The following is a 144,179-nucleotide window of genomic DNA, read 5'->3' on the forward strand; positions in this document are numbered from 1 at the left end:
TAAAATTTTTTAGTCAACCTAGCTAACTGAATCTGGATAATTTTCACTGTACATTTATCGAAACAAATTCCAAAGTTATGGTATGGGCTGCCTGCTTTAGAATGTTTTAAGTGGTCTGGTCTAGTCCATAAGACGCGTGCACTCAAATGGAATTTTTATTGCATCAGTAAATGTGTGTTGGACTACTGGGAGAGAGCAAGAGTTTCAGGACGAATTAGTTTCCAGTTTCATGGTGTGGGGTTTGGCATGCATATCAAGTAACATTTCTCTGCGCTGACTTTATGATGTTAATCAGACTTTTGCATTTTTTCCTGAAGAATCGTGAACTCAAATCAAAATTCGGACATAAACGACACGTAACTTGCAAAAAAAAAATGTTTCTGAGACCAAGCTGGTTTCCATCACCGCTCACAAGAAGAACGAACCAAAAGTGAACATTCATTTAAATTGAACACCGACTGTCAGAGATCAATGATATTAATAGATCAGCATTTTAGGAAATGCACTACCTGTTATTTATTTTGTTTATTATCGGCTAAAAAGAGGCTCGACTTTATCGATTTGACATTATTTTGAATTTTCACAGTCAGTTTCATTTCATTTCAGCAACCACTTTCTTCTGTTTGTCGTTGCGCCATCCTGAGACCTCGTTCTAAAGTCTTAGTGCTTTCTGTTGATTTTATTTTGTGTAGGTTCCGCTGTGGTTTCAATTTTACTGAGTGGGGCGTCTACTTTAACGGATATGATCGTCTCCAGGCCCTCCAATCAATTGCCTGATTCTCTCCAAGATTTTCCCGGCCTAGCTTTCTCTGAACTTCGTACTATAAACAAGCTTCAAAACAGGCGCAGGATATTTGACGAAATGTACGGCGCCAGTGCAAATACATGTCATGAATCTCTTTCCCCTTTACATAACATGATATATTAACAGTTGGAACCATGTAACCGCCAATTCCTTTGTCCATTCTGCCGCTGTCCTGTTCCATCTACTACGTGTATTAGTGGCTCTGTTCTGTTGTAATGTGTCTTTGGAAAGATGCATTTGCCTCAGTATCACCTCTGTACTTTTTTCAGTGAACTTTTATTGATATCTATTTGTCATGGAGTAACACGTAAGAACTTTTCTTTCAAATTCATTTCACTTAACAAATGCATTATTTAAAACATTCCTATTCAGTCACTTCATAGTTCTTTTTTTTTGCAGAGAAGCTGATCCAACCTCTTCAATCTCCTATTCAGTCCCTTTTTTTCTGAGGCAGAATACGTGCTGGTCGTTAATGCATAAACATAAAAATTAGAAACACAGAAGGACATTCCAATCTCGAGCCTGCTGTGCCATTTCGTGTGATGGTGGATGAGCTCATCAAGATTAGAGAAACTTGACGTCATGCAGTAAAAAGCAGCCACCTTGATGAGCACTTGCTCCACAAAAGTTCACTCGTTGCAGAACAGGCATTCAGGAACAGCAGTGTGTACCATCTACACAACGCACTGCAAAAACATAGAACGTTGGAACATGAGTGAGCATCTTACACACTGCGAACACATTTTTATTACTATAGGAACAAATGCAAAGTATTTTTATTATAAATATGAGTCCGCCTTAGTTCGTGAATTACCAGTCCTCATTATTATTTTACTAATGCCTGTCGACTTAATATATTGTTACGTCTATGGCTGCATTCGCATTTTTGCTGATACTAAATATTACTTTACTAGATCTATCTCTTTCATCATTATATTTTCTTATTGGAGCTGTTTATGTCACTGTTAGAACGACAAAGGATCCACGCTGTTATCGTACATTATCCAACGTATTATGCATATAAATACACACTGGTCCTCTCACAGTTTCACCAGGTTTTGATTGTAATTTGTCAAGCCCGTGCCTCCATGATGAACAGGCTGAGGGAACAATTGTTAAATGCACAAGATCCTACAGATACTTCAGCAATTGCATGATTACCGAATCAACTCCTGTTTCTCTTTATATCCTACTTTCTGCCTTTCCACAGCAATTGTTAGAAGTGTGCATCTATTTATTTCCATGAAACTGGACGCTGTGTCAGCTAGAATTATGATAGCTATGTTATTGTTTAAGCTTAGCTTCACTTCATAACTTGTGTCTCTTTTTTTGCTGATATTACATTGCACATGATCTCTGTTTAATATAAGCAACAATATGCCTCTGCTTCTATTATACTTAGCCGTATCTTATTGGCCATTTCTCCAGATTGTGTCAATGGCACTATAGATTCACATGCTATTTACTGGTTTCGAACGTATATTGGATCATTTGGAATCTTGAGTTATTTTGATTGTTGCTGAAATAGTATATGCTTCAATTACTACATGTGGCCCTGTGAGCACTGCAAACAGTTTTATTTCATTTGCTACTGCGAGACAATATGAAGATTTCTGCAATAAAGTACTCAACCTTTGTTGCTAATCAATGTGGCACTCTATTTTTAATCAGTTTTCCCATCACCCATTGAACTGATGTTTCTGTTGTTATATAAAATAATGACATCAGTCATCTGTTCCTGTACCAGAAGCTCTCTACACAATCTTCAGCATGTGTACCCCCTTCTTTCACGTTTGATTTATCTGATCAAATCAATATTCTTTTCAGTTCAACGTTGCCAAAATTTCCATTTGATGCTTCCATCTTAATCTATTATGTGTGTTAGCAATTTATTCCAAAATTTCAACTGTACGTTTATGGAAATGTTTGAGCATTATTAAAGTATTAGGCACTAGAACACGTATAAAAGAACACAACATATTAAGTAAGTTGATGCTTAAATTAAAGAGTAAATTGGGAAATAGCAGAAACGAGAAACCAAAAGGAAGTATTGTTACATTGACTTAACTCAGTGTCTATTAGCTGCGTGGATTCGCTTGGGGAAAAACTCATCGCCAAGTTTGTGACGTTTGACTAAGCAAAGAAATTACAGCGATCCTGCCCACAAAAGTAAATGCATTCATTCACCTTGTTGGAGGGCATGAAGCGGTGAGGTAATCTCTTCATTAAACGAAATTTAAGTAATTTGCATGCTGTAACTTAGTTGTCTAAGACTACTACTCCAAATAAATGAGGGAAAATTTGAATGTGGAGCAGAGAAAACTTGCACAAGGACAACAACTCCTGCAGTTTCTAAACAACGATGCAGGAGCCAGTCATTTCTCCCTTCTTTATCATTTGGTATTCAATTCTCGTTGCTATGGATACCCCTGTTAAGGATGTTCGAGAAAATTGTGCAGCTTATCATAGTTTTTCCAGACGTTTATACATTTTCCTTCCCAGACTTGGCAGAATTATACCAACATGCAAGGCTTTGATATTAAGGGTCTTCAGCAGGTCTTCAGTGTTTGTAATACATTATGAAATAATACCTGCACTATGGAAGATCATCGTGCATTACTTACTTTTTCTTTACAATGAAGGGCACTTTTGCATGCTGTGTAATTATAGGCAAATGGTCTATGAGACACTGACTTGTGGTGAATGACAATGCACGCGCATTAAACGAGAATATTGTCACAGATTAGGATCCATTGCAATTCAATAAAATGCAATCTAGCGTTTTAGGCATTGTAGGATTGATTGTTTATGATGGTGTCATAAAATGTCATTCTGCACGGGTCTCAGAGCAGTCTCTGCATATGAACTATTTTGTCATAATACATTCGGCAATTTTTTTTCATGCAAACCTACATTCAGTGATTAAACGAATTTACAGTGTGCATCGTAGAACGATGTAATGAGGTGTCGAGTTCCCAGTGGATGGCACCATTGTTATTCAGGTTTTGGAATTAATTAAGGTTTAGGCGAAAAGACGTCAGTAGTGATGCAAGACTTTGAAGCTGTTGTTAGTTTGATTCTCTGCCGCGAATTCTCGCAGATTTTGGATGATTGTATTTCATATTAATTTGCCAGAAAATCTTTTTTTCACAATTTTCAAAACACGCAGTTGCACGTTGTCTAGGACCACCTCACTGCATAAAGGAAACACCGGCACAATTTAGCAATCAAATTTAGTTTCGAGGAATATGAGATGGTATCAAATTATTTGATCAAACGAACGTCTGACTGAATGGAGCAGAAGCAGAGCTGTTCAGGTGATAATTCCAGTGATTTCGGTTTTAATCATTAAATCAATAACTGACACTGTTAGATGCATTAATTTGACGAATACAGAGGAGATAGAATCAAAGTTGACAATTGTGTTATGTCATAGGAACGAATGTGGCGAGATGCTGGAGTTTCCAAAAATGTGAAGGATGAGATTGTAAAGTGTTGGGTATTGTCAAGGAGCTAACGTTGGTTAACGGTTATGGGTGCAAGGATGTCTGCTGTTTCGTACGAGTACATTCAGGCAGGATCTTAATCCAGTTATCCTGCATTGGACAAGTAGCCATTGACTTTAACTCAGTGATCAGAGAGTGACGCCTTTTTTTTTTTTTACCGAGATTGATTGCATTGTCAGATGAAGTGGATGTGTGGTTTTAGGCTTCGCTGTAGAAAGTCAGAAGTGAGAGACGTCAAAAGGTTATACTTGAAAAGACAAAATTTCAGAGTGCTGGTTCTTCATCATTTGAATTGACAGATGTTTGATGCTGTATGGTTGCCAAACATTTGTCAATGATTTTGGAATAGGAAAAGTTTGGAAGAGGCAAGGTGATAGTTAAAGATTGTTTTGTAAAAGATTGTACAAGTCAGAAGACAGTGTTTGTATTGTGCTCAGCAATGTCTATCTCTTGATCTCTCACAGCGAACTTGCTGGCAATCATAATCGTATTGTGAGGACACTGTGGTGTCTCACGGAGCATCACGTATTACCTGGTGATGCTTGCAGTGTCCGATTTTCTTGTCATTGCAACCGCGGTCATCCTCAACTAAATCAGCCACATCTACATTTGGCAAAGTGTTATGTCCAACACTCGTGTGTGCACTCTCAGCATCTTCCTGGCCTATGGCACCTGCGATTGCTCAGTCCGGCTGACAGTCGCCTTTACCATCAACTGTTTTGCAGCCATTTGTTGCCAGAATCTGAAGACCAGATACTGCACTGACAAAACTGCATCACTGATCTTTGGAATGATCTGTGCCCTGAGTTGAATCAAAAACGTCCCTTTTGGATTTGCATTACATGCTTTGTTCATTTTGGACGGTGTGCCCTAGGTTTGCAACTTCTATACCTGGCCAGATGCCAACTTCTATAACTATCCAGATTGGCAAGTCTATGATTGGCTCTTTCATATATTTACGCCCTTTCTCCAGTTCTTGCTCATTCTGTTGCTCAATGTCCTGATCATAAGACACACCCTAGCATCAAGAGAGCTCGCAGAAGGCTCTGGGGCGCTGAGAAGCGACAAGACCTAGAGATGGTCAACCGCAAAGAACCACAGCACGAATGTTTGCCATCGCTCTAAGCTTTCTCCTCCCATGGTCCCCTCTTGTCAGACATTTTATCTACGTCTGACGCAAAGCTGTGGGTTACTTCGATGGACTGGGTTTCACTGACCCACGGTGCATCTTTGAGGAGACAACCAACACACTCGAGTTAATTAGTTCTGGCAACAACAAGAATTTATTTCGGAAGCAGATGAAAGAGTACTGGTATACACATTCGTCACCCTTGCCAATCCTTCTGAATAATGAGGGGTTAGGAAATCCTGTCATGTTTTTCCTTTACTGTCAGAGGGGTCCATTGTTTTCTGCTCCCATAAACGCTTGATGCAGAAATCTGATGAAAAGAAGCACTAGTTGAAAGCGATTTTAAAAATTCTCCTGCTTTAAATATACATAAAATAGAGCTTGAGAGATATCAGATTATTGGAAATTATTTGCCCCAGTTTAACTGTCTCACTCTGCACATTCTTTTCAGCACCTTGAAATTCATTAGAAGGCGATGAAAATTGAGGTTAAAGGCGTCTGTAGATGAGTTTTGTTAAATTATGATATCTCAAATCAAAGTGAGGCAGATTCCACCAATACAGAGAGAACACGACAGAAGGAGGAAATGAAAGAGTAACATGCACGTAGAGATGTTGGGGTAAGAACAGATAGCATAGGGTTGTTTAGGGTAACATCTGACTGATGATCTTGTTTGAAGTTTTCGAATATGTGACGAGGAATGCAGATGAGGACAATACGTTTGACACAGAATAATTGCACATCAGAAGGGTATTTGATAAGTTCCCTCATGAGACATGGATGACAAGAATAGGAGTACATAGGTCGCCAGGATACCCATTCATGGAATTTAACAATTCGTATGTTTGAATCCCGAAAACGGTGAAAAGCCGACAGAAGACGGTAAGGTTTCGTTTTTTTTCCTGGAAACCTGTTTTCAGTGGAGTTCTGCAAGGATCGTATTTAATGTTAGGAGCGTTGGCCAGTAGGTTTGTGGATAATATGAAGGTTTATGAACTGATAAATAGTGAGGAAGTTCATTTCAAGTTAGAGGAGGTGGTCGAATGATACGTCAGTTCGACTGGACCGGTACAAATTCAAATCGATCTGCTGAAGTGTGAGGTAATCCACGTAGCAGGAAAAACAGGGCAAAGGACAAAATGCTGAAATAGAGGATATTGCAAAGCTCTGAGGACGAGTGGAACCTTTGAGTGCATGTCCACTAGTCCCGTAAAGTAGTAGAGTAGGATGCAGAAACACCTAGGATGCTTCTCTTTATAAGCTGAATCGCAAAGTCTATTGCAGGGAAGTCATGGTGGAACTGTACAAAATAGATTGCAACTTGGGTATTTTGTCCAGGACTGTTATCTACATTATAAGAGAGATTTTAGCGCACTAAATGATGCCGAGGAGATGTTCAGTTTGTTAATTGAGCTGGAGTGATGAAGTTAAGAAGACAGGATGGAAAGACTGATGTTCATTTCCTTGGAGCAAAGCAGACTGAAGGCGAGGAATAATTGAGATGTATAACAATTGATGGGCATAGATAGAACGGACAGAATGTAATATTTTCAATTGTCACAGAGCTCAGGGATTGCTGCAAAGATGAGGGGGACAAGTTTGAGAAGAGATTTGACGAGTACTTAATCAGTCAAAGGGTTGTGGGAAACTGGAATTCATTTTCTTGAAGGGTAGTAGAGGGATAAAAAGTATCCTGACAAAATGTCAGGCTGTTTTGATGTAAAATTATTTCACTGTACTACATGATGGTTCAATATCCATGCGTCTGTGTCTGAATATCTGTTGTGCATGTGTTTATGTTTGCCTGTTTGCATTTTAAGGTATGCATGTTTCTGTGTGTGTGTGTGTTTGGGATCTGGTGATGTGGTGTATTCTCCTTTCATACCAGTCATGATTTGGTGTCCTTTCGAGTATCTGTCCATGTGTGTATTTCGTTTGCATTATTGTTCTGTCTGCCTCTGTGTCCAGATACATACAAGTATAAACCACTGCAAATGTTCGTCTGGAGCATCTTTGGATATGTCTAAAACCGTTTGAGAAAGTTTTGGCAACAAAAACAGTGGAGTCAAATTGTGCGGAGTGATGACAATGAATTAACAAGGTCAACATTTCTTTCCTGGATGATTCATCTTATTTGATTGTGGCATAATGTCACCCTCAGCTAGCATATATTCGCTTCTAAGTCCAAAACATTCAAACTTTCCAGAAGGCAGCTGCACGGTAGCAGCTGCAGGGTCATATTGCAGGAGGTGGCACTGATGTAGCTCCTACTTTATCACTCACAAATAGCTACAGTGGGTACAGATGAGCGGAGTAAGTAACATGAACGTTAAGTAGAATGTTGGCTGACATTTCAAAGGGAACAGGGGCTAGAGCTAATTTTCTGAGTTGCCCCAGAAGCATTTCGCTGTTTGAACCGAGATTAATTTAATTTCCTCACGGTCTGTGTTTGAGTGCATGGTAGCACACTGTTTGTGGTTCTGGAAATACCACATCATACAGCATCTCCAATCTATTGTACTTGCACGATGCTGGCAGTAAATTCGCTTGCCTTGATTCCAAAAGCTCACTAACGCAATGCTACACCGTTCAATGCAGCCCAGAGACAGTTAAATGGGTTAATTTATTCTGCTTCTGAAACTCCGTAGAGAAATGAATTTCATTTGAACCAACACAAGAAACTGATGCTTTTAAATATCTCTGTGTTCAGTGTCTCTGACTCTGTCGAATTACTGTGCGCTTGGCATACAGGCACAGTCAGAGTGTACAGCAGGAATCCTCAGTTTTTTTTCATTGCATCACATCTAAGATCCGAATTGCTAACTGTGAACACAAACAAAGCGGCATGTTAAATACCATCTTGTCTAATTGATCACTTGCGCTGGGACTTTATGTGTGTCATTCTGCAACAAGTCACTCCTGAAACAAATATTCTTCATGGTCATTGAGCAGCATTTGTAAGTGGTAATCTTTGGCATCATCAGCAGGGCAAATTTAAATATTCGTAATCACTGACCTATCACAAACATTGACGGTTAAAAGATGAGAAACCGGTTTCATTCATGTCTTAGTGATGTTGTCTACCTCAGACAGTCGTCGTTCCTCGGCGCTTGATTTTATGCAAAGCCACTTGTGACGTACGATTGGATAATAAGATAAATTGGGACAGTTCTGAGAAACCTTATTCTGCGCAGTTCACTGGAAAGAGAACAAATACATGTCGTTTCCCGCTCCTTGCTCAGACAGTTTGGATTGTTGGATTGAGCCAAACGTGGATTGGATGACATCTGGTGATTCTGCCAGCCGTGAGCCAGAAGCAGATGTAACTCCTCATCTCAAATCTCAGATGAAACATTTGACATTCAACTCCCTATATTCAAACGCACCATCAGTTCTGCACTCAAATAATTTAGCTTCAGTTCTCTCTGTTCAAACCCACCATGGGCCCTGAAAACATGTCATGTATTATCACTTAGTCATTCCTCACTGCTTCAGCTCTCTTAACAGTTAAGTTCTCCACTCTAACAATTCTCACTTGTCGATGACACGGACAACTTGCTCTTTAATTGTACTGTCCCTCCATTTGCAATAAGTTCCTTTGCATTGATTGCAGAATGTAACGCTAAAAACATTTTCTTTTTCAAATCTAAATTTCTGCAGCTGTTCGTCATGCGTGTTGGGTCTCACAGGAACCAATTACAGTAACTGAGATTGAAGGAGACGCAGTAATAGTTTACTTCAGTTATTTGATTTCGGCTGCCTTCTATTTCTCATAACTGTACCGTCTGTACCATCAGGACGGTGGAGAATCCCTTACATCATTGAGCTGCAAGTCACCACATGACAACAGTTTCAAAGTACAGAGTGTTGGCGATCGATTTTCTGCATTTCTGGATATTTCGAAACACGAGGGGAATTTCACTATCAGCGGACTGCAGCTGTCTGACAGTGCAGTGTATTACTGCGGGCTGAGAGACGCAGTGACAGGAAACAGGTGGAATTTCGTGCAAAAACTCTGTTGTCGTGGGGAACTGTGAATGGGTTGGGGACACTTTGAAAAGAAGCCTGCACTTACTAAACTTAATAGCGCTGCTTTAAAATAGACATGATTTGGAAACGCCAGTGTTATACTGGGGTGCACAAAGTTGAAACATCACCCAACACCCGGTTGTAATTAGACAGGTTGATTTGGAAGCACTAGTTTTCGGAGTCCTGCTCCTTCATTAGGTGATTGTGGAGAATAAGTTTGTAAGGCACATAATTTATTGCAAAACTTTATAGTGCGATGGACCTGAGATTATATTTTGAAAATGACCTGGATTATTTGTTAAATCTCTCATTTTTTTTGAATTACCATCTTAGTTTCAGTTTTTTCCTATGTAAATCGTAAAACCATTTTCTAAAAGTTACATTTTCAAGTGCACTTGAACAATTGGTGTCATGTCGGCCTAGATAGGGTATTGAAGGTGTTATCTCCCTGTGAGGCTGTCTGTAACACAATGGTCAGAGTGATCCTAATCTAAACTAAGTATTTACAGAATCTTACATGGATTTGTGCAGTTTTTGAGCAAAGTAAAATGCAATTCTGCAAGTAAGAATTCACCCCACAAACTTATACGTGCATTTGCGCATGTTGGGGCGTGTGTGTTTCGGGGTGTGGGGGGTTATGTGTGTCTGTGAGAGGGGGTGTGCATGTGTGTGAGGGTGAGTATAAAAGGAGTTTATTCTGTGAGATGGTGTGTATGGGAGTGTATGTGTAAGTGTATCACAGAGAGTCTGAGTATGTGTGTGTGTGCACGCGTGTGTGCATGTGTGTCCGTCTATCTGTGGCTGTGTATAGTACAATCGGGTCACCTGTTGTGTAACATAAACCCAAGGACCAGTTGAGGCTATCTTTATGGGTACCGGGGCCCTGGGTGTATATCACACTCCAAGTGATCCCACTGCACTGTGCACACACACAGACAGATGGACACACAGACAGACAGACAACACATACACAAGCACACATACATATATACGTTTATGGAGTTTATTTGTACTTGCAGAATTACAATTTACTTTGCTCAAAAACTGCATGAATCCACGTAAGATTCTGTAAATCCGTTTTTTAGATTAACATCAGTCTGACCATTGTGGCACAGACAGTCTCACAGGGAGTTAAAAGCTTTAATACCTTATCTGGGCCGACATGACACCACTTGTTAAAGTGCACTTGAGAACGTAACTTGTAAAAAAAAAGGTTTTGCGATTTACATATGCAAGAACGTAAAGTCATTCTAAAAGATGAGAGACTTAACAGACACTCCAGGTCTTTTTCAATATATAATTTCAGTTACATCACATTGTAAGTTTTTGCTATAAATTGTGTGCCTTGCAATCTTATTCTCCACAACTACCTATAAAGGAGCAGCACACCGAAAGCTAATGCTTCCAAATAAACCTGTTGGGCTATAACCTGGCGTTGTGTGATTTTTAACTTTAAAATGCAAACATAGAAATTAAGTGTAGGAGTTAGGCAATTTGGCCCTTCAGATCAAAAGCCCCATTCAATATGTTCATGGCTGATCATGCAATTTTAATATCCCACTTTCGCTGTCTCTCTATGCCTCTTGATCACTGTAATAACAAGGGCCATGTCCAGCTATTCCATGAATATAGCTAATTAACAGACTCCAACAGCTGTCCGTGGCACAGAATTCCAAAGGTTCATATCTCTCTCAGGTAAGAAATGATTCCTCTTCTCAGTCACGAATGGATTACCTTTTATTCTGAGACTGTGACCCTAATTCTGGACTTCCCCAATATCGGAAGAATTCTCTCGCCGTCTAAGCTGTCAAATCCCTTCATTATTTTATATGTTTCTCTGAGATCCTGCCGCACCCGTTCGTCTAAATTCAGGCGAATACAAGCCAGGTGAAACGATTTAAAATATAAGTGTGAAGAATTGAAAGGTTTATCTGCACCTTTTGCATCGAATTCTTTCTGAACGTAATGCAGCAGTATGTTCACTAAAGCTGATCATAGCTGATCTTGTTCCAGAGAAGTAAAAAAAAAGGACTGAATATTAAAAACAAAAGAACTACTCCGAAAATGCCAAACAGTTAACAACAAGCAGAAGCAACACTTTGAATTAGATTAAAAATTATGCAAGTGCAGAGTCGACATTAATTTTCACTTGGTGCCAGGCATATTTATGAATCTGATGCTGCGTGACGGTACATGCATTCATCTCTGCATCTGAATTTACAGGGTTTGCCTACAGCCCGCAACTTATTGTATTTCGCAGCCACTGAATCATAGAATCGTTACAGTATGGAAGCAGGCCATTCAGCCAATGAATCCACACCGTCCTGCCAAACAGCATCACACCTGGAACGACCTAAACTATCCACGTAACTCTGGATTTCCTCATGACTAAGCCACTTAGTTTGCACACCTTTGAATTGTAGGAGAAAACCAGGGAACCTGAGGAAATTCATGCAGACACGGATGCGGGGTGAGGGGGGACGTTGGAATTATGGAAACTTCACACAGTCACCCGGGGGTGGAAGCAAACATTATTCCCTGGTGGTGTGAGGCAGCAGCGTTAACCACTGAGCCCCTTGCAGATTTTTTCCACCATTCTGATCTGCCCAATAAAAAGCAAACCACAAAAGTTGTTCACAGCCATTCATTTTAATTTCATTTCAGTTTAACTGACGCCAGTGATCGATTTACAGTCACCCCACCCTGTCTGTGTGCTTCCCTCCCACGTTTTCTTACAAATATAGAAGTTTGCCCTTCATTTGTTCTTTGTTCACGGTGATGAATCTACCTGCATATGTTGCTAACGGAAAAAGTAGAAATGCAAAATTGCATCTGAATTCACTTCTACTCAATGCAATTATTAGAAAACTGAATGCATGAGAACATCACGAATGATGGGTTAATCGTGACTTGCCACTGATGAACCATCTGTCAATACCTCATTCGCTGGCAAGTTGCTCGGCAGTCTAACAGTTCTTGTAAGGTTCACTCAAATTCAATGTCTCTGTTGGTCTCAGTGTGCAATAATACACAGTGGAGTCCGTCAGATGTGCTTTCACAGGTTTTAGCAGCACAGTTTGATTCGATTCAGTGAGTTTCACTGAGAAACGATCTGTGGAGATTCTTCTGCATTGCCTCTAATCCTATTCTTATGTACCAAAAACTCAACGGATCCACTTCAATATTGAAGGTAACAGAACAGGTAAGGCAAGCTGCTGCTTGTAATTGTGTAATTACAGAATAGTTGAACGTCATGGCCTACATTTACTGTTTTAGTTCGTGTCTGTGGAAACCAGTCTCTTCGTACATTGCCCTGTTAAAGCACATAGACATATTAAGTTAAATGATGATATATCACGGTGACCTTCTCCCCTGAAACATTCAAATAAATGACTCTTTGTTGAGCACTAATTTACAAACATATATCGAAGTGTATGAAGGACGACATGTTCTGCAACGAGCAATTGCGTGTGTTTTGATGCAATTTTAGTGTCTTCTTTGATGTCCATTTCTCCACTGTGTTTTCAAGCAATGTTAATATGCATCTGGCGTTTATCATGCCAAACATTAAATTCCGTTGATGGGCTCGGTTCATGAGCCATTCAGCAAAAACGTTCAGCTGATGTATACCATTTACTTTAGGGACGGGTTCAGGAAGGTCCCAACTCTTTCCTTTCCAGATCAAAATATGGGCATTTCTGTGCTCGGATTAAATGTAATAAACGCGATATTTGTGAACTGAAGTGATAAATAAATTCTCAACTTGCAAACTAAGAGAGCTGCAGCAGCATCAATAAAGTAAAAATAAACTCCCAACATGTTTCGAGAGATATGATGATAGATTTTCACAGAAATTTGTTGTGGCTGAAATGATTATTCGTTAAGAAATGGGATGGCATATTGATACTGGTCGCTGTACTGATTGGCTTCTTCTGGCCAAAGACAGAAGGTAACACCTAATCCAATTGGAAATCCATTGTTTTACACAAAACCCAATGAGCTCAATACTGTTCTGTTCTGCAATTCATCACGTCAGGAAAACGGGTTTTGAAAAGGAGTGATATGAAAACAGCATTCTCCTATGGCATACGTTAATCCTTTCTTTTCATTTTTGCATCCGTCCTGAAATGCATAAGACATAAAGCTCTTCCAGCATAGTTTTTTTTTCAACAATGATTCTGAAATTATTCGCTCAAAGCAGAGGAGATGTGGAGTCATCCAAAATTTCGTCCTTGAAACAGATTCAATCTGCGTCTGACTTTAACTACGTCTTCTATTTGATTAACTAGATTTTTCTCCATTTATTCGCTTTTCATTCCCTGTCGTCATTTTATTGCAAAAACTCTCAATTTGCTGATTGTTCCATTTCATTTACATGCTTCCGATTCATACTTGTTTGATTTCTGCATTCATTTTGTTTTTGCCTCTTTTTCCCAAAATGCTCTTCACCTTTACTTCATCTTCGTCGTCGTTTTTTGGCTTCCCTCTCTCTTGCTCACTACTGGCGCATTAGTTCCACATGTGCATTGACCATCTCTTTTGCCTCAATGTTGAGACATTGGGCTGTTGTGCTATCTCCTTTATTGTGATTTAAAACTGCTCTCACTTTGATGTTTTCTTCTGTCTTTCTCACTGAAACTTTTTCTTCCTTTACACATTTCTCTTCCTCTACCTATTTCTCTCTGCTTCTGCTTCTCTCAATGGCTTTCTGTCAGTCAGTCTCAGTCTCTATGTTTCTCGATTTCTCTACCCTTGAATGCTACATTTTTACTCAAATTCACAGGTGTCTATCTGTTTCTCCATGAGCCTCCTCTTTTATTTTTCTTCCCACATTTTGTCGTCATTCTCTCCGTGTTTCCTTCCCTTTCTCCCTTAAAATGAATACATTTATGTCTCGCTCTCTCTCTCTCCATCACAACGTTCTACGCCCTCATAATTCTGCTTCTGCTCTCTCTGTCGCTCTCTCTGTCTCTCTCTCTGTCTCTCTCCGTTGTTTCTCTCTGTCTGTCTCTCTCTCTCTCTCTACTATCTCTCTCCCGATTGCTCTATCTCGGTTTTCTTTATCTCGGTATTTCTGTTTCAGATTGCGTTCCACTCCTTTTTTACGTCTTTCTTTGTGTCTCGGTTCCATATCTGTATGTCTGATTATTCTCACACCCCCTTACCCTCTCGCTCGCTCCACTTCCCTTTGTGTTTGGTTCCCCTTTTATATTTCCCACTGTTTCCCACTACAAATTTGTAGTGGAAGATGTGTCCTTCTATTTATCGTTTTTGCTTTTTCTTTCTATAGTTATTTGAGCCTTCATTTCTCTTCCACATCAAATCGTGATGTTTCTGTGGCTGGTTGTTCTCTTTCTCTCCACATTTGGCTCTGTGAAGATGTGCAGAGTCTGTACAGTTCTTCTGTTTTATTGTTCCTTTTCCTTTGTGTGCAACATTGTGTCACGTGGTGCGACAGCAGAACATTGCCTCGTATACACCGAAAACATGACAGATGCATCTTCTGTCAACTGCAAAATCTTTTATTTTCAATCCGAGTTGTATTTTAAGACATTAATTAATGCAAGTTGGAGGGTCTAAGTAAACACTCTTATTATACAAAGGGTTAATTGGAATTATCTAGCGAAAAGTGGTTTTCTTTGGAAATTTCAAACAGAATTGCTCAGCCGTGTTCTGTTTCCATTACAGATCTCCGTCGCTGTATAAATAAAATGGCAAATGTAGGAGGAAAGTGAAAGTTATGCGTGTACCTAAGACGTTGAGGTCCAAAGTGAATTCCAGAGAACAACAGATTTCTTTTCCGGCACAACATTCTGAATCAAGTGGAATTTATCCCGATCTAGTACTCCATTCAAAATACTAGCAGTAATTTCAGAAGTTTATTCGACTAGCTAAATTCAGAATAATACATGGCCAAGCAAAATTCAGATCACGGAACCAAATTGTTAATCCAGAACGATTGGATTTGTGACCTCGGACACAGCATTGATGTTAACGAAGCGGGACCTGCTACAAAATCGACTTTGGAGCTTCGGTTTCTCATAATATGAGTGAAATAGTCTTGCCTGCAAAATCTCTACATTGAAGTTTTACGCAATTGTTTTCTTAAATAATTAGGCCTCATTATTATGCTTTATTCCTGTATTTATAATATTCACTCCAGGTAGGCAGAAACGCGGAAATAATATCGACTTCAAAATGAAACCTTATTTTCCTCCTTTGAACTTAAACCTTCGTCCATGTCTGTCATTTCATGTTGTTTTAAGAAAGTGAAATCAGGAAAACCGAGATGATATTCTGGTCTTAATTGACTGAAAAAAGGAAAAAAATATATATGACTCTATGACTCTATGATACAGATAAGAACCTGACTCACACTCTTTCTGGATACTAAGAATTTCGGTGCAGAAGCTTCCATTTTCGTTTTAAATCAGAGATGGAATGAATTTTTCCATTCAAGAAGCAATTACTAGTGTTTGGAAAGGGAGAGTTGGATGAATTTGAATTTCTACACATTCTATTTAGAGCGAAATGATAATATGAGATTTGTGTTCAGACACAGTACATAATTGTGATGTAGAGAGCTTATGCGATTGAGAGAGGAAGGAGAGTACTGAAGAGACCGCAAATCCTTAGATACAGAGAAAGACAGAATATGGAGATACGGAAACAACCAGAAAACGTCATTTGTCTGCGATCAATAGTGATTGGTGTTCAAACTTCGTCAGCACTGAGCGTTCAACCAATCCTGTGTCGTAGGAAACACCTTTTTTTTCCCCTCTCTGGAGTGAAGTGTGCGCCTGATCTGAGTTTACTATTTCACATCGGATTGGAGTTCTCAACATATTTTATAGATTCTGTTACTGTTGTGCAAATGTGGAAGAAGTAAAATGTGCCTCCCATTTTCTTTCTTAACGATATTGGTCGTACTGTGTGGTGAGTCTATGTTGCAATGTTCAGCAGTTCTTCCTAGAGTTATAATTCCTGCCAGACATTTGATAGATTGTTCCTTTTTGCAGCGACCAATGGGGAAGATGCTGTATTCCAAGATCCACATGAATTAATTGTCCTGGAACGACAGAACGTAGCATTAAATTGCAGTTACTCGACGTCTTCTTTTCGAACTGTGTTCTGGTACGTTCAGTATCCTGGGGACGTTCTGAGATATGTCGTGAAAGTGTATTCCACGGGGAACGCAGAAATATCTGAAGATTTGCAAGACAGATTTTCTGCTGTTCTGTACAAACAAAGAGAAACGATTACTCTAAACATCTCTCCAGTTCTCCCCTCCGACAGCGCCGTGTATTTCTGTGCCATGGAGCCCACACTGCTGCAGACATCGCTGCCCCCGCACAAAAACCCACCCTGAGAGTTCCAATTTATGTCCACGTGAGGGAGCTCTCACAAAATAAACTGAAACAATAATCCATCCTCCAACAGGAGAGACACAGAATCACTCATGAAATATGAAAACACAGTAAAACATTCAATAATAACATGTAAGGAGAAAAAGAGCAATGATGTTTCTTTGTAATTTAACTTGCAAGTGTCAAAAAATGAAGTTTATGAATTGATATGTGGTGCACTCTGAAGATGGTGCAACCTTGAAAAGGTAATGTTGTCCTTGTATTTTTTTTGTCCAAGGGGTCGTAAAGGCAGAGGTTCTGAAAAGTTGGGAGGCATCTACCAGCAACAGGCTTTAAGCTTTGTTTTTAATATCTTTAAAAATTGTACATTGAAAGGGAGCAGACCAGTTCTTGTAGTTTAGTATTTGATTTGGTTTGGTTTTAGCAAGCAGTCAGTTTGAGGCTGCCTGTCAAGGAAACAGTCCCATGCTGATCCTCTCTCTCTGACATCTCTCCTGTGAGAATCTGATCCTTTTTACGTTTTTTATTTGCAAGTGGGTCTTTATGCGGATGTTGCAAGCATTTGAAATAGCATCAATAAGTTGCAAGAGTGACTGTTGGGGTTTCCAATAATTACAGTTAGTCTAAATTCTGTTCTTTCTCTTCGTGTTTCATTCATTAGAATGCAAATAAATCCTGCTTTGTTTAAAAATGCTTGGTTGGGCAAACTGCATCACTCGTGGAACATCCACTTACACTTGCTTCCAACAACTAGAAAGTTTAGGGTCTGGGCTGCCTTTTTGAAAAGTTTTGCCGGTGTTTAGCATGGTCCATAAAAAACATTAAACTATATTCAGCCATTTTATCAACTTTATATACTGCAAAATTTACTATGTGCCTCTTTCTCCTTGGCTGCTGTCTGAAATAGATACCGTTGAATGCAGAGAGATTATTTGATCAGAACGACTCTGCTTCAGGAACGTGTACCCAAAAGGAACGCATTCAATAAGGTAGATATTTCAAATTTTCAGTGTCGATGGCAAAATCGCCACGATTCTGTTTGCTTTTCCGAGGTCTGTTCAGTGTTATCTAATGACAATCATGAACCAATGTGAGTTTCAAAAATGACTGCTCAATTGCTGCAAGCCCATTGCGACAATTTACGCATTTCTATTCTCCAGGCATTCACGGCGATTGGTCTTAGTCTTGTTCATTGGGAGATATGTTTCAAAACGTTATTTTGGACGCAATAACGTTTGCCAAGAGCATCCAGTATTATGATAGACGACATTTCAGGGTGCATTTAAATGAGATTTTTTTTCAAGCTCATATCTCACGCTGAACAATACTGTCACTGCGGTCCTCGATTATTTCCAGTATACAGCGAGAGGGGAATGTTAGGAGGCGGAGGATGGCGTGTGCAATGCAATGTCTTAGAGCTGATTCGAAAAAAAAATCTCGTTTCGAAATGATGATCTCAGTCTGAATTGCAAATACGGATCTTATTTTATTTCTGTTTTTGATCTGAATGAAAGCCGTTTTCAGACTCAACTAAAGATGTATTCAAATGCTAACACGGGAGGAGGAATTATTGTTTTAGCTTCGCTGATGACATTACTTGGATTTCCAATATGCCTTCTGCTAAGGAATGATTTCAGTCGAGCTGTGCTCACAAAACTGATATTCCTTGGCTGTGCAGCTGATTGTATGGGTGATAGACAAAGACAGCAGCGTTAAGGTAGTCATGCCATCTTTCTTGGAGTAGAAAAAGTGAACATTGAAGAGTTGTTCACTAGCATATTTCACAGTAAGCATTTAAGATGGATATCAGTCTCATGCATAATTCATCTCTTTGGTTGAGTGTGCTGAACTGAAGAATTCTATTCAATCTGATTCAGATGGACCCATTAATTGGAGTTGGGATTCAATCATTTACAAATGAAAACAAGAATAGTAAATAATCCAGATCCCCCAAAATCTTGATTGTAACTTTTCAGATTCAAAATTATTTTGATGACGTCACTCCCAAATAATTGTAAACCTCAATGCATCACTTTTCAAAACTCAGGGAACTGCTATTTAGAATGAATAACAAATCATTGGAGATCGTAAAATGGATCAATACCATGCTGTTGGCTTTTAATATGAACTGAACAGAGAGGCTAAGTTTATTTTTAAGAGAACAAAGAAGCTGCCAAAACCGGAATTGAGTTGCTTCAGATGAAAAGTATATTATGGAACAGAAGTTGCATAATTACTTCCAGGAGAAGAACATTCCATAATTATAACGATGAAGGAAAATTGTGTTAATTAAAAAAAACTGATGAATATTAAAATCTGGAATATGTATATTTGTTTGAAAGTGAACTTTCCAACAGAAGCGTTTCAAAAAACTGTACAGAGCTTGCAGCTCAGTTTTTGTGCAATTGTGTGTCTCTGCATGTCTTCATAAACGTTTGCAAATCTGTACGTGCACTGATATGTATGACTGTGTGTTATGTCAATATATTTATTTGTGCGGATATCTCTACATGTGTATTATGTTTGTGAATCTATGGCACTCTTCTGCATATTTGTTTGTGCTTCACTGTGTGCCTATCTTTGTGGGTGCTTATAACTACTTACTGCCGATAAAAATCCTTTTTTGTGTATCTCTGTGTGTATTTCTGTCTGCGATGGTTGGCGAACTATATCTAAGATGTTGGATGAATGAATAAGGAACAACGCCACTCCCTCTAGTGATTGAATTGAGACAATGCTGCTCTCTGCTGCCAACCTGATGATGTTGCACAGTGGACTTTGAATCAACACATTCTCAAGAAGAGCCATTGGACTCAAAATGTTAAATATATTTCTCTCTCCACATAACCTAAAGAATATCCAGAGCATCTTTTTGTTCTTGTTTCTGATTTCCAGCATTTGCAATAATTTCTTTTCATTCCAGTTCCTCCAGCACTCAGAGAAAGAACGGTAATTTGCAAAATGCCTAAGTTAATTTAAAAGATGGGAGAAAATCTCACACTCCGTTGGAATTGGAATAATTCACCTTGTCTATAGTTCAGTGGACTAAATCGATCTGATAACTATTGTCATTCTAGATACGATAAATGTCTCGAGAACTGAGACCATCAAACTCTGATGTGGATGAGCTGAGCAATCTGTTAGCATTGTCCTGAAGATGCCTTGCCTCTGAAAGTTTTATGCAAAGAGTATTAATGTGTCAGTTTCATACGTAGATGAAATTACCGCACCTTTTGATACTTCTCAAATTATCGAAAACATATTGGACTACTGAACTAAAGAGGATTAGGATCTGACACGGAAGATATTCATCAAATAAGTCGTCCACTTGTGTTTGCATTCTCTAATAGACAAACTCCCACCTATTGCTCTTGCAGAAGAACAAGAAACATACACAAAACATGCATCCAAATAAATAAAAGCAGATAATTCATTGCGAAGTTTCAAAGGGATGTCTTTTTGTAACACCCTTTTCATTTACACAGCAGGCAATGACACCTTGGTTACACATCAACTGTTTTGAGCATGATTAATTCCTGATAGAGAACAGTTAACAAAACATTGATTTCCAAATCGTGAAAATCTTAAATTTGAACACTCATCACTCTCGTAATTTTTAATCAAACCTACCTTTTTCTTAATATCTGACATGGCGATTCTGTCACTCAGCTGTTCTCCTCAAATGTTGATGCAGAAGGACGAACTGTATCTCTGAACTGCAAACATAATGATTGGCTATATTGTGTGCCGGTGTTGGCAACAGCCAGTCAGTATACGTGAACACCACAGTGGTGAAAGCAAAACAGATCAAGTTCCAAACCTCGACTGGACTCCAGTCTTTCTCTATCTCTCAGCTGCAGCTGTTGTCTGAATGAAAGCCGTTTTCAGACTCAACGAAAGATGTATTCAAATGCTAACACGGGAGGAGGAATTATAAGTTTCTGAACCATGGAAAACAGCCCCAACTGTCGGTAAATTGGGGTGGCCCATGTGAGGAGAGATCCTACCTTCAGGTCTGTGTTGTAGAATCATGCAGAGATGTCACTACAATATGCTATTGTTGGATTTGTCCTGCTACTGTGGTGGAACAGGTCAATTATGCAGTGTCTCTCTCAACAACAATTACTGATTCCAAAAATTTCGTGCCTCTCTCACTGTCAGTTGCAGTTTGAAAGTGTGTAGATATGCTGTTAGATGTAGACGTACAATAACGTTCCACGTTAAATGTGATTTAAGGTATTACATAAAACATAACATTTTATATATAATATGCAATGTATTATAATATATAATAATATATGTATGCATATTTCAATTTCTAATACAGGTAGTGACCACACTGACATGGAGGAAAGAGTACGAAAATCAGCAGACAATTGTGGACCTGATTTCAGATTTTTGTCAGATATGGTCATTTACCCTGAAGTAACTGATAGAAAATTTATCCCAGTGAAACACGAGAGAAGGCTTCGCTGTTGTATATTAACAGAGCCGTGCAGCAATTAGACTGATGTTGCCAGACCAATGACTGAGAGTTTATGTTCCTCTAAGATGAAGGAAGAGATCCCAAATAATTTACATGACAGTGGAAAGATCAGTAAAGGACATACTGATCCCAAATTATTTAGGAGAAAAAAACTTTATTGTAATTTAAAGTTAGGGGAAAAGATCAGCTATTCTTGTTGAATATTGCGCTTTGTTTTGAGATTTTACTGACAACAATGTGTTCCTCAGTTTGAAGTCTGAATTTCTGTTTCCCTTTGTCTATGTGATTCTGCCTTCTTGTGGACACTATCTGGAATATTTAGGGTGGGTTTTGTACTGGGTACACTGTTTGTCTGTCCACTGTTTGCTCCTTACCACAGAAGTACACGGCACTGAAAACAACAGAGAATCTATTTCGGACTTTTTCTGCACCGAGCCGGGATCACAACAACCCTGCTCGCTAAAACGTGAATGTAGATAGACGCAACTACTCGTGGAGGTTTTTTTTTATGGGGATTTGAGCTCGACCTGATGATGGGCCCCACTGCACAATAATAGAGTGCACTGTCTTCCACACTCAGGTAGTTTACATTGCGATAAATAATCCCCAGTGATATACCTTTATCGGGTATCTCAAAGATTTCATGGGAAACTGAATGTACCAATGTGGAATTCGAGAATTAACTGCTGAGTTACTGCAGTCTTGCATTGTGATCTGTTCTTATCGAACTATTAATTCTAAGTCATCCGGGGACAACTCATCTTCGCTATTACTCCATACGACAAAATATAAAATTTAGCACATAACTTACACGAATATGATTTAAGACAATGAAACAGATAATGTCAGATTAGAGTTGCTAGGCAGCATGATTGACACAATCGGGAAAGAAAGTTTGAAAATTTACCTGGTTTAGACCTTTACAGAAGTAACAGAATGGTTTCAAATTGTGGACACTTTCAGACCATTGTCAAAGAGCAAACTCAGATCAGCAACTGGCTTCAATTACGTGGAATATGGCATTCTGTACGGATCAAGATTGATTGTTCTCTCAGATCTGCAAAAGGTAGGCATAGATCAACATTAGCTGCCAAGTAATCTGACGGTTTTTACATTATTTACCTGTTTCCGTGTTACCAGAGTGTTTATTTGTCTCTTCCTTGTGTCTCCCCTCCTCTCTTTGCCTCCATCTTTATCTGATTCTTGGTTCTTTGGATTGTCTGAATCGCAATCCTTTCTCCTCTATCTTGGATGTCTCCCTTCATTCTACAATGTGCCAGAAAAGTACGGTGTATATATGCTTTAATTTTCTAGTCTGGAATTTTAGATAGTTCCCTAAAATTTAGTCATTTCTGAATCAGAATAGTTATAACAGTGTAAGTAGAATTTCAGTTAACAAACAAGAAGATGTGTTTCTTAAAATAAAAAGCAATGGCAGTGTTAATTGTTGACAACAATAAGCTTCCAAAAGAACTGTCCCACTAAGCAAGGTGAGCTGATTAACACGAACCTGTGTTGGGAATGAAGTGCATTTGACGATAAAGAAGTAAATGTGGAAGAAGACCCTGAATCCATAGATTCTGTTCCAACATTCGTTGGGATCATAGTTGATCTGAAAGTCTGTAACTCCCCTTTCCTCCCTGTTCCCCATAGCCCTGGATTCTTATACTACTTGAAATTCTGTCTACTTTTAATTTCTCCACTGAAGCGCAGAATGCCAATTGAATATTTAGTGTAGCAGTTGGCCAGTCACTTTTACTCATTATCTATGTTAACAATTTGGATGAAGGAATGTCCGATGATGATTCCAAGTCTGCCTCACTGCAACACAGATGAGTAAAGTAACAAGCAATTCAAAGCAATTTTCCAGGGCATTGATGAGAGCACAATTATCTTTTTTTTACCGAAAAAAACGTGTACTTTCCGGAGAGGGAATTCAGTCAAAATTCAACAGACTGATTCCTGGAATCATAGGTTACTGAAGAAGGAGATGATGACACAGGAGGTTTCCACTGGCCAGCTCATATAGATTGAGGGGTCGTGGTCTCAGTCTAAACAGTAGGCCATCTCAGACTGAGATGAGGACAATACTGTTCTCTCGCAGAGTGGTGAACCTGTGATGTTCTCTGCCAAACAAGACGAGGGTTGTGAAGGTACTGAATACATTCAAAAAGAAGTATAACGCTATTATTGGTTCTTAAAGAGTTCCTATGCCTATGCTGTTTGCAATGTAATAAATTCGCCTTCGTGTTCAGAGTTTGTACATGAGCAGTAATAACTTAGTCACTGACCAGGAATCGAACAATGTACATTGCAGTCAAAGCAATTAATCTGAAGCAGTGGACCTGGAGCGAAACCCTAGTGGATCTGTATTTCTTTTCTTAATTATATTGGTTTTATTAAATTCACGCTCACCAGAGACAAGGTTCTCCGATAAAATGATCAAATTTTCGAGTTTTAATGCATGGGAAGAGGCCATTCAACTCATCGTGTCAGTGCTGGTCATCAAATATTCACACATTATAGTCCCAGCTTCCCACATTTGACCATCCACCTTGTCAGCTCAGACGTTTCAAGTAAATATCTGAATATTTCTTCAGTGTACTGAAGGTTTCAATGGAACAAAAGCAGCTCCTTCAGCCAATAACAGGAGCCGTCGTTGTTCACTGAAACATGAAATCCACACTTGCCCCCTTGAGAGATTTCTGAAAGCCTAAACCCTTTCTCTGCACATTTTCTCACTTTCCTGAGTGTGTGCCTCAGTTTAAAACTTGGTCCATGATGTGTCTTGGGCCGTCTCATTTGTGACGATGTTTTACCTTTAACAATGTTATGTTCTTGTTTTCTCTCTCTCTCTCTTCTCTCTCTCTCTCTCTCTCTCTCTCTCTCTCTCTCTCTCTCTCTCTCTCTCTCTCTCTCTCTCTCTCTCTCACTCTCTTTCTCTCCAGAAGACTGTGAAAACACAAGTTCCAAAATGTCTGGTTTGAATGTGCTTTAGGGCCAATTTCATTATAATTAGCAGATACTACCTCAGACAAAAGGCTTTTAAGTTTAAATTAAAAACACATTTGTGCAATGAAAGGGGTGTGGCCTGTTCTCCCATCTCAGCATTTCTATCACTTTATTTTATTTTCTGGCAGTCTGGTTACTCAAAGAAAGCAGACAGCAGTTGTGAAGCTGCTGGATGCAATGAAGAATTTCCATGCAGAACTTCACTCTCTGACGTCTTTCATGTCAGATGCTTGGTTTTACTTTACCTTTTCTGTAAAGAGACGTTTGTGTGGATTGTTGCAAGTATTGGGAAGAGCATCACGAACTTACCATAATCTATTGCATTTTCGGATAGTTTATGTTATTCTGAATTCTGTTCTTTTTTGTTTGTGTTTCATTGCGTAATCTTGGAAATACATTCTGTTACATTGGACACTCTGGAGGCAGGAAACATGTTTCCGCTGATGGGTGAGTGCCGAACCAGAGGACACAGCTTAAAAATACGGGGTAGACCATTTAGGACAGAGATGAGGAGAAACATCTTCACCCAGAGAGTGGTGGCTGTGTGGAATGTTCTGCCCCAGAGGGCAGTGGAGGCCCAGTCTCTGGATTAATTTAAGAAAGAGTTGGATAGAGCTGTCAAGTATAGTGGAATCAAGGGTTAAGGAGATAAGGCAGAAACAGGATACTGATTAAGGATGATCAGCCATGATCATATTGAATGGTGGTGCAGGCTCGAAGGGCAGAATGCCCTACTCCTGCACCTGTTGTCTATTGTTTTCTTTGGAAGTAAGGGGTCCGACCAGCCACATCACTCTTGTAAAATCCATATGACACCTGCTTCAGAAAAGTAACAAAGTAAAGTTCTGGGCTGGTTGCTTGAAATGTTCCGAAGGATCTGGTCTTTTACATAACACTGCGAGCTTTGATACATTCTTTCACCTTTGGGATAACTCCAGGATATCTTTGTGACGTACGGGAATGTCAATCATCCAGCTCCATTCTAATCATTTCAACTTCGACTGTTATAGGAGATCTCGCGGCAATTCTGTATTGTATCTTTATCTCTGATACTGAAATTGGATTCCCGATTTCCTATATAAAACCAATTGCACTTCAGAAACACTCCATTACGTGGAACATAATTCGAGATACCGTCAGCCACAAAATGTCTTTTATCCATGACCATCTGAGGACATTCTGAATCAACAAATATTTTCTATGAAATACCACACCCCGAAAATTACAAAGAATCTCATAAAAGTATTCGCAAGACGAACCTTCGAAAGAATGAGACGCCTTCCAAAATATCTGCATATTTTGCCGTAGCTTCAATTTACCAGCAGATGGTGACTATGTATCATTTTACTTAGAAGGCAAGAGGAAGGTGCGATGCTTTGACATTGTAATTTCTTCTACCTCAAGCCAAATGTATCTTCCATTACGTGCAGAGATGAAAGCGAACATATTCAAAGACATGCACACACGAACACAGACACAAACACACACACACATACACACACGCAGGGACACACAGATATGCATATGCACACACAGAAGGAAAAACATTAGTATTCGAAGAACATGCACAGGTACATTGTCATTGACCAGAGCAAAACCCATCAAAATATATTCAAAAGATGACACCTGGCCTAAACGTTCCTTTTTTTAGGGTTAATGGAAGGCATTGCATTCCAGATGCAATTCGATTTTTCAACACGTTTGATTTTAGGCAATGCACACTTTATTATTACACTGCAGTGAAAATACAGACAAAATAAGAGAAAAAAGAAATGGTTTGACTGTTTCTCTATCGAAATGATTAATTAACTTTTCTAATATCTAACATCCCTGAACACATCCTTGTCAAAAGCAAATTCATTAATATGGACTGTATCGTATGCAATTCTTGCAGTAGGAAAAGAACACTGATTTCAGGTGTAACAGAGCGCTGCTACTACTACCAGCTTCAAGTCGCAGTAACTACAGAAAGCTAATACTACCAATCCTGGTTATTTGAGACCTTGACACCAACCATTCAATCTGCTTCTATTCTTCTGACTTACAAAAAAACCCTCAAGATCGCATAAGCTGTTTACATTGCTGGGTTTGTCCAGGCCACTCATCATCTGTGTCTCAATATTTTTTTCATAATACAAAAAAAAATCTTCTTAAAGCCATGCTATCGTCACAGTAGACAGAAACAAACAAGTAGGCGCCCAGCCAAAACATAAAATACAAGGAACACACAGACACGAATGCACACACAGAAACACGCAAGCACAGTTGTAAAGTTCAGCAAGGATCATCCTTTTGGTTTGCAGGCTAAATATCACCTCCAATTGTTTTCCAAATAATTTCGATTCTGCTTCCTGACCAGAACAAGTAGATTCAATATGCTATATTTTCTTGCACAGAGAGCTATATGAAAACCTTTTCTTATGATTTAGGGCAGACCACATTTGCAACAGAGACATCTGAAAGTCTGTGCGTACTTGCATTGTGCGTGTGTGTGTACGTTCTGCGTGTGTGTGTATGTATACACGCATTCGCACATGGGCATGTGCGCAATCTCAATCAGAAATCGAGATTTTCGAACTCATGTTCAAACAGTTCGCTTGGCGCACCGGAGGTCTCTATAGTGTTGAATAAAGTTCAGCTACAACGTGGGGAGAAACAAAAATTTGAAATCTTTTATTGGTGCAATTGTAGGTCAATTCAGATTATCCCTGATAACTGTCATACTGTGAAGGTGGATAATAGAGTGATCTGAGTCTGTGGTGAGAAAGTTAAAAATCACAAAATACCAGATTATAGTCCAACAGGTTTATTTGAACGTAAAATCTTCTGGAACGCCGCTCCTTCGTCAGGTAACTACTGGGTAGGATCAAAAGACACAGAATTTAAGGAAAAATATCAAAGCGTCATACATTTGTTGCCACTAGACACCTGATGAAGAAGCAACGCTCTGAAAGGTTATACTTTTCAATAAACCTGTTGGGCTAAAACCTTGTATATTGTTAGTTTAATTTTGCCCACTCCAGTACAACACTGGCACCTTGACATCGTGGTGAGAGAGAAAAAACTTTTCAACTTGCAGGAATTCCACTAGAGAGCAATGCGTGTCTGTGGTAATTATTGAACTTGCAGGCTGGAGCCAGAGTGAACTTGCAGACAGAAAGCACATATTCGAGTGAAACATTTGGCATTGAATGGGAAACGGAAAGTAATGGGTGCTTCCTTACTTCCGAGAAGAAGTTGGCTCGAAGTGAGACTTGAAGAAGATATTTTTTGTTAACATTAAATATTTATCTTCTGGACCGAAAAGGACCTCTCTGGACAAGTGCTTAACTCCACGTTTCATGTAATTTGGCAATGTTTCAAATTTACACAGTCCTTTTGTTGCTTCCCACACTGAATTGCACGGAAGTGATTGTGGAATTTCGAGTGCTGCCACCTCCTCGGAGGCAATTGTTAATGAAGCCAGAACCACATTCTCAAACTCCTCCAAGACGACGGCATTTATTACGGTGCGTTCGTACAACTGGCTCCCCAATGAGTGACCCCAGTATCTTGTGACGGCCACAAGGGAAGTTAATTAACACAAAGGATCACCTCCTCAACCAGTGAAGACTGCAAAGTATACTGAATGTGAGAGACGCAAATCCTAGTGACACCAGCACATACCTCTGTGCTACTACTGCACAGTGTTGCAAACAGATAGATCATCTCAGCATAAACGTACACCAAGGGGGAGGACCGCAATGCTGAGTTTGAAGTATCAATGTTGCGAATTCACATCTCCACATTACAAAGATTAGGCGGAATGAGAACGAAAATATTAAATATGCAGGCGCAAATGTAAAGAAGTCAGAAGTGAAGAGAATTGGAAATGTGCACGTAGATGATGCTCGACAATAAATGAAAAACAACAGTAGTGCTGGACAGAAAGATAACTGGCAAAAATACAGCAAAATATTCTGCAAAGACTAGATTGATGAGAAAAAATTTAAAGAGAAATGGATGAATGCGAAACATCGCGAGTGTGATGCACAGATATGATCAGAATAAATCATAAATTAATAAAATGTGAACGAAGTGGCCTTCCCTTTGACATGACTCACATTTTACTAATAAGTGCAGTCCAATTGTTTCTAAAAAGATGCACAAAAACCTCTCGATAACACCTACTGTTATTTTTTTCATTTTCTGATTGACAGCATTTGTGAGATCGCAGAGGCCATGGATCAGTTCAAGGATTTCTCACTGTCCTAAAATCAATATATCGTTCTCTTCTTGCAGAATCGTTGTGCCATTCTCCCCACATGCCTTCACACTGGCGTTATGTCACCTGTAACTTTGGCAGGAGTACATTCACTTCCATCAGGTTTTGAATGCTGTCTTAATGTGTATCTCTGCTATCTTTCTAAATTCCCTTCATGTCTGGAGAGATACTCTACTATATGTATATTTAATGTTCGTTTATGGCATTTTGGCGCCGCTAGAGAAGAGGGCATTCAGCTGTAAAACTCCTTGAAAATGTGAGCCGTCTTCTTCGGGTACAACAGAAAAACTGTTATCAGTACAGTAGTTAGATTTTTTTTAGATTAGATTACTTGCAGTGTGGAAACAGGCCCTTCGGCCCAACAAATCCACACCGCCCCGCCGAAGCGCAACCCACCATACCCCTACATATACCCCTTACCTAACACTACGGGAAATTTAGCATGGCCAATTCACCTGATCTGCACATCTTTGGACTGTGGGAGGAAACGGGAGCACCCGGAGGAAACCCACGCAGACACGGGGAGAACGTGCAAACTCCACATAGTCAGTCGCCTGAGGCGGGAATTGAACCCGGGTCTTTGGCGCTGTGAGGCAGCAGTGCTAACCACTGTGCCACCGTGCCGCCCACTTTGTGCAATGGCACAAAGTAAATGTATAGCAAATTCATTTCCAATGAATCTTACTAGTAGATGTTGGAAAAATAAAACCCTCCACCGTTAAGCCATTAGGAAAGTAATTGTTTATCCATCTCATCACTGAGCCCAAATCCCTCAGATCCAGTGACCCTCTGCAGGGTCTGGAGGGAACTGTCATATTCAGAAATCAACTTTGTAAACTGGGGACTCCAGGTCTAATATTCGAGCAACATTAACTGTGTTCCTTCTCTGACTGTAAAAAACACAATTAAATGCGAACATTGCTTTAATCTCCCTATAAAACCCTGTTGTCCGCTCATTTAAAAAATGAACACGTTGTCCCTTTCTCCTGGTTCATATGAATTGATCATTTTATACTCAAAGGATTGACTCCAATCTTGAAAACAAGCCACCGACCATCAATTTGACTTCATGATGTTCCTTTATTCTGGCATATGTTCTATTCGCAGGAGCAATCCTGGACAAGTATTTACAGCTCCCATGAAAAATATTCCATGACATTTCGATTTGCCAAATTCACTGGCTGTTTCCGCCTCATGATGTTGTCTCATTTTTGAGCTTCAGGTCCCTCAATGCTATTAATTCCACATCTATGAATCACTTACAGAAAGTGACAAGGACATACCTTGTCCGTCACTGGTGCATAATTAATCAAAGCCAAACACAACGACAAATTCAGTCTGATTAATCACTGTGGATAAAATAAACAAAACATCTCATATACATTGTAGTTCGACTTCTTGAGTTAAAAATAAAATCAAATGAAAGAGAAGACTTTCAGATTTATTAAAGCCCAGGCTGTCTATATTCACCCATTATCGTTTTTTTTTTAGTCTAATCAGCAGAATGTGAGTTTGTTCTAAGAAAGACCGACTTTGCGGGCGAAAATGACACATGACCAACCAGATTTAGTGATCGCAGCTCCTAGCTCCGAAACAAGTGACATCAAACTAATCTAAGCCAATACTCTGGGTTTAGTTTCTGTCTTACTCGATATTCTGTAAATTTCAGAATCACAAACAAGTGCCCAGGAACCAGAGCATCATCGATGCAGTTCTCAATTTATGCAATGATCTCAACGACATTCATTCTTGGTAATTAATTTTTCACTTAAGAAAAGGGTTCAATCTCTCTATTTCTAAGTGTGATCCAAATCAGAACTATTTTCAGTAAGTATTGGACAATTGTTCCTTTGCACATGAGGAATTGGAAACCAATTTTCTCTAAGTCTTGCAGCAAGACCAAAGGGAAACGAAGCATAAAAATGTGTGATTAGGGATGATAGCTTTGGAACTGTAAAATCCAATTGTATGAAACTTAGTTTCTCTCATAAGGATAAGAATGTTGAAAGTTTTTGGCGAGTTCAACATAGAGGCAATGTTTCAGCTGAGTGAAGACTTTTAAACGACGAGTCATAGTTTAAGGTGTTAAAATATGATCGAATAGAAATGTTCAGGAAATTCTGCTTTGGCTTTAGCACATAGAACTCGCTGGATTCAGGTTTAGTTGAGTCAGGCCATAAAGTCATCAAGGGGGACTCATGTAAACAGATTATGAATGATGGACATGCAAATAAAATTAGACCAAGGGGGAAGCTGGATGCTCTTGTGGATAGCGAACATTGGCATTTGCCAATTATTCTGAAGTAGATTTTATGTTAAAAGAAAATAGGATGCGCTGAGAAAACTCCACATGTTTGATATCATCTTGAAGGTAAAGCAGAATTTTCGCAGTTTCGGATCTAGTAACCCTTCTTCACATCTGAGGTTTCCAGCATCCAGATTTTTTTTTTGCTTTACGTTAGAATTCCTGTTTAATTTTGCATCAAATGGAATGCGACATTTTTTGCCGTCAGTTCGCATTTCTAACTGCACTTTAAATCAAATATTTCCACTTTCTTTAACCTTGTGTTCCTGATCTGAGCGATGGAGATTCTGTTCCTCGTTGGGAGCACACACTCACACAGAGAGAGGGAGAAAATTCCTCTTTAAACTGCACGTACACCAGTAATGCTCATTCCCTGTTCTGGTACCATCAGTAACCGAGCAGGCAGCCCGAATTTGCAGTCTGGAGACTCGAAAGCTACAGTGCTGAACTTAAGACGAATTTATCCAGAAATCTGACAAGTTGTTTCGATTGACCGTCTCGGAGCTGATGCTGTCTGACACCGCGGTCCATCACTGTGCAAGGAACCTAACAGTGAGGGGAACAAGCGAAAGCTTTGTGCAATAACAGCAGCAAGATTCTGGGTCACAGCTGTTGCCTGGCGAAGGCCGTATGCAACAGGGTGTTGCACATTGTTGCTTCAGTAGATGCTTGAACCGGAAAACATTCAGTATAGTTCACATAAACATAATTTTGATATTTTCAAATCGATTACTGATGCTATCACTGACTGTATAGTGGAGCACATGTATGCTGTTTTATTGGCAATCTCTGTGAAGTCGCAACTGGAATGAAGCAAGAAAATGTTTCTGGTAGACTATAACGAGATATGCCCTCGCTTGGCAGTTTCAGAAAGATCTTACTGCAAATGAACCGGTTGTTTTCATTTGAAATATCATTTTGTAGCGGAAACTGAAGCCTGCCCAGTGAAACACATAGAAATTGGAATATCCTGTTTGCAGGTCTCATCATATTGAACATACTTACTCAAATTAATTCCAAGTCTCCACAACCTTAGCAGGCGCAATGAGATGGTTATTGATACGGAGTTCGAAGCAAAGGAACAATGATAACTACAGAAATAATCTTTCACACACAAATATTGAACATTAGGTTCCCGGAATGGCTGCAGGAAGATTGGAAACTAGCCTGATGAGAAAGGCTGACTTGCAAATATGTTTTAAATATTGATGAAATTGCTTTTGTAATTCTATGCATACTAGATAAGGTTGTTTCACCTCCAAGTTCCGCAGTATTGAGTAATTGTTGCCTTATGTTCTGTTGCGTGCACCTTCTTTACTGATCAGACTATTTTTGACAGTCATTCTATTTACAATGACTTTAATTGTCAGAAGAGTTTACATTCATTATTGACGTATTTGCATTTTATTCAAATTGTGTTCAACATCAAATGAAGACAGCATGCCTTCCCTTGTGCTGTCGCCTTGTAGATTGCTTTGGCACATTTGAATACAGTGAAATCCAGTATAAATTTAGAAGTAAATATTACTCCCAAATGTACGAACCATAATTGGCACGTCATTCCATTGCAGCGGTGTTTATGTACGAGGCTCCCTCTACTTCCAGTCACTGTGTCTTTCAGCGCACAGTAATACACCGCGCTTTCAGACAGTTGGAGACGACTGATGGTGAAATTTCCCTCCTTGTTTGAAGTGTCCAGAAATGCAGAGAATCGATCACCAATATCTTTCGCTCTCATGACCTCTCCATATGTAGGGATGTAGATCAAGAATATCGGAGGTGTACCAGGATCTTGGCGGTACAACTGTAGGGAATATTGAGCACCTGTGGCTGAATAGCTGAAATGAATAGTCACCGAATCTGCTTCAAGCTGTGCAACTGTAACCGGCTTCTGTGAGACATGGTCTGCACAATTAACATCTACAGAAATTTAGAAAAAAACAATTCAAATGACGATTATGATAACTATTTCCAAATTAAGAATATACATTTTAACACTGTGAAACACAAATAAAGAGAATATTGCTGATGACATGTTGCATCCGTTTTACAACTCAAAAACTTACCACTTAAGAGAACTGCTACAGTTAGGAATGAGTAAGTAATATGAAGTGACATGGTTGTGAGCGAATAGTGGATTTAAACAGAGAGAGCTAGAGTTGAATTGTATCAGCTCATAGATAATTGAGTGTTTGAACAGAAGAAACAGAAGCTGAACAGTTTCAAATCGAAATAGGGAAGATGTAATATCCGGACAGGGTGAGGATTGGTTCATAACTGACACAGACACCATGTGACGTATAATCAGATGAGAAGCCCTTTGTTCTGCAGATAATACTGACAGAAAGTTAGTCGCCTGACGCAGCATGCCGATGTGTAGTATGTCATTTGGCTCTTTAAACTTGCTGTGCCATTCATTATTACAACGTTTGGTCGACAGTTCATCCACAATTCTGCATCAGTTCCAAGTCCATTTAGCAGTGAGATCACAACTCCTCCGACATCATTCGGAAAGAAACCGAGAAATGAAGACTCTCTGGCATACAACAAATAATGAGGCATTCATCAACTCTAACCCTGGCCCTTTGAATTGTCAAGCTTTGAGTTGGGCTAGTGATGTGTAATACTGCATGTTTTTGCTGTTTCATATGGAGTCTGTCCTGCAAAGAGTTTTGCCATGAATAATACACACAACAGCTGTAAAGAAATGTTTTAATTGAGCACACGCAGAAAGAGACCTCGGAAAAAACTGGCCTTTCTAATTTTTGAATATATTGGCAATTCACAATGGAGATAAGGAATCCGAATCTATGAAGGGGTGGAGGTGGGAATCTCTTGTTGTTTCACTGAACGTCGATAACACTGTGGGGAGCAGTTTGTAATATTGCGTGGCAGATTCAAAGACAATTACCCCAGAGATATTTAATGCAGCTGTTTTCTTGTCCTCGTTCAAATTGGAGAAAGCTTCTCTGGAGACTTACCTCCTATTTCCCAATCAAATCTCCTCAGAAACGGTGAGGGAGAGCAGCACAAGTCATGGCACACATCCGTACCAATGACACAGCTTACAAAAGGGTGGAGGACATGAAAAGTGAATACAGGGAGCTAGGTTGGAAGCTAGATAGCAGGAAGAACAGAGTAGTAATCGAAGGTTTGCTACCACTCCACGGTCTGGAGAGGCGAGGAAGAGAGAGTGAATGCTGATGAACACTTGGTTGCAGTGCTAGTGTAGAAGGTAGGGACTTAGATACGTGGATTATTGGGATACTATCTGGTGAAGGTAGGGTATGTCCAAGAAGGATAGTTGCACCCAGACTGGAGGGGCACCAATATCCTGCGCAGGTGGTTTGCAAGAGCTCTTCGGGAGGTTTTAATCCAGATTGGCAGATGGTGACAACTGCAGCTGCGAATCAGACGATGGAGGAGGAAGTGAACAGCACGTTACAGCGTGCAGAGAATCTGCGATGAGGGATGCACACTTGATAAGGCAAAGTTGCATCAGTGTCATGGGTTAAAATGTGTCCAGTTTAACGCAAAAAGTATCAGAAATAAGGGTGATGAACTTAAAGCATGGGTCAGTACCTGAAAGAGTGATCTTGTGTCCATTACGGAGGCTGGGACATCACAGGGGCAGGAATGGATGTTGAGTGTTCCCGGGTTTAAATGTTTTAAAATGAATAGGGCATAAGTAAAAGGTGGAGGAGTGTATTGCTAATCAGGGATTGTATCACAGTTACAAAAATGGAGGGCGTCGAGGAGGGTTTGTCAACAGAGCTAGTCAGGTTGGAAGTCAGAAACAGGAAAGGAACAGCAACTTTATTGGGAGTTTTCTACAGACCCTCCAGTAGCAAAAGAGACATGAAGGAGCTGATCTGGGGGTAGATATTGAAAAGATGCAGAGGTAACAGAATTGTTGTTATGCATGACTTTAACTTCTGCAATATTGATTGGAACCTTCTTGGTTCAAATAATTTGGATAGAATAACTTTTACCTGGAGCGTCCAGGAAGTGTTCCTGACTCAATATGCAGATACACCAACTAGAGGGGAGGCCACATTGGATTTGGTGAAGGCGCGACCTGTACAGCAAGAATTGGTTGCACTTGAATTGGAAGGGTACCAATCCCCTCGTCAGGAGATTTGATCGAGCTCTTCGGGATGTTTTAATTTAGATTGACATGTGGGTGGGAATCGGAACTCTCAATGGGAGAGCATTTCGGTGATAGTGATAAAAAAGAAATCCCTGAGCTTTACTGTCGTCATGCAGAAGGTTTGGAGCAGACGGTATGGGAAAATATGTATTTGGAGGAGGGAGAATTTCAATGCTATAGGCAATAACAAGGGCGCTAAATTGGGAGTAGATGTTTTCAGGGAAACGCACGAGAGGAAAGTCGAGATTGTTTGGGAGCACTTGCTGACAGGATTATCCCAACATATCTAGTCAAGAGGAAGAAGGAAACTTCGTTAAGTTTGACGAGGCAAGGATCAGATGGTCTTGAGAGGTTTAAAAGGTAACCAGGAAGGAACAGAAGACTGGAGTTAGGAGAGCTAGAATGAGGCATGAATAAACATTAGTAGATAGAAGTAAGGTATTCTACGCTTACATAATGAATAAGAAGATGGGCAGAGTCAGTATAGGGCCGATCAGCGATAGTGGAGGAAACTTGTGCCTGGAATTTGAGGAAGTAGCGAGGGACTTACAGAAGTCTTTGCATCAGTATTCACGATGCAGAGGGATTTTGAGGGCAGCGTGAAACAAGTTGATGTATTCGAACAGTTTGATATTACGCAGGAGAATTTGCTGAAAATTTTGAAAAGCATAAGAATATATAAATCCCCTCGGCCAGACGAGATATACTGTTGGTTACTACAGGAATAGAGGGAGGAGATTGCTGTGCCTTTGGCGATGATGCTTGTGACTTCACTGTCCACTGGAGGAGTGTCAGATGATCGGAGGGTGATGAACTATATTCCTTTGTTCAAGGAAGGGAAGAGGGATAACCCTGGGAACTACAGACCAGTCGGTCTTACGTCTGTGGTGGGCAAATAATTGGAGTGCATTCTGACAGACAGGCAGACTCATTCAGAAAGTAAGCGGGCATGGGATATTTAGAAATCTGGCTGATTCGATATAGAATTGCCTGACCCACAAAAGACAGAGGCTGGTACTAGATAGAAAGTATTCAACTTGGAACTTGGTGACCAGTGGTGTTCCATAGGGATCGGTTCTGGGACCTATGCCCTTAGTAATTTTTACAAATGACTTGGGGAGGAAATGGAAGAGTGGGTTAGTAAATTTGCCGATGAAACGTAGGTTGGTGAAATTTTGGATAGTGTTGAGGGCTGTTGGAGGTTTCAACAGGATGCAGAACTGGTTTGGTAATTGGCAGATAGAGTTCAGCGTGGAAACGTGTGAAATGATTCCATTTGGAAATTCGAATTTGAATGGAGAACGCAGGATTAAAGGCCGGATTCTTGGCAGCGTGGAGGAGCAGAGGAATCTTGATATCCATATTCATAGATCCCTCAAATCTGCCACCCAAGCTAGAAGTGAAATACCTTCCCTCTTCCACTGCTCTGTGTTCGGAAGGCACATAGTGCGTTGGCTTTCATTAGCAAGGGGACTGAGCTAAAAAGCTGGGTGGATATGCTGCAGCTCTACAGAGCCCTGGTTGTACCATACTTGGAATATTGTAGTCAATTCTCGTCGCCTCATTGTACGAAAGATGTGAAAGCTTTAGAAATGATGTAGAGAAGAGCTACCAGGATGCTGCCTGGATTGTAGAACATGTCAGAGGGCCATAGAGATGTACAGCACAGAAACAGACCTTTTGAGTCCAACTCGTCGGTGCCTACCCGATATCCCAAACTTATCTAGTCCCATTTGCAAGCACTTGGCCCATATTCCTCTGAACCTTCCTATTCATATACCCATCCAAATGCCTTTTAGATGTTGCAATTGTACCAGCCTCCACCACTTGCTCTGACAGTTCATTCCATACACACACCCTCTGCATGAAAGTGTTGCCCCTTAGATCCATTTTCTCTTCTCACCTTAAACATAAGCTCTCTAGTTCTGGTCTCTCTCACCCCAGGGCAACAAAGCACTTTTTGTATTTACCTCATCTATGCCCCTCATGATATTATAAACATCTGTAAGGTTACCCCTCTGCCTCCGACGCTCCAGTGAACACAGACCCACTCTGCTCTGATTTGATTTTCCAAAATACAGCAACTTGCATTTTCCTTAAGTAAACTTAATCTGCCACTCCTGAGCCTATTCGTCCAACTGGTCAAGATCCTGCTGTAACCTGAGATGTCATATTAAGCAGGGCTGCGGGAGCTCGAGCGTTTTTCATTGGATGAAGAATGATGAGAGATGACTAAATAGAGGTGCACAAGATGATGAGAGGTGGAGATAGAGTGGATTTCCAGAGACTTTTTTCCCATGGCAAAAGTGTCTGTTATGAGGAGGTATAATTATATGGCGATTGGAGGAAGATTTCAGAAGTCGGTTATTTACACAGAGAGTGGTGGGTGCATGGAATGCATTGCCAACTGTGGTAGTAGTGTCAGGTACATTAGCGACATTTGTGCAATGAATGTTAGTCTGATCCTAGTTTAGGATAAGAGCTCGGCAGAACATCGAAGGCCGAAGAGCCTGTACTGTGCTATATCGTTCTATGCTCAATGTGCTATGTTTTACTCTCCTTATAAATATCTCAGATTTCACTCTGGTAACTGCATGTTCCAAGAGAGTTCGTCCATTGTATTTTGTTATGTAGCGACAGTTCGGTTTTAGGGTCTGTTCTTCATGAAGTTTAAACTGAAATGGATTTGGAAAACTAAATCTTGGTCACTCGCTCCTGCAACAAACAGGTAAAATGTATCGAAATTATTCGTGCATAAAACTGCAATAAAACATGTACTGTTTCAGCGCAGATTCACCCGGCAGCATAGCCATGAATATCAGTAAATCGCATAGAGAATAGTTTGTTCAACAGCAAATAATGCACTGTTCAAAACCTTTAGCACTTACTGTCTGATATCAGGGACTAAGTGCAGATCAGAACCAATCTTTACTTACTAACAAACTCAACAGTATGACTCCTAGTTGCAATTGGTTGGTTTCTCAGATCTGAAATCAACTGTGGATGAGATACTTTGTTAAGGAATAAATATAGTTGAGTGCCTCCAATCTATTCCTTGATTGTTTGTACGTGTTTTGTCACCATCTTGCTCTATCTCGCTTTTTCCGACAGTTTGTCTCTTCACCCTTTAATTAGCCACTGTAAATTAGAAGGCTTTAAACTCACAGAAAAAGAATCCCAAAGAACGATGACCAGCAAAGAAAATAAACTCTCCCCAAATCTCGATTGAATTGGACTGCTCATTTCATTAAGATTATCCCCTCTGTTGTAGATTCCTCAACAAGAATAGATTTCCACTCATTATCTACCCTATGGATCCCTTTCAGGATCATTGTGCTGCCTGACTGGTTCCAGATTTTAGTAGATCATCTAAGGGAGAGGAGCGTGCATTAAGGCGGACAGGACCTGGAGGGAGAGGATCCCATCTTCATGAGACTCAAATGTAGATACGGCATAGGTAGATAAATAAAAGAGTTTCTGTACAAGCTTCACGAGGTACGAGACAATAAACTATGAAGCAGAACGTCAAATTTTGCATTTAATCTTCGGTTTATTCATGAACTATGTGGGTTAGGAAAAATAAAGTTATTGAAGTGAGTAATGATTTTAAAAGATTGGTGTGCAAAACGTCAAGGGTCAGAACCTGTACTGGAGCACGTGGGATTTGCACGGATGAGACAACATTACTCTGAATACCGCTGGGGCTTCTGTTAATGTGAATGACATAACTAGGAAAGCACAGAACATTTGAACTTAAATGATGAAGGAAAATCAATGAAATGTCGGAGAGCGTGGTAGCTCAAAGAGCGGAAGAAGAAAAAATTGTTGACATATGACAAAATGCCAATCTGACCATTACTTTAGGTTGTAAAGTTTACAAATCTAAGAAAACAAAAATGAAGAGAAAAAGCTCGATAATAAACAGAAACTATAAAGTGTGAAGTGCCACTAGATCTGAATGCCCATTAAACTCACAACTGAATAGGTAAGTAAACGTGCAAATGCAAACAAGTAAGTGCATTCTAGTAGCCACAACGAAGACATTTCTGAAAAATGACATGGAATGGTAACTGACTATGGAAGCTTATAGGATAGTTCAGAAGGATAGGAGGACAGAAAAAGGTGAAGGGCTGCTATATTTATTAATTATACAATAAGCATTATCAAAGAGAAGACCAACTTAGAGGGAATAGAATGTGAAATACGTTTCAGATAGAGAAGTGAAACTTTCAGATCAGGAAATCTGGACACACCACCTCACACAGGATGTACGTGGCGCATAAAGTAAGAAATGATGTTCACTTTTAAGAATTACGATGTAATCATGGGATATTATCATCTATAGTTATGCTGTTAATGTCAAATTGCTAAATGTAGCCTGGATAGAGAGCTCACAGAAGTTTTCAGGACAGGTTATGAGAACAGCTTGTTGTGGAGTTGACTGGGCAGGAGGTCTTAATAGATATGGCATTGTGTAACGATATAAGTCTAAATAATTATCTCGTCATGAAGACATTCATGGGGACCAGCGACCACACGGTGTTGAAAGTTGCATTTACTTTGAGGGAGACCGTGGACTTTAAATGATTTCAAATGTTTCACGGTAAAATGGCATTCTCTGGTGAGCAATACGTGGAAATATCGTTATGTTGTTTGATCAGAATCTTTGCTGCATTATATGTGCTCATGACGGCAATGTCAAAGTTCAGGGTAGTGTCGATTGTCACTTTGGTACTTTTGTCGGTTCTATTAAACACAGAAGAAAAACCAATTGGCGATTTCGAAATTACTGTTCTCAATGACACAAAACATGGTTGTTAGAAAATGCGTAGATGCAGACTTTGGTGAATGGTGAATATTTCTTTTAAATAATTATTTTCATGTGTCATCAATTTCTTCTTCAACATTGATATCAAAAATTTGATGTTGCACTATTTCCTATTACACCTGTAACTAGATTTAATAGCAGTACCAACAATCAGCTCTTAATGTAGATAATCGTAACCATTTTTTTCATCAGCATCAGCGCATCACTACTACTGTTACAGACTTTGTAGCAGGCATGGGGAGAATGAAGTATTATTGAGAATACATATCAACTGTGTTGAGGAGAAGGTGTGAAATCGTTCCGATTGATGCTTCCTAAGTCTATCAGCCTTTAACCAGGAAACATTTAGTCAGAACAGAATTATAGACGCTTGTCTCATTTCGCTGCTGATGTAACCAATGACCGAAATGGACCAGCAGCAGCAATTTCCTGATTCATGAATTCAGCGCATATTGGTCACAGCAAACGACAACTGTGTGCCAAACAACTATAAAACCGAAAGAGGGAAGAAGGTGTGTAATGGCTCTCAGTTGCAGCTACGGTGATGAAGTGAGAATAGTAATGCCTAGATCTCGAGAATTCTGTCTGCATCCTACACCTGTTCACTGTTAACTGATGAAGAATAGCTGAAAGAGGGAATACAGATGGAGATAGGGTATAAAGTGAATAGAGTAAAAAAGAGTCAGTAAACGCATTAATAGTTCAGATCATTCTGCCGGCCCATGTTTCAAATGCCTATTGACATCGTTTTTCACTTTCACTTTTTGATATTTCATTTACTTTTCAATTCATGACAATTTCCTTTGGCGATTTAACATGGAATTGTTTGCTTGATCATTTTAGATTCGCTGTTTCGGATAGTTAAATTTCATACTTTCCGAAATAAAACTTACTCTTCACTGTAATAATCCTTGTCAAACTATTGTTAGTTTGGATGGAAATAACCAGGAACAATCGTTCGGTCAGCAGAGCACAGCTTTGAACACACAAAGACTTTCTTCAATTCTCTTTGCTAAAGAGGATAACATCATTTTCGTTTCCCTGCAAAGATTGAAGTCCTTCATGTCACGTGCAATGGTGGTTTCCATATTGTTTTTCAGACAACATGTTGAGATGTTTCATTTAGCACTTTTGAATCAAATGAGATTTCCTGACTTAGAAATCTAGACGGTACCACCGCACTGTTACAGCGGTTGTCATTTTCTAGTAAATCTGCTCAGAGTTTGTACTCGCACCAGAAACTGAACTCGGGCCCCCGTCTTAATTTCATTTGTTCTAACCTCCAGAGACACAGCCAACTTTGATATTAATTTTTATTAATAGGGTCTGCACATCGTTGGCTCGAGCAGCATTTATTGCCCATCTCTAATTGACCACAGTGGAGTTGAGAATTAAACACATTACTGTGGGTCTGGATTTAAATGTAAATCAGGTCAGGTGAAAATTGCAGCTTCCTTGCTAAAAGACAATAGTGACTGTTTGTCTGACAAGTGGCAACGGATTCATGATCATCATTAGATCTCTAATGCAACGTTTTTTTTTATTGAATTCAAATTCCACCCTCTGACAAGGTGTTGTCCCAATCTGAGACCCCAAAGCATCAGCTGTATCTCGAGATTAACAGTCCAGCGATACTCCCACAACACCATCACTTTCCCTATTCTCCTGCATGGGAAGTGACTGATGGCTCACAGACAATCATTTAAAATAAATTTAATTACCAGCAGATGTAATCACCAAGAGTGATAAACTGTCAAACTACGCAGCACCAAACCAATTTTACGGGAAAGACTGCAGGTTATTTCTGGCAATCAATAAATTCTGAAAACATTCATTGGGACATTCCCATGTTATCCAGTTGAATTCAACTGGACGTCGAGTCTCGTGTGATGGTAGCACCAAAACCAAGAGGCATTCTGACCTGACTGATTTCACAATGAACCTGATACCACGAAATATGTGAGGTAATAATGAGGCTGTTTCCCTGCAGTGACTGAGGTTACAATGGACCTGTCCCCAAGTAGGCAGTGAGGTCATAATGAGGTTGTTCCTATGCAGTGAGTGAGGTCTCAATGGACATCTCTCCCCTGAATGATGTCCAGTGAATGTGGTCCGAGCCCCTCTACTGTATGGATGAACTGAATGTCGTGAAGAATGAGTTCAACAGAGACCGTGCTCGCTCTCTTCTTTGCAACTCAGTCTCAACTCATTGAAACTTTTGAACAGAAATACACTCCGAAACTTTTTAAATCATATTAATCGTTTTCTTTTAATTGAGAGAGACTGTGTTAGTTTATGTTGGTTGACATATATTTTAGATTATTTTTTCAACGTCTGAAATTGTGTTTTATATTATTACTGAGATGAAATATCCATAGAAATCACAGCTAGGAAATTTAGAGACACATATAATTGCTCACGTAGAAACTCGCTTTGATGGATGCCCGTTACTAATTCATACTTTATTCGTCTGTGCCCACAGGTGTCCGACGTGCAGATCGAGTGTCTGGAGACCATAGCCATGGCTGAAGAGTGTCTGTAAAGTTTTATGTTCAACTTTCCTTTTCAACAGAAAAGGAAAACTGGTAAACCTACTTAATGCAAAATTACGTTGCTGCTCGTGTCCAGAAGACCTTTAGAATATATTAAGAATTATCTTCAATTCATGATTTTTACGCGAAATGGGTCGGGTCCTAACAGGAATCTTGACATGAATACACAGATAATGGAATCCGTCAAATGCTGAGCATTTACAACCGCAAATGAGATATTGCTGTTCCACTCCAGTTACCTCAAATTAACTTAGCAACACTAAGTCTGCACCACTCAGTTTTGTACCGAAACTGAACTTATCAAAGTTGATGTATGGATTTAAAGTATTATTACGCAATCACAATAGAATCGTAAAGTGACTTTATTCCGAGGAACGTTTTAGAGATCATCATTTCTGCTTCAGACTTCAACAGCATTTTTTTTCCTTAACATTGAACTGGTCCAATTTTTTAAACGAAATCCATTTCAAAGGCAATCATCGTGATGACTATGGAAGTTACTAAGGCAGTTATGTTGTTAACTCTGTGTTATAATGCATGCCCGGCATCATATTACCGGGCTCCAGTAACAGATAATGCTAATGCACTGTGATGGGCTAGTTAAATCACTGATAGATGAGCTAATGCTGAAACCGATGATGGGGTAATTTGCTATATTAAGTGTAATGTAGGGAACCAGTGTGGCAGACGATGAATAGTTTAGAAAGACAAAGCAAGTACGCTTGGTTGCACTAATGTTATCTGAGAGGTGCGGGAACAACAACATTATAAACTGCAGTGGGATAAAGGTTTGGTGGGCAATCAGGTAGCAATTAGCTTATTTCCACAGCTTTTCTTTGCAAATTAAAATTTAGCTTCGTGAGGTATATTTTGCGAATCCTCGTAATTTTTACAGAACTTTGAGTGATTCTCCAACAACAAATTTGGCACCCCAGATGGAACCGGGAAGAGACCTTTCCCTGTATAAAGAGGTTGCAGCTGCAGGGCAATTTCCAGTTGAACCGAAGACTATCCTGAGGCAGATAGAATAAAATGATTGGGCAACCACAAAAGAAAGGGTAAGCGTTTTGCTGCTAATTTGGTCTATATTATGTCAAGTAAGGGACGTTCATAGAAACATAGAAGTGCAAAGAAAGGTGCTGGTGCATCCCTCCAATACAAAGAATCATACGTTGGATGGTAAATTACAGTTTGAGGAGACGCAGAGGATTGTTCAGGAAAAGTGCATGGGGTGGGTGAGGAGGTATTGAATAAAGGGACTGAGGAAAAATTCCACGTGGTGTGTATAAGTTCCGTGGATGCCGTCCTGAAATAATAAAGGAAAATAAATAAAACTAATCAAAAAGAAAAGGAAAAGCAGGGAACTGTACGGGCAGATTACGGGTAAGGATTATTTTATTGATAGTATTACTGACTTTAAATCGTATTGAAAGCAGGTAGAATGGTTGTAGAATATTAAAAGTAAAATGGTAGAGAAAAGGCAAGTTTCCGAAAGTGCTACTGGACTGTGATGTTCTTTTTTTAAAAAAAGGACTGGATCATACTTAGAGATACATAAATGTACATACGAACAATGCCAGAGAGCAGAACGAACAGCTTTTGGAAACAAAGACTTTGGAAGGAAAAGTCTCCACGTTTTTAGAGCAGAACAGAGAGCCTTTGGATATGAAGACTCAGCAAGAGAAAACACTTTTGAAACCCGAATTAAAGAATTAGAAAATTCTCCCAAATCGAGTGAAGAGAAAGTAACACACTATCCTGTAATAAAGGGGACAATAGCGATAGAGGGGGAAGTGAATTGGGAAGAAACTGACCCATTCCACACAGCAACTATCATATTCAATCCCAGTTCAATTATGACAATAAATATCTGAAGAAAACAAGCGGTAGAACAGGCGAGGAGGCAAACAGAATTAAAAGCTTTACAATTGGAGAAAGAGAGATTGCGATGTGAAATTCGGACGTTACGCATGTTACGGGAACCAAGAGACTATGAGGTATTTGTAAGTCATTCCAGGAGTGTTGAGAAGAGACAGGCAAAGAGTGATAGGCGGAGGGGAACAGAGGAGGTAGTAACACAGGCAAGAAGATAGGCCCGAGCACAACAAGTAGGAAAAGAATTGGAGGTAATACAAGTAGGGTCAGAATTGGAATCAGATGAGTCACACTGCAAAAGTTTTAATAAGGGAAAGAAGCCCCCACGGGGGAGGTACTGCCATTGCGTATAAAAAAGGGTGAGACAGCGGCAATTCATTCATTGGGGAACCCAGGATCTGGAAGAATTGAAATATGTGTTCCACAGTTTACATGAAAGAGCAGGAAAGTGGATTATAGCCTTTGAATACCAAACCACGGTTGTTGGCTGTGAAATATTTGAAGGCACTGCTAAGTAAAGTAATGGGGATTCCAAAATTAAGAGTGATAATGGACCTATCCCGCCTAACAAGTGTGGTGGACAGGCTGATAATTGATTCTGCTGGGTTTGACCAAGTAAGACAAAGGGTACGGCAGGCCTTTAGACTCTACTCACCTCAGATCAATCACAAAGCTTTCAGAGAGGATTCACTGAGAGATACTGAAAAGCCAGCAGCCGATCTAAAAAAAACAGTTAAAAAGGTGGTGGCTTGAAACAGAACAAAATGTGGAAGTTAGCCAATGTTGATCACCATGCTTTGGATTGCTATCGGGAAGGCAATGACCCCTCAAGTCAAATTTTAGCTGGAGGAGGTAGTGGATCTAACGTCCATTGCCCTCAAAGAATTCTGAGATCACGTAGTCTATGCAGTCGAAAGATATCAAAAAGGCTAAAGAAGCTGGCTGAATAACAGGAGGCAGTGCAAAGCAAGTTGACACTAATACAGCTCGAGGAACTTTAAATGAAAAGAGAGAAAAGCAAGATGATGTTGCCAGTGACAACTAGGTTGATCAGCACTAATGAAATGAACAACGTACCGGTCCAGACTGAACCCACTAACACCTCCTGGCAAGTGCCAGAAAACGCTATGCCAAAAATAAACAGTTTTGCAGGTACTTTTCCAGAGGTACCATACCAAGGGCAAAATGAACTTAATCAATAACACAGATAGAACTGAGGTCTCCAAGGTCAGGGACAAAGAGGTGTGGGGCCAAAGAGTATGGGGAGAAGTTCGACTCAGAGAGGATCAGAACTAGTGTGTTGGGGGAGTTAGCAACAAGGATGATAAAAAAAGAGCTTGCCCATATTGGCCCTGGTCCTCCCGGCCCCAGGGTGGATCTATGAATCAGGAACGTCTGTCTGTCCCTCCACAAACCCCGACAGGCCCGACGTGAATTCGACCTGTAAATTCGTATAGGATGTTTAGGGGTGCCCAGAGAACCAGAGTAGGAAGGGGCAATATCCTATAATAACACAGAAAGTTGAACAGAATCCAATTGTACAGGTCAGTGTAGAAGGACAGTTGAGGCCTATGATGACAGATACTGGAGCTGCTTATGCTTGCATCTAACTGCAATAAGCCTCCCACATTCTCATGTCAGGAAAATACATTGACACTGTGGAATTCTTGGGAAAACCACAGTTATAGAGTCATAGATTCATAGAGATGTACAGCGTGGAAACAGACCCTTCGGTCAAGCCCGTCCATGCCGACCAGATATCCCAACCCAATCTCGTCCCACCTGCCAGCACCCAGCCCATATCCCTCCAACCCCCTACTATTCATATACCCATCCAAATGCACTTAAATGTTGCAATTTTACCAGCCTCCACCACTTCCTCTGGCAGCTCATTCCGTACATATACCACCCAGTGTGTGAAAATGTTGCCCTTAGGTCTCTTTTATATCTTTCCCCTCTCACCCTAAACCTATGCCCTCTAGTTGTGGATTCCCCAAACCCATGTAAAAGACTTTGTCTATTTATCCTATCCATGTCCCTCATAATTTTGTAAACCTCTATAAGGTCACCCCTCAGCCTCCAACGCTTCAGCGAAAATAGCCCCAGTCTGTTCAGTCTCTCCCTCTCGCTCAAATCCTTCAACCCTGGCAACATGCTTGCATCTTTTTTCTGAACCCTTTCAAGTTTCACAACATCTTTCCGTTGGGAAGGAGACCAGAATTGCATGCAATATTCAATAGTGGCCTAACCAATGTCTTGTACAGCCACAACATGACCTCCAACTCCTGTACTCAATACTCTGACCAACTAGCGAAAGCATACCAAACACCTTCTTCACTATCCTATCTACCTGCGACTCCACTTTCAAGGAGCTATGACCCTGCACTCCAAGGTCTCTTTGTTCAGCAACACTCCCGAGGACCTTACCATTAAGTGTATAGGACCTGCTCTGATTTGCTTTTCCGAAATGTAGCACCTCGCATTTATCGGAATTAAATTCCATCTGCTGCTTCTTTGCCCATTGGCCCTTTGACCAAGATCCCTGCTTTAATATGAACTAACCCTCTTCGCTGTCCACTATACCTCCAATTTTGATATAATTTGCAAACTTGCTAACTGTATTTCTTATGCTCGCATCCAAATTAGTTCCAGCAAGTTTACAAATGGACAGTAAACCAGTCGACTTGCCTTTTTGAGTCTCTAAGGGGGCGCCAATCAAATTGTTAGGTATGGATTCCTTTCCTGAGTTCAGAATTGAATTTGGAATGTACTCAAAAGTACTTAAGTGTAGAAAGAGTGAATTCTCGGTTGGTATTGTAGGAAGCCAGGAATTCCAGTATTTCGTATGTTGGATAGTACACATAGAGCGTTATATCTGGGACGCTTGGGAAAAATGGAGGAGAGATTTTTTACCGTTACTGTCTAAAGCTAAACCACCCCAGTCTGAGCTGCATTGCACAGTGGTACAATTCTTAACAACTTAAGTTATTACGGGGTTTGGCATACTGTCAGAGATCAGTTCAGACCATGAGTCTGCTTTTCTCCACAGGGTGGATCAGTTGGAGCTGCAGACTTTGAGTACCAGGTAGGGGTTTGGATGTGTGTGTTGGCTAGACAGGACCGTTTCCTGTGTACTAAGTTGCAGCCATTGTACTTTCTCGTTTTTGTATCTTATAAATCTTCCAACTGTTCTCAATGGCGCTGCCAGCGTCGGTTTTCTAGGCTGCTTGATCCGAATCACTTAGCATATATGTGTGGCCTTTCTGTCCTTTCTGGTGCCTCGTCCTCCAGGCTTCCATGATTTATCAACAGATGAGTCTGTGTGGCAGCACATTTGAGAGTGTTGTTGTTATGGTACTCCTTGGACTACCAGTACGAGTCACCAGTCATTATTCATAGCTGAGTTTGAGATGTGGTATGGTTGAAATTTGAGTGTTTCAGATGGTGTGGCTTTGTTTTGGTGGGCCACGTTGGGGTTCCTTGTGTGCATACGACTGGTGTTGTGACTGCGGCATCTTTTAATGTCGCTGTGATACATGATGAGTTAGTTATGAGTTCTCAGTTTGTTCCCTGAGCCACAAGGTGGTGGATGTGTGGCCTGGAATGGAGGCTGCGTCGGGCGCTTGCCTTTGGTTCGGATGATGCTTCCACTAGTGTCATGCTCCTCCATGCGATTGTTGTATCGCCATGGGCTCAGTTTGATGTTCTGTTCTCACCGAATTTATGCCGCCCGAAACGGGAGTATGTCCCTGGTCTTATCAGTGCATGTGGATAGCATTGGTCAGCCAAAGGGTAACCCGAATGTGTTCAAGCTCAGAAATGAGATTCCCATGGTCTAGGAGTCGCTTATCCCTGCTATTGTTATTAGTAGGAAGGCTGAAATGATTGATTATACATATTACATTCAGCAGACATTTATTAATTACGCTGATAACGCCCTCACCATATTAGATGAGAAGATGAATGCAATCGTCGGATGGCGTGGCAGAATAGGCAGGCCTTGAACTTGTTGTTGGCTGAGAACGGTCTGAGAACGTTCGGTAGCAATAGGAGGTCACGTGACACTAGGACGGATCGGGCCTGTATTCACAACGAACCCTGAATCCTGGCCTAGGCCTGGGTCCTGGGCCCAGCCGCTATGTGGTCCATCAGTAGCTAGTTGGAAAAGCGTAGTCAGACCGACATATGATACCTGTAGAGGAGAGCCTGTTGCTGACGCCAGGGCTGTTTGGATAGTATTTTGGGTGGCTGGGGGGCTCGGTTCGGTAATATAGAAATTGTTGCGGGTATTATGTTGCTTGTTGTTGCATTTGAAGCGAAGGGAACTCGATGGATGCCTTCTGGCGCAAAATTGAACACTATTGTTTTCAATATGTGACAGGAACCTTTTGGTCAAAGGAACATGCATGCGTTGAACTTTAAGGAAAACGCTTTCCAGTCTGAGCCTAGCACACTGATTTAAATTCATGACTTGAACAGGCACAGGACTCATTAACCTAATGATAATATGCAGATGTCTCCCTTCACTACAGCATGCGTCTGTGAGGATCCAACTCCGTTAGATATCACTGGATGTTCATTGATATAATTGAATTCACCACTTGATGCACCGTCCTATTGCAGCAGTAGATAATATGACAATAGTTAAACATTTTTTTTTCCAAAATATATGCTTAGTCGTGAAATCTGTAAACTGATAGTGCAAAACATTTCAACTTGTCGGATGTGGAATGCAATAAAATTCGAGTTGCCTGTAGACAGCATGTTGCACTCTTAGGACCTTCTTTAGACTTGCTTTTTCACAACTTTGGTTCTGCTGGATGATTATGGGAAGATATCCAAAACAGTGTTTGTGGATTTCAAATGTGAATCTTCCATTCTTTCAACATTTCACATAACTGTTGAAAGAACAATATTAAACTTATCAAACTGGGAGCGGATCTTACAACATAACTTTGTGAGCTGGCAGTTTCTATCCCTTGTTCAGATGACTTCTCTCAAATCTGTGAACAGAGCACTGAGCCATTGCATTCATATTTGCTGCTCAGTCTGCCATTTCTGTTAGCGGGATGGCTCTATTTCTTAACTATAATACTGTAGAGCGAGTCTTACGTTATGAACCGTTCTCTGGTAAAATTAATTTCTCTGTCTATGGACAAAGGTCACTGACTGGAAGGATGAGAAAGCAATATATTGGAATAGTTTGGTGGGAAACAAAATCGGAAACAGACCTCCACTGACAGGTTAATTATTAGTGTGTTTGCATCCGAAACTAATACATCAGTATTCCTCTGAAAAGTTACTAACGTTAATTTATCATGCACTCTTTTGTTCTCACTTTGATTCGCTCCGCTGTGAATCTTCCTCTGAAGCTGGTATTGTTCTTTCTTTTTCTCGGTATGAAGGAACCTTCTGCTGAACTCTAACTGTCACGCTCAGTGCTGGTGTTTTATAGGGGCTGTGTCATAACTCTGTATCAGTGTAGGATTCATAGTACCGAAATACTTGGCGAAGTCGGAGATGATGACCTTTTTGATTATTAACTCGCTATTCATCGTGGATGTAGTCAATGTGAAAGAGAATCTTTCCAGAAAATCAGGGTTCCTCTTTACATTCTTTCCTCCACCTATATAAACCATGTACTGTGGAGGCTGCCCTGGGAGCTGACTGTACCAGTAAACATTGGGGCTGGAGTTGCTTGCCTTTAAGCTGTAGCTTAGTGTGACATTGCCTCGTAATTCTCCGCCATTTCAGAGTTTGGTTCTTCCATGGTGTCTTGCTGACTCCATTCTCGGAAAAAACGAAAAGTAATATTCATGATCATGTTCATTACCGTCATTATTTTTATAATAATACCATCTGAGCTGGAAACAGCAGGTGGAAATGGCACATTACAAGGAAGAAAGACTTACTGAGAATTGCGAGAAAAAGTGCGTTGGTGCCAGAAGATGCCTCGTGGTGCACTCTGGGTTTGAAACTCTGCAGTCTGCAGCATCGTTTGTCTGAGGTCCTGGCGAAAACCGTTGCTCTCAATAACTAATAGTTACCGCTGCAGCAATCTCTGTCGTATCACAGGGATGGTGAAGGTGGAACTGAAGTAGACTCGGATCTGAGTGAACACATTGCTCCGTGTGAAAACAGAAAGTGTGCATCCGGAATTATTGAATGTTGTGTAATGTGTGACGATCTTGCCACTGAGCACAGCATCACTGTCGAACAAATAGAGATGGAGCGAATAAATGATCACGGATTGTATAATTTTGCGGTACAAATGGGAGCTAAACCTTCCATTTTGTCTGTGGCTGCTCCTTAAAACCTTCGCATAATTAGTTTCACCACCTCAGCTAATGCCACTTTCTATAACTCTGCAAATTTGATTACTTTTTATCTGTCTTTGCAATAGTATTCTGAACTTTAGCATTGAATCAAAACGCGCTTACATTGGAAATGCTAGACTATATTAAGGTTAGAAGTATAAAAGAACGTGTTCTTCTCTTCTTTGTCAATTCTCCCACTTGTTGTGCACAGGTCACTAAACTTCAAACATGTGTCCACAATTTAGCATGATGGATTCTATAAATTTTTTTTTTTAGCACTCATCAGCTTTGCAATGTTTTCGTTATGCTTAATATGACGTAAGGATAATAATACTGTCTTGTCCCAAATTCACATGATTCATCTGTGTGATCATCTCTCGTTTCTTCAAATCAGTAAATCCCTGTCTCACATGATCTCTGGACTGAACTCCAAACCCAGCTCCACATTCCTTTCCTCTACTCCTAATGTTCTCCATTATTCCGAATCCTCTTTTCGTTCTGCATTTGACCTGCCTGCATACTACTTACCAGAAAAATGAGACTAGTACAGGGTTTTAAGCTTTCACAGGATCTTTGTTATTAACACAAGATGCGAGATTGATCAATGCGTTTCCAGGTGCTATGGTATTGACGAATTTGCTCTTTCACCGCCATTGACTGGCTTTATTTACTGTTCAGGAATCGTACATATATTCTTCTTGGAAAACACTTTTGAAACGAATGTGAATTCCCGACTTAAAAAGCAGCAAAATCAGAGGAAAAATCGGCTCGGCCAAAATCGGGGATAGTTTCACCTCAGAGGTGAAATCACTACACTGGGCCAGAAGGAAGTCAGCCAGAGGAATCAAAGTAAAGTGATGTTACTTTGATTGGAAACAACCAAGTGCAATCGGTCGATGAAAAAAACACTGTTTTGAACCGACAGAAAATTTCTCTAATGCTCTTTGGTAAAATGGATAACCTCATTTTCCTTTCTCTGCTCAGATTGAAGTCCTTAAAATCAGGTGAAATGCTGGTTTTCTAAACAACCTGCTCAGATGTGCGATTTAACATCTTTGAACTGGGCGGGATTTCCTGGTTTAGAGATCCAGACACTACCATTACAACTTTAGAACTGTTATCATTTCCTAATCATCCTGCTCAGAGTTAGTACTCACATCAGAAATAGAACTCGCGCTTCTTGCCATAAACACATTTGCCCGAAACTCCAAAGACACATTCAAATTTGTTGTTAGCTTTTATTCATGGTATGTGGGCATCGCTCGATAAACAGCATTTATTGCCCATTTCTAATTGCCCACAGGGGAGTTGAGAATCAACGAAATGGCTGTGAATTCACATCTAGATCAGTATAAGAATAGTAGTTTCCTTCTCGAAAGGACGTTCAGGACTCAGATGGATTTTCTTTAAATTAGTAATGTATTCATAGTCATCACTGGAGTCCTAATTTCAGATATTTATTAGATTCAAATTCCACCATGCTGGGTTTCAGATCGTAACCCCCAGAACATTGCCTTGGTCTCTGAATTAACAGCACTGCGATAATCCCACTGCACCTTGGCATTCCGTATTGCCCAGGACGGGAACGGACCTCTAATTCGTGATCAATCGGTTAAAATATACGTTTTGACAATCAGACATAATAATCAAGAATGACAAAAATTAAGTCTACGCAGCTCCAAACGAAATTTCTGGGAAAGCCTGCTTATGATTATTTTCCTTGTGACAATCTTAGATTAAATTTTAAACGCTTGATATTGTGTTTGATGTTATTCCTGATGTGAAATAGGCATGTTAATGACAGCTAGGAAAATTAGAAATTCTACATAATTGCTCACGTACAAATTCGTTTGGATGGATATTGGTAACCAATTCCTTACTTGTACATCTGTGCCCACAGGTGGCCTATATGTAGGTCGAGTCACATAGTCTTTGGAGACGATAGTGGTGACTGAAGTGTATCTGTGCAATTGGACTATGGTTCAGAATCGGGGACGCAAGCTACATGTTGTGGAATCTAGAGAAAACGGTACACCATCGAACATTTTTTTTAGCAATGTGGTACAGCCACTTCAATATAAGCAGTCTCAGTATGATAGGAATGGCCGTGTAATACTGCGTCATGAGGCACAGAATCAGATAAAAGCTAAAAGCTTGGAAATCATCCGCCAGTATTTGCAGCTTTATTCTACTTGTGCCTTCATCTGTTGTCGTAGTTTGATCCTGGCTTCACAGAGATGGAAAACTGGTAGGCTTACTTGTTACATGTGGCTTGTAACAAACAACAGCCCGAAGAACAGCACAGAACGTAAAATATACAACATTACAGCACAGTACAGGCATTCGGCCCACAACGTTGCACCGACTTTTTATCCCACTCTAAGATCAAATGAAGCTACATACCCTTCATTTGACGGACAACCATATACCTATTACTTCTTCCTCCTTTCCAAAAGAACTTTAGACCGTATTAGACATTATTTCGAATTCACGAATTCATTTACATGAAAAATGGATCAGACCATAACAGGAATCCTGACATGGATACAGAGGTAATGCAATCCATCAAAAACTGTGTACTTAGAACTGCAAATGAGGGACAGAAGTTCCAAACCAGTTAACTCACAAACTCAGCAACACGGAATCTGTACCATTCAGTTCTTATCAAAGTCTTACCAAAACAGAACTTATCAAAGTCGATGTATGGTTTTAACATGTCAGTATGTAATCATGGTAGACTCGTAATCTAAATTTCTTACGAGGAACGTTTTGGAGAACACCGTTTCTGCTTCTTCTTCAAACAATTTGAACGTGGCACGAAACAAATCTCTGGCCATTTGCGTTTACTGTGGTGAATTTTGAACACAGTCCTTCTGGCCTAGTGAGAAGAGCACTATCAAAAACAAATCCCTCCAAAAAGAATTATGCCTTGTCTGATGGTAAACAGCTACACTGGACATGGATAGATTGCACTTATTGGCAAAATGTGGCCTTAATTCTGTGCTCCATTTGATTATGTTCCCAATACAAGCTACAAATAAACTGAATTTCAATTTTGAACATGGAACATCGAACATAAAGTAGTGCAGCATAGTAAAGGCCCTTCGGCCCTCAATATTGAGCCGACTTTTATCTTACTCTAACAACCAACCAAGTTGCATACACATTTTTCACGATAATGTGTGTGCCTATTCAAGAGAAGCTTAAATATCTCGGTGTAAATGAGTCGAATACCACTGCTGGCAGTCCATTCTACGTACCCACCACGCGCTGTGTAAAGAACCGACCTCTGACATGTCCCCTTATCCTTCCTCCAATCACCTTAACATTATGCCCCCATCGTGATAACTATTTCTGCCCAGGAAAAATGTGTATTGCTATCCACTGTATCTGTGCCTCATGTCGTAGCTTGTTTTAAATTGCAAAGTCATGAAAAATCAATGAGACACCGTAGTAAGTACACAGGTGCAATGTGACAATCCCTGTCCTTGATTGTCACCACCACGAATAGACTCGAAAATAAGACACCTTCTGTTCTGAAATGAGCTGACACGTAGTTAACCGCTGACAACTGGTAGTGCTCATTTAGTGCTACAGTCCCTGTAGACATTTTTAAACAAGCTTTGACACGTACTCTTAGATGACATAAGGCTTCAATGCATATATCAAAGTCACAGATGCTACCAATGTGCGATAAAAATCATTACTCTGGCCTTTGTATTATCTGCATCAGAATACATTCAGCTGCTCTGATGAAAAACTGAAAACTGTGTGGATACAATCACTGAAACGGGGTAATGTAAAACCGCAGTATTGCCATCAGTCTCTGTCAAGTATATCTATACAAAGAGTACAATGAAATACGTTTTGCATCTAGCATAATATACTCTCAGGATTTTCAACTCATTTTCAAAATTTCTAATCATTGTAACAGATATTCCCTATCAAACATGCAATGAAGGCATTCAGTGCTCTCCTGCACCTTAATGCATGGTAAGCACCAATATGACAGAAAATCTCAGATATTCACTGTTTAAAATGCTAGAACGAAATCTGTTTCAATGGCAAACATCGTGGCTACTGGGCATCAAATACCCGTTTTGAAAAAACAATTTAAGCATTATTGTGTAAACGAATTGTTGATGTTTTCCGCCTTGCCTGAATAAGCACAAGCACAAAATATTCCATGTTTCATGTGCTGTATCAGTTTGAACTGCAGGAGATTCCCGATTTCAATTTCATTCATTTCTCTCTGTCCTTGGTTGACGTTTTGATATGTAGAATAGAGAAAGCAGTCAGCTGATTGGCTGGGATAGAGAACAATGCATCTGCCTATTGTTTAGGTGTTGTCCAGAGCCTGTGTGTACAACTACCAGTAGAGACATGGATATCAGATGCATCTTTTTATCTATTGACGAAATCCATTTCAGGGAGACCAGTTTATTTCAAACTTGCTTCCCTGTCTTGGCAAGCATTTCGGGGCATGCTTTTTATTTCTAACCAGCGATAATGAAGGATTATCTAGACTTTAAAGGTCAGCTTCCTCTCTTTGTAATGTTGCCTGTTGTGCTGTGGTTTATAGCATTTCTGTTTCCACACTTTTCATTTAATTATCACCATTTCGGATATGGTACCCTGAAAATCCCATAATTAAGCTATTTCTTGCATTGTATATCATCAGAAGAGAGAGATATCAATATATTCATTTTAAGTGAAGGAAAGTGTATGGATGCCTTCTGGCCCAAAATTGAATGCTTTCATTTTCAATACGCGACTGGATCCTTCAGTTAAATAAAAACGTGTCCAGCGAACATTTATATTAAAAGCATTGCTGGCCAAACATCTCACATTGATTTAAATTAAACAACTGATTAAACTACTGATAATCCACAGATGCCCCTCTTCCTGACAGCAGGTGTCAGTGATTATCCACGGCTGTTAGACGTCACTAGAAGTTCATTGAAATAATTTGAATTAATCATTTGCTGTATCGTTCCATTGCAGTAGTGCATATGGTGACAAAGATTGCAAGTTTTTTATTTAAAAAAATGTGCTTAATCATAAAATTTAGAAACTTACATGACAACATATTTTGACTTATCAGATACAAAATGTAATAAAATTCACGTTTCCTCTACACAGAATATTCTACTCATCAGAGCTTCTTTACGATTGCCTTTCCACATCTTTAGTTATGTTTGATGATTATTGGTGGATGCCTGACACAGGCTAATGTTAATTTCAGATGTGAATCTTTTATTCATTCAACATTTTCGGTGACTGTTGAGAAGTAAAATTTAACTCCGCATCTGGGAAACGACCTGAAGATTAAATTTGTGTGCTGTCTCTGTGGCTTGTTATCGCAATTCTGCAAAGAGAGGAGTGAAGCATTTCAATACATATTTCCGAGTCAGTCTGTACTTCCTGCTAATTAAAAGGTGTTAATTCTGAACTAACATGCCAAATATCAAATTTTACATTATCAGAAGTCCACAAGTAAAATGTAATTTCTCTAGCGGTGTAGAAATTCACTGACTGGTGGGATGAGAAGGCAATGTATTGGAGTAGTTAGATAGGAAACACATTTAGCACATTTACATCCTAAGCTAGCATATTGATACAACTCTGAAAAGTAGCTAACTTTTATTTATCGTTCACACTTTTTTTCTCACTTTACTTGACTCATCTGTAACACTTCATCTGGAGTTGAATTGTCCTTTCTGTTTCTAGACGTGTGAGCCTGCTGGTGAGCTCTAGCTGGTACTGGGTTTTTGTACAGGCTGTGTCATAACTGCATTAATGTGGGCTTCAGAGCACAGAAATACATGGCGGAGTCAGAAATGATGGCCTTGTTGATTGTTAAGTCGGTATACTTCGTGGATTGAGTAAATGTGAAAGAAAATCGATTCGGAACATCAGGATTCCTCTTTACAATCTTTCCTCCAACTATAGAAACCATGTACTGAGGAGGTTTCCCTACGAGTTGACTGTACCAGTAAACATAAGGGTTGGTATCGCTTGTCTTCAAGCTGCAGTTTAGTGTGACATTGCCTCCCCCTTTTGCCGCAATTTCAGAGTCTGGCTGTTCGGCCGTGTCTTGTTGACTCCATTCTAAGAAAAAACGAAAAAGCAATTCCCAAAATCGTGTTCGTTACTGTCGTTGTTTTCCTAATAACGACACTTGAATTGCAAACATCTGTGTAGGAGGAAATGGAATGTTATTGGAAATAATACTTACTAAGAATTGAGAGAATTACGAGGAGTGCTGCTAGAATACACCTCATGGTACAATCTTTGTAGTTAATTCTGCACTCCGTGAAACCCTTAGTCGGAGATCCTGGTCAAAGCTGTCCCACTCAATGACTACAGGGACGGCTGCAGCGATCATTGTAGTATCAGCGAGAAGGGAGGGCGTGTCAGATCTATGACAGCAAGCGGAAGCTGTTGGCAGAACTGCAGAAGATTAGGCTTTGAGCAAACTCAATGCCTCATATGAGAACAGAAGCTTTGCAACGCTACACAGCTGCATCCGGGCCTGTTGGATGCTGACAAGTCTGTGACCATATTGCCCCCAAGCACAGAATCGCTGACGAAAAAATACAGAGGGCATGAATAATAGATCAAGAATTGCGAATTAATATGGAACAGATTGAAGCTATTTTGACCATTATGTCTGTGACTGCCCTTTGAAACATTTGTGTAATTGGATTGACAGCCTCATCTTTTACCACATGTTGTAGCTGTGCAAATTGTTTTACTTTCCAAGTTTCTCTTCAATACCATTCTGAAATTTAGTACGGATTAAATTTCAACTTACATTGGAAATTCTAGATTGTACTAAAGTTCAATGTACAAACGAACGTGTGTTTCTCCTTTTTGTCAATTCTCCTGATCGTGTTCCTAAGATTACTGAACTCCAAACAAATGAAAATTATTTGGCATGATAACTTCTATTAACCCAGCGTTGTTGGCGCTCAGCAGTGCAATAACATTTTCAGTAACCTTAAATTGACATGAGGAATATAGTATTTTCTTCTCTGAAATTCACATGATTCAAGTATGTCTGATTATTTCTCGTTTGTCCAAGTTAATAAATCCCTGTCTCACACACGCTCAATGATCTCTGGGCTGAACTCCAAGTTCAGTTCCACATTCTTTCCCTCCTAACTGCTTCAGTGCCCCCTGTTTTTCTGCTGTTGTCGAGCTCCCTTCTGCACACTGCAAACTAAATCAGTGAGACCAATCTGGGGATTTGGGCTTCCAGAGGGCCCTTGTCGTTCAGGAAGGTACAAGATTGACCAAAACCTTTCCAAATGCTTTAGTTCTGACGAATTTGCTTTTTCAATGTCATTACCTTGCTTCAATCCCTGTTCAGGAAACGAGGTTATATTTTTACGGTGCAAACTCTTGAAAGGAAAGCAAATTCCTGACTTTAAAAGCCGCACCTTTAGAGACAAAGCAGTTCTACCAAAATCAGTACTGTTTTCACATCGCAGGTGAAAACAACTACACTCGCTCAGAGGGAAGCCAGCCAGCAGCATCAAGGTAATCGGCTGTAACATTCTGGGATGAAATATATTGAATTTACAGGTCTTCTGTTATTTTCTTCTTCATGTTTTTTTTAAATGAAATTCCACGCTCAAGTATGTATTTGTTACAATGGGGATTGGGACACCGATTAAAAGGATGTCCCCTATCTGGCTAAGATGTTGTTCCCTGTGTGGAAGCAAATTTCTGGATCCTTAAGAAGGATTGGAAAAGTAGAACTGAGTTCGTTTTATGTCCCTATAAATTCTGATCAATTCTGCAGGAGCATTATTATTGTCAGTAATGCAAAGTAACATTATCAATTAAATTTGATATGCTGAGCACGAAATAGGATCCATTTTCATTGGTCATAAACACACTTCTTTAACCATCCAATCAACACTGACTTGGAAACATGTAAATGGCATTCATTTAGGCTATTTCGAAAAACGTTCCACAGGCGGGTCTCTGCTGGCTGCTTGGATAACAAATCAACAGATGCATCACCATGGCAGACAATGAGGTTTCTTGCTCTTCTGATCAGATCCCAAATTCATTGGTACCACACTCGCTTATTCCAAAACATTCAGAAGCACCTCAAATTGGAACCAATATCAAGGCTGCGTTTCAAAGAGTCCGAAACGTTAACCCACCGCTCGAAAATGGTAACACTCAAGCGTCCTCTCATGCACCGGTATCGTCACTTCAATGAGACAGAACACAGGAGCAATGTGGGTTCTTTAGCCAACTTCCACCCTCATGTTTCAACATTACGACCCGGTGACTTACGAGCCTAAATATGAGATTACCACCTGAACCCGATAGAGTTCCAAATGCCCCTATATCGGATTCCCATATCCAGCGAGCATCCACACAAATATGGGCTGGAGAATTCGAAAGATTGGCAACCCTTTGATGCAATAAAAGACCACACATGCACTTGTTAACACTGCATCTCTTCAAGTAGTGAGTCAAGGCAGTATGCCAGACCTGGGCCAGTGGATACCGTGTCTGATTACAAATCAGGAGATTGTAGGTTTATCTCTTGCACAGCTCAAGTGTAGTTTACAAATTCTCTCCCATTTCTTCCAACACTGTTTGCATGGACAATTCATGTTGCTCTGTAGTCACAGTTTTATCATTATTATTGAAATAGATTTCCGTTTCAAGTTTTAATTGTGATAAGTGCTTGCATCATTCCTCTTCATATTATCTGAAGAAGGGCTTACTTCCAAAAGAAAATTACCTGCACCTGATCCTCGATTATGTCATTCATTTTCGTCAGCATGTACTCCTGGACGTCATATTAACCTGCTGTCTGTACCAATTCTGAAATCAGATTCTGCTCAATACCCAACACATAATGAATTGCAAAACTGATACACAAAACAAGTTACTCAGTAATGCAGGTTCCATGGAGAGTTCGTATGCAGATTCACAGGAGTCAACTTTTCAATCACCTTGCTGGAAAAAGATTTCAGATGTTGGTCTGACATTCATTTGTGACTCATTCACTCGGTGATTATATAAATAGGTTTTTATTGAGCCGACTATAACCCCACTCTTTTACTTTTCCTGTTCTCCTTCACCATGAGCTGAGGGAGAGCGACTCATTGATGAGTTTGTTTGAATCCAATCATCTGACTAAGAAAGTGCAACAACGAGACAAAATGTAAATCTTTTCACGATCCTGTATTGCACGCTATCAGTTAATTCATAGATCTGTTTTCAAATAACGAGTTGTGGGTAATATGCCTCTGTAATAAATATCAGATTATACTTGCTTATTTCCATTTAACTTGTCATGTTGACTGTCTTCTTTGACATGCTTCCTGTGGTCTGATTGCAATCTTTGTATTTTGACTGCTCATTTTCCCTGTAAGTTCAGGTTTTATCTGTCACTTTATACATAAGTTTGCACTTTCTGCCCCAACTAGTCACGCGCAGTTGATTATTTTCCAAAAGAACGCCTTTGATATATTCTTTGATAAAATCAATGTTCTAAAATCTAATCCTGCCCTGCCAAGTTTCGGAACCCTCGCTACTTCACTAAACGTTCTGAGACACAGATCTCAGCAAACCTCTGATGTAGACAATCAGAACGGAACGGACGCTATAGCCCAGCAATTGGAACTCGTTTTTTTCCACCGCAATCTTTGAATCATACATTAATTCCTCTTGTCTGCAACCCCCATCACGCCATCTGTATCTTCATTTGATACCTGCTCCTCATTCTGCTTATCCATCATTTGGTACGTCTCGGAACCTATGACATTAATTGGGCAACACATTCTTGTGGTATCTGTCTCTTTGCTGCAAAGTTCACTGTAAATCTCACTCAAAATATTGACTCAACATATCACTATATTTTCTGTTGCTCCCTCCACTTTAATGGATCCCTGAATTATGACGTTACCTTCAGTTATTAATGCGTGAGCTGCACCTTTCAATATCTCCTTGAACCTATCTTTGTAGTACTACTGTAAATCACCTCTATTATGTAGTCTACGTGACCATTTATTTATTTGAATTACGCTAGAATCCTCGAAACGTGAGAGCACGCTCTTTGGCCCATCAAGGCCACACCGACGTTGCGAAAAACGTCATAGCCTGATGAGCCCTTCATTACCAATTTGCACATCCCATGCCCAATTCAGCTAACCTGTACGCTTTTCCAATGTGAGAAATCCAACAAATGGATGGAGTGAATGTTCAAGCTCCACACAGACAGTCGCCCTACGGTAGATTCGAACTCAGTGTGTAATGTTATACAGCAGTAGTGCTAACCACTGAGCTGCTCAGTCTCACTCGGCACTTGCCCTTGAAGTCACACGAAGTCATGGTCATGAGACAAAACGTGAAATGCAGCATTCTACCATAACTGAGTATGCATTGCATTAAATCTATCTTGACTTTTATCACTTAAACAGTTTTTTTTGTTTAAAGTTAAATCACAGCATCCTTGTTTTTGTTCACATTATCTTCAGCTCGCTCGGTTCTTAGCACACTAAAGCAGATATTTTTGCAATGGGAATGATAGTGTCGCCGTTAGTGTCTCCTTCCTTAGCCATATTTCAGTTGTTACTACACCTGACAAATACTCTGCTTACAGTATTTGTTTATTACAGTAGAACATTTGCTGACCCTTATTGCGTTCTTGTTTGAATTCAGGAAAAGAAGCACACTGCAGTTGCGGCATGCCCCTGAAATTGGAATGTCCACGCACTCAGATGCCTTCCTGTATTGGCTAACAGTAATTTCACTTTCATCAGCTATATACCTAATGAAATGTTTACGTCATGTTGACGCAAGAAGTATGTGGACTCTAACAAATAAACCAAATATGTAAAGTAATCTGACACTTGAAAACAAACAAATAATTGAAGAGAAGAAGTAGACAATTTTACAAATAAAGATATCAACCACCAGCCGCTGAATTAATGTGGACAGAAAGCCAGGTTTGTGGAGAGGTGGTAAACAGAAACCACGCTCAACAGTTCTTCCACAGGCGGACAGTAATAATTCATTTTGTCAATTTTGCAGACTAAGGTGTGAAACTGCACATTGACCTATATATTCACTGACCTGTAACAAGTTTGCTTGGCTGAGGAAGTGGAAATCTGGGTTAGTAAGCCTGTCGATTATACAAAGGTGTGTGGAATTGTTGACAGTGTGGAGGGCTGTTGCAAACTGCAACGGGACATTGACAGGATGCAGACATTGGCAGAGAAGTGGTAGATGGAATTCAACCTGGAAAAGCATGAAGAAATTCGCTTTGCAAGTTCGAATTTGAATGCAGAAAGTAGAGTTAATGTCAGGATACTTGATAATATGTAGGAACAGTGGGATCTTGGGGTCCATATCCATAGATCTTTCGAAGTTTTCATTCAAGTCGAAAGATTGGGGAGGCAGCGATATTTTTGTCAGCTTTCATGAGTTGAGGGATTGTGTTTAAGAGCCACGAGGGTATGATGCAGCTACATAGAGGCCTAGTCAGGCCACACTTGGAATATTTTGCTCAGTTCTGTTCACCTCGTTATAGGAAGGATGTGAAGCTTTAGAGAGTGTGCAGAGGAGACTTACGAGGATGCCTCCTAAACTGGAGGGTGTGTTTTATGAAGTTTTTCTCATTGGAGGGAAGAAGGATGAGAGGTGACTTGTTGGTCGTGCCCACGATCTTTAGAGGGCTAGATGCAATGAATAACCAGAGACTTTTTCCCAGGGTGAAAATGGCTATCATGTATGGCACAATTTTATGTTGATTAGAGGAAGATTTAGGGGAGAGTTCATGGAAAGGTTCTTTACCCGGAGAGTGGTTTGTGCGTGGAGTGCAATGCAAGCAATGGAAGAAGAATCAGAGACTTAAGAGACATTTTAGCTTCTATTGGATAGGCACATGGCACATCGTACTCTGAAGGATATTGTAGGTTAATCCGGACAGAGAGTAGGATAAACTTTCAGGACAACATTGAGGGCCAAATGACCTGTACTGTGTTGCACTGTTCTATATTCCCTATTCGATGTTCTATCATTTATGTTGTATTTAATGTCTTCCCACAGTTATCGCTGAAACTGTCCACCTAATTGTTTTACTAGACTAGACACTCTGTCAGCGACTCCGATGACAGCTGTGACATTGATTACACTTAATTTCCCTTTGACATTTCTCTCATCTTTGCCGATATTACGCTACACCCTCTCTCTGTTTACAGTGAGTTGCACCATGTCTCTGATCTATGAATGTAGACACTGTCTTAGTTGTTGTTTCTCGACAGAGTGCCCATGGAATTATGAAAACGTGTTAATTACTGGATTAGACCATGTCTTTGTTCATATTGCACCTGATATGCCTTAATTGTTACCGCAAATTTACATGCTTCTTTCAAGCTTACATTGCATCTGTCCCTGTGAACACTGAATTAGTTTTATTTCAAATGCTCCTGAGGATAATATGAAAATTCTGCATTTTGACCAAGTCTGTTTTCCTGGTAAATCTGGCAACATATTTTAACACATCTTCCAGTTTAGCATGGGCCTCATGTTTCTCTCATTATATTAAACACTGACATTGTCAAATTGTTCCTGAACCAGCAGATCTGAACACGAACTTCAGCACTTGAACACCCTTGCCACATTTCTGATTGTTCAGATCAAATGAAGAATTTTTCAGATTCAATGTGACAAGACCTGCGTTTGAAAGTCGCAATCACATTAACATCCCGTGTTTGCAAAATTTATTTTCTACAAGTTCAAATGCAAATTGATGAAAATATTTTCGCAGTGTTAATATATCAGGCACTAAAACACATAAGGATGAACACAAAGGAAAACCTAAGATGATGCTTGAAATAATGGATTCAAGTGGGAAATAGCAGAAATGACAAACAGAAAGAAAGTTTAGAGACAGAAAATCAGCTCGATGTCTACCATTGATGGATCTACTTGATACAGAAACTGCGTTGGGATTGTTGAGTCGGACGAACCAGAGAAATTGCAACGACCCTGTCCCAAAATGAAATACAATCATGCAACCTGTTTAAAGGCATGCATCAGAGAGTTAATTTCTTGGTTTAGTAAACTGTAAGTAAGGTGTGTGTTCTTATTTAATTGTCCTTCTCGAAACTACCACTCAGAATAAATGAGTGACTATTTGAATGTGTCACGGAACGAACTTCTACAGCGACAGTCAATTCCTCTCGATTCTGAACGAAGATGCATGCACCAGTCATTGCCCCCTTCTTTATCATTTGGTATTCAATTCTCGCAGCAGTTGGCGCTCCTGGTAAGTCGCTGATACTCGAGAAAATGGTTTTCTTGATCATGTATTTCCAGAAATTTCATACTTTCCCTTTCAGGTTCCGGCAGAATTTTTCCAATATTCAACAATTTGATTTTAAGGGAGTTCAACCGGATTCCCACGCCTATATTGCATTCACGATCCTTGCTTGCCTATGGCATATAATCGTGCCGTACTTGCGATTTCATTACAAAGAAAGGCAAGCTGTTCTTATTTCTTGTATTCTGTGTATTTATTGAAAAAATGTTAATTAGACGCCGAATTGTGTTAAGCGACTAGGCTTGAATATTAAACCTTAACATTGTCGCAGAATAACATCCATTCCAATTCAGAGAACTGTAATCTAGCGTTTTAGTCGATTGTAGGATTTTTAGTTTGTCATAGTGCAGTGAACATTTTTCTACGCTGCAGTATCTGAAGTTGATTTTTTTTGTTTCATAACTTATGAGATGTTTTGCATTATAAACATACATTCAGTGAACATATTATCTTACAGTGCATGCTTTGGCAGGACGTGATAAAGTATACAGTTCTCACTGGATGGTGCCATTGTGAATGTTGTTTTAGAAATTTATTCGAATTTAATTCAAAAACGTCAGTGGAGATGCAATATTTTTATATCATTGTTAAATTGATTCTCTGCAGCAACGTTTCGCATGCGTTGGACAATTATATTTTTAAATAATTACCAGAAAAGGGTTGTTCACAATCATTAAAATGTCCGGTTGCATTTGGCCTCAAAATACCTCATTGTATTTCGCATTGACCAGAACAAATTAAGTAAACCAATCTAATCTCGAGAAATATGCGATTACGGCAAAAGTTTTGATCAACTGAACGTCTGAAAGAAGGGAACAGAAAAGGAGGAGCTGAGTTGATAATTCCAGATAGTTTTTCGAGTGGCTTTCCGAGATAAATCTATAACAGGCACATCTTGAATTATCAATTTTCAGACACACGGCCGACAGACTAAAGTTAGTTAAGATTTCAGATCGTTGTATGGTTTTACGGAACGGATGAAGTCAGTCACCAGAACTTCTGAAAAGTCCAAAGCTGAGATTGCACAGAATGAGGCATTCGTCGAGAAGGGGGTTCACGTCCATGAGTTGAAAGTTGGCCAGGCTTGGTATGAATAATTCATGAACATCACTTTATTCCATTTTTCCTGACTTAGACAATTCGCAGCTGGTACTTACTCAGTGACCAGAGAGTGATGCTTATTCCCAGAACTGATTACATTGATTTCATGCTGCACTGGAAGTCCAAAATTTGTCAACAGTTACAGAAAAGAGACTGGAGGTGCTAAGTTGATGTTTGAAGTTTGCACAAAGCAGCAGATAATGTTTGGAATGAGTTCAGTTATATCTTTCTCTTTTGATCTCTCACAGCCAACTTGTTGGCGATCATCATCCTATCTTGAGGACGGTGCGGTCTCTCCCGGTGCATCACCTACTACCTGGTGGCAATCGCGGTGACTGATTTCCTTGTCATCACCATTGCAGTCATCCTTAGCCGAATCAGCCGCATCTACTTCCGGGAAAGTATCTTGTCTACCACTCCTGCATGCACTCTGAGCATTGTGCTCATGTTTGCCACCTGGGATTGCTCGGTGTGGCTGACAGTCGTCTTTACCTTTGACCGTTTTGTGGCCATCTGTTGCCAGAAATTGAAGAACAGATACTGTACAGAGAAGACTGCGTCTTTGGTCATCGGAATAGTCTGTGCATTTTGCTGCATCAAGCATATTCCAATCTACTTTATCTATGAACCCATCGACATTTTAGATGGGATATGGTTTTGCAACATCAAAGCCAACTACTACATCACGTCGGCTTGGCAGGTTTATGACTGGTTCTTCCAGATCTATACCCCCTTTCTCCCGTTCTTCGCCATTCTGCTGCTCAATGCCCTGACCATAAGACAGATCGTAGCGGCCAACAGAGCCCGAAGGAGGCTCCGGGGAGCCGAGAGGCAGCAAGACTTGGAGATGAACAACCGCAAGAGGTCCATTATTCTGCTGTTCACCATCTCTCTCAGCTTTCTCCTCCTGTGGGCCCCTCTTGTTGGACACTTCATCTATATGCAGCTTACAGACGAGAGTTACTTCGGTGGTCTTGATTTCAGTAACCCTCAGTATATTTTCCAAGAGACAGCCAATACACTACAGTTACTAAGTTCCTGCAACAACGTCTTCATATATATAATATCTCAAAATATGTTTCGAGAGGAGTTGAAGAATGTTCTGATCTACCCAGTTGTCACACTCACCAATTGCTTTAAATAGTGAGGGGGAAGAAATATCTCCTCATATTGTTTCATTTTCACTGGAGTAGCTCAGTGTGCATACCTCCAATGTGTACCTGATACAGAACGTTGTGGAAACCCAACCCAAATAGAAATTCGATAGAACGCCTATTTTCCACATCTGACAACTAATTGTAATCGATCCCAAGCAAATCTGGAACGATTTGGAAATTCGTCAATTCTTCATGAGAGGGGAACACATGATCAACATCCCGTTCCAACGCCATGCCCTAAATCCTTCCAGTCTGCAATATTCTTGTCCAAGTGACAATTGTTAGTTTATTTAAGACTCTTCCTGTTTCAGTTCTTCTTAGCTTTTTTCACATCCATTCATTCTTTACTCACTCCTTTCCTTCCAGCCTTCCTTCGTCACTCTGTGCTCCTCTGCCATTCTTTATTTCTCAGGCATATGTTTTCTGTCCAAAGCAGTCGCTACTTCATGATCACCTGCAATGTAACATTGCCCTCAAGAAGACCCAGCACCCAGTACAACTGTTTGAACTGTGTCCTCAAGAATGTTGTTTTCAATTGATTGTTGATGCTGTATGCTTTACACACTACTCTCCCAGTGATGAATAAATTAACCTTTCCGAAAATTCAACAGATCATTCCAACTAAATGATGCTGTTCCAGATATTTGCAGCAATCCCCAAAAACACCCTTGGCACAAAATTTAAAATCCAACTCAAGTTCTTACAGTGTGGAAGTCAGAGAGAGAGAGAGAGTAAACTGGAAAGCCTCACCAGATGCACTGTCTGTTAGTTATTAACAGATTCGCCCTAAAACCCAACACCCCAGACTTTTTGCTGTCTGTCATTTATGAGCTCTCGAAAGAAAACCAAGGTCTGCATTGTCTTGTTAAAGGAACAGCTTCATCACACTTCCCCCGTCAAAAATAATGAACCAACAATATCAAAAGGTGGCTTCATTTTCAAACGCCTTAAAATATTTCTAAGTACTTTGAAACATGCATACACATTATAAACGTGCAAACACGCGCAACCACATTCCTTTTTAGTCTGTTTTACTGCTACCACCGAATGCCTCCAATTCTCATTCGAGTCTCGACAATAAGTCGGCAATCATGCTTTCTTGTCCTACCACATGCAAACCTTTCAAAATGAATGGCTGTAACAATAAATTCGATCGAAACAGTCTATTAGTTTTGTCCATAAATTTCACCATAAAAATCCATGTGTTCTGAGCAGGGTATATGATTGTTTCAGATACATTACTGGTAATATAAACACTGAAATGTTGAAATGGCAGCACCATGGTCATGTCCGCTTCTCAACAGTCGAATTTTTCTGCTTTTGAACGTTCAATTCCTGAACAAACACCAGATAGGTCTTTCTATCTACTCATCGACTTCTTGGAAGAGTGCAGCACCGAAACCCACACCACTCGCTTCGATAGTCACCTTGAATGGCTTTCCGTAATTAGATGAGGCTAATATAAGGTCAATGGTTTGAGGTTGTCAAATGCCTTCTGACAGTCTGCTGTCCACTGAAACTTCCTGCTTTTCTTTAACAATTCAGTGAGTGAACAGCCATATTACTAAAATTTGGTATAAATCGTCGATGGCATTCTCTCAATCCTAGGAACCGCAGTAAAGCTCTTTTTGTCGATGGTTTGGGAAAAGTTTCCAATTACCTTTGCTTTTGCATCCCATGGGGTCATTATCCGTGTTCAATTACATGGCCTGGGAAAGTGACCAGAGAAAAAGTGAGGACTGCAGATGCTGGAGATCAGAGCTGAAAATGTGTTGCTGGAAAAGCGCAGCAGGTCAGGCAGCATCCAAGGAGGGGAGAATCGACGTTTCGGGCATAAGCCTGAAGGGATTCCTGAAGAAGGGCTCATTCACGAAACGTCGATTCTCCAGCTCCTTGGATGTTGCCTGACCTGCTGCGCTTTTCCAGCAACACATTTTCATCTCAAAGTGACCAGGGCTTTAGCAAACTCACTTTTATCCAGGTTTATCGCCAAACCAGCCTTACAAAGTTGATGGAAAAAGGCTGACAAGTGTTGCAAATGATCCTTCTGTGCCATATATAACGAAGACCAGAAATCGCAAGATCATCCAAAAATACAAAACAGCTTGGTCAACCGGCAAGGACCTTCTTGGCTGGTCTGTGAAAAGTGGCTGGGGCATTTTTCATGCCAAATGGCATGACTTGAAACTCATACAGTCAATTCGGCATAAAGAAAGCCGAAAGTGTGTTTGCTATTTCTGACAAAGCTACCTGCCAGTATCGTCCAAACCAGTCCAACTTAGAAATATAAGTTACTTGTCACAACTTCCAACACACTATTCAATCGCAGAATCGGATCTGCTTCAGACTTTGTAATTGCATTGACTTTGCGGGAGTCCACGCATAACCTTTGTGTACATTTGGTTTTGGCACCATTGCTATGCGTGAGCTTCAGTCACTGTAATTCATACCAATTATGTCTTGGAGTACGTGATTAATCTCCGTTTGAACACGTGACAACTTTACATTGTTATGTCTATAAGGGTATTTCTTAACTGGATCGCAGTATCTACTTCATTCATAATTAGGTTAGTACATACCAGCTTAATTCCATTTATCTTCCCATGTGATAGCAATAACTATTTCAGATATTTTCGGTTTTCCTCTAGAAGGTTAACTCAATTATTTCTCCCAGTTCTTGACAACTTCCTCATTGTCCAATTTAACTTGAAGGATGTCTAATTCAGAATACTCTGAACTTGCTTCTTCCCCATGTGTTGTAATCATTAACGTGTTCTCCACTTGCTTTCCTTCCCTGTTCAATACCTTTTGGATCATATCCACAAGACAGACTCTAAGAAACATTTCTATTTAGAGTACTTATCAAAGAGTTCACCTCACTCAATTTTCTTCAGACTTGATGAGGTCCATAAATTCTTACTCTTACAGGTTCATGTATCACTGGAAGTAACATTAATGCATTATCCCCGAAAACAAAATTGCACATCTTTGATTTCTTGTCTGCTTCCTTTTTCATTGTATGCTGTTGTACTATAAGGAACTGTCTAGCCAATTACCTAGCTCTATTGAATCGTTCCCTAAAATTTGACACATAACACAAATGTATGATTTCTGAATTCTCAGTTACCAACTTCGCTTTAATCAGTTTTAACGGTCCTCTCACTTTTTTTTTTACCAAAATCTAATTCAAATGGACTGCATTTGGTCGATTCATTTGGTCCATCTCTGATCGCAAAAAGCACAAATTGAATTCTCTTCGTCCTATCATCTAGGTAGTAATGACTATAAGCGTTCAACGATGTCTTTAATATTGGATGCCCCGTTTCCAACACTCTCTGCAGTTCTAGATATGACGAAGTAAATGTGAATTGTTTTATTCCTAAACTGTCCAAAACTTCCTTGAATAATCTTGAGTGAAGTTTGACCCTTGATCTGATCTTATCTTTGTCAGTAGCCCATATCTTGTGAAAAACTTCAGTAATTCCTCTACACTTCTTTTTCTTGTGATATTGTTTAATGAAAAAAAGCCTCTGGAAATCTACTCGGCACATTAAAGGTCCGTGTTAAATTACTGCCTGTGGTTTTCAAATTACCTAACATTTATGACACGTCTGGCAAAATTCAAACACATCCTTGTACAACCCAGGCCAGTTGTACACACACACACACATACACACATATTATATATATATATATATATATATATATATATATAGCTTGTGTTTTCCTCAGTTCAAAATCGCCCCCAAGCTGTAGCTCATGCGCCACTCGCATCACCTCATTTCTATTGCCAACTGATAATACGATGTGATGAACTTTTGTCCATTTCTCAACTGCCTGAATACATGATGGTCTCCATTTCCTCATTAAGACGTCATTTTGAAGATATGAATATTCAGGGCCATCTTCGGATTCGTTTCCTGTGCATGCATTTTGAGACGATTGCATTAAGTTTTAATCTTTCTGATGTAACTCAGTTGACGTATCTGAGCTAAACATAGTTGCATCGTCATCTATCTGCTCATGGTTTGTGCCAACCATCTGATCAAACAAATTCTTCAAATTTCTTTTATGTACTCTTTGATCTCTCTTGTTTCAGCTGATGAGTTCACGACCTCGTTCCATACAGTCAGGGAATATTACAGGCTATGTGACCTGCAATATATTAATTGCCTGAGTTTTCACTGGATTTTCAAAGACTGCACTCCTACTGATGAACCAGCTGTATCATTCACACTTGCATTCCTGGAGTTGAGAGTTTGTCCAGTATTCCTTCCACGAAGTTTCCACTCTTCACTCTATTTTCTAACCTAACTATAACTATTTGTGCGCTTTTTATCTCACCGTTAATCCCGTTATTAGAACCTTTTCAGGCAATAGTCTTTCAAAAGTCCGAGAGGATCCTGTGTGTCTTAATATTGTAAACATTTTACCTGTTCCTCGTGACCGATGGGAATAAATTTTAACTTTGCAGATATATGGTTTCAATAGATCTGGCACTGTCTTCTTAACCAACCTCCGACCAGCTTGCATACTCTCGTGCAGTTCTCTCGCCTCCACATAAACTAGATTCACTGTTTTTTTTCCGTTTCCACACGTCCTCCCAGTGCTTCTTCTAACCCACCAACATTGTGATTTTATGACGCCTAGTTTATTGTTGTGCAAGTACTGAACCATTTGAACTTCTCTGTCCCCTTCAACGTTTCGTTTTGAGCGTGTAGTAAGCGATCCTTATGATTTTCACCGATATATACTTTTCCCTTTCCACGTAAGGATTTCTCTTTTCTCAAATAACTATCTCTCACGGATTGAAATTGATTATGGAAGCCGAACTTTGTTTTAGGGATCAACTCATTATCATCAGCCAATTCAGCAGCTAATCTTGTGGTTTTAATTCTCTTCTACATGACTTCTCCTTATATCAGTAAATTTTAATACTTCTGTCCAAGTGCCAACTTCTGAAGTTCAAACGCGTTCTCTTTCTTTGTTTCCTCTCTCTCCATTTCTCTCCTGTTATTAACTTGAAAGCGTGCACTTGTCATTTAAGAGAGCGAATGCTGTTCTGATAGAGAGCCGTCAAGCACCTGTGAGGACTAGCAAGCAGTCTCAGAGTGTACTGGAAAATTGAAAATATGCAGCACTTGGCTGAGAAATGGAGAGATGATTTAGTTGCTGTTTTGAAAACAATTCGAATTTAACAAATCAGTTTAAATTATGCCGCAGGGTAAATGAACACAGTCGGGTTTGAATTTATTGCTTTGCAACATTGAACCAATGAGACGAGAAAATGTTGGGGGCATTGAAAAGCAGGCATTTTGAAAGTCATACAGAGTAAGTGCCATCGACAGAGTTCCTGCCATCGAGAGAGTAACTGCCGTCGAGATAGACACAAAATATTGAAACACTCTCTGTCAAAGGTATCTTTTCATATGAAACATCATCACAGTAAAAGAATGAAGACGACCCAGGGAGACCTAAGTCAACAGAAGAAAGATACCGGAGACGACAGCCATTGTATGGTTTTTACATTAATTTAAATAAATGTTTATTGGAACAGCATATTGTTGTAGAGTTGGAGGGAGGTACTACCCAGTCAAGAGAAAGAGAGGGTTAGAATTGTGAAAGTTGTTTAGTGTTCACTTTTAGAGTTAAAGTATAAATTGACATAATTTTCCTATCTCTTCTGTCATTCAAAAGATACAGAAACTTCAACACTCACAAAAGGGTTCAAGATCGACTTCTTCCCTACCGTTAATGGAATTCTGAGTAGATGTTCAAAAAATAATGATCTTCCTAATGTTTTGTATACCTCATGTGGAGCAGTACCCACCTATCCTTCGCTCTGGCTAAGCACCATCTTGTTTGCTGTGATCTGTCTGTACTGTTCGCAAAACAGAACTTCTTACCGTACTTAGTTTTATGAGTCTACAATAAATCAAATAAAAAGTGACCTAATCCCAAAGGTAACACCATGGGTGTCGTGTCATCAATTTGTTGACTAAAATTGCAACTGTTGAAATCAGTATTTTAACAAGGCCAGGTGGGAAACTCTGGGACCATGCCGCAGTTTGTGCGTCTTCAAATCTCACTACATCAGCTGTTAGAACTTTAGTTCATACAGTAATCTTACAATTTAAAAAAAAAGCCTTGGCGTGGAGAGCATGCCGATTAATGGCAATTGCAGTGATTTCAAAAATGGTTCAATGATGCCAGGTGGGGAAGGAGGATGCCTCCTCATGTGTTCACACACGTTTGTGACTTCAGATCCACAGGAATGCAGTTGACTCTTAACTGTCTTCTGAAATTGCACTGTGAACAACACTGATCAGTGGAAATTAGTGATGGCCAACAAATACTTGTCTTCAGCAATGGCCAATTTCCACACATGAATCAAAACAAAAATCATGGTTTGGAAATGTGTGGCAATTGTTGCAAGTGGAGGTTGACCCACCTCCTCTGAAAACTAAAATGGAAACACCCAAAGAGGCGTACCTCGACTTTACTCAGTAAAAATCAAACATGAACTGTGGTGTAGCCTGTCATGCGGCAAATTCTACTGGATAAATAAAAGTAAATCTCTGTAACCAACTTTAAAATCAGCAAGTAACAACTTACTTATCTAAATCTAACATTGAACAAGTGTGCTTGTGAATTGCATTCATACAACTGGGTTCATACCAATTATCTTTATAAGTCATTCTATGATATCTGTTGCTTTTTAGAACGCTATCAATTGCATGTCTGCCCTTTAAGCATAATTACAACAATTTACTTCATACAATGCTAATATGATTTCAAAGCAAGCATTTTCGTTTCAGTGAAGATCTGTTCTCCCCTGACAGCGGCCCTGAAATCTTTTGTCTTGAATGTTGTCGAGGTTCCTTGGTGTCGCAAGAGCTGCACTGTTCAAGATAAGTGAAGAGTATGCTATCACATATCTGACTTCTGACCTTGCAGCCGATGACATGTATCATCGGAAGAGAGGGGGTGAATAATTTGCTTGTTCCTATATTGTGAACTCCTCATTTAATCACATTTATATGGCTGGTCGAGTTTCTGATGAATGGAACCCACCAGGACTTTGAAGGTGCCATTTCAGTTAGGCAATGGTATTGAAATCCAATGATGGTGGTTGGACCATCTTTTGTTGAAGATCGTATTGCAAATGTTTCGGATCAGGCTCAAATGCTAATCAGGTCTCGCTGCATTTGCATACAATTAGTGTAAATACTGCACGAGCGTCATGGAACATGTCGGCTTCTTGGAGCCCAGGACAAGGCAATGTAGAAGGTTCAGAAGCAAGGCTCAAATCCTTTATTGTCTCACAGGATCACACAGTGGGGACATTTTGATGCCATGTGCCCAGTGAGGGAACAACCCCTAGATCTGTAATTTCAGTCCCTGGGCCTGCTATCTCTGATTCAATGAAGGAAGGAGAGTCATTGATGAGGCAGGTGAAAGAAGTGGGTTCTTGTCATTCGTTCGAGTAACTCCTGCATATAACTCCTCAGACTGAGTTGGCAGGGATCAAACAACCTCAAGCAATCATTACTGGGTATGGCTTCAACCAGCTGGCATTTTCATTGACACATGGTACAGAGCGAACTCCAGATGCAAAGATGATTCGTATAATGCCAGCTGTCAGGGTTGACATCGGTAAACTGACAGCGCCATCCAGTGGAATACTGTCTTTTAAACAATGACTTTAATTTTCTTCATAAATAGTACTGAAAAAAAAATTGACTATATTTTCTTTCCACTAAATCATTCTCATTGTCATAGCGTTGATTGTTATTATGATGGCTCCTGCATTCAAAGATGTATTTTGACTTTGTATATATGTATCAATTCTGAGATTACTTGCCTCTGTTCTCTGGTCGCAATGTCATTCAAACAATACAGTACGTGATCATTTACACTGATCAGATAGATTTCTACAAGTATATGTCCAGCCTGGACTGCACAAATCGCGAAAAGGATGAATATTTTCTCCTTGTATGTGTGTTCCTCATGAAGTTTTTTTTAATTAACATTGTTCATCAATAAGTCCTGAAAAGATCAAGCAGAAGGAAAACGTTAGATACTCAGAAAAACCTTCGCCAAATTTGCATCAAATGCCGTCAACCCCAACGCAGGGAGGATGTGAAATAAAATACCCGCCATAATCACTCTTTCCAGAAGTCAAAATGAATTGACTCAGCACAGAATTCACCACCCTATCCCCGCACTGTTCCATTAAAAATATCATAGAACATCTTGCGGAAAACACCTACCATATAAGTTCCCTCTACGCTGCCAGTACCCGGAAAGCAGAAAAGGCTGAGTCACAGAGAAAATGTACAGAGAAGGAATGTGGAAATAGAGCGTCTGTGCACGTATTCTCTCCCTCTGACCACTCCCTGTCAGTGTGGGAGATGTGAAATGCTAACAACCAAAAGAGATACTTTTCAAGCATTGGCAAACCAAAGCTGGGCGTTGATCTGTACGAAACACACATTGTCATAAGCAACGATGTCACTGGAGATGTTGCGAGGATGTTTCCACTTCTCAAAGATTCTGAAACTTTGGGGCAAGATTCAAAACATTACTGATCTCAGCGACTGCATATCACTGATCTTAGAGGTAGCGGACATAGCCGCTAAGTCAATAGTGGCTGGCTCACTGGCATTGTTGGATCTGAGAATCCAACCAATCACAGCACAGTGTAACGCCCTTCAATTGACTAATAAAAGAAGTCTTTGCCTTTTCTGAGCTCAATCGCTGATATCAGACTGAAGTCTTTGGTGCTGTGGGAGCCCTGGTTTTAAGTTCCATGCCATAACATTCATAACCAATCTGAACAGGTTGATTGGAAAAAATTAAGACAAAGTGCCAAAGTTTGTCTTTCAAAGTGTGATATTTGAGATTAATCCTGAAGACATGTGTTCCCTGAGAGCGTTACTGTTAATCATGACAGTGTTGCCGGTGAGTCTGAACAAAACCATCACTGAGTGTTTCTTCGGTGCACTCACTCTCAATGATTTTAACACCTTTCCATATTAGTTTCAGGAGCAAGTGGTCAAGATTAAATTTCCCAGAAAACGTCTCAATTAACGGTTCAGGAAGGACAAACGGTAATACTGAACTGTAATTACAAATCAACACTGGTTCGTGCTCTCTTTTGGTACATCCAGTATCCCAGCAAAGCTCCGATATATTTACTGAGGAGGTACAATAAGGAAGATGGGTTTACCTCCCCTGATCTCCTTGACAGGTTTTCTGCCAACTTAGATGAAGATAAACAAGAGGTCCCTTTAAGAATTACTGGAACTCGTCAGTCTGACTCTGCTGACTACCACTGTGCACTGAGCTCCACTCTGATTCAGAGACCCAGTCATCCTGTACAAAAATCGACAGGACATTCTCACTTCCCCTCAATGTATCAGATCTGTGACTATTATTATGAATTGTCAGTACAATCAAATGCCCAATACAAAGTACAGCTTGCCTTAAGTCCCTCCTTACAGCAGCTGCATGTTCAGTTGATGGTCAGCGAGCAAGTGGTTTAATGGCATTTTCCGTCAATGATAACACACCAACATTCTTCATTATGCATCATTGACACAAATCAAAAATTGACTCCAATAAAATAAAAGGCAGGGGAAGCAAAATTTTGACGGAGAGTGGTCTGTATGTGGAATGAACTGACAGACGAAGTGGTGAATGCGCAAACAATTCGCATTGGTTAGTACTGCTGCCTCACAGCGCCTGAGACCCGGATTCAATTCCCGCCTCAGGCGACTGACTGTGTGGAGTTTGCACATTCTCCCCGTGTCTGCATGAGTTTCCTCCAGGTGCTCCGGTTTCCTCCCACAGTCCAAAGATTTGCAGGTCAGGTGAATTGGCCATGCTAAATTGCCCGTAGTGTGAGGTAAGGGGTAAATGTAGGGGTATGGGTGGGTTGCGCTTCGGCGGGTCGGTGTGGACCTGTTGGGCCGAAGGGCCTGTTTCCACACTGTAATGTAATCTTCTTATAACGTAATCTTCTCAATCTTCTCAATTCCAATTTTAAAAAGCCATTTGGATAAGGACATGAATAAGAAAGCTTTGGGGGGGATATGGGCCAAGCTAAGGTAGTTAGGACCAGTTTAGTTTTGGTTGATGATCCACATGGAGTGTTTGGAGTGAAGGAACTGTTTTTGTGCCGTATGACTCTATAGGCTGGGCTGTTTTGTTTCCTGAACCGTCAGAGGCTGAGCGGTGACCTGAGAGAGGTTTATAAAGTCATGAGGGGCATGGACAGGGTAAATGGATAAGATCTTTTCCCTGGGGTGGAAGTGTCCAGAACGAGTGAGCATAGGTTTATGGTAAGAGGGGAATCACTTAAAAGGGACCTAATGTGCAAATTTTTCACAGAGAAGGTGGTGCGTGCCTGGTATGAGCTGTGAGAGGACGTGGTAGAGGCTGATGCAATTAAAACAATTAAAATGGATCAGCATTGGTGTATGAATAGGAATGGTTTAGAGGGATATGAGCCAAGTTCTCTAAAATGAGACAAGATTAGCTGAAGATATCTGAACGGCATGGATGAGTTGGACCAAAACGTCTGTTTACGTGATGGACATTTCGATGACTCGCTGACTCTAATTGAGATTTTAAAAATAGTAGTTTCATCACCATTCAATATCCCAAACAGTCATCGTTCCGATGTTGATGGATTATTACATGCTAAAGGAAACAGGTTTGGAACAACTGCTGGAAAGTATGCGTGAGGTAGATAAATCTTAATGGGTGGACCAACAAATTGAATGTGCCAAATGACCTTCTCGAGCTCCTGCCTTCAATATTGCTTTGATGATATATTTGACGTAATGGACTGAAGAAGAAAACGTCTGTGAGCTGATTGAGAGTCAACTTGTCATTCTGTCAAAAAATATCCAATTGGCAGTGAGACTGGATACGACTCAAGTATGCTGTGATCTGAAACCATTCAGTTTCGTCTTCCTCTGTTCAAACCTGCTATCATGTCTGCAAATATGTCAGCTCTTATTATTTACACATTCCTTACTCCTGCAGCTCGCTTAATTGGTAGGTTCTCAAGGTGCAAAATGCCCACATGTCAGCGATGTTCACCTTAATTGTATTTTGTCTAGAATTGCAATATATTCCCTGAGCTTGATAAGATGGTTTAGAAATAAATGAGAATGGAAGCATTAAGTTCCGTTTCTTTCTCTGTTTCTGCAGATGTTAACTGTGCAGACACAGTTTGACAAAATCAAGTAACAGTGCCGAAGTTTGAAGATTCTGTGAATATTAATTTCATCTCTGACCAGATCTGATAAATGTTCTTTACAATTGTGCCGTCAAGGCAAGGGTTATGTCCTTGCATTCCTAATCTGCATCCAAAGCTATGGAGGTGTTTTCAGGTCAAATGGCGTGGGCACTGTGTTTTCTGCAGTTCTCATCGCTTTGAAAACTGAGGGGAGATTCACTATTGGCTGTCTGGCATTGCAGTCTTCCCATGTGGGCTATGCAATTCCTGAACGTGAGAAAACACAGGAGAAGTGACGAGTTTATGAATATTACCAAACTGTACTTGTTTAGAATTAATCTAAATCGTTGGAAAGCCTGGAGCAACAGATACAACATTCTGGAAAGTCTTCTCGATTCTCTCAAGCTCGAATCTATTCTGAACACAATTTCTAAGATCTGATGAGCGAATGTCTTCCTGATGATAAGATAGAAATATTAAGACACAAATACTGACGGAAATATCTGGCATTCTCATTCAATCTTTCACGATGGTGCAGAAACCAAAGTTCATTTGGCTAGACAAGTGAAATTTGATGCATAATGATGGCAAAAATGTCGCTTTAATTCCCGTACTGGCTTAACTCACAAACTGCCTCTTCTCAACCTCAGGCATGGTGACCCTCAGGAGAAGTGAACAGCAGTTGTCTTTTTGAGAGGTGATAAGTCTTGTAGTTCTCTGGGACTGTGTTGGCTACTTTATTCAGACAACAGGTAAATGCAGAAATAGGTATGCAGTATAATACGATGGAAATTTCTGGCAAAGAGAACGAAGACTTTGCATCTTTTTGGAGTTGCAGTCAATTGTTTCAGATATCACAAAGTGTTTTTACTAAAATCACGCAAACATGTTCATGTCGTTTTCACACTTTGGTTTTTGTATTAAATTGGCTTTTTGGCAATCTGTTTTTGTACTCAGAACACACAACGACCGTCTTTATTCATCACTTTTCCATTTAACGTTGGTCACCAGTGTCTGATCCTGCTTTAAAGCATTCCATTTTCTCCTGTTTATAGAATGGATTCGTACTTTTCGATGTGTGCAAGTGCCTTTAACATTGAGCCGTATTAAATCGGGTTAGTTTAGTTGCGAATATTATTAAACTGGTCAAATACTAATGCCTCCAACCGAAAAATATTTATTCATTTGCTGTAAGTTATTCATTAGTGTTCGAAACAAGAATTCACAGAATACTTTCAGAACAGCTGCAGAATTGTCTACTCTCAATGAAAGTGGGTAACTCTCAGAATTCCCCAAATTCACAGCAGGATTCTCCATCGTCAGACAGTCCATAAATGATGACAATCAGTGTTCAATGTGAATGATTTCACATGTTATTGTTCTTTATTGTGCTTGGTCTTTGAGTACGACGTACAATATGCGATTGGTCTTTGAGTACGCCACACTGTATGTGACCAGCTGTTCTAAACAGACATGAATTGACAACAGCTGCGACCTAGAAACGTGTGGCAGCTATTGTTGCAGGTTTCTGCTCGTTCCCATCTTTGTAAAACTAAATTGCACAGTAGTAGGCCGCATTTTCAGACAGCAGCAATTCTAATATTGTCAATCGGTATACCGACGTTAACTGGACAGAATGAAAAAGCCAGGTCCGAGCGAAATCCACTTGAAATGAACCCCTGTCACTTGTTTACCTCCGAACTTCGAACTTCAGCTGTGTCCCTGGGTATTGACAGTACCATGACAACGAATAAACATTGCCAGTGTAGTTGTAGTTTAAAGTAATATCTCCTCCCTGTTTGTGTGAGTAAGGAATTCCACTTTGTAATAGATTATCCGTTGTTCAGATTTGAAACGCTTGTTTAAGAAATACCAAATAAGCAATCAATTGATTGTGAGAGTTCAGAGTCAATAATCTTGAAAAGTAGGTAGGAATGTGAGCACAAGGAAACTCTATTGACAATCAATCCCATGTCTGCGTGCATCAAAAAATGCAGCAGCAACAAAACACGTTTCCTCTTGAACCTCAAATTCTAACACTTATCTCTCTTTGGTTACAAGTTGTGTACGTTTCAATGCCTCTTTGCTGTTCTCCTCAATTACTGCTTGTGGTGCTCACAGCCAAACTCGGCCAAACCTCTGGCTTAATAAATCTATTCTGATTTCAGAGAATGACAGAGAATCCCGATAGTCGGGAAAACTAGTGCAGCCCTTCAGCCACACCACTCCACAAGAAACCTCCAAAGAGCATCCTATCCAGACCCACCTCATCCTGACAACCCTAAACGTCCCGTGGCTCATGTCGATAACCTGCGTGTCACTGGATATTATTGGCAATTTTACGTGGCCAAACCACCAAACATGCACATGGTTTGACTATGGGATAATCTCAAGCGAACTAACTTCAATTGTTTACATAACGCATTTGGCGTTTTATTTGTACGCGCTTTGTGATTTGCATATTCCTGCATAAGTGTTTTTTTCTGACCTAGTTTCCAACGTGGTCTGTTTGCGACAAGAAGATGCCATCCGCTTATTTGTTCAGAATTGTCACATCCAGTCCGAAATAAATTGACAGTGTGCAGACGTTAAAATGGATAAGAAGGTAAAATCCCATCCAATCATGTCACACTCCTGGGCTGTTTCAATTTTGCCCATTGCAGATTTGCACATATGACTACCGCCTCTATTTCTGGAGTTCAGACTTGAATCATGTGTGTTAATTCTGCCGGTCTCTGTTATTGTCATGGTTATTGGTCTGTTCTGTTGATGTCTAGTTTCAAGTCCCCAATCCTCGTGTTACCCGTCAATCTAATCTCGAAGTGATCATTTTCTTTCTCTTCGTCTCACTAATACAAGGTCTGTGTGCTGGTTATTTTCGATTTGTGTACCAGAGATTCAAAGTCCAAATAGAAAATCACAGTTGGTACATTTAATGTAAACATAAACCGAAAAAAATGCGCCCAAATCGTTTCGAGTTAAACTACACAGTGTCCTCACTTTTGCTATCTTCATTATTTACAGCAAACTCCTCAACTTGCTCAAAGCAGAGAGATATGGATGTAGTCTGATGGCTCCCAGCTTTGAACATTTCAACGAGTACCTCTACCTGAAATGATTGACTTTTCACTTGTCCATGAAAGATATGACATTGACAGACAGTGTGTGATGCTGCACGCTGAGACCCATTGTGATTGAATGTCCCGGGGAAGACGGACAAAAACACGCAGTAGTCAACAATTATGAACCTGTATCGGCATAATATTCGGCACTGAATTCCCAAGAAAATGAGACTTGATATGGGGAAAGTGCCTTATTCGAACACTTTCTCTTCTTCTAGCGAATGGTCGTCATTGCTGGAAGTATGCCAATGGACAGTGACTTTAAATCTAGATTCAATGCATACATTATTGGCTCCATTCGGAGATAATTAGGAGAATGAATGGTGATCTGTATCAAACCTGACACATCCTTAATGGCCTTGACCATGTTGATGATATGATTAATTTTTCACTTATCAGGCTATATGAAAAGTATAAATTCTCGTGGCCTTCCAGTGAAGATGAAGATATGAGCGTACTACCCTTGTGTCAGAGGAGTTTGAGTCTTTTGAAGTCCTATTCGCATAGACCAGAAGAAGTTCGGCGATCAGGAATTAGTTGGACAGAGTTTTGAACCGCGATGCAGAAACGTTTTATTGGACATTCAGGGAAATGAAGTTTATGTCATTAACGCTTCAGGAACAGAGCAAGACTGAAGGGCCAAATGGCCATACTTTGCTGTTCCTGATTATTCTTTTCAGATGCACGAGACAAATCAATTAATTAGTTTTATCTTCAAATTTTCAGAATCTGATGGCTATTCACTGAGCCACACTTTACGGAAGTATAATCTCAAAGGGACTTCAGGAATTAACATTGTAATTAAGATTAAGCTTGGCAAACTGCTGTTAATTTCCTTAACTAACTTTTCAGAGAAACATACATTTATTATCGTATTCCCCACAACATTCATTTGTTCATTGTATAGGAGAATAATTTTGAAATATTTGAATTTTCTCTTCAAGTAGAGAGTGTGTTTCAGACTCTGCCAACTATCATATAAGCTGAGATCTACACTGAGCCAAGAATCAGTGAGACCGTAACAAAACAAACAAAACACTTTCAAATTATTTCTCAGAATCGTATCAGTAATTCTGTGGCGAATTGTCAATAAAATCAAAACCACATTGAAAGGAGTACTTGCCGAAGAGATGTTATACCATGGTGTAGAATCTGTGTTATTCCATACAATGTCGCTCATTAGAATGATTATGAAGTCATACAGGCATAGAGGTATACAGCACAGAAACAGACACTTAGGTCTAACTCGTCCATGCCGACCGGATATTCCAACCCAACCTAGTCCGACCTGCAGCACCCGCCCCATATCCCTCCAAACCGTTCCTATTCTTATACACTTCATTTTAAATGTTGCAATTGTTGTAGAGACTTCCTCTGGAAGTCAATTCCACACACACACCGCCCTACGTGCGAGAAAAATGCTGCATAGGTCTCTGTTGTATCTTTCCCCTCTCACCCTAAACCAATGCCTTCTAGTCCTGGACTCCCGCACCCCAGGGAAAAGTCTTTGTCTATTTACCCTATGTATGCCCCTGATGATTTTATACACCATTATAAGATCACCCCTCAGCCTCCAACGCTCCAGGGAAAATAACATTAGCTTATTCAACCTCTCTATACATCTCAAATCTTCCAACTCTTGCAACATCCTTTTGAATCTTTTCTGAACCCTCTGAAGTTTCATATCAATTTGATAAGAATCAGAATTGCTCGCAATGTTCCAAAAGTGGTCGAACCAATATCCTGTAAAGCCACAACATGATGTCCCAACTTTTGTACTCAATACTCTAACCAATAAAGGAAAGCATACCAAACACATTCTTCACTATCCTGCATACGTGCGACTCTACTTTCAAGAAACTATGAATCTGCACTCCAAAGTTTCTTTGTTAAGCAACACTCCCTCAGACCTTCCCATTAAGTGTGTAAGTTCTGCTAAGATTTGTGTTCCCAAAAATGCAGCATCTTGCATTTATCTAAATTAAACTCCATCTGCCATTTCTCAGCCCACTGGCTCATCTGATCAAGATCCCGTTGTAATCCGAGGTAACCTTCTTCGCTATCTGCAAAACTTCCAAGTTTGGTACCATATGCAAACTTACCAACTATACCACGTAACCTCGCATCCAAATGATTTATATAAATAACTAATCTAGTCGACCCAGCACTGATAGTTGTGGCATTGCATTGGCAACAGGCCTCCAATCTGAAAAGAAAAACAACGATCCACCACCACCCTGTCTTCTACCTTTGAGCCAGTTCTGTATGTGCATGCCTCTTTTCCCTGTATTCCATGAAATCAAACCTTGCTAACAAGTCTCCCATGAAGATCTTTGACGTACGCCTTACTCTTTGTTACTTCTACAAAAAAATCAATTATGTGAATTATTAATGGTCAGCGGGCAATTCTGGCACTGATACAACTCTCACGTATGAATCACGCAAACCAAATTCTGGCTGCGTTAAATGGCCAGAATTGAATATCGTACTTCTTCGATTGCTATGCTACACCCCAAAAAGTAATAGTTGTTCACTTGCCAAACCTATTTCAAACTGATGTCGCTCACTTGTTGGACATGAATAGAACTAAAAGAGTAGGAGTCACTACAGAAAAATGGATATGAATCAAATCAAAGTTATTGAATAAAGAAACACTGTCATAACTCTAACTGGTCTCCTCTTGGTCCTTTTCTTACTGTTGTTTTGATAATTCTCTGTTGTCATGGATTGGAGAACAAAAAAGATGAAAGCTGATACGGTGTCAACTGCTGACTCTATCAACAATGATCCAATCAACAGGAAATCTATTTCTAACACAACATTTCCTCGACTCTGAGAAAAAAAATGTTTCCGTTTAACGTCCTTCTTTTTCAAACCTACTGTCACCTCGGAAGTGAAGTAATTCAGTTTCCTCTCACAAACCCACCGTCCGTTCTGAGTTGAAAACATATTTCTTCAGCTTTGTCTGTGCAAGTCCGCTATCAGCTCTAACTTGAAATACGTCGGCTTCAGCTCCTTGTGCCCAGAACAGTATCAACTCTGCAAACATGTTTCCTGTTACTTTTTACACATTAATGACAGTTGCATCTCTCTCAACTGGTAGGTTCATCAGTTACAAAATATTAACTCATGATTTTGTGACAGGATAATTTCGTATAACTGCTTCTTTCTGATTCCAAATATTCTGCTACTTTGCAGGTACCTATTGTGCAGACTCAGTATTACAGCAGCCTTCTGCAGCAAAGCTGTTTGAGGGAGACTCAGCGACCATTAACTGTAGATTTTCGGTCAAAGTAGCTGATTCATATTACTTGCAACTGTACCGTGAAGACCCTGGTAAAACCCCAACATTCTTGATCTACATCTCTAAATATGGAAATATTTTCAGAGCCAATGGCTTGCGATCTGGGTTTTCTGCATCTCTGGACACTTCGAAAAATGACGGAAATTTCACCATCAGTGAGCTGCGATTCTCTGACAGCGCGGTGTATTACTGTGGGCTGAGTGACACAGTGCCAAAAAACAGAAGGAACTTCGTACAAAAACACTGCCGACATAAGGCAAGCTGCCGTGAATAGCGGGGGAGGTTCGTGCAAGCTGGAAAAGAATGTCTTTCTAAATGTTTTCTTGAAAAGCACTGAGGTGAAACGTATCCAAATATTTAACAAACAGAGTAATAGACACAGCATTGGAGGTTAATTCTTCGGCTCTATTTATATCGTGTGGTTTTGGAATGTCCTTCAAATATGCGAAGAGGGAATTCATGCCATTGCAAAAATTAAACGTTTTGTAGCAGAATAGCTGCACAGAATATCTGACCTAAGTTTAACGTTAATTCAAACGTTAATGAACATATTACGACTACGGGAAAGCAACATAGAATAAGGAAGAAAACAAACAGTGAATCAAATTCTTTTTAATCAAATTTCATCCTTACCTAGCCAGTTTAAAATGCCAAATTACCAACAATCATAGTCATTCAGACTATCTCGAGAAGATACAGCCACATCACTTCTGCACTGAAATGCGAGAGATATTTCTCTGCCTCAGAAACCTACCAGATATTGGACAGGAAAAAGCTGACATAATTAACTGCACATAATTTGAGATCACGTCTTGTGGTTCATGCAATAGGAGTATGTTATCGACTCGGCCACACCTCTCAAAACATTCTTAAGCAGGCAGCCCAGACCATAATATTGCAATTTGTTTCAGTAAGTTTACAGTGAAAATTACCCGGAGTAAGTTAGTTAGTTTGACTACCAGGGTTTAAAACCGACAAAACGTTATTCACAAAATTGCACGATGAAACATAAATAACTCAGTCTATCCAAAGTAGACTTAATTATGCTATTCCGAACAAACACAACAGTCCTAATAAGTAAACCTAACAAAGTAAGTTTAAAAAATTGGATAAACGTGTCCAGGCAGACGTTAGAAGGACAGAGGTGAAAAAGAGTTTAGTAGCTTGTTTCCACACAGCTGAACTCGTAACGAGTTGTGGACTGAACAGCTCAGCTAGGTAGCTGACCACTCCCCTTGCATTATACTGATCACTTCTAAAACATGACCACTTTGGCAGGAAGTCTTATTGGTTTAAGTATAAAAAATAGGCCTCTCGAATTTTTTTTATCTCTTAACCAAACTACCAAACTCAGAGCCGGAAGGATTTTATAACTCCCCTGAAAAAAATCAAGAACATATATCCATGAGAAAAGTACCAGCTTCGTACCACCAACCCCCTTTAAAAATAGCACTATCAATGTCCGAAGATGGCTTCATTTTTAAAGACCCACAAAAACAAGCTGGTTAGTAATCCAAAACGCACAGACACACGAGAATAACTATACACATGCAGACATGCACAAAAACACGTGACTTCAGGCCGTGACACACTTGGGACCGAACACCTACGTAGCTCGTTTGAGTCTGGATAATACATCGCTGATGACGTTTTAAATACCTGCTATATGCCCAATTGTCAAATTTAATGGCTGCAACAACAAGCTCCATCTATGTCGTCTGGCACTTCTGTCCTTACATTTTTCCACAAATGTCAACGGATTATGATCAGTGTATCCCGATTTCTCAGATTCATTGCTGGTAACATAAACACTAAAATGTTGTAATGTCAATAACAAGATCAAAGTCTCTTCATCTACCATTGAATACTTTTGTTGGCGAACGCTCGTCTTCCTGGAAAATTACCCGATGGGTCTTCCTATTCCCTCGTCATCCTCCTGCAGGAGCACCGCACTGACACCCACATCTTTGGCATCAATAGCCACCTTGAAAGGCTTCGTGTAATCTGGTTGGTTAACATAGTTTTTAGGCTGTCAAATGCCTTTGACAGTCGCTGCCCATTGAAACTTCTTGCCCTTTTTTTAACAATTCGGTGAGTGGAGGAGCTACACTGCTAAAGTTTGGCATGAGCGTTTGGTAAACTTCACTCTCTCCCAAAGCCATAGTACTGCTCATATTGTCGTCGGTATGGAAAATTCCCCAATTACTTTCGACTTTTTATCCTGTATGACCACTTGTCCATGTTCAATAACATGGCCCAGGAAGATGACTTAGGCTTTGGCACATCAACATTTAGCTCGGTTTATCACCCAACGTACCATCTAAAGTTAATCGAACAGGTCTGATAAATGCTGTAAATGTTCCTGGCATGAGTGACTAAAAGCCATTAGGTCATCAATGTAAACAACACAATTAGGTAATCCCGCAATGAGCTTATTAGTTAGTCTCTGAAATGTGGCTGTTGCGTTTTTCGTACCAAGTGGCATGTCTTTGAATTGGTATAATTCATTTGGTGTTACAGAAACCGTAATTGCCTTTGGTCTCTCTGAAAGAGTATTTGCCAGTGCTGTGGAAGGATTATATAAAAAAAGTTATATATAAAATTGCCTAGAGACACAGAAAATGCTTCACGAAATCAAACATTAATCTTGCAAAATCCAAGCTGTGGGAGCCAGTAAAATGTCTTCCCTGACTCCCACAAACTTTTTGTTCTTCTGCAACTTACACAGTTGATCTTCCCGCGCTTATCAGACAATATTAGCATAACCAATCACGCTGGCTCGCTTTGTCTTTCTGAACTAATCATCGTCTGCCGCACTGGTCACATCCATCACACTTAAGCTATCATATTCGAACACTATCATCTTCAGCATTAGGTCATCTCCCTGTGATTTAACGAACCTATTACAATGCACTACCAGTATCTGTAACATGATTCCAGGTATACATGTCAATGTTAAGTTAGCTACATTACTACCATAATAACTTCCATACAAGTAGCCTCTGAGCAAGTCCAACTTAGAATTATAAGTTGCTTGTCTCACTTTTTTGACACAGTCCTCCAGTGATGGAATTGGATATACATCAGTCTCTGTAACGTTGTTGACTTTGCAATAGTCCACAAATAACCATTGCGTTTCATCTGGCATTGGCACCATGCCAATGGGTGAGCTCCAGTCACTGTAACTCACTTCGATTGCGCCATCTTGGAACATGTGTTCTATCTCCTTCTGAGTCGATGCCAACTTTAGCGGGTTATCCAACTAAGGATGTTAATTAATTGGAACAGCATCTCCCATATCTACATCATTGACAATTATCTGTCCATTTGATAGCAATTGCTTTTTCAAATTATTTCGATTTTCTTATGGAAAGTAGCTCAATAATTTATCCGAATTTTTAACAACGAACTCATTGTTCAATTTGATTTGACGAATGTCCAATTCAGAGTTCTCTGAACCTGGTTTTTTCTTCCATGCTGCAATTATGAGCCCATTTTCCTCTTGTTTTCCTTCCCTATCAAAATGTCTTTTGAGCATCTTCACAGGACACACTCTGTGAGATTTATTTCTGTCTGGTGTCCATATCAAGGATTTCACCTCACTCAATTTGATCTCGAATTGATACTGTCCACCGAACCTTGCGTTTAAAGGCTCGCTTCTTGCCTTATCCCCAATTGCAAAATTATGAATTTGTGACTTCTTATCCGCTTCCTGTTTAATATTATGCTGTGATACTTGTAAATGCTGTGTATCCAACTCTCCAAATCTATGTAACCACTATAAAATTTGAAACATTGCCAAAATGGGCGGTCTCTGAATTTGGTTTTATTAATTTCACCTTAATCAATTTTAACGATCCTCTGACTTAATGTCCAAACATTAATTCAAATGGACTGAATTTGGTTGATTCATTTGGTGCACCTGTGATTGCAAGAAGTACAAAGGGAACTGCCTTATCCCAATCATTTGGATAATCCTGACTAAATCTTCAAAATGGTCTTTAGTGTTTGATGCCATCTCTCTAGCGCTCCCTGCGATACTGGATGGTACAAATTAGATTTGAATTGCTTTAATCCCAAGTTATCCTTAACCTCCTTGAATGGTTTGGATGTGTAGATTGATCATTAATCTGACTGGATCTGATTGGTCGTCTGCAGCTATTTAAGAAAAATGAATAATTCCTCTACAACTCTTTTTAGCTGTGAACTTGCATAATAAGATTGCCTCTGGAAAGGTCTTGGGCACATCCCGCAGGAGTGCATAAATGTTTATCCTTCAGCATCACATTCTGAGTGGATCTGATGTCTCTTAATATTGAATCCTCTCTACCTACACTCGTGGTTATGTGAATAAACCTTAGCCTTCATGTATTTTTAAGCAGATCGGGCTTTTCCCTCTTAATCAACCTCTGATCATCTTGTACTCTCTGAGGTAGTTGCCTAACTTCCCTTGTGCTTTTTGTTACTAGTCCAACAAAGCTACCAGGCTTGTCTAGATTTTCTACATCTGGCTTTCTGCGAGACCACCGACACTGTGATTTTGTGCGGCCCAATTTATTACAATGAAATCACCGAAGCTTTTTAACTTATTTGTCCCCCTCAAGGTTTTTTTCCCCCCGTTGGTAAGTTATCCTTATGTTCTTTCCTGAGATCTACCTTTCCGTTTCCACATGAGGATGTCTCTTTGCCCCAGTTTCTATCCTGCATGGAATGAATTTGATTGTGGAAGTCAAACCGTTTTTGTTTTATGGACCAGTACAAAATCATCAGCCACTTCAGCTGCGAAACTTCCTGTTTTAATTCTCTGCTCATCCACATGAGTTTGCACTACATCAGACAATGAGTTTTTGAATTCCTCCAAAATAATTACCTAAGGACATCATGCATTTGCTCTGTTTTTAAGACCTTATCCATCTGTCGAATTTGCCCTGTTTAATCCTTTTAAAATCAACGTTGGGTCGACCAGAGTCTCTCCTTCGATTCATGAAACGTTGACTATAGGCTTCTCTTAGAAGCTCAAATGCACTTAATACAGACTCTTTTTTTCAACTCCTCATATTCCCCAGATACCTGCTCTGATAGTGACTTGAAGACCTCACGATCGCAACCTACAAGTTTTTTTTTGGTTCATCAAAACCCACATTTCCACTGGCCGCTGCATTTGTTTTGCCACCTCTTCAAATGAGATGAAAAGACTTCCACATGGTTCTCATCAAATGTTGGAAATGCGTCAACATACTTGAACAGTTTCCCACTCGACTCCTGGCTACCAGGGACTTTCTCATGCTCACCCTCTTCCTTACGAAGCCTTCATTCAGACTTTATCTCCAGCCTTTTAAGCTGACTTTCCTTTTGAAGTGCCAGCTTTTCAAGTTCAAAAGCTCTCTCACTTGCTTTCCCTTCTGCTGCTCTTTTTTTCCCTCTCTTCTGCTTTTAATCAGATCTCAAACTGTTTCACTCCTGCTGCCCGTTCCTTATCTGCTGCCTCTAACAAAAGCGGCTTCATTTGCAATTGAATTCTTGCCATTCCTCTACATTCTAATGGTTTCTCAAGTAAGTTTAAATGCTGAGCTGCTGGTGTAAATTACCTCTCGTTTCCTCAAAGAAGCAGCCAGGTCCAATCCACGCTGGTCTGCTAATTCCTGCAGTTTGGTCTTATTCACGTTTTGCAAAACTTCCAAAGTCACTGCATCCACTTCCAGAAAGCGTTTAAGGACTGAAAGAGCCACTACAATCCCAAACTTTGTCTACCCAATCAAACAAATACCTGAAATGAAGACAATGACAACTACCACTCCCTGCTTAAAAATCCCGCAAAGAGTCTGTAATCTGTTATGGACTAGGCCAGACCACTCAAAATATGCTTAAGCAGGGACCCCCGACCATACCTTTGCAATTTGTTTCGTTAAGTGGACAGGGAAAATTACCTGGACTATGTTAGCTAGTTTCATTACCAGGTTTCAACACAGACAAAATTATTCACAAAATTACACAATGAAACATACACAAAAAAGAAGCGCTACAGAACTCAGTATATTCAAACTAGACCTAATTGTACTGTTCAGTGTATAAACAACAGCCCCAAAATGCGTCTTTCTTTATAGAGCTGTAACAATGGAACAGCTGCTTACAGGTTGAAGTTAGAAGGATAGAAGGAGAGAGAGAGTTTGGCAGCCTGTTTCCACACAGCTGGACTCCGAACGAGTTCTGGACTGATCTGCACAGCTGCATAGCAGACCACTTCCCTTTCATTATAAGTTCACTTCTAAGACATGACCAGTTTGGCCTGAAGTCTCACATGTTTACATATGAACAAAATATCTCTTAAAATCCTTGTTCACATCTACACCAAATTGGCCGCCTCGGAGTGAAGAGGGTTTTATGACCCCTCTGAATAAAAAAAACAAGGACACAGTATCCTAGAGAAAAGGAACAGCTCTGAGAAAAATACCAGCTGTGTGACAAGTCGGTGGATCTGCTAATCTGTTAACGTCGATAATCACGATTCCATTTTTACATTACAATAGCGAGACATGCCTCGTGCATTTCACTGTCAACAGGGGTGGTACCAGGGGACTGGAGAGTGGCGAATGTTGTGCCCCTGTTCAAACAAGGGAATAGGGATAACTCCGGGAATTACAGGCCAGTTAGTCTTACTTCGGTGGTAGGCAAAGTAATGGAAAGGGTACTGAGGGATAGGATTTATGAGTATCTAGAAAGACACTGCTGATTAGGGACAGCCAGCACGGATTTGTGAAGAGTAGGTCTTGCCTTACAAGTCTTATTGAATTATTTGAGGAGGTGACCAAGCATGTGGATGAGGGTAGAGCAGTGGATGTCGTATACATGGATTTTAGTAAGGCATTTGATGAGGTTCCCCATGGTAGGCTTATGCGGAAAGTCAGGAGGCATGGGATAGAGGGAGATTTGGCCAATTGGATAGGAAACTGGCTAACCGGTCGAAGTCAGGGAGTGGTGGTAGATGGTAAATATTCAGCCTTGAGCCCGGTTACAAGTGGAATTCCGCAGGGATCAGTTCTGGGTCCTCTGCTCTTTGTAATTTTTATTAATGACTTGGAAGAGGGAGTCGAAGGGTGGGTCGGTAAATTTGCAGATGATACGAAGATAGGTGGCGTTGTGGATAGTGAGGAGGGCTGTTGTCGGCTGCAAAGGGACTTAGATATGATGCAGAGCTGGGCTGAGGAGTGGCAGCTGGAGTTCAACCCTGCCAAGTGTGAGGTTGTTCATTTTGGAAGGACAAATAAGAATGCGGAATACAGGGTTAACGGTAGGGTTCTTAGTAAGGTGGAGGAGCAGAGGGAACTTGGGGTCTATGTTCATAGATCTTTGAAAGTTGCCACTCAGGTGGATAGAGCTTGTAAGAAGGCATATGGTGTATTAGCGTTCATTAGCAGAGGGATTGAATTCAAGAGTCGTGAAGTGATGTTACAGCTGTACAGGACTTTGGTTAGGCCACATTTGGAGTACTGTGTGCAGTTCTGGTCGCCTCACTTTAGGAAAGATGTGGAAGCTTTGGAGAGGGTGCAGAGAAGATTTACCAGGATGTTGCCTGGAATGGAGAATAGGTCGTACGAGGATATGTTGAGCATGCTCGGCCTTTTCTCATTGGAACGGAGAAGGATGAGGGGTGACTTGATAGAGGTGTAAAAGATGATCGGGGAATAGATAGAGTAGACAATCAGAAACTTTTTCCCGGGTACAACAGAGTGTTACAAGGGGTCATAAATTTAAGGTGAAGGGTGGAAGGTATAGGGGAGATGTCAGGGGTGTGTTCTTTACATAGAGAGTGGTGGGGGCATGGAATGCGCTGCCTGTGGGAGTGGCAGAGTCAGAATCATTGGCGAACTTTAAGTGGCAATTGGATAGGTACATGGATGGGTGCTAAAGCTAGTACAAATGCTCGGCATAACATCGTGGGCCGAAGGGCCTGTTCTGTGCTGTATTGTTCTATGTTCTATGTTCTATTATGTTGATTTGCAGACACAGATAGATCGTCACTAACTGACCGAAGACACAGTTTTATTGCTCACTGAATTTCGAAACAACTTGATATCTAACTGACCTGAGATACATCTTGATCTTCAACTGGCCTGAGGGACAGCTTGATCTCTAACTGACCAGACAGACAGCTCGATATCCAGTTGGCACACATCTTGGTCATTTCATCACCAGTCTAAAGATGTGCAGCGTAGGTGGATCAGCAAAACTAAATTGTGCACAGTATCCAGGTTCGTGGAGGCTGGATGGTGTGTTGGAGTGTGGGAGGCTTTGCAATGTTTTGTGTGGACTTGGTGGCCAAATCGCCTGCTTCTGCACTGTAGGGATTCTATGTATATATGAACTAAGTAGTTTCAGTGAATGAACACGGTTGTTGAATTCAGATTGAGGGGATGATTTCTTCCACTCATTATTACTATTTAGTTTGATTTTGTGGAGTGGTGAATTTCGATAAACCTTTATATAGGATACACGAGTGAAAGATTTTCAGTTGTCACTCAGTGTTAGGAGCAGCTAAACACTGAGAGGAAAAGTTAGAATGAACAGTAGAAACCGGCAATATGCTATGCATTATAAGAGAGATTTCGGAATTGTGCACTGTTTTGCCTGCCAATTCCTCACAGTAGACGAAATATGAATCTGAAATCTGACTCCTCTATTCAGAACTGATGGGCACGGTGATGCAAAGATATCGTCTGAATGTAATTTGATTGATAAGTTCTAGTGTTCAATGTATATCCAGATATTTAGATGTTCATGCTGCCACAAGGCTGTAGTGTTTTGTACGAGGCTCTTTCTGCTTCTTTGTATTGTGTCTTTCAGTCTCTAATAACAGACCGAGCTGTTGGACAGCCACAGCTCACTGATGGTGAAGTTACTCTCACCTTTCACATGGTCGACATCAGCAGAAAATTGAGCCCAACATTTTCACCTATGAGAGCATCTCCACCATTAAGGCTGTAAATAAGGACGGTCAGGGCCTTATCCCAATCCTGGCGATATGGATGCAAAGAATATCCAGTAGCACTGAGAGAATGACTGCAACTGTTGGTTACTAAATCATAGAATCATAAAGTATGGAAACAAACCATTCTGTGCAACCAGTCCAAGTCAGACATGATCTAAATCTCAACTAGCCCCGTCTGCCTGCTCCTGGTCAATGTCCATCAAAAGTTTTCCTTTTCATGTATCTATCTAAACGTTTTTAAAATTGTTCTAGTAGCCGCTTCTACGACTTCCTCAGAAAGTTCATTCTAAACACTCAAAACCCCCTCTCAGTAAACAATTTATCTCTTGCGATTTTTTTATACCTCCCTCCTTTTACCTTATAAATCTGTCACGTTGTCTTAAAATCTCTCACAAGAGCAAAACGACTACTACCATTTGCTCTATCCATATGTCTCATGATTTTGTAAACCTCTATCAGATCACCTCTCAACGTCCTTCAGTCCAGTGAAAAAAATGTTGCAGCCTATCCAGTCTTTCGTTATAACTCAAAGATTCCATACCCAGCAACATCTCCGTAAATCTCTTCTGAACTGTCTCCAGCTTAATAATATCCTTCTTAAAAGTGGGCGACAGGAACTGGACACAGTCTTCCAGAAGAGGCCTCACGAGTGCCCTGTATAAAATTAACATGACTTCTCTATTTGTATACTCTAAGGACTGGGTAATGAATGCAAGCATGCGAAACGCCTTTTTACCCACCCTGTCTACATGTGACGCAAAATGCTAAGAATGATACGCCTGAACCCCTATGTCGCTCTGCTCTACAATAAAGCCCAAGGCCATACCATTAATTGCAAAACCCTTTCTGTTACACCAAAATGCATTACCTCGCATTTATAGAAATTGAAATCGATCCGCTATTTTCAGCCCATTGACCCATTTGGTCTAGACCCCTTTGTAATCTTTTAAAACTGAACCTTATCAGTGAAACTGGTTCTTGTGAGACGAAGTCTGCCTTAACTGATCAAAATTAGAAATCGAGAACTTCAATATATTATCAAGATGCATTGGTACCCAAATCATCTGCCGACTGAAAGAATTCCTAATAAAGAGAAAGTTCAATTAAAACGATATCAGTGATGCCTGCATCTGGAACAGTGCCCAGAGTTTAGGTAGAATTACAAGGTATGAGAGGTGCAGTTATGAATTTAAAAAGAACTCACGTTTGCAGGCATTTAATGCGGATTTACAGAAAGCAAACTGATCTTGAAATTTTTGATCTCAAAACTTGAGTTAATGTTGAGTAGTATTCGTAGTATCTGCCGAATGGCATGTTGCAGTGTCAGCAGTTAAGATCCAACTGCTAACTACTCGTTTTTAAAATCAAGTTCGAGACATCAGAGGGGCAGCTATGAATGGAAGTGGACAAGGGCAGGAATTAAATGAAGACTTTCAATAATTTAGGTCTGGGAACTGGGTGGAGCGAAGAAAAATAGTTCACTTCGTCCTGTTTACAGTCCATACGAGCATTGGTGGACTGACACTTCAGCTCCTTGCAGCTGACATATAGAGACGTGTGACTCGTTTACAGAAAGATATAATTTTGTTGGAGTTAATTCAGAGAATGTTTAATGGAGTGATCCTTGGTCTGGAGAGTTCTTTTTTTTATGAACAAGGATTAAACCGGTTTGGCCTCTATACACTGGAATTCAAAAGAATGAAGGGAGATGTTATTCAAACTTATGGGATTCTGACGGATCTTTACAGGGTCAATGCTGAGAGGAAATCTCCAAATCAAGGGAGACTGTAGGACAAAAGTGCATAATCCTAGAATGAAGCAACGCGAATTTAAGACAGAAATGAGGAAGAATATCTTCTCTCAGAGAGATGTAAATCTATCGAAATTTGTCACATACAGGTATATGGGCAGAGTTCCATTGCGAGTGACAGTTAGCATATTTTAAAATGCAGCCTGCACCTCAACGGCAAGTTCAAAATGATGCTAGTTAATTTTAAAAGTTTTACTTGTTAAGTGGTCATCATGAGAATATATATGTCTTCAACATTTGACGGTTTTATTTTTACTCTTACCTACATGAAATGTGCGTCTCACTGGGAAAGATACCATTCGTTGTACTTCCATAATTGCCCTTGTATATGCCTTGCGAATTTACCATCTGAATTTAAAATTCACCATGTGATCTGCCTGCAAAGCGTAAGTTTGAGATATTGGGTTGCTGGTGGACTACTATCACCAGGACATCGTGATCTACAGATTTTCGTTTTTTTTTGCGGTTGCTTCTTTTGTTTTTTTCTATTTCTGATATGTATGTTATCAATAAAATTGTGCCAGTTATAAATTTAAATGACATGAATTTCATTTATCGTTTTTCGAGTTAAATATTACACCATGATATTGTCCGTGTGTGAAGCAGCAGCTCGACTGAACATAACATTATCTGCTGTTGCGCAATGGCTGCATCAGTCACCAGTCTCCAAACAGGACAAGAGCATTGGAACTGATAAGCAGAAACGTTTTTTTTTACCCAGGTTAAACGTCCGTGTGGATATAATTGAACCACTTGGACCTTTAATTGAAAAGACAGAGTATTGAAACATGACAAGTAATTTGTGGTGTTGGGGGAGATTTGTAGCTTACGTGCTTTATCAGGTTGTAAGTTTACTCCATGAGCGGGTAGATCTGTTCTCAGACGTATCGTCATCATCAGTGAACCTCCGATAAAGCTCTGCTGTATTGTCCAGCTTGCATTTTATGTGTATTCGTCTGCTGTGGTTGGTGGTAGCACTTCCAGTTCTTTTTCTGATCGGGTGGTAAATGGTGTCCAAATCGACGTGAATGTTAGTGGGGATTGTAAATGGTTTGATTGTCAGCCCTCCAGGAATACCCATGTGCTTATTTGTTTAACCTGGCCCAGGATGGATGCATTTTCCCCGTCGAACTGGTGTCCATCATCGTCTGTGTGTATAGATGCCAGTGATAGTTGAGCACCAATATCAGGACTGTGGCCTGGCATTCAAACTGGAACACCATTACCAAACGCATCTTTAACCACTTGGGAAGGGAAATTGCGGTCTCTAAAGAAGGAGGCCAAAAGATGCCATCCAACGCATCTCGTCCACATCCCGCACCTCCACCCTCAGACCCCACCCTTCCAACCGTAACAAGAACAGAACGCCCCTGGTGCTCACCTTCCACCCTACAAACCTCCACATAAACCAAATCATCCACCGACATTTCTGCCACCTCCAAAAAGACCCCACCACCAGGGATATATTTCCCTCCCCACCCCTTTCCGCCTTCCGCAAAGACCGCTCCCTCTGTGACTACCTGGTCAGGTCCACGCCCACCTACGACCCACCCTCCCATCCCGGCACTTTCCCCTGCCACCGCTGGAGCTGTAAAATCTGTGCCCACACCTCCTCCCTCACCTCTATCCAAGGCCCTAAAGGAGCCTTCCATATCGATCAAAATTTTACCTGCACATCCACTAATATCATTTATTGTATCCGTTGCTCCCGTTGCGGTCTCCTCTACATCGGGGAGACTGGGCGCCTCCTAGCAGAGCGCTTTAGGAACATCTCCGAGACACTCGCACCAATCAACCAAACCGCCCCGTGGCCCAACATTTCAATTCCCCCTCCCACTCTGCCGAGGATATGGAGGTGCTGGGCCTCCTCCACCGCCGCTCCCTCACCACCAGACGCATGGAGGAAGAACGCCTCATCTTCCGCCTCGGAACACTTCAACCCCAGGGCATCAATGTGGACTTCAACAGCTTCCTCATTTCCCCTTCCCCCACCTCATCCTAGTTTCAAACCTCCAGCTCAACACTGTCCCCTTGTCTTGTCCGGACTTGTCCGACCTGCCCAGCTCGTTTTCCACCTATCCATTCCACCCTCTCCTCCCTGACCTATTGTACTCTATGCTACTCTCTCCCCACCCCCACCCTCCTCTAGCTTATCTCTCCAGGCTTCAGGCTCTCTGCCTTTATTCCTGATGAAGGGCTTTTGCCCGAAACGTCGATTTTGCTGAAGTTCCTCGGATGCTGCCTGAACTGCTGTGCTCTTCCAGCACCATTGACCCAGAATCTGGTTTCCGGCATCTGCAGTCATTGTTTTTACCATGGTAGCCCACAAACCTACCACCATACTGAAACAGCTACTGATAATTTAAAGGTCGGCTTACAAACAACCAGAAGAAGGAATGTCATATGCAATATACCCTTCAAGAACTGCAACAAACGTTACTGTGAACGGACGGGCAGGAAACTAGCTAGCAGATTACACGAACACCAACTAGCCACCAAAACGCAGGAAACATATCACCAGTATCCACACACACATGAAGAGGGAGCCCAGTTCGACTGGGACAATTCATCTGTTCTTGGACAGAATATACAAAGCCGCCCATTGGCATTCCAAGTGGCTTGGCATTCAAACTGGAACACCATTACCAAACACATGTTCCAGCTTTTTGGAAAAAGATCCGGAAATGATCCGTCAATCACAACAGAGCAAGACACATAAATATCAAGCGGGACAGAACACAAGCGCATCATCGGAGTGACTTACCATGGTGACACATCGTCTGAGAACAAATTTACCAGCTCAGTCAGGAAACTTACAAGCTGATGACAAGTACTCTTCCATGTTCAGAGAGCAGGTCACTGGCTGTGGGCACAACCCTCACTTTTTCCATTCTATCTTTTTCTGAATGCAGCTGACAATGTTCTGGGAGACAAACACAAAAGCTGCTGCAAACGTTCAGGAGGTCTGGCAGCTTCTGTGGAGAGAAATCAGAGTTCGCATGCCAGGCGTGAGTTCTTATGAACTCACACTCAGCGATTGGCTGTCTGCAATCATGCACTTGTTGAAACTAAAATGGAAAGGGACCACTGTCCCTCTCACACGCTTTCAGTTACCCGTGCTGTCTCTCTTTCAATCTATCGGTCTCTCTCTCTCTCTCTCTCTTTTCCTTTCTCTGTCTGTCTCTCTTGCTCGTCTCCATGTCTTTCTCTGTCTCTCCCTCCCTTTCTGCCTCACCCTCATTTTCTCTCCGTCTATCTCTCTCTCAAACTCACTGTTTCTCTCGCCTCCTCTCATATGCAGAGCATTGAAATAATCATGAATACTTGATGTCATGGAAAACAGTTTGCATTATTTGGGATTGATTGAATCTGACTTAGGGTTTCATTGAACATAAAATATTAGTCACAACGTGTATTGCTTCACTTTCAGTCCAGGATCAATCTGAAACTTCCACAATTGTGTTCCCACCACCTGCTGGCTAAATTAGTATTGTGATTATATTTGCCCACCCCATCAAACTCTGCGATCATTTCCAAGATTATTTTTTAATAATTGAATGGATGTCGACTTTAGTGACAAAGTTCACATTTATTATCTGTCCTTTAAAGGCAGAACGGCAGTTAAGAATCAAACACAAGGTCGTGGCTCGTGAATCACATATCATTCTGATCAGTGAGAACAGCAGTTTCTTTCCCTAAAGGCCATGAAATTATGACATTACATTAATTAGCATATATTTTATGGCAGAGGGAGTATCTATATCAATAACAGGTAGTCTCATCAGAGAGAAGAAGAGATCAGCGCAAAAATATAGAGCAAAGGGACACTAAGAATGTCAGAGAAGAATCTGACACGAATTAGAGGAAGTTAATGTCTACTGGTCTCATTGCTTGGTGTGCAGCTGTCATCTGCTGACAATGTTTTCAGTACTGTATTTAGGGAACACACTCAGTCTCTCTGTAAATGAAGCCTGAACCTGGTTACGTTTTAATATCAGACGAGGAGATCAACACATTTAAAAGAATTGGCATTTTCTTTCCAAAGATAAACTTGATACGACTTGCTTTCTGTATTCCTCGCCAATGATAATGGATTTATATACTGATAAGTTGTTTTATTCTTAATCGTGAGTGGCTTTCCAGGGAGTAGTTTTCTTCCTTCGCCACTGAACCACATTGTAATTGTGACATAAGAATGAGTAAAATGATTCAGTGTCACAAAATTAATCTGAATTTATTGTCTGGAACAGCGAATACATAAATCTGCACTGCTGTTACTTGAGAACCCACGCTGGCTATTGGGACATAGCCAATCTGGGACATGTAATCCTCTCCGAACATTCTGAGGCATTTACTGAAGATACATGGAGGATGATTATAAACCTCCAGAATTGTAGAGCATATTCTGTTTTAACCTGCACAAAGGAAATAAGCTGATTAGTTTAAGTATGGTAATGCTCTTCAATTGAAAGCACCATGTACTTCTTTGCCCTAAAGCACTCACACTGGTGCAGAGATAAAGTAGAACAAGTACAACAACCTTGCTTGTGAATTTGGTGAGTTTACATTAAATGGAGCTTTCATACCGGTGAACTGAAGGAACAGTTCTGTCGTCACAGTGCAGAGGAGTTGTGCAGAAGTGCAATAAATGGGATCAACGAAAGCCTGGTGTGTTCATCAGGGCATCAACACACGGAGACAAAGATGTTATGAATATTGCGATTGCATTACACAGAGTAAGGTGGAGAATTTTGTGAGAAGACAAATTGAATTTTATTGCCTCTTCTATATTTGCACTGTTAAATTGTTTGCACCGCAAAACTCATGAATGCATTATATTTTTGCAGAAAGAAACATTATCGCATAAAGCCATGCACATATTGAAGGATTAGTTTCTGAAAATAAAATTTATTATTCGATAATAACCAAAAGAAAGGAGAAACCAATGGGAAGTGTGGAAAATGTAAACTGAATATCAACGTGGAAATGCGAGACACATCGAGCTGAAGACCCTTCCCGTCGTGACTATGATGGTCAAGGAAATTGGAAAGTAAAGCAGGTCTAAACCACATGAATTCTTTTCTGCCCACAGAATCCATCTGAACGTTGAAAGGCATTTATCCATACTTAGTAGTGGGGCAAAGCTACACTGATATCTATGGAATGAAGTTGGCCAAATGATGGAAATGTCAATGTGCTACATTTATCGGGATAGTGCCCAAAACTCTGAAAGTTTTGAATTTATTGTGAAAAGTGGTAAGCTTAGTGCAGAAATTAAATATATAAATTCGGGGAAAGCCGATGTCAATATCATTAAAAAGGATCTGGAAAATATAGATGGGGAAAAAAAGCTTGCAGGTACATCTAATTTTGATTAGATTAGATTACCTACATAGTGGAAACAGGTCCTTCGGACCAACAAGTCCACAACGACCCACCCAGACTCATTTCCTTTCATTAATACACTGAACACTATGGACAATTTACCATGGCCAATTCACCTAACCGACACATTTTTGCATCGTGGGAGGAACCCGGAGCACCCGGAGCCAAACCACATAGACCAAGGGAGAATGTATAAATTCCACGCAGACAGTCGCCCGAGACTGGAATTGAACCCGGGTACCAGGCACTTTGAGGCAACATTGCGAAACACAGCGGCAATGTGCCACCCCAGTGGGAGAATTTTTAATATTTTTTTAATGAGATCTGGAGGAGGACAGTGTTTGTCTCATCAATGAGGTTGCAGATGACACGAATATTGGTGGAGAAACAAAAAGCATAGGGGATTGTCAAAGAATATATGACAATTTCGATAGACTGGAAAGTTGGATGGAGAGGTGGCAGATGGAATTCAATCCAGGCAAATGTGAAGTGATGCATTTTGGGAAGTCTAATTCCAGAGGAAAGAACACTGTAAACGGAAGAGCCTTGGGAAAACAAAATTAATGAGCAAAGTGATCTGGGATTTCAGGTACATTGTACCTTGAAGATGGCTGCATAGGTGGATAGAATGGTCATGAATATGGTATGCTTGGCTTCATACAACTGGGTATTGAGTATAAAAGCTGGTAGGTCATGTCAAAATTGCACAAAACATTACTTCGGCAGCATATAGAATACTGTGTGCAGTTCTGGTCGCCACATTAGCAAAAGTATGCGAAAGCGTTGGAGAGGGTGCAGAGAAAGTTTACAAGGATGTTGCCTGGTATGGAATTTGCAAGGTATGAAGCGAGGTTGAGTAGGTTAGGATTGTTTTCCTTAGAAAAATGGAGATTGGGGGGACCTGACTGATGTCTACAAAATCATGAAGCGAACAGAGAGGGTGCATAGAGATAAGTTTTTTTTCCAGGATAACGGATTCAATAACGAGAGACCACGCGTTCAAGGTGAGAGGTGAAAAGTTTAAGGTGGATACACGCAACAAATATTTTATACAGTGGGTGGCAGGTGCCCAGAATGCATTGCCAACAGAAGTAGAAAATAATTCATTTAAATTGCGTCTGGACAGATGCCTGAGTAGTTGGGGAGCAGAGGGATACATATCCTTAGGAACTGCACGATAGGTTTAAACAGTGGATTTGGATCGGTTGAGCTTTGAAGGGCCAAAGGAACTGTTCCTAGGCTGCATATTTCCTTTGCTCTTTGTTCTTTGAGAGTTCAGGTTCAGCATGTTGCTTCAAGAGTGAAGGGTCAGGGCAACATGTTGAGTGAAGCCGCGATGTCAAAGTAGTAATTGTCGGGTAAGGAAAAAGAAGAGCGTCTGCATCAGTTACTTTGCTTTAAAAGACAGAAAAGGTCACTCAGAAGTATAGAGAATGTGTGGGATTGCTTGAAATGAAGTTGGGAGGGCAAACTGTGTCCACAAGATACCAGGGAATTGTACAGATACATAAAGAATAAGAGGAATTCCAGTAAAATACTGGTGCTCGTCAAAGACCAATGGGGTAAAATACAGTATTCACATAAGAGAAATACAAAGTCACCAAGGATTTTACTTGGGGTGGTGGCTTCCTAGAACACGTTTATTTGATAAGGAAAGGGAATACTACCTTTATTCACGAGAACAAAGAAGCATGGATTCCCAGGGCCTGATGAGATGCAGCTATGGGAGACAAGAGGTAAGATTGCTGAGAGATTGGTTGATATACGTAATACTTGATTAGCCACGAGAGAAGTGCTGGATAACTGGACAATAACTAATGTGGCTGCTTTTCTGAAGAAGGGAACCAGGGATAGGCAGATAATTACAGACCAGTTTGCCTGTGGCAGTGGTGGGGGGGGGGGGGGGGGGGGGAAGTATTGAAAACATCTGAGGGACAGGATTAATCCACACTTGGAAATGTAGAGAATGATCAGGGATGCTCCACACTGGAGCACTGGTCGTGCAATATCATGTCTGCTTAATTTAATTGAGTATCATTTGGAGAGGCTATGAAATTGATTGATGGAGGTAGGACAGTGGTTTACCGAGACTTTAGTGAAGCCTTTGACAAGGTTCCACCATGGAAGCCTCTTTCACAACCTTAAACCAGGAACCTGTTGGCAAAATGGATCGAAAATTGGCAAATAGGAGAGAAAAGGTGAAGATGGAACTCCTTTTTGTGATTGGAAGCCTGGAACGAGAGGCCTACTTCAAGAATCGATTCTGGCAGCCTTGTTGCTTTCTACGTACATGAACGATTTATACAAGAGTGCCGAGGACTTCAATAGGAAACCTGTTTGGTTTTTATTTCCCCGCTCCCCGCCCCCCCCCCCCCCCGCCCCCACAATCAACAAAATATTCACCGTCATTTTTAGACTCTTAATTCCTGATTTTTGCTGAATTCAAATTCCACCATCTATCGTGGGGGGATTCGAACCACTAGGCCAACACCTCCCCCATAAGTGGGCTGTGGTCTGGTGAAGACAAACGGAATTCGTGTAAATTCGTGTTTGTTGGTTGCCATAAACACGATGCGCCGAATAGCCTATTACTGTGCCATATGATTCTTTCATGCTATTGAGTTCTTGTTAGAGTTTACCTTTCTGGAATCCAATGTGGGGGTATTCAATGGTGTTTGATGAAATCGCCAGGCCTCGAACTGTTGTTTGGCAATAAAGGAGAAAAAAATGAATGCATAGTATTGATGCTAAACTCTATGTTCTCTCTCACTGGCAATCTCTAATCTGAGATTGTGATTTATGAAATCTATTCTCACAGGCACGAAGAAGAGCAGGCCCAAGGAGCTCGAACGTGAACCACATTTTATGCGTGAACTACAGTCAAAGACGGCGGTTGAAACGTGATTTACGTTAGAAATATGACATATTCTTCATAATTGTTTGCTCAATAACAGCAGATGCTAACCTAATATAATGATAGATGCATGGATCGTTTGAAACTTTGTAGTATCATTTGAATTAATGTGATCTGGAGGTCGGACCACCGGAGTCGTTACTACCAGTGCCCAGGCAATTAGACACGCTGAACTTCATCGAAGCTATTGAGTCCAAATAAACCTAATCCAATTTAAATCCCTGACCTTCAAGGTGATATTAGCAGCTGCACGTTTATCTCCAAGTTACTTACCATAATGACCTAAAACGATATAAGTAACCCCCTTTAGTTTCGCAGGAATACTAGAAACCTACCACAAACCCTGCCCCACCGTTTCCATCAACTCCACCATCCACACTGTACCACATATACTGTATGGCATCAGGAAGGAACACCGCTGCCATTTTCTCCAGGAAATTAGGGATGAGAAGTAAATGGTGACAAAACAAACGATATTAATTCACATACAATAATATATAAAACAGCAGGCGTAGGTATCAATCTTAAATAAAGTGGAAAAGGCTCTCCTGTAGGATCGCTGGTCTCAGCCTATATTGAAATGCACCCGATCAATTGGAGCTAATATACTCCCTATAAGTATCATTGCATTCTGGGGCACAAGACCATGAGATGAGACGTGTCAGAAGACTTTTGAGGGTAGGGATTAGAATCAATGTTTTGAAATACTCAATACCCTTTGCACAGAGCAGTCAGGACAGTGCACCTGAGCAGGGAACAATCCTGATAGGTAATTATGATGCAGCACTTTCCATCATTTCCCTCATTGTCTGAACATGGTTTCATTCTGAATTTGGAATAACCACATCTCAGATATTTTTCTCATTGAATATATTTTCTTTTCAGATATGAGTCATGGAAATTATATCATTCAACCATTATTCTTGGATATTTATTCAGAAGGAAAAACAATGACTTTAATTTGTTTCTATAAATGGACATGAAATGACTATTATTTATTCTGGTACCAACAGCGTCCGGACTCACAGCTTCAGTTTGTTTAGTGGAAACATTCAAGTGAATTTGAATGTAAAGTAGATTTTGCCGAAGGCTATTTCGGACTCCAGGCAGTAAATAAATTCACCAGTTTAATTATCCCAGGATTCAAGTTGACAGCTACTTCATTCAATTACTGAGCTCTCAGACTCAGTAATTGAAAAAAAAACTTTCTCTCCTGTGTACAAAAGCATTTACATCTCAGATTCTATTTTCTTGTTCTTTTCAACGTTAAATCCAAATTGAGCATTTTGTTTATCTTACCCCGGATCTTGACTGATTTATCTTTGCACGTGCTTGCTTTTTTCATTCATGCAATATTAGCCTTTGTCTCCATTTATGGCACATTTGGCATTCAATCAATTACTTGTATGATAGTACGTTAAAATCCGCGAAATAACCGAAACATTCATTTACTGAATCTAACAGTACGCAAAGTTTGTATTTATTTCATAGCAGTCACTGTCTTAGGTTACTTAATGTCTGGAATTATGGAGGGCAACAAATGTTGGCTTTATTGGTGACACTGAAAGCAATCAAGTAAATAAAACATACAGAAATCCTAATAGTACTAATTTCTTCTGCAAATTCTGCAACTTTATATTTTATATTTTATGTTCTCCACGTTGTTATAATATTCATTTGGAACATTGTACACGATTGACGTAGTCTATTGCAATTTCCGTATTTCGAATTATTTAAGAAATCGACGCAGTGAGTATTTAAAAACATTCTTTAACTCATCTCTGAATTGGTTTTGAGTTCCAGCATAAATAAATGGGTTGATGCAGGAACACAAAAATATAAGCATAAATCCAGTCTCCTCAATGATAAATGTCGATTGAGTGAAATTTGAACCTGAGAAATAGGTAACTTTGCCAATTCGGACATACAGGATCGTTATAAAAGATAACAAGTACAACAAGAGGAAACTGCCTGAAATTGCAAAGAGTAGCACAATGGATCTTCTCCTCTTCTCCATCTCTGGATCACTCTGATTGTCTCCGTGATTCTGGGCCCGGAGTCTCCTGCGGGCGCTATTCGCAACAAGAATGTTTCTAACCGTCAACGCATTGAGTAGTAAAATCAAAATGAATGGGAGAAGAGGGTTCAAAATGCTACGAATTAAGTCATATGCTGCCCATGCAGGTGACACGTAAAATATTAATTTTGGCTTGCAGAACCAGGGTACATTGTTAACTGTATACACAGGTTCATACATAAAGTACCAAAATACACTTGTTATAATACATAATGCAAACACGATTCCTATGACCCGTGCTGCTGCATTTTTGGTGCAATATTTTATTTTCAGCTTCGGACATGAAATCATCACAAATCGATCAAAGGTGAAAGTAACAGTTAACCAAGTTGAGCTCAAAAAGGCAGTGGAAGTTAACACAGTACGGAGACTACACACTGGAGTGATGGATAGGAAACTGTATTGATAGTAAATCCCAGCAATCCTGTTTAATATTACAGCAGTGACCAGGACCAGCAGATCTGTCAATGCCATGAACAACAGATAAAGACGCATACATCCAGACAGGCCGCATTTTCTTCGAGAAAGGATTGTAATTACTGTCAAATTAGCTATAACAGTGAAAACACGAAGAGTGAGAGAAAGAAAGGGCGAGAGAATAGGAAAATTACTTCTTTGACTTCTAGTAAATTGTCCATTTTACTGGATGCTTTTTGAACGATATAATTCGTTGATATTTATACTTTTCACTAGATGCAATAGTCACCACATTCAAAATATACTTGCAGCTTAAAAATATGTTTGTAAATGGATAAGGTATACTGAACAGGATGTTGGATTTTAGTAGAGAACAAGAACAATTCTGAGTCAAGTCTACATTAACATTGATTCGTTAAGTGATCCAGTGAAATAATAATATCAAAGCCTTATAGAAAATTTTGTAGTGGGTAAGACAACGAATGTGGAAGCTGACAGTAATACGGTTTACACTTCACTGAGGGTCAAATATGGCTCTTCTTAATCAAATGCCGTGACATTGTTCAGTGGTGTCAATATCAGCAATTGATTTAAGACATAAACTGAAACAGAAGGAGATGAGTGGCAAATTTACATTTCTCTGAGTTGGGGAAGGAAAAGTGGAAAACATGGAGTTGTAATACCGAGTTCTTCTGCTGATAATCGCAAGCATCTTTGGCGTGGAGTCTTGTCATGCCATGAGTCATTCTGGTAAATCTTACCTTCTCTGAATTGCTTGTAAATCTTTAATAGCATTCCTTAAATCTGGAAACCTATATTGTGGACAGTACATTACTGTACATTGTGTAGAGTGCATTTATGCCTTTGAAATTGAAGCATAACTTCACTATATTTAAATTGTATTGCTGCCATATTAAGCAGTAATATCTATCCAGTTCCCCAGCTACTTGATGTCTTTGCGTACAACCTCGTCATCCCAGGAAGCTGTAAGCACTCATCACGTGCACACTCAGCTTAGCTTTTATTATTTATTCCAAATTTCTTTCAAATTATAACTCAGTTATCACTGTTTTTTCCACTCGCTTGATATATGTTTCTTTTATAATCTGCTTATGCTGTCCTCACAACTTACATTCAAACCTATTTGTGTCATTCATTATGTTCAGCATCCATAGCTTGTTACTGTTATTCATGGCAATCATAAATGTTGCAAACGTTCGAAGCCTCAGGACTGATGCTTGCCATACACCAAGCTTTGCATTTTTCTAATGCAAGATCTGTTTTGCCTCCTCTTTGTTTCCTGTGAGCAAGTTTAGCTATCCACGCAAGCATAATAATTATTACACAATGACAATTTATTCAACACAATAACTATCCATTTGGTAACTTACGAGAAATATTTTGGAAATCTATATGCATCTTTCTATTGCTCTTTAGCCACACCTCATGTTATGATTTCATAAGATTCCAATAAAATTAATTACGATTTCACTTCGAAAAAAAATGTTTATATTGCCATATTACTCTATGCTTAATAGCGATAGTTCAATGAATTTTACGATGGATTCGTACATTTTTCAATTCAGCCATGTTGAGATAAGTGGCCTGTAGTTTCCTCGATTGTCTCCCAGTCATTTCATCCCCACATCTTGGACAAAGACCGTAATTGTGCTATTTATCAAGATAATGAATTCTTTGCCAAATCTCAGGAATCTTGCAAATCACTCCAACCATTGTCTTTAGACATTCTTAAGATAAAATTTTCTGATTGATCTTTTGAGACATGTTGTTTGCGTAGAATTTGAAACATTTGCTCAATTTGTTTTTTTTCACTGATTCTTCATTTTTTAACTTCCATCCTCACAAATATTTCCAAATTTAACGCTATTGCTGAAGTATAATTTGTGCTGACTACAGGAAAAGCCAATGTAAAATAACAAGTGCAATAATCCCTCCGAATCCAATGCTTCTCTCCTAATTAAAGTTTTATTCACACTCAACCATTCTTTCATATTCTTCCAATTTCTTGACCATTCATCATTTTTTGCAAAATTATGCTATTTATTTAGTTTGTCCTATTTAACATTTTCAGTTAGCTGCAGAATTTGACTGTCTCCTTGGAATATTTATTTCTGATTCGAATGGATCTGTTCGCATCTTTGTGCTCTGAAAGATTCCCTTACTCGTCTTCTAGATCATCGCTATTCATAAATCCTTTATTCTAAATTTCCATTTCATGGATGAAATGCCTCTTCATGACATTATTGTCCTTATTTCAGTTTGAAAGTCTGGACTTGGAACATTCCTTTTTGCTCAAACTTTGCGCGAATTACAATTAGATTACTATCTCTAGAAAGTTTGTAATGTATCCCAAATTGCTACAAGATTGACCATTTGGAAAGCCAGCTCGCTGGCTGAGTCCAGCATGGGCTGTTATAAAGAACTATTATGAAAATATACTATCAATCTTTTTTTAAAGCTGCTATTGCCCATTTGATTGTTTGAATCTCTCAGTTCTGTGTCAATATGTCGAAACTATTCATGATGAGGAGAATGTGAGACATTGCAGGCTCTCCGTAGCAGAAATAAATTCTGCCTTAGTAAACGTTATGATAGAAGCATCAACAGTTATCAGTGTGTAAGGGCAGAGCTGGGCTGAGAACCTGAAGCGGGGAAAATAGGCTGAAAACGTAAACAGTGCTCTTTGAGACAAAGGACAATAATAACAATAACCAATCTGGAGTACAAATTTTGCTTCTATATCTGTCAACAGTTCGCTAACATATAGTGTCCTTTCAATACATTCAATGACTGGTTCAAGGGTCCCAAACTCTTAATTCTGGGAATTACTCCATCATGATTTAATTGACACCATGTTAGCAAGACTATGATATACACATCACAACAGTGGTCAAAGGACAATACTTGTTAATGCCTCATTGATAGGAACCATTTCTCTTCACGACCCCTTCCGAATTCTTCAGAAGCTGTGAACTACTTTCTTCATCTATTGCTCTAACTCATGCTCAGGTCGGCCGACAATGCTGTTGGGAATTGTGTCAATTCCTTGACATTGTACCGACCTAAAGTTGATTACACCAACATTTCAAGAAGCAAGCGCATGAAGTCAACGAAGGAAGATGAGTTATTACTGGATCAGCCAGTGGAGGTCACACTCTGTGAATGGATACCGTAAAACTCCCACTCTCTCACTCAATAAAGTATTTTGAAAATTATTCTGTAACTGTTGCACGGTCAGTAATACAATTTGCTAATATATCGACAGAAAGCTAAGAATAACGCAACATACTGTCTGTGTGGAGTCTGCACGTTCTCCCCGTGTCTGCGTGGGTTTCCCTCCGGGTGCTCCGGTTTCCACCCACAGTCCAAAGATATGCAGGTTAGGTGAATTGCCCATAGCATTAGCTGTGTTAGTTACAGGTAAATATAGGGTAGGGGCACGGGTGTGGGTGGGTGCCCTTCGGAGGGTCGATGTGAACTTGTTGGGCCAAAGGACCTGTTTCCCTACTACAGAGATTCTAATCTAAAAACAATGAGCTGGAATCGTGATGGAGTAATTCCCAGAATTGAGAGTTTGGGACCCTTGAACCAGTCGTTGAATGTATTGAAAGGACACTATATGTTAGCGAACTGTGGACAGATTTAGAAGCAAAATACGTACTTCAGATTGGTTATTGTTATTTTCCTTTGTCTCAAAGAGCACTGTTTACGTTTTCATCCTGTTTTCCCCGCTTCAGGTTCTCAGCCCAGCTCTGCCCTTACACACTGATAGCTGTTGATGCTTCTATCATATCAGAATTTATTTCTGCTATGGAGAGCCTGCAATATCTCACATTCTCCTCATCATGAATAGTTTCGACATATTGATAGCACTGCTGCCTCACAGCGCCAGAGACCCGCGTTCAATTCCCGTCTCGGGAAACTGTCTGTGTTTTCCCTGTGTCTGTGTGGGTTTCCTCCGGGTGCTCCGGTTTCCTCCCACAGTCAAATAATGTGCCGCTTAGGTGAATTGGCTATGCTACATTTCCCGCAGTGTTAGGTGAAGGGGTAAATGTAAGGGAATTGGTCTGGTTGGGTTGCTCTTCAGAGGGTTGGTGTGGACTTATTGGGCTGAAGGGCCTGTTTCCACACTGTAAGTAATCTAATCATGCCCACACGTCCATGCTGATAACATTCATCATCAGCAAGAAGTGCTATAATAATTTACCCACAGTAACACTGATAATACTTCCATTGCAATAATTTTGTGCCATTTGGCCCTTCGAAATATTCCGAATAATACAGCATACTTGCATCCAAACGTGATGACATTATCCTAAATACCCCAAAATAACTGTGAATAAAACAGGAGAACAATATTTTAATCTTGAGATGATAAAGCTAATTTGGGAAAATGTATGAAAATGGTGAAGTGCCCCTGTGACACAAACGTTGAAGCAATAAATGAAGCAGGTCATGAGAAGAAATTAAAGATTATGTTGGTGAAATAGCACGGTGAATGTGGGAAATTAAATTATTTATGGAGAGAAATCTCAGGCAATGACTTGAATTTAAGGTTAACTTGTAAAGTACAGCAGTCAAAGTAGAAAATCGGCAGTGTTAAGAATCAGAAACAATATAAGAGAAACAATTTGTACAGTTGAAGTGGCGGACATCCTTAATTTAAAAGAGAAAATATATATCTTCGAGATGTGTTAGTAAGCAAAGTTAGAATTAAAGCAGTTAATGCATGATTCAAGCAATTATGACTGAAGCTATGTACTTCACCTGGCACTCCGACTACTGCAAGAGCAGGATAGTAAATGGCAAACACCAGACCCTTCGGTATTCCGTGCATTTCTAACACACACTGCAGTGAATTATGTACTTCACTGGAAAATGTTCACGTTTCTAGTTGTTGGCAAGTCTCGAGGGAAATAATTAAGATATTTGATGTTTCACGTTAATTGCCTTTATTAACAAAAACAGAACAGTGCACTAGCTGTTCGACTGACGTTTACGAAGAAATGGCATTGATATTTTATCAAGGGCGAAGGTACTGTTCCAACAAACAATGGCCAAAGATTATGGCACTGCCCCAGTTGCATTTCGTCCTATACCAACATGATGATTAACTAGACTTCGGGACAAAGCAGGCGTACCAACTCGTGACCAGCCTGAGAAACGCAAATTCTCTTGGAAGACACAACCACCTTTTCACTACTGAACTTATTTTGTCTGCTTGATCACTCACCAAGTGCAACGTGATTTTGAGATTCTGTAATGCAATTGGTTGAGTTCAATCTGCGGATAGGTCATTGAAAACAGATGCGTGAAGCCTGTCTTGACTGATACGCAATCATAATTGACCAATAATCTGTCCAAAGAGAAAGCTCCATAGTGCTCCATTTAGCATGAACATGTCAGCAGAGCCACAGTTGTTAATGCATCTGGTTTCGTGGGTACATAAGTTCATTCAAATGTTGTTTCAATTTGTATACACAATTACACGTAATGTACTTTTGATCAACAAAAGCAGGTCAAGTTGAGTCCAGCTTACATGCTTACTTACTTATTTAACAATCCCGCCCATTAATGAAATGTCCAATGCATTACAGGTATTGAAACAAACAGCCATATTAACGATGAACTGCTAGTTTTGTAAACATTATTGTGACATGCGTTGCTGCTTAGATGAAGAAAATCAACATATTTTGTTTCGATTCGGTTTGGAGCATTTCGACACAAAGAAAAGCAGCTACTATGATTAAGAACCTCGTCGAAAAGGCTGTTTACTTGTCTCCATGGGACTCCCGGGTAGTATATTCCGAGAACACCCTGATGACGATCCTCATCAAAGACAAGATAATCTTATGCCATACTTGGAGTGACATTTTGGTTACATCTGAAGCCACGTGCATTGTGTTATGATTGTAAAATTTCTGCGTTGTAAAACAATTGTGTATGTTCATCGTATGTCAAAGTGTAAATCATGATCTCAAGCACAGATAATTCGTAATGATTCTGCATTGAATCTCGTCCTTTCTGTAGTATCCGAAGAAAACTTCTAAAAAGGTCAAAGCCAGGACAAAAAAATAAAGAAACTTACTGGATCAACGTTCTGCACTGCTTCCTCAAAACCGTGGAACTCAGAGGCCTACGTATTATAACGAGCAGCGGAATACAGTACACTTCTCTATCTTGGAAGACCACAAAGTTACTTTGTGGAAACACAATTGACTGCTCAATAAATTGGGGGTAGTGTAACAGGAAAACCATACAGGCGATACGGCCCAAAAGAATGGTGACATGGTGCCAACAGCGATGGCATGATTGCAGCCCATGCCTGTCCCCATGTAACGGACGGTGGAAGCGTTGACGTACTGGCAACATCAGAATTGCGAGGTCTTGCTGTACCTGAGTATGCGCAGACTGAGGAATGTACTTGGTAGCTTTGCTTTTCTGGGTGTGAGGTCTCATGAGTGGACTAATCTAAGCGTTTCGTTTTTCCTTTTGCTCCTTCTTTTATTTCTGATTTTGTTTTTCGTCCTTTGTGTTTGCGTACTAAAATGACTTTCACACTTTTCATTGTATTTTTATATTTCAATAGTCGAGTACATATGACAACAAAATCTAAATTACACCACACGCTGCATCCAAAAGGCTGAGGCCATTGTGGAAGACAACACGAATCCCTTACTCAAACTCTTTTCCTTCCTGTCATCTGGCAGAAGATACCAGAACATTGGGTCTCTCAAGGTCAGACTGTGCAGCAGTTTCTTCCCATCAGGCTCCTTAACACTGTATGATTGGACTCCCTTACATCTGAAATTTCTTTGCACAGTTTAGAATTGCTGATAAAAAAAAATCTATTAAATATCATTCTTTTATTACACTGCAATTTGTATGTTTTGCACTTCTTATGCACTTTATGCCGCCAGTTGTGTGATCGTGTAGATTGTGAGATCCATGCAGCAACTTGGTTCTGGAGGAATGCTTCTCTTTTTTTGTTAACTGCATCATTTGTATATGGAAGAAATAACAAATAGAAGTTACCTGCTCTACTCTCTTATGGAACAGGTCTGGGCAAATGCGTTTTGAATTCAGAACTCTTGGCCTAGAGTGGATATAGTACCCCTGGGTAAATCTCAAAATCTAAGTCTAAATCATAACATGAAAAGTCCGTTTGGCATGTCTCCTCTGGTTTCCTGTCGTCACAAAGAACACTTGACTATAAAATTGTGTAAAGATGACAACACAAAAGTGTTTGAGAATATCCACGATGCGTCTCACTTTATTCCCCATAATGACATTCCCAATGTATCTACTGCCTGCTATTTATCTTGGCGTCTCACATGGATCAAGCTTCCTGAACAAGTTCTGCCAGCATTATCCTTTGGATTGAGGAATGAAAAATCAACACAGGCTCTCAGTAACAGGTTACTTCTGACAAGTTCGATTGGGGAAGTGGCAGGCATTATTCTATCATGGCGAGAGTGATCGTTGCGGTGGTTTCAGGACCTGCCAGAATCCCTGCACACAAGCATTCAACATTGTTGCGTCAGCACAATTTCGTGGTGCAATTGTGGAGAGACAATCACAATGCTGCATGGTACTGGGGAATCTGTAGATTCAGTGGTAAAATGTCCATTTGGAACTAAACAAATGATCTCATCGCTTGGATCGGGCACTATTTATTTGTAAAATGAACAATCAAACATCAATTGTGCTTTGGTTAGACACCTTCAGTTCATTCTCGAGCATTTCAACAGAATATCTGCATATGTTGTTTGGTAGTATGCACGAAGTGATTTCGCAATCCACTTCATGCAGATCAGTCATGCTTTTATTGATGGAAGAACGGACCGATCTTCAGTCCCCACAAGCATACAACCTTACACAACATCAGACTAACTTATGCTGAACTTCGTAGTATATGTCACGTTATTCTCCCACATAATAACAAGAGACAAAGATCAGCTGATGAGTACTCTTTATTTGAGTTGTACTGACCACCACAAATACATGGTCTCGGCCAATTCTATTTGCTTCACATCACAACAAGTTATGGATGAAGATACTGTGCCCTGAAAGAACGTTGGGCCTTGTGGGAATCCGGCAATAGCATTACAGAATTATGCTCCTGAATGAGTTGCAGTCCTAATGCAGGTTTTCAGTTCATTTATAAGTTTAAATCTGCCTGTCAAGTGTGCTATAATCATGGGGATAAGTGAAGAATTTTTGACACTATTGTAAGTATTTGAAATACAAATAACTTGAAAGATTGCCACTTAGGGCCACAATGTGGCTCCAGACCTTTAACCAGCTCCATATTTAAGATATTTTGCCAAACTGCTTGAGAACGATTTCGAAATTTACTGTCTGGAAACAAATGACGCATACAATCATGTGTCTGAAATAAGGACGGAGCAATATAGATTAATTACTAAAACATGGGTTAGAAGTTGTAACTTCAAGCGCAGAGAGACATGGTTAATAAAATATAAAATGTGGCATGCTGCAGTGTAGGAATAACTTAAGAAAAGCCCATTGTAATTCAACAGTTGAGTATTATGAAAACCGATGCAGTTTGTGTAAGAGTATAATATTAGCTCAGGTATAGTCGAGTGCAAAAACTGATATCTGCTTCAATACGAACATAGATGTGGTATGACGTAGTGTCCTTGTGGAAGGTCAATAGTACAGCAAAAATAGTGGTTTATTCGTGTAATCAGTGGTGGTATGGCAATAATTCAGCTTTGAAAGAGAGAGAACAACGTTATAGCATCAGCTCCAGTGTCAGAATAGCCGAAGAAAATCTAGTCCAATACAAAGATTTTTTTTTGGAAAAAAGTCCCCAAATATCTATTTCTTTTTCGGGTGCAGCTTAATTTCTGTCACTGCAGGTGTGCCTGATACCGAGGCAGAAATCGCGCTGATATAATCATATTAAATGTAGTTTGCATTGGAGAAGGACGCAAGAAAAATTGGTTCAAATGACAGAGACAGTTTATTGTTAATGTATTTTATTTCCATTTGCCTGTGGATTGGCGAATCACTTTGTCGAGTCATGCCCCACCCAATTAAGGTGCAAGGATCGATTTCTTTCCTCATACCTGCAGTGGAAATTAAGCGACTTCACAACTCATAAACACATCACAAATGCCATGGCTATCAAACTAAGTTGTGACAAACATTCACATCAGTTTCACAGAATGCTGCATGATACCTTTTTGAAACTTGCAGTATTCAAATAACACACTGTGTGACATAAGAGAACTGTGCCGCCCATCAATTATCTCAGTAAATTCACTGAGGAGATCTGCTTGATTCTTTCGAGTATTTCATTGCAACTCCGTGTCCCGAAATAGTTCTTATCTACAGGCCGCGCCTGTACGTCATGTAAATCATCAGCTGTAGTCGGCAGAATCCTGAAAATGTTAGTTATTTTCACCATGTATATCTGGCTACCCATGAGTCCCGATGAAACAAGTAGACATTATTTTGATTCAAAGTAATGTTGGCCGCGACCAGTCCTCCTGTTGACATAGCCAAAGGTTAGCAACTTTTGTTGTTGTCCTTTGCTCTGATTATCAATTAACCGCTGTCTGTTTAATTTCCACGTGATTTCAGTCAGTCCATGACACTGACTCCAACAGAGATGACCAGGAAGGAGAGTCAGTCTTACCCACCATCAGCTGTATTTATTACATTTAGAACTGGAGTCATCTTTACCCAGACAAATATTTCCTCAAGCAAAGCTAGACCAGAAGAGCCCGGAAGAATATTTCAAGCCAAATGAGATTTGTTGTCCGGATGAATAAAGAATAAAATGCATTTACACTGGAAATTCGAGGTGTAGGAATTGAAGGCACTGACACTATCACAGAAAAGCACATCACGACTACAGAGTGATGGCCAACTACATTGCACAATACAAAATAAATTCCTCCATTTTTTTTTACAGAAACAAAGGAAAAAGTTCAGGCATTCTCTTGGTAGCCAAACGTATAGTTCTACCTCACATCATCTGTCTCCCATTATTATTTCTAATTTTCCTGTTGTATAGCGTTAATATCTGCAATTTTGAACATGCCCGAGTTTGCACAGATGCTACTTTTTTCTTATTCTTGTGAATAGAATCTGTGTGTAAATGTTAGGAATGATAAATGCAGTTTGGAGTCCAGAACACAAATTGCCATCCAGTTCTAAGAGCTTGAACCTGGAGACACAATTTAGTGTATCCATTAGATTCCGTATCTTTGGCACAATTTCCTTCAATTTTCCTTTTTCTATTACCTCTTTGTGACATTTCCCCCCATTTCCATGAAGTGATCATGTATGAACCGTGTCCCAGAGTTAACCTGTGAAGATCTAGAGTCTCATAAAATACTGCTTGCAACAACAGAATTTGAGAAATATGTAATACTGTCAATTGATTAAAATCCCTTCTGTAATTAGCAGCAGAGTTGGCGTTTTGAACCAAGTGGCAGACATAATAAGCCACGAATACTTGTTGTTCTCGGCTGTCTAAGAGAGGTGTCACTGTTTTGGAAATAAGATGCCCTGATTGGACCTGGAATGATGGTGACTGTCATAGAAGGTAAGAGACTGCAAATGCCTCGAGTTGCAAACCGTCTCAATTAATGTTCACCCTTAGCTCAAATGGGAAATCAGAATGGATATCCAAGGTCGGGATGCGTTGTATCCCTGTCTGCTGTGGGAAATGCGGGAGGAAACGAAAATATACTGATCCACCTATTGCTTTCATTCTGGCTACAGGTCCCAGAGGGCCGGAGAACAACCAATGTGGTTCCAATTTTCGCGAAGTATGGTTGGGATTTACCAGGAAGTTGCAGACTAGTCCGTGTCACGTCAAGGGCAGGGAAACGATTTAATAATATTCAGAAGAACAGAATTACTCTTCACTTAGTAATCAGGGACAGTTAGCATGGCATAGGTCAGATCAAACAGATTGAATGCTTTGAAGAGGTGATCGGCTGATTGCAGTTGATGTAATTTATCTGGAATTCAGCAATCCCGTTGAAACGTTTCCACATAGGACACAGATAGGTTCACCACTCTGCGTGAAGAAATCTCGAACATTATCGGTCCTAATTTTACACTGTGTATTCTGAGAAGGCTATCCAATGTTCGAGCTCAACCACATACCAACGTCTACCCCCACCCGCCATACATGCAGACTTTCAATCCATCTCAAAATGTTTCGAATCGATTCCCTCTCATTCTTCAAAACTCAAGTGAGTTCAGGACCAGTCGTCCTCACCTAACATCAAATGAGAAACATGCCATCCGAAGAGTCAAATTGATGAAACATTGTTCCATTCCATCTATACCACGGATTTCTTTTCCATAGGTAACGTGAAAAAGAAAACTTCCACATAACATTCCATGTCTCACAAAGCACAACAAGTCTGCTGTAAAACAGCCTTGCTCATTGAAATCCAACACTTCGTCCACTTTCCTATAAGCATGATGCTTAACTTCAGTGACGGGTGCGTAAGGACACTCAGATCCACTTCTGTGTCAACATTCAGAAATCTCTCACTGTTTAATTCTCTTGGAGGAACCGGAAAGTATTTCCAACTTTCCTCTCTCTGCTTTGCTTTTTGTTCTTCAAAAACATTTCGTTCTTTTTCTCGTTCCTCCGCTTTTAACCATAATTGAATCTTGTTGAATTTCGAGTTCCCTTTCTTTTCTTTTTGACTCTAACGCAAGCTGTTTCGTTTTCAATGGAGTTTTCGCCATTTCCAAAGGTTCTAATGGCTTTTCCCGCAAAATTAAATATCGAAATAAGACATTTTCAACTCCACGGCAAATTTAGCTCTACTTGTCTGCCAATTCGAGCGGGTTTGACTTGTTCACCTTTGTGAAGTGCCAAAATTCACTTCTTACACCGGGCAAATTGTTAGTGACTGACTACACCAAGCACTGTATAATTCAAACGAATTCACCACCGCACCAAATCACACTATCACGTACATCTCGCTGCCTTTGATTCCAAAACCCTAATCCAAAATTGGAATGACGGAATAAATATCTGACGACTCTCAGTCTGTTATAGACCAGGCCAGCACCCCTCAAAGTAGTTCAAGAAGGTAACTTAGACGCTATCTTTTCCTGTTTTTCGAAAGACAGATGGGAAGTGGATGTTCGGGGTGTAAGGCAGCTGGCCAAACCGCTAGGCTTTAAGCAAAACCAAATTTATTTAAACATTGTAGCTAAAACATCAGTAAATGAAAACATAATTTAGAATAATTTAATTGCTTGAAAACTCAAAAGATTCAATACCACAACTTAACAAAGGAGTTAAAAGTTCTGGCGCTGGAAAAGCATAGCCGGTCAGCCAGAAGCTGAGGAGGAGCAGAGTCGACGTTCCAAGCATAAACTAGTCATTAGGAATGTCACAGCATTTTTAAACAACTGAACAATTATTCCTGAGTTTAACAAAAGCATTAAAATCACTTTAGATGGAAGGATCCTGTCTGTTGAAATCTGCTCAATTCCGCTGAGCAATCAATGAAATGGTCGAGAAATGAATATCAGAGGTAATACTCGAAAGATCGACTCTCCTGCTCCGCGGATGCTATCTGATCGACTGTGCTTTTCATGCGTCACACGTTTTGATTCCAGCATCCGCAGTGCTCGCTTTTTCCTCCTTAACCAAAGAGCCTTTTCAATTCCAGCATCATCTCATGAACACAGCGCTTGACAAAAGGTAAATTCAAAATTAAGGGAGGAGAGGTTTCAGAGAGAAACGCCAGGCTGTATCATCTTCTGAAGCATGAAACCGTTCCTCTCTGCAGCAGTTTCCATAAACATTCCAGCGAGAAAACCAGTCACCAACGACCTGCTGAAACTTCGAACCCGCTTTTAGCAGCTCTTCAATGTTAGAACAAAATGAAAATAAAAAGGAACCTGAGCTGTGCGAACAGGTGGCTCTGCTGCCATTTTTATACTACGTCCACTCCAGACATTTCGGCACCTCTACCTTTAGGACTTCTCTTAAAACATATATGCATATAAGACAAAATAAACTTGTTAAAGTAACAACGTCGTCACATAACTAAGCAATTATTCCTGAGTTTAAAAGCGTTAAAATCACAATTGAAACAAGTACCCACCCTGTTGAAAATGCTTTTTTTATGAGCTACTGGTAAACAATAACATGGATTATTAATACTGATCAAGGATAGCAGCTTTATATGAGCTGACTAGTGTGAAGTTAACCTGGAAGTCAACTTGAAATGAAGCCTGCTTACGGTGATATTAAAATCAAACTTATAACGCCAGGCCCTGTATTGGAAATGCATAGGTTAATTGTAAAATGCCTTTTTTAAATAACAGTACCTGAAATCAGCTTCAAATTTTTAGCAGTCTGTGGAAGGTGAGACCACGAGGCAACCAGCGGGCACTATCGTTCCCAGTTACATTTGGTGGAGAATGAACTCAACTTGGTAAGAGGGCATACTCAATAAGATCAGTCATATCATTCTTTATTCACTGCTACCGACCGAGGGAAAATATTTCTATCTGCACACTCTCAGAATCGACGTCAAAATTGCAGTGTCAATCATTCAATCGTTTATTTTGTAGTCCAGACAGCGCAAGGCAGAATATGTCTGCTTGTTCATTGGTTTCCGTGGTAACCTATTTTGGAATCTTTTCTCCTCTATCTTTGTCTTTGGGGTCCCGAAGGGAGAGGGTGCCCAGCCCCAAGTCGTGATCCACATGTGTACCAACGAAATAGGTAAAAAGACGGATAGGTATATAAGGCAGGATTTCAGAGAGCTGCAGTGGATCCTGAGAACGAAAACAAACAGATTTGTTATTTCTGGATTGCTACCCATGTCTCGAGATAGTGAGCTGAAGAACAGGGAGAAATATCAGCTGAACAAGTGGCTGCAGGGATGGTGCAAGAGGGAGGGTTTCAGGTTAATGGATAATTTGGGTTCATTCTAGGAAGATGGGACCACTTCAAAAAGGAGTGTCTTCACTTGAACCAGAGGGATGCTAATATTATTGTGGGAATATTGCTAGTGTTATTCCGGTGGTTTTAAATTAGTTCAGCTGGAGGGTGGGAAACGGTGTTGTTGTTCCAGTATAGGTGGTTGAGATTAGGGAGGATATGGATGGGATTTCACGGTCACAGGAGTGTGCTGGCAGACAGCAAGCTGGTTTGAAATCTATCTAATTCAACGTTAGGAGTATCTGGAATAAGGTAGGTGAGTTTCAGCATGGATAGGTACCTGAGAATTCCTTGCTGTGGCCATTGCTGAGACATGGTTAGAGCAAGAACAGGAAAGGATGTTGCGAAATCCAGGCTTTGCATCTTTCATTAAGAAAAGAGAAGGTGGTATAAGAGAGGGAGCCGAGGCTGTGTTACTCAAGGATGACATAACGGCGGCTGAAAGAACATTTAACGAGGACTCGTCTACTGAGTTGGTTATGCGTTCAGGTGAGAAACAGAAGAGAAGTGGTAACACTGCTGGGAGATTTTATAGGCCTCTGCAAAGTTCCAGGGATGGAGAGGATAGAATTGGTAAATCGATTCCGGGCAGCAATGAAAGGAAGAGAGTGATCATTGGGGGGCGGAGGGGAGGGGCGGACGTTAAGCTCCTCAATCGTAACTGAAAATTATGTAACTCGAATACGTTGGATGGATCTCTTTTTGTCCACTTATGCGCAGGAGGGTTTCCTGACACAGTATATCGAAGGGCCGACAAGAGTGGACGCTACACTGCATCTGGTACTTGGTAATGAACCAGACCAGGCATTTGAGTTAGTGATAGGTGAGCACTTTGGAGAGAGTGACGATAGATCAGTTACATTTAGTTTAGCGATTGAAAGTGAGAGGCTCATGCCGCAGGGGGGAAGAGTTATAGATGGGGGGAGGACAAGTATAATGCAACTAGGCAAAAATTAGGAGGCATAAAATGGGGCAGCACAGCGCAGGGGATGTGGATAATCGAAATGTGGAGCAGATTTAAGGAATATATATATTGTGTGTCTTTGATAGTTATATCCACGTCAGGCAAGGAGGAAATGATAATGTCAGGGAAGTGCGGTTTACTAAAGAAATTGTATCTCTTATTAAGTGGAAGAGGGATGCTGATGTGACGTCGAGGCGATGTAGAGTAACAGAGTAGCTAGAAAGGGTGCAAAGCGAGAATTCAGAAGACCAAGGAGGGGATATGAGCAGTCTTTAGTTGGAAGAATGAAGGGGAGCCCTCACGCTTTCCATAGATATGCAAGGAATAAAAGGATGACGGGGGTCGAAACAAGGCGTGTCAAAGACAAAAATGGGAAATTGTGCGTGGATCCTGTGGATATCGGAGAGATGCTAAACGCATATTTCTCATGTGTTTTCACTCAGGAAAAGGGGAATATTGCAGACTGAGATACGGTGTATTAGACTTGAAAGGATTGAGATTAGTAAGGAGGAGGTGTCATCAATTCGAGTATGTGTGAAGGTAGATAAATTCTTTGGATTTTTCAGAGAAATCTCTGGGAAGCTCGTAAGGGGATGGCGGGGCCTTTGGCCTTGATCTTTGAGTCGTCATTATCGACAGGTTTAATACCAGAGGACTGGAGGATAGCAAATGTTGTGCTTTGTTGAAGAAAGGCAGTAGCGATAGTACAGGTAATATTCAGCCTGGAGTCCAGTTATTAGTGGTGTGCCACAAGGATTTGTTTTGGGACCATTGCTGTTTCTGATTTTTATGAAAGACTTTGACGCAAGGAAAGGTGGATGGGTTTGTAAGTTTTGCAGGTGATAAGAAAGTCGGTGGAGTGGTGGACAGTTTGGAAGAATGTTGCAGTTGCAGAGGGACTTGAATAAACTGCAGAACTGGGCTGAAAGGTGGCAAATGGATTTCAAGGCAGATAAATGTGATGTGATCCACTTTGGGAGGAATAAAAGGAAGGCAGAATACTAGGTCAATGGAAAGATTCTTGGTAGTGTGGATGTGTAGAGCGATCTTGGTGTCCATGTACATACATCCAAGAAAGTTGCCACCCAGCTTAATATTACTATTAAGAAGGCATACAATGTTTAAGGTTTTGTTGGGAGAGGGATTGAGTTCCGGAGCCATGATGTCATGCTGCAACTGTACAAAATGCTAGTGCGGCCTCACTTGGAGTATTGTGTTCAGATCTGGTTGCCTCATTACAGGATGGATGTGAAAGCATCGGAAAAAGTGCAGAAGAGATATACTAGGATGTTGCCTGGCCTGAAGCAATGGTCTTATAATAAAATGGTGAGGGACTTAGGCCTGTTCTCATTGGAGGGAAGAAGGCTAACAGGTGATTTAATAGAGACATGCAAGTGGAAATCTGGATAAATTATGAGTAATCTAGTTATAATATCCAGATATATAAATATAACCGATAGAATTAACGAACGTTCGAATAAATGGTTCCTCTCTTTTCTTCTTCAATGGCTTGAATTCACACCGATGCTGAAATTCAGCTTTTATTGATTTTCAGGTCTCTGACATTCAGCAGTATCACGTGCAGTTAATTGAAATGAAACAAGAATTGAAAGGACGATACAAACGGTTATATTTCAGTGTCTACGGCTAGTTTTAAATATAACAGTTGCAAATATTTGAACTCCATTTGTTTTTCAGTTATGGTCTATCACAGAAACATACACAGAACAATAAACACTCTGACCAAGCTCTGGTTTAAGACGACAGAAAACGATAAGCTGAGAAGAATAGAGTTGCTCAAAAGTCGCAGGCAGTAATGCAAAGAAATTGTCTAACGGACACAGGGGACCTTCTGGGCTACAAGAGGTTACACAGGCATGGAGCATTTCACGTCAAATGAGCAAATTCAAACCTAATGCACACAGAACTGTCTGCCTGCAAAGCATGGAAGCATTGTTTCGTTTTTTTTTTGAAACGCCAGTTGTCCAAATATCTTTATACTAAAAAGAAGCGCTCAACACGTTGTGAAATGATGGTTTCGACTTTGAAAACAAAAACAAAAGGCTCTCACATTTTAGGTAACTTGTTTTATCCCGGTCGAATGGTTCACAGCTCAGCATGGAGGTAAATAGAAATGTGAACACATTTTTAAACAGCATTTGTTCGGAAACCAATCCTTGAATAGAAGTTTCTAACTAAATTTGGTCCTCTTTCACATATCTCATCATGCCTTGATTATTATTGTACTCGTAACATTGTGATTGAAAGATGCACTTGCATTCCAGAGGGCAACTGGGCAATTTATGGGGATTGGTCAGGACTGGAAAATTAATGATGAGGGTAGTTTTGACAGACTCTGTATTTTTTTCCTTGAGGGTGAGAACCTTAAGGGGAGATTTTCTTGTGGTGTTCAAACTATTCAGCGGCCTTGATGGATCAGATTGAAAACATGCATTACCTTTGCTTGAGACGCCAGTCACTCGGGGGAATAGCTTATATGCTGTTGATAAAAGGTTTAGAGGGGAGATAAAATGTTTAGATGTTTTTAACTTGGATGTTATGTGTGGTCTGAAAACCACCGCCTGAAATTACAAAGGAATAAGCCTTTAACCCTTTCAACAAAGGGGTGGAAATCATAAGTGTTGAACATCACAGTTTACTAACAAATAATTAGAAATGAATTAGATTCGATTGCTTTTTTTTACCCTCATCAGCTTAGATACGATGGCCAGACCGGTTTTCTTTAACTTGTGAAGTTATCGATAAATTATCACTGTACACAATTCGTAAATTCCAATGTTCTCTGAAACAGGGTATGACATTATGTGCATTATTGCTAGCCAGAGCTCGTATGGATCAGATTGGCAAAATTCTCTTCTTCTGTGCTGCAATTACCATTTTTTCTTGGTTAGGATAACAAAAAGCTTCTGCCTGTATTTGTGCTTCTATTGGTTTTATGGCTATTGTGATACTTTCTTACTCCTTGGTGTATGTTACTCTTTCAGCATGCCCAAATCATAATTGCACTGGCATGTGGGTCCTTATTGAACAAATCGAGTTATTCGGAGATTATCACATGCCTCAATAAAAGGTAAGACTTGAACCAGGTTTGCCGGAAGCAAAGGTTTGGGCACTACCATTCCTGCACATTTAGCCCTGGCTCCTTATTGAGTACTAGGTAAAAAGAATGACTGTAAATGCTGGAAACTAGAGTCTAGATTAGAGTGGTGCTGGAAATGTACAGCAGTTCAGGCAGCATCCGAGGAGCAGTAAAATCGACGTTTCGGGCAAAAGCCTTCATCAGGAGTACAGATGAAGGGCTGTTGCCCGAAACGTCGATTTTGCTGCTCCTCGGATGCTGCCTGAACTACTGTGCTTTTCCAGCACCATTCTAATCTAGGCTCCTTTTTGAGTACAACAGGCACATGCCCTGACAATTATTACTTTAGATATTCTTTGCCTCAATCATTTCTACGTTCGCTCATTCTTCTGTTCAGGTAACATTTTAAACAATTGTCGTTCTCACTGCATGATTAAATCTTTTCTTTCCAGTTCAGCAGCCTTTGTATGTGTTGCAGAAAGCAATTTCATTGTTGCTACTTCAAATAACTTTGTTGCGAATTATGTTACATTGATCCTTATAATTGTTTACATTACACGAGTTTCTGTCTCTGTTTATGATAAATTAGAAGTTGGTATAAGTACTTAGTTTGATTATGTCTCTTTTAATATTATATCAGAGCCAACCTCAGGTGTGACTAAACTGTGTGACATAGCATTCTCCATTGCATTGACCAGATTTAACTTTGCACTGTTCGAATCATGCGTTATACTTACTTGTCAGGCCATCTAAGTGTAAAGCACTGGGCCCTTCGGCATCTCTCATTGCACAATCTTGTGCCGCTATTCTATGTTGATTTCTACAATTCACTATAATTGTATTCGTTTGAACTTTGCAAGTTGTTGCTGAAAAAGGACAGATTTCTTTCAATATTGCTTTATGGCTGTCACTGTTCATATTACATCGGCTTATTCTCATTTAATACCACATCGGAGCATGTAGTATTCGACGTTATACTATTAATGTTTCCATTACTAATGCGTTTGATGCCGCAGATCGAAACCATGCATCATGCATGGAGTCACTTAACGATAAATCATTTTATGTTGCATCAGGCCATTTAAAATCATGCGGTTGAAGACCACAGAAACTGATAGTTCTGTGCTACTCAGCCATGCTCACCAGATATCCAAAATAAATCTCGTCCCATTTGCCCAATTTGGCCCATATCAGTCTACAATTTAAAATGTTGCAATTTCACCAGCGCCCAACATTTTCTTTGGCAGCTCATTTCATACACGCACTGCCATATCCGTGAAAACGTTGTCCCTTCGCTTCCTTTTATCTCTTTCTCTTCGCACCCTAATCTTATGCCCTCTCGTGTTTGGCTCACCTATCCTGAGGAAATGACTTTCGCTATTCACCCAATCCATGCTCTTCATGATTTGATAAACATTTTCAGGTCACTCTTCAACATCCGATGCTCGAGGGGAAAAGTCCCCCAGTTATTCTGCCTATCCTTACACTTCAAAACGTCGAGTCCTTATGAAATTTCCATTCCCCATTCAAGTTTAGCAATATTTTTCCTATAGCAGGGAGACCAGAACTGAAGGCAGCTTTCCTAAAATATCTTAACCAATGTCTTGTATGGTAGCACATGACATCCTCTAATCATAGAACTCACCATTAATCCAAGTATACCAATCGTCGTTTTTTCACTAACTTGCCCTACGCGTCATTCCACCTTCAAGGAAATATACACCTGCACTACTGGACCGTACCATCATATTTGTGAATCTTGCTTAAATCTAAAGTTATTAACCAGACGCATTTGGAGACCTTTACTGCAGGGATAGTTTCACAGAATTAAATAAAAGATCTGCAGTTCTACATAATACAGACTTTGCATGCGATGGTCCTCACCTCGGAAACCCTCCCCTATAGGGTATAATGATTTTAAATAGATATGATACATGTCGATTGAAATAATTATGATACATTAACGCTCATATGATAAAACAGCTCCCAATAAACAAAAGCTGCAAACTAATCCGCCACCTAATTGTTTAGAAGAAAAGTAGAACTCGGAAGAGGTGGGAAGAGATTATTTTAGGATAGATCTCATCTCATTATTTAGATTGAGGAGTTTCACGTGACAGTCGTAATGACATGGCGTATGGCGAGATGGAAATGGCCAACAGTTCGCCTCCAAGTATAATAACATCATGCTTCTCACGGTTTTGAAAGCTAACTCCACAGAAGTGTTATTTAATTTGTTTCTTCAATAGATTCTAAGTGAAGTACAGTCTGAAACTTCATTATATGTCTGGACACTCTCACTATGAATACCTGAAGGGCTAAATGAATATCTGGCAGAGCTGAGCTGCACAGCATTGAGAAATAGTTTCGTTTCTGAAATACCTTGCATTGAGAAACCATTGTCATTTGCTATCCGATTCAAGAGGTCGTTATTATTCGTAGGAAGTAGATTTAGAAATAAGCTCTTCATTTCTGTTTACAACGCTGAAAATACAGTCTCCCCCCTTTGAGGATCGGCTTGATTTTTTTTCCAATACTGAATGCTGCCTTATCAGAGAATTTCATTGCGAATAAATGTGCGTGCCTTGTATGACATTCTGCTTTCCTATGGTTGAACTCTAGCAAATCACTTGTGACTATATTATGGAACATTGCAAGATTTAATGCAATGTTTGCTATGAATTCATTGACATACTGCTTATTACTTGGTTGAAATATGGAGCTTCGTATGTTATCATGTAACATTAATCTAATATATTGTCGGACATTACGTTAAATTTAAAATTAGCAAATTGCACTTATTTCTGTTCTGGCAAGTATCAAGTGTTGTCATACAACAGCTTGCAGTTTGTAGTCTAATTTTATTACATTATAAGAAATGAATGAAAACAATTCAGGCGCTATGTTAACTTAATTGTAGCACAGACAATATATATCTATCGGTTACAAGAATGGATAATATGATCTCAGAATGAAGTTTTAGTTGTTGTATAGTGAGATCTATCTCAGTTTCCTGATTCTTAATTGATTTTTCTGGAGATAAAAATAGAAACTTTTAAAAGTAAAAAATATATGTCCACGATATTAATAGTACTGTGAATAATGCTTTACGCTGATGAGTTATTCATTTTGGGTAGCTATATTGCTAAGTCTTATTGGGATAGGAGCCCAACTGGCAATCTCAACACTTATTGTCAACATCTAGTTTCGTTTTAGAGATAGAATTATGGTTTCTCTAATGCCTCCATTGGTATTCTCACAGGCGTTTAACTGAACCCACCTTTTGCCCAAAGACACCTGAATGCGTTATGCAAGAAGAAAAACATTCTTGTCAATTAAGTCAGATTTTAAGGTACGTCCCGAACAACTAATGAAAGTTATTTAAGAAGCAATTTCAAACGACTGAGGTTTCAGAGCTTAAATACACAAATTGTAAAGATATAATTTTGGAAATCAGGAATGCAGAAGAGGGCAGTATTAGACAGACAATGAGATCTGGGATGCTGTAGAATGTTAATGGAACAGGAGAGGCGTGACAGTGTCGGCGTTTGAAATGTTACAATTTGGGGTTAGGGTATCTCCGTGACATTTGAAAATCTCAGCATAGGACGATACGGGGTTTAATTCGGACTGGCAAACAATAATAGGAAAGTAATCTTACTGAAATATTACCTGACTGCAAAATCTGCTATTGCTATCTGAAGAAAGAGCTCCAAAGTCCCCCATCAGACTTATGGTCGGCATCCCAGAGGACTTAAGGAAGTGGCCCGAGAAATAATGGACACGTGGTTGATCAAATTCCAGCATTGTGTAGAATCTGCAAAAATGCAATGGACTGAAAGGTAGCTAACAAAACCCCAGTCTTTAAGAAATGAGGGGGGAGAAAATGGGCAATTGTCGGAATGTTAGCCTGAAACAAATTGTCAATTTCGACCACACAGTTTCCCTTCCAATCTTACACGATCAGCATCCCCAGACAAACTATCTCAGACATGAATGTTAATGTGTTTGATATTGAGAAATAATAAATCCAACATTGGGTGATGAAAAAATACCAATTGCTTGGGAAAGATTTGTGTTTGCGGATGCCAAAGGGCTATACTCTCTGTTTCACTCATACATATACTAGTTCACATTTACACATTCTCTCATACATTCTGTCACCGGCGAACACAGACTTTAATATGCACATCTAGGCTAATAGCTCACACCTGCTCTCATACACGAATACACAATGTAACTCTCTCTCTTTCGCACACACATACCCGCACACATACGCACACACAGAGTTAATCTGGCCCTTAGACATACTCTTGTTCACTGATATAATCGCAGACTTCGACAGGAAAATGTCCAGCTGCAGTTTCCAACCTCGGGAAGAAAAATAATCATGTTCCCACTTTACATAACAAGACAGAATTCTTCATGAGCTTCCGTGGCGGGGAGGGGTCATAAGGACAGGTTTTTTTGAGTAAATTCATTGAAAATTGTAATGACATGCTTGAGAGAGCGTTGGAGCAGTTTCAATCACTTTTGGAGAAGAAACTTGGGCAGTTTTGACATGTGACCATTTACAGGACACGGGAGGGAGAACAGGGGGGTGGGATTAATTAAATCTCGGAAGCTGCCACGCTAAAAAATTAAACATCATTCTACTGGACTACATGTGACAAGGTAACATTTGCTAGATTTCTACCGAGTAAATGAATCCGTGATGAAGGCTGAAAGCTACGAAAATGTGTTAAAGATTTTCATATCATAATCCAATTCAATGATGATGAAGCCTTGGTGTAAGGAATGGTCTTCTTTCGCATCTACTTCACGTAGTCTTGTTAGCGAATAAACTCGAGACTTAGCCTATTGATCTGCGTTCTTGCTCCCATATTAATTTGTGAGAGATTTATGTTGAAAGTTCACTGTCACCGAAAATTAAGTGTTAGTTTTGTCAACGTTGTCACAGTTTCTTAAATAACCCAAGTGATTGTTCTTAACTCAAATTATCTTTATTTCATGCTAAATATACCCACTCATGCTGCACTACGTTTTGGTGGCCAGATAAAATGCTGAACAGGGAGACATGGATCATTCTCCCATCTAGATTTTTCTGTAAGATGGTAGAAGGAAGACAGATGTTATGACAGATTGATCAACGCATAAAACCAGAAGAAATGAGACGCCGAAAAAGGCTGCAATAAGATAGAGCAGAAGGCACACTTCTTACTGACAAGGAGGGACAGAACAAAAGTCAGATAAAGTATCAAACGTCACATGACCTGTAGCAAACAATGATTGGTGCCTAACTCTGTCAGATCGGAGAGCTCAAACAATATGGTTCCTTGGGCACGTCCCTTTTTTTTTGCGTTAATCAAGTCAAAGCGGTCACCTGAGTTTGGTGTTTTACATCAGTCAACTTATTTAAACCATTCTGTCATTTCTGCGACCATGAACACCTGACACCATTTTCCCCAATTTCCTTGTTTCTAATGTCAATCTAATGCCTGGTGGTCTGCTTAAATTAGTTATTGCTTCGTCAGAAATTATATTCATGCAAGTTATTGGATCAACTTGGTGCTTTGTTAAAGGGTGCTAAGGCAGAGATGAGGTATTTCAGGATCGATAAGAATTAATGTTTCTGAAAAGACAGAACTCAAAGCTGGCGCTCCAACTCTCTGCTGGGACATTCTAGGTTTTGGAAAATCTCTGACATTTTTATTGATGAGGTGATGCTTCTGACGATTTTCAAGACTGATTCTCTGTTGTTTTGAACAAATAAATCAAATCGGTTCATTTACCCTCTAGGCTATTCTCTCAGACAGCGCCTGGAATCCCTGTGGCATGCAGTCCACACTGTTGCAGAATAAAAGTGGAGCCATCATCAAAAGGTATGCTGAGAATTCCAGTTAGTGTTCACTAGATGGCGGCATCACATGGAGAATCTGAGACAACAGTTCAGTCTTCAGAGTAAGCATCACAGTGTTACCAGAACAATGCCAAAACAAATCCCAAAATTGAACAAGAATAGTCGAGGAACAGTTGAGATATTATGACTTTTAATCTTAACTTACAATGAAATTATTTTGCAAAATAGTTTGTGATGCATTACAAAACAATTAGTCGTCTGATGATGCGCACACATGGACATTACTGGGGATCTCTTCCTCCAGCTTTGTGATCATGAAATCCTCAGACATTGGTCCGACACATGGAATGCTATTAGTGTATGGCTCAGTTAGACATTCATAAGCGTTGCCTTTTTCATGAACTTTACTAGTCTCATTCTTCGTTCAATTATTTTACAGGAAGTGACAGTATGCAATCTCTTCAGTGAATGCCACCAGGAATTATTTTTTAACTCTTCCCGACGTGTTAGTGTGATCATTTGTTCTGATAGACATTGTATCTACACATTATTTGTATGAGTGTGAATGTTTTGTTATGTCCAACGAGTTATTGATGTGATATTAGATTTTAATGCCTTAATTCTTGCCTCAACGTACGTTAAGTTTATGACATCCCTTTGTATCTACAGAAGTTTAAGCTACAACGAAAGCTGAGGCTGTATCAAAGTCTTTGAAGTCTGTGATTGTCACCGAGGGAGCATCTGCATCATTGATCAGTTCCACTGTAGCAGCACGAGAAATCCTACAGTGACAAATAAAATGCCCTGACAGACTGTATGTCATCGAGAGAATGGAACCAGCCAACAAGACTGAGTAACGGTTCAGTCATGCAGCAGAGGACAGCGCTTCGGACATTACGAACACTTAAAGATACTCTCACTTATTTCAGTGCAGGCGATGAACCATGAAGTGAGAACAACGAGACTGATCGATTCTCATAATCGTTGTTCTACACTGACTTGTGATCACACCAAGCCTGCTGATTAAAATGCAAACGTAGACAGATGCAAATACTGATGTCAAACTTCATCAAATACCAATTAAAAAGCTTTATAATCATCTTTGATTCTGTCCTCGCATTACTGAAGCATAAATGCACATAACCACATTGCTATTATATGTTCTTTCGCTCCAACACAGCCACTAGTATTATCAGAAACATGGCACAGTGAATCTCCGGCAGTGAATTGCCTGGCGTGAGGCTGCAGTTGGGGACAAAAGAATACATCAACTCTTTCTAAAATATTGATTTAGAAGAGTTCGACGTGCCTCGCTCCAGGCTTAAAGTTTTGGTATTCTGATTCCTCCAAGCATCTTTTCACTCAGTTGAACAGTAAGCACGTGCAGTTAATTCACAGACCTCAAAGTTCAAACGTCGTTCCTTGTGGTCTATGCACTCCAAGCACATCGGAAAGCCAGTACACAATTCATTAAGCTTCCTGTCTACTGTATTACCGGCCACAACATCCGGTTTCTGCTGTCATTCTGACCAGGTTCCAATGCTGGGAACATTATTGCCACTGTTTCAGTGCTGTTATTGTCTGGACAACAGAGAACGCCACCTTCATAAATGGCCTCAAAATATTCATATCGTAAGTCCAGGTTCTTCAACCCTATATCGAAGAATATAAACAGCAATCACTTCCGATACATACATTAATCACAAGTCATCAATACTAAAACCCAGAATCAGCGTCTCCAAAGCAAAACCAGAAATCATTGCTCAGTCATGATGTCATTTTTGAAGTTGTGATGCCAATATTTTTTCTCAGCATGCAGTGATAATCTGAACGAAGTGATATTGACGGATTGTTAATATCTTTCCAATCCAGAAATAAACAGGAAAGGAATAAGTTTACAAGCCAAACAGATAATCAAACTTACAAGAGACAGGATGCAAGTAATACGCAAACATAAGAGTAGAATATCACGAACAATTGCGTCCAGAAAACAATAAAACAACAAATAAAACACAAAATGAAAAAAGAGTCTTTAATGAGCTGATCACCTTTAAAATGTTAAGATCGGAAAGCTGTAAAGTGCCTAACCGACGTCTTTCAACATGGCTGAAAAGAAAGGACAGTGGATTAGTGTTTTCACAGAATTAAATTAAGATGGTGGCAAATTCTAATCTGAATATCATTGTACAGGATTGTTGAAACGTAAGTCTTGTGGGGAACATGACCATCACCATTAAAGTGGCATCGCCTTTTTATTGTTCATTACATACATTTAATTCAGAGTCATGAGCTATACTATTATTTGTATTGCAACATGCATATGTGTATAAGAAGAAACGGTATCAATTGAGAGATGGCCAAGTGATGGATACTGTCACCGAACTCTCCCAGGTAAGGTTTGGAACGTTTCAACTATCTCTGTAAAACTTCACAGGGGTTTGAAGGGGCCAGGACACATGAGCTGAAAGGTGGACACAATGAAAAGGAAAGCAGAAGATAGTGATTTGGATTGAATCCAAAATGAATAGACTGAGAAGATACAGACTTACGGTTTTGAAGGTAAACAATCAACACAGAGCGATTAGGAGGAAATGCATAGTAACAGAAAACGAGGCGACTGGTCAAATAGACATAAGATCATTGAAATAGTGAGCATGAAACACAGTTGCTTCCATAAACTACAAAAACACCAAATATCTTTTATCAATTACCCTGTAGTTAACAATCATCTGCATAACTTCACATATTGTCCTGCGGTATAATTTCCTCAGAGCCAATGTCAGAGGATGCCAGAGTCACGTGCATCGCACATTCTTTAAGGTATATATTAGAGCAGCAAAATATTGGCAGCCTCGTCCTCAGCTTCCTTTTGTTGTTCTTGTTCTGGCCACGTTGCCCACTAGGTTTGTCATTAGTTGGATTAGAGCTGAAAATGTGTTGCTGGAAAAGCGCAGCAGGTCAGGAGCATCCAAGAATCGACGTTTTGGTCATAAGCCTTTCTTCAGGATTAGCCATGAATTGGGTCAGTGAATGTATTATTCCTGTGACAGTTTGAATTTCATTGATTCGGAATCAAGTTGCCCTATGCAGAAGTTTCCTGCAATGCTCATGATCGTTATATTATTTCTCAGGCATTATCTCCTTTCCACCAAGTATCTCTTCTCTTCGACTGTTGAGACGAAAATATTGTTACAGGTTGGATACTAACGTAAGGCAATAGTGATGCCATGATGATTACTGGACCAGGTTTTCTTTTTGCATAGAATCGTCAAGAAACAGTGGAGAACCTGCCCTCTGAAACGATGGTTCAAGGGGGAAGAAATGTCACAGTAACCTGCAGCTTAAAAATACGCTGCAATCGAATGTACCTATCCTGTAAAAATCATCATTTTGGACAGGCTCAACAGAATGTTTTCGTTTTCCAGGAAGGAATACGAAAGGAATCCAAAAGTCACTGAATGTTTCTCTTCAACGTTTGAGAGCATTGGCAACATCACCAAACTGTCAATCGACAATGCACTTACTTCTGCAGTGTAGTCCTGCACGATGGATCGCACAGTGCTTCATAGATGTAGCAGATATTCTCCACACACAAAAAACAATGTCTCCAGTCATTACTCAGTACAGCAAGATCGCACACCTAGCAATTAGAATCGACTGTTAATGGCGTACCTTAAGTTTGGTTTGTGTTAAAATAGTTATTTTGCATTTAATTTGTAACCTCTTCTTCTGCCTTAACACCTGATGTAGATTCTTCTAAGTTAACCAACCGACGTCATCATTATGAATATTAATTACATCTCAAATCGCAGTGAAGATTTACAACAATCAGGGTTTACTTTTATTTCAGGCGACTTAATTGTTCAATGAAAAGCAACAGATTTTTCCCAACTTGTGAGGACGGTCCTCATGACGTCCCTTTTACTTGTAATCCTGCAATTGGGGAGATCATTTTCTATGCTGTAGTTTAGATTCCAAGAACACTGCACAGTGGATCAGACCAATGTCAAATTGTTAATGTCATCCATTGTACTGATCCGCCAACTCGGTGCCTCGGCTGTCTGACACCATGTTGCATTACTCTTTGCAATAGGAACGAGGGAAATTTGGAACAAGAACGAGGAGTGGACCATATGACATCTGGATTATACTTCATCTTTAAATAAAATTATGGCTGATCTGATTGCAAGCAGGCATAGCATTCCCATTTATGCTCGGAGAACTTTGACCTCGTGTTTATCAATAACCGTTTCCACTTCTGCTTTGTATAATCCTGACATCCTTACGCCTGTCAGGATGTGAGCTCAAACGTTTCATGACATCTGAAACCCGCACGTGGAGGAAACGTCTGATGTAGGTCAACCCATGGAAGTCTACACGAGGTGACGAAGAGCAAGATAATAGATGCCCTGCCGTTGGCCACCTCCGTGTCTTGTCGATTCTCTTTACATCTGAATCTCTTGCGGGCTCTGCTGACCACGAAGGTGAAGCTTCTGCCAGGTCCAAATCGGCTCCTGAACGGACTGTATCCTTAGTCCAAACACACAAAAAAAAAACACAGACATGATGTGAAAAATGATTTCCTGCACATCACGAAGGCATTTGATGGAGTATGGTATAAAGGGACACTCGCAAGCGTGAAAGAGTGTGGATTGCCTGAAAATCCCTGGAGATTTCAATCAGAAATAGATCCAGAGTTTTCCCAAGGAGGCATACTTTTAACATGAGGTACTGACTCGTACTGATGTATTGCTCAGATTAATGTTTCATTTATCATCTTAAAAACTTCCATGGCACGTTTGGTTTTCATCTCCTGCTTTACATTTGTGGGTGCATGCATGCGTGCATGAATGTGTCTGCAAGTGTCTGTCACTGTGTCATGGCTGTGTCTGATTGTTTACTAAAGGTTATTCTGCTGGCCACAGGAGGGCACTGCCTGATTACCTGCTGAAGATCATTATTTCCCGTTTCATAGAAGAGTTTGTTCAAAGAAATAAAACTGGGCGGGGAAATGAAAGCACAGCCACATGCATAACATCCCCCAATTGTTTCAATTTCTCCAATTCCAGATCTGGTGCAGAGTGTGATTATTCTCTCTGATTCTGGAGATTTGGCAATAATGAGAATAAAACTCTGCCTGCCTCTGTTTATTCTCTTATTCACAGGTCTGTTCTGTTGAATCTCCAGACTACAGACCCAAGTCTTCATTTTATTTTCAAATTGAATCTGCAGGCGATTATCTCTTTGTCATCCTCTCTCTAACCCATTGTGTGTCCACGGTTTAATTTCAGAGATGAGTAATGGAGACTTGGTGTCCCAGTCAGAACAAGGCGTCAAAGCATTCACGGGTGAAGATTCAGCTATAACTTGCAACTACTCGGTATCTGCTGCAATTGCAAACTATGGCCTGTTCTGGTACTGCCAGTATGCACAGCAAGCACCTCAATACCTGATCAGAGCGGACAGTTATGGATATAATGATGCAACTCCCGGTTTTGAACACTTAAGTGGGAATCTCAATCGGGAAAAACGAGTTTTCCACTTATCAATGAAAGGTTTGAAGCTGAAAGATAGCGCCTTGTATTACTGTGCACTGAGACTCACAGTGGTGGGAGTTCCTCATCCCATGCACAAAAACGTTATCAGCTTGACAATCAAGGGCACCAGGGGAGACAAATTCAAAACATTGGCAAAAGATTGAGAATAATTGGCGATGTTTCATGCAGAACATGAAATATCCCAAACAGCAAAAAACCTTTGGATGCTGAGGAGATGATATTCCTTCTTGGTGACTCTGGAAATATAGGTCAAACATGTTAAAATTGCGGCCCTCCCACGTGAATGGAGATGAGGACGTTATTACTTCCCTCTCAGGGTGTCGTTTGTCTGTGAAATTCGTATCTGTCATAAAAGTGAGGGTTGGGCCTTTGAATATGTTCAAGGTGGAAACGCACTGAATTTTAATTTATGGTGGAGAACTGTATTCTGGGGCCAGACACGAAAACAGACCAGAGGACACAATCAGAGCAGCCGTGATATTCTGAAACTGAGGAGCAGGGTCAAAGGACTAAATGACGTACTGCTGCTCCTATTAATCTTTTGCAGACCCATAGTGTGAGTAACTGTATTTTTTTTTATTTCTGTAACTTCTGAATCCGGTTCCATCCAAAAATTGAAATCTTTCAAAAGTGATTTAATTTTAAAAAAAAAACATAATTAGGGACATTGGGTTTCAAACGTCTGGGGTCACAGTAAAGACTGGTTGAAGTTATGAACTTTCCACAGCAAAGTGGCTCCAATGGCAAGAATCCAGAGTTTGGAGGTGGGTGACGACTTTGCATTTCTTTCCTGAACTTCTCACAGTAATGATTAATTGTGCACCTTTGCTGCAGACATTGCTTACGACCTGAGTATTTAATCAATTTTACATTACTTCCCCTTTCAATTTAACCACAGAGAGCTATTTACTTCCTTGAGTACATAGCCATTAAGCTTGATGAAATTGAGGTAAACCAAGATAGAGACATAACGTCTGAAATTGTGAGACAGACCAAGGAGGTGGAAAATACATAGCGTTATCAGGTAAATGATTCGAGAGATTCAGCTGCAATCAGCTATGAACTAACTCTGACTGATATATCGTTGATGTCAGTGAAATCTACCAATCGGAACAAGAAAAAAGACGCTCATGAACCGAGGAATTGAGGCCTATTTTTGATGTGGGTTAAGTCATGTCAAAATAAATTAAGAAGTGGTTGGTTTGCTGTCAACCTTCATGCCTCCTTCATGTCTTGCTGATGTTAATGGTTATGCAAATACCAGTTGCTCTGAGTTAATTAAGTCGAAGTGCAATTCATCTGATTCACGACTGATTTTTGACATCTTATATTTTGTTTTACCAGAAGGAGTTACCTAGATACAATTTTGTGGAATCTACTTTAAAGAATGGATTCTGAAATCTCTTTACCCAGTGAAATACAGTACATCATCAGTCTTCTTGTGCAGTCAGTTTCCTGGGAAAGCTCCGAGGTGTTTACTGAGAAGATTCGATAAGGAACAGGGTGAAAGTCTCCAGATTCTTCAGACAGGTTTTCTACCAGTCTGGCGAAAGAAACCATAACAGTTTATTTCAAGATCACTTTTACTCATATCTCTTACGCTGAGGTATGTTTATATGTGCTGACCCCCACACTGACAGACGGCCACTGGCACTCCGGACAAAACCTGACAAAACACGATTCTTCTACCCCGCCCAAACACACACACACACATATCTTTGAGCAGTATTGTAAACCAGCTCATCTGTCCTGAATTATTTCCTTCTGTACTTCATGCTTGTATTCTACACTAAATCCGCCCTTATTTTGGTATTAAATGTTTGTCGTGGAAACCAACACTCCTAATCACGAATTAGGGAACTGTAACTATAACGACATGAGCTTTCAAGCATCAACGAGTCAGTTTAAAGATTGTCTATGTAAAAATGCCCAGAATTAGAGTAAATACCTATTTCACTTAAAGTCAGTACGTCAGAAGAGGAGCCATTGTCCTATCTTTGAATTTATTTCTCAATGATTTTGATAAGATTAGTGGATCTTCAAGGAAATAAGATACTTTGGAGTTGTGCTCCACAGTGAATGTTTACTGGGCTAACCATAGTCAAATTGAGCAGTGGAGCAGATTCGAAGGTTTGCTGAGCAGCTCTCTGATATCATGACTAGAGAACAATAGGTCTTGAGCTGACTGGATGCTGCCTGGCGATGCTTACACGAAAGAACCAGTCGGCAGTAAGACCGGATATGACAGAACAACATCTATAAAAACCCTTCAGCTTCAGTTTGCAGTGTTCAATCCCACCACCATCTCTGAATAACGACAACCTAGTTTCTTTTCTTCTTTCTTAAACTCACCCTCTGCTTGCCAAGCATGTTGCTTTTTACATTTTACACATTGATGACTACTGCAGAATTCTTAACTGGTAAGTTCAATAGGTGGCGAATGTTGTTGATAATTGACATAGGTATGGTGACCTTCCCTGTAACTAATTTTTCCTCGCTATTTGTGACGTAGTTTCTCACATTCTTGACATTATTTGATTAAAACGAGAATATGACAAGTAACTGTCGGTTATTTCCAAATTTCTTTAGGTGCTAATTGTGCAGACTCGATTTCACAAGAGCCGACTGCAATCAAATTGTTCGAAGGAGATTCAGTGACCATTAAATTCAGCTACTCGATCCAACATACTTCATATTCTTTACAGTTGTACCGTCAGTACCGCGGAAAATCTCTGACGTTCTTGATAAACATTCCTAACTACGGAGATCCTGTCAGAGCTGAGGGGGTGACGACTCGATTTTTGTCGTCTCTGGACACGTCGAACAGTGAAGGCAATTTCACCATTGGTGAGCTGCAGCTGTCTGACAGTGCAGTATATTACTGTGGACTGAGAGACACAGTGACAGGAACGAGAGCCAGCCTCGTACAAAAACTCTGCCGCAATGAAACAGCACTCATTAAATTGTGCATGTGTGGATAGGAGAATGGAGGGCGTCGGGGGACCATTGCAGAGAAACATATACTTTCAAAATATAACCTTCACAAAACCACAAAATTGAAATGTATCCAAATATTGAATAATCTAAAAGTTAACAGCGCATCATTGGGGCCGGTTTACTCTGTGTCTTATATCGAATACATTCTGACAATAATCAATGCAAGTGATTCAGGAATTTCTTCCCTATTGTTATAAACATTCAAACAAGAAATCTTCCCAAAATATCTGACCTGACCATCTTTTCCAATCAGCAATGAATATTTCAAAGCAGCAGGATCGCACTGTAGGATAGGCAAGAAAATAATAAAACAGATACATTTTACTCATAAAATGCCTGAACCAATGAGTTCAAGTTCCTAAAAGCTCGATTAATATTCGCTAACATAAACACTTTTTTTTGAAATCAGATGTTTTGATACCAAATGTTGCAAGAACAAAGAGCGCCTGTTCTCACAGATTAGAGTCATGGAATAATGTAGCAAAGATACAATTCATTCGGTCCAACGCGTTTAGACCGAACAGGCTTCTGAAACTAAAGTATTCACGTTCAGCGGAGTTTGGTCCATCTCATTCGAAATTCTTCCTATTCACGTGCCTGTGCAAATGTCTCTGAGATGTTATAATTGCCCCTGCATCTACCCCTTTCTCGGGCTATTAATTGCACGTGCGCATCAAACTCTACATGACAAATTTACCCACGACATCCCCTCAAATCTCTCCTCTCTCAGTTTAATAATTTGTACTCCAGGTTTGAACTCGCCTACCCAGGCTGAGACCTTTGCTATTCAGCTTTTACGCACCAATGATGATTTTATGACCTTTAGATGTTCGCCTTTCCACCTCCTACCCTGTCTTTCTCTCAGGGGAAAAGTGTCTCAGCTTCTCATTGTACCTCACATTCTTTAGTCCTTTTAAGATGTTTGTAAGTCGTTTTCTGATAACGTCATACAAGGTTAACTTCACATCATATCCCGAAAATATTTCCTCGATAACTTACATTATTGTGGATTTTCAATCTGTAATATGTGTACTTCAATATTGAGATATGCTCAATCAGGTTAGTGTGATGATTCAGATTTTCATCAATGACCGACTGCTCTTCATTCAGTATGTCTTATCCAAGACGATTTGACAGATTAGTTTCTAGGTTTTCTCCATCAGGAGATCAGAGGATACAGTTAATGACAAGCCAGTTTGAAAATCTGTATTGTCAATGCAAGTGAGCCGGGCTTTCCACACATCACCAAATACAAGGGAGTATAATGAGGTAAGTCTCATAATTAGTTCGATAATCAATATCACTATTCCATGTGAACGACTTTAGAATTTTTTCTGACAGATAGTCATCAGGCATTTCCTCACAGGAATGTACCTAAGTGTCAGTGTGTAACTCGTCATAAACAGCCTTCAACAGGCAGCAGCTGTTAAACAGATACTGCAGCAGATATTGTACAAGGCTTTCACTCTTTTCCATCACTCTGAGTCGTTGCACATTAATAGACGGCGGTGTTAGATAGCACCAGCTCTGAGATGGTCAATCGGTCAAACTTCACTGTGTGCTGGACGGTATCAGAAAAGAGGTTCTGAGCGAAATCCGCCTTCTTTTCAGAAACACCACTCTTTTACCTCTGGATTGCAAACTCGAACTGTATGTCTGGGTACAGACAGGACCAGAATCAGTAATGATCATTTCCGCTGTAGGTGCAGTTTAAAGTGATGTCTTCTCCCTCAGTGAGCGAGATCTCCCGCTGAGTGACAAAATCTGCCTCGTTCAGATCTCAAACACAATGTAAGATAAAGCCGCAATCGGTGACAAAATGTATGAGTGAACTCAACCAAATTCGCAACACTTCTTCACCGAGAGCAGAAAAAAAGTTCATTCTTACCGCCAGGCTCATGCCCATGTGTAAACACTGTCGTCTTGCCTATTTCTTCCACTCATGCTAACAACAAACACTTTATCCATTTCATCTGCACCCGTTCATCTGGTTTCCTTTTAAATAGATCGTTCTTGTTTTCTCCAAATGTTTCTTGTCGTAATGACAAGCGCATTTTCTGCCTGGTCTGGGGCTAAACATATTTCTCTTCAAATCCACATTGAACCAGTCTGTGCCACTAGCATTTTCTCATTTAAATTTACAAATCTGTAATTCTTCTCAAGAGGTATATTCCTCTCCATGTCCGAAGCCAAATATATTTGCTTCATTCTAAATACTTCAGTCCAGTTGTCCGTTAGTCTTCTCATTAGAGGCCAAAGGAACACCTTATACGCTGTTTTGAGACAGCTATAGTCTCTCAATACAGCATCATCCCCAAAACTCGCTTCTACGTTGTGTTTTGTGTACTTTTGTTCCTCATGCAAGATAGATCGCAAAAGTGTATGTAAAAAACAAAAAGTGTTCCAATCCAGCTCCGATACTTGCCAAAAGCAAGTATTGTATTTGTCAAATTTATTCCTCGAGAAAATAACTGCGATTTAAAAATTTAGTTATTCCCAATAATGGAAGTAACCAAGACCAGAGACACAATGCAGAGCCACATTACTGCTGCGCCGGAATGTGAGAAATATTTCTGTGCCTCAGAAACCACAACAACATCAGACAACACAAAGGTGACAGCACTGGCTGCCTTTTATTTGATGTCACTTCCTGTGTACAATGTGATAGGATGAACGAGTTCTGACAACGTCAACGTTTATATGAAAGAAGAGAGACATCAACGCTGCGCTCGGATATTTAGAAAATGATACGTAAACACAGTCAGGTTGCCACTAACTGACAAAAGGGACAATTTGCAAACTCACTAAATGTTGAACCAATTTGATTTTTAACTGGGTCTGAGATTCAGCTTCAAGTAAAACTGAGCGGACCAGTCGCCTTACCGTTTAATGATCGGAAATAAGTAGTTTCCGTGCAAGAATGCAGTTGTTGAAATTAGATTGAGACGCTCATTTTTCACAAGTCAGACTGAGTTTGTGAAGTGGTGACTGGGAAATTTCTATGTGGGATGCAGCAGGCAAAGATTTTATGGTGTCACTTTATGTAAGGCAGCTTACAAATACACATGGGAATAGTTACGAATGAAACCGGACATTTCACGTGCATTTTAAGGGAGAATTAGTGACTGCACCCAATTTCCTCTGCCAATGCCTCACTGTGAAGTTAATTTGCATCTGAAATCACTCTTATTTATTCTGAGTCGATAGGAGCAGTCATGTAGAGGCATTGTGCTCTTCCAATTACTTTCTTAGTGCTAGTAATCAACGTATTTCTTTTCACAGTCGTTTAGCCTTTCAGATTATTCGATTCCTGCCCCTGCGTCTCTCATTAACATATCATGGTGTCAGACAGCAACAGATAACAAATAGTGAAAATCCCCCATTTAACAAATGGGCAATCTTAGTGGAACCACCACCGCTCCTGCCCGCTTAGGTCTGATAACAGAGCAGATCAACAATGTCTATGTTTTATATCAAATCTGATCACATTTTTGCAAAGTTTAAATAGTAACAGCAGTGGTCGAATGTTTTTAACTAACGGTCTTTGCAAAGTCTTCAAATGTCATTGCTGAACCCGACTCTTGAGAGACAGAATGTGCAGGCCACGACTTGCAGAAATTTTGAAATGTCATCATCTAGCTATGGCACCAAATACCAACTGATAACGCAACAGTGCAGAAAGAGAGAGAATGCATAATTACAACAACGTTGACAATGCCTTTATGTGAAACATTGTGTACATTTTAACATTAGTTTCAATTGTGACAGATGCCTTTGTAAATAATGCATTGAAAGCAAAAGTCTTGATTCTACGCTGTGAATACGGATTTATACAAAATAGACTGACAATGAAATTGTTGAATTCAAGAATTCCGTTAATGTTGAATAATATCCAGTCTCTCTGCTGGCTCATTGCTGACAGATTAAGCAGGTGCCATCCAAGAGCTCACAGCTCATTTATTCATCGGTTCCTCAAATCAGACTGGCAGCAGTGAATGCTATGGAGACCAGGGCAGGAATTAGACTGAATTCTGGACCTTGGATTATTACCGTCTGGAACACCCGCAGCGTGAAGAAAAAAGTAACTCATTTCGTGTTGGTTTCAGATTGGAAAGTTCACATTAATTTATTTGCACTGTGACAACTGAGCTCCCCACAGCTTCACTTAAGAGAGAGATGAGGAAGAATTTCTTTTTTCAGAAAGTTGTCATTCTTTCAACATTTTCCACAGATATATGTGTGATCATAGTTCCAACAAAGAGTGATAGTGAATTTAATTTAAAATACAACCTGTCAGACAAAGGCAAGTTTAAAATTCTGATCGTTAAAATTAAAATGCTTCTTTGATCACTAATCATCAGGAGAATATGTATTCCTTCAGTATGTTTTTCATTTTCGATATAATAGTCATCAAACACATATTGTCAGGTGCATATTTAAATAATAGGAATGTCTTCACAGTTCCTCGAATTAGGAGAAAGTAAGGACTGAAGAGCACCACAGGTCAGCCAATATCCGAGGAGGAGGCGAATCGAAGTTTTGGGCATAAGCCCTATAAGTCTTTCAACATTTGTCACACATATCTGAGGGATTATGACACCTGATGAAGGGACATACATTTCCAGTATGGGCTTATGCCCTAAACGTCGATTCTCTGCTCCTCAGATGCTGCCTGATCGGCTGTGCTTTCTCAGCAACACACATTTGACTGATTTCCTCGAATTAGAATAGTAAATACTGACAATGCATGTGTGAAGCTGCAGATCGACAGAATATTTCTTTATTCTGCTTCTCTGTCCCGGCTGTACCATTAACCATTCTCTAAACCAGGATGGCGGAAGTGGACCTGATATTTGGAAACCTTATTTCCCCACTTAGACTTGAAACTGGATAACGTTAATCCACGCTGGGGCTATTAATGAAGATATAGAGAATTGAAACATGACAAGTAATGTCTTCCATATTTAAACAGCAGGTCACAGTTCGGAGACGACACTGTTACTATTTTACTCTATCTGTTCCGACTGCAGCTGAGAGTGTCCTTGGAGAAGCAAACAAATATTGCTTGGGAACGTAGCAGGTCAGCCAGCGTCTATGGATAGAAAACAGACTTAGCAGTTCGGCAGTGATCCATCATTTAACACGAAACATTAGTTCTGATTTTGCTCCATAGGTGCTGCCAGACCAGCTGAAGTTTTCCAGCAATTTCTGCTTTTGTTTCTCATTTCTAGCATAAACAATTTGTCAGTGTTGTTTGAGAAATTACTGCCATACGCCGTTCTTGTCATCGATTCGATCAGCAACGCAGTTGGGCAGTGATCTGCATGTATGGTTTGACAGAAAATATACTGCACTGCAGAAGTCCAAAGTGAGAAATCAATATTTGGAGATGACTCAAACCGCCCCTCGTCTTTGTACCTATTCTCAGTAAATATTTTCTTCTGAGAAAAAGACAAATTGACTGTTACAATACAAATATTATTCTTGGTCGAATAAGAGAAGTGGTGGCAAAGATATTGGTTGTCATTTTTTCATCTGTTTTCCATGTATTAAAATTGAACCAGCATGATACAGTGGAACACCTCTTTTCCGATTTAAAAAAATGAGGAAATAGAGAATGTCGCATTGACCTACAACTGCAAGAAAAGTGTGTCTAATGCTTCTGCGTACTGATACAGTCAGGGCCCCAAGCTGCTGCTGCAGTTCATTTTTCCGATCACTGGGATGTTCAGATGGGCAATGCTATTACTGATTGATTTCCTTACATAAATGTGGAGGTAAGCTAATAATAACGGGATTGTCTGCAGCAGAATACAAAGTCAAGTAGCAGTGGACATGTCTTAAAGTCAATTGTCTGTCCAACAATTCCATGATGAAGTGATCTCGGAAACGTCTCCAGATGAAAAGAATTAGCTGCAAAACAGGATGAAATCTTAACAAATTCAACATACAATTATAATAATACATAAATAAAGTGCTTCTGTGCAAAGGTTGAATAAACACTCTATCTATCTATCTATCTATCTATCTATCTATCTATCTATCTATCTATCTATCTATCTATCTATCTATCTATCTATCTATCTATCTATCTATCTATCTATCTATCTATCTATCTATCTATCTATCTATCTATCTATCTATCTATCTATCTATCTATCTATCTATCTATCTATCTGTCTATCTATCTGTCTATCT

Source organism: Chiloscyllium plagiosum, unplaced genomic scaffold (assembly GCF_037043375.1).
Source record: "Chiloscyllium plagiosum isolate Xiang-an unplaced genomic scaffold, Cpla_swu_hap1 HiC_scaffold_27, whole genome shotgun sequence".
NCBI lineage: Eukaryota > Metazoa > Chordata > Chondrichthyes > Orectolobiformes > Hemiscylliidae > Chiloscyllium > Chiloscyllium plagiosum.